This window comes from Engystomops pustulosus, chromosome 6 (genome assembly GCF_040894005.1).
Source record: "Engystomops pustulosus chromosome 6, aEngPut4.maternal, whole genome shotgun sequence".
NCBI lineage: Eukaryota > Metazoa > Chordata > Amphibia > Anura > Leptodactylidae > Engystomops > Engystomops pustulosus.
In genome coordinates this window covers 7,372,092-7,516,270 of record NC_092416.1, presented here as the reverse complement: position 1 = coordinate 7,516,270, position 144,179 = coordinate 7,372,092, and the positions used below count along the sequence as shown (strand labels likewise).

At 45.0% G+C, this 144,179-nt stretch overlaps 1 protein-coding gene across 1 annotated transcript; it reads left to right on the top strand.

The window, feature by feature from the left end:
• The first annotated feature begins 65,451 nt into the window (after positions 1-65,451).
• On the top strand, positions 65,452-137,715 carry KCNN4 (potassium calcium-activated channel subfamily N member 4). The gene is made up of 8 exons (XM_072154947.1): positions 65,452-66,119; positions 104,331-104,426; positions 113,943-114,361; positions 127,993-128,125; positions 128,212-128,322; positions 134,265-134,383; positions 134,613-134,682; positions 134,785-137,715. The coding sequence occupies exons 1-8, from the start codon at positions 65,829-65,831 to the stop codon at positions 134,929-134,931; spliced, it is 1,386 nt and encodes a 461-aa protein (XP_072011048.1). The 5' UTR covers positions 65,452-65,828; the 3' UTR covers positions 134,932-137,715.
• Positions 137,716-144,179: the final 6,464 nt, after the last annotated feature.

The window sequence follows — 144,179 nt, the reverse complement described above, 5'->3', positions numbered from 1 at the left end:
CTTTAAGAAGAAGTTCTCCCAAAAACTTAATCAAAGACTGAGAGAACTTTATGGAGCTGGCAGCGATCACTGGTGGTCTGCACACTTCACCCCTCTCCTACTGCAGAAGTATATAGCTCAGTATTTACATTAAGTTCCTGTGTCAGTGTCTGGAAGGTTTTGTACTTCACCGCCATTTTGGTTCTGACCCAGTTAGTATGACTTTGCCTTTAGCTGTTTGTCTGTCTGTCTGTCTGTCTGTATTCATCTCTTTTGCTGTGCTCTTACCAGTGTAGGGACCGCCGCCCAGTTGCCGCCTGTGACTTGGCTCTGGCAAGTAGGTAGGGACAGGGGTTGTGGGAAGCTCAGGGCTCACTCTTTCACTCCTAGCACAACAGAATATTAAACTCTACATTAATATGGAGGCTACAGATGCATTGTTCCGTCTGCTGCAGATTCTGGTACAGACAGTGATGTGTACTGCTGCAGGAACAGCACCCTTTTTTTTTTTTTTTTTTTTTTTTTTTTTTTGTCAGTGATGAAACCTACAGCTAATTTACCTGCGTTTTTGACAAAGTGATTTGCGTCTTTTGTTCCTCCCCCCCCCCCCCTACTCTAGGGAAATTGAGCTTTATTTTTGGCTTGGGACCCAGTCATTTTGTTAAACTTTTTTTGAGACCCTCAACTATTTCTGATGATATACAAAATCCCAAAAAGAAATGTTTAAGGACCCTGACGAGGCGGCATGTGCTGAGGCCATTAATGTGTCTGTGCTGGGGAAAGGCTTCTGTAGAGGATTAATATACTGAATTTAGGAGCAATTATCCCTCCTAGGGCGCAGTTCAGACTCGGATTTGTTTGATGCCTTCACTGACCTTTCAGTAATCCAGATCCTAGACGGGCTTGGAGCTCGCTGCTTCTACTGAGAAGTTGAAAATGATCCGGTTTTGGGTTGAAGCCGGACTCTCTTGTATTGCACATGAAATCCCGTGTGATAATCTTCGTGAAATATATAGATCTCTGCATATACATTTATATAGTATCATATAATCAGTTTTATAGTTTATACGGTTAGACACTTGTCCATCATGCAAAACAACTGGTGTTGAGTAGCGTGCCGCGGGGTTCCACCGGTGTACAGCAACAGAGCCGGTATAGAGTAAGGCCCCTTCTACACTAGCGAGTGTGATGCAATGAACTCGCATCACACTCGCAACGCAAGCTGCCGGGAACGCACGGCCCGAACGCTGCACCGCGGGAGTGAACTCAGCATGTCAGTTCACTCCCGCGGTGCAGGGTTCGTGCCGTGCGTTCCCGGCAGCTTGCGTTGCGAGTGTGATGCGAGTTCATCGCATCACACTCGCTAGTGTAGAAGGGGCCTAAGAGACAAAGAGCGGTATTTTATCCATAATTGCTTCTATTAGATATATATATACACTCAGCGGCCACTTTATTAGGTACACCATGCTAGTAACGGGTTGGACCCCCTTTTGCCTTCAGAACTGCCTCAATTCTTCGTGGCATAGATGCAACAAGGTGCTGGAAGCTCCTCAGAGATTTTGGTCCATAGTGACATGATGGCATCACACAGTTGCCGCAGATTTGTCGGCTGCACATCCATGATGCGAATCTCCCGTTCCACCACATCCCAAAGATGCTCTATTGGATTGAGATCTGGTGACTGTGGAGGCCATTTGTGTCCAGTGACCTCATTGTCATGTTCAAGAAACCAGTCTGAGATGATTCCAGCTTTATGACATGGCGCATTATCCTGCTGAAAGTAGCCATCAGATGTTACAGGGTACATTGTGGTCATAAAGGGATGGACATGGTCAGCAACAATACTCAGGTAGGCTGTGGCGTTGTACCAAGGGGCCCAAAGAGTGCCAAGAAAATATTCCCCACACCATGACACCACCACCACCAGCCTGAGCCGCTGATACAAGGCAGGATGGATCCATGCTTTCATGTTGTTGACGCCAAATTCTGACCCTACCATCCGAATGTCGCAGCAGAAATCGAGACTCATCAGACCAGGCAACGTTTTTCCAATCTTCTACTGTCCAATTTCGATGAGCTTGTGCAAATTGTAGCCTGTTTCCTGTTCTTAGCTGAAAGGAGTGGCACCCGGTGTGGTCTTCTGCTGCTGTAGCCCATCTGCCTCAGAGTTGGATGTACTGTGCGTTCAGAGAGGCTCTTCTGCCTACCTTGGTTGTAACGGGTGGCGATTTGAGTCACTGTTGCCTTTCTATCAGCTCGAACCAGTCTGCCCATTCTCCTCTGACCTCTGGCATCAACAAGGCATTTCCGCCCACAGAACTGCCGCTCACTGGATGTTTTTTCTTTTTCGGTCCATTCTCTGTAAACCCTAGAGATGGTTGTGCGTGAAAATCCCAGTAGATCAGCAGTTTCTGAAATACTCAGACCAGCCCTTCTGGCACCAACAACCATGCCACGTTCAAAGGCCACAAATCACCTTTCTTCCCCATACTGATGCTCGGGAGAACTGCAGGAGATTGTCTTGACCATGTCTACATGCCTAAATGCACTGAGTTGCCGCCATGTGATTGGCTGATTAGAAATTAAGTGTTAACGAGCAGTTGGACAGGTGTATCTAATAAAGTGGCCGGTGAGTGTATATCGCTGCCATGTGACCACTCACTAGACTCGCCATCAAGTGAATTTCCTAATTTTAATTGTCTGGAAAACTTTGGAGGAAGCAAAATTTTAAACTGATTTTTCTGTTCATTAGATCAAATTTCTCCACAAAACTCAGATTTCCTGATTCCTGCGCACATGGATTCTTACGTCCTATGTGGGAACCTCTCTGATCAGATTCAATAGATTTTTTACTTTAAGCTGGAAGCCTGGGGGACACCACTAATAACTGGTGACATTCCGCGTAGGAATCATTGACCACATCTCCGGATCCTTCAGCCGGTTCTCAATCCAATTGCAAGTTATTTCTGCCAAACCAATAGCCCTAATGTTACCCATCAGGCGTCTGCAAAGGCATTTGACCCTGTCCCTCAAAGTCCAGTTCTGTTCATGATCATTATATTCACCACATTCTGGGCTGTCATTTAGATGTATTTATCACAGATGGAACTTCTCATGGTCCCACAATACATTGGTGTACGTGAGGTGGTTGGTCAGTTAATATTTCCCAGCTCCCAGTGTCTGTAGCCAGAAGCCTCGCTGGTGGTCATTGTCTGAGAAATGGGGGACACAGTCCTGAAAACTCCTCCTGGGGCGGCCTGAAGGGATAAAGGAAAATCTAAATTGATTGTAGGTCCTTAAGAGCGCCAACACCCTGCACCCTGAGCATCGGACTGTAGAGGGACGGTAAATGATTCCTCACCTGTATTAGTGCAGGGTTCTCCCATATGTCCTATACATTGCGGCTCCATGGTCTTGTGGAGGTAGTAGTCCCAGGACTATTAATATCTATACTGCTGTCTGCCCCCCGCAGTGATGGCCGGGACTGTGGAGCAAGTGATGGGACTGGAACCAGATGACACTTGCTGCTCTTCTATAGGATCTGAATAATGCGGCTTCCTTGGGTCGAAGCTCACCACCGTGTAGGGATAGTTGTCTTTCTAATGGACAGATTGGGTGAAGACATGTGGGACACGGCCATTAGTCCTGGAAACCGTCCACCACTAACCATATAACCATATAGAGTTTTATAGGAAGTGATTACTCGCTGCCCCCCCTCCTATTCTGCTTTGGTGCTTTTTCACTAAGTGCCGCACGGATGTTTGGAGAAGTAGATTTCTCTTCTCTAAATTTCTGTGAACATGCTTTTGTTAAAATATCCTGTGGTTGTTGTATCCATGTTTTCTTTGTGGGACATGTCTGTACATTAACTGATCAAAGGCTGAATTGTCAGACATCATTTGATTTATCCACAGGGTCATCTCCTTGGGGAGGGACAGGTCCTGGTAGCTGAGGCCACTATGGGCACAGGCCTCCAGGATGGTCTCCTCCCGGTCATTCCTGTTCACCCTGATGCACCTGAAATAGGCAAATATTACACGTTAGAGAGAAGATCCTGATGGACCTGCATGAGGTCGTCTAGAGATGATTAATGATGGGTTTTTGAGAACCTCCATACAGATCTATCAGGATATCTAAAGATGTGATGGCAGGAAATGTGTGGAATAAAAATGGTTAATTATCGACCAATACAGAAATATTCTAGAACTGGACATGGACCAGTGGGGGGGAATTATTTTGGTTGTTATAGGGCCAATGGAACAAAACAAAATGGATAATGGAACAATATAAAAACCATTACAAACGTTTGAAGCTGCCGATACACGATGTAGGGAATTCTCTACATCTGACCATGGACAGTACATCTGTAGCGATCACTCAGGAAATCATTTATAGTCATTTACTGGTTGTCCATAGCGATAGGAAATTTTGTTAATTTGAGCAAGTGAAGGGAACTTCTGGGCAATCTCCTGATTGGATAAATCATTCCTCACCTGTATTGGTGCAGGGTTCTCCCATATGTCCTCCACATTCTGAGCTTGGAGTAGTCCCATCGCTGTTAATATATATACCGCTGTCTGTTTCTTCCCCACTCAGACCCAGTGATGGGACTGGAACCAGATGACACTTGCTGCTCTATTGGGTCTGGATGATGCGGGTTCCTTGGGTCGAAGCTCCCCACCGTGTATGGATAATCCTCTTCACCTAATTTCTCCATAGAAAGATGAGACACGGTCATTAGTATTGTGCCATCCACCAGTAACCATACAGATTATTATAGGAAGAGGGATTCCTTACTGGCAGATATCATAGGGAGTGATCCACAGGGTCATCTCCTTGGGGAGGGACAGGTCCTGGTAGCTTAGGCCACTATGGGCACAGGCCTCCAGGATGGTCTCCTCCCGGTCATTCTTGTTGATCCTGATACATCTGTGTTACTTCAGGGTTCTCCCATATTTCCTCCACACTCTGGCTCCATGGTCTTATGGGGGTAGTAGTCCCATCACTGTTAGTATGTCTACCGCTGTCTGTTTCTTCCCCACTCGGACTTGGTGATGGGACTGGAACATGACACTTGCTGCTCTTGTATAGGGTCTGTATCCATACACGGTAGTGAGCTTCGACCCAAATAGTTGGTCTTCTCCCAATCTGACCGTAGAAAGATGAGACTCAGTCATTAGTGCTGAAAACCATCCACTACCGACCTGGAGTATTAGAGGGACTACTCGCCTGCAGGAGACTTCATAGGGATTGTCATGAACCTTGCTGCTCAATGACTGGATGTAGGTTCAGTAAGGAGCCTGTTGGGTCTCTCTGGACCGTGCTCTGACCACTTTCCACCCTCTAGTGGTGGCAGCTGTATCACTCAGGTTATTAGTCATATATCGGCTGTCAAGATGCTGAAGATATATTTATGCACCGATATTGGATTAGTCACAAATTAATCAATGTAGGTAACATCTCCAAGTTATGGAATGATTGGAACACAAGAAGCTTTTTTAATTGTATGCACTGTCCTTTTTATATTAAATGTCCATTTAATAAGGGTTATTGTACAAAAAGGGTCACACATTAAACACAAACATAGAATAATAAACTGATATTTTTTGCAAAATCAAAATTATAGAGAACTGAGCTTAATACATTATCTGACGTTTTTTATTCTGGTGCCCAGGGAAGCGGAAAGGCCTGATGACACAGTCCACCTGGGACCCCCAAAGAATGAGACTCTATTTAGAAATTTTAAAAAAATTTGTAATATCCCCTTAGCGCCCCCTGATTGGTGACACCAGGCGGCCGGGCATAAGAAAATTGCCTTGTCACTAGGTGTAAACCTCAGACTCTTCTTGGCTGATATCTTGCCCTGTGGACATCCCATACACTTGGTTGTAATTACAGCTTTTCCTTCCGGTCTCCACATACTATGCATGAAGATTTTAATGGAAACAAATTGCATAACCCCTGAACTATTCCCATCTGAGATTCCTCTGAAACTCCAGCAACAATGCTCAGAGAGATAAATATAAAAATCTCTATGCAAAACAAACAAATGTTAAATACTTTATATTATCCATAAACTGACGCATTTCGGACGCCATGTGTCCTTAGTCGTAGCCTAAAAGCAAAGACTAATTGCAAAGTATATGGAGGGGAAGATCTAGGGATTATGGGAATGGGGCTATCGCCTCCTGTAGCATAAATAACTAATACAAAGCCATATACATCCTCGCTATAAAGAAATGGTGACGTGTACTGGTTATGAGTATTACCGTACACACAAGATATCAATACAAGTCTCTTCTCTAATTCATACCAACCGGTACACGGGTTCCTGAAAGCATCTCGCATACGGAGGCTTCTGGTCCAATCTCCGCCTCTGTGGGCGGGGCACTCGCTCAATGGGCAGAACTCATAAGCCAGATACATCTCCGTGATGTACAAATCTGAAGTGTTTGGATAAACCCTGGCAGAGGGCGAGTTCTGGTTTGGATGTAATATCTGTAATGTGTTCTGATGGGATTTTTCGTGCACCTGAAATATTTTGGTTTCTATAGGCCCAATAGAACGAATGTTGAAGGTTTATAGAACAATGTAGTCATCTGAGATGCTGATAAATCCATGCTGGAATTTTAATTGTTTCCAATAGACAAAACTGAAATAATGGAACAATATAAAATAAATGACAAATGTTTGCAGATGCCAATACAAAGAGATCACTTGGGAAATTCTTTCTAGTAGTTTACTGGTTAATGGAGCAATGGGAAATTTTGCTAGTTTTTTTGGAGCTGCTGCTGGTCACATATAGGAACTTGATTGCAGTTGGGAGGGAAAATATGGGGCAAGTTGTCAAATGAGGAACTTTTGGGCAAACTACTGATTAGGCCAATTTAGAAATTATGGAAACTGATCTAAATTGGAATTTTTAAAATGCAAAATGTAGGAAATTGTTGGTTTCTAGAAATGCTTATGAGATGCAGGAAGAGCAAAGGAGATGTCCAGCAGAACTGCAAGTTGCGGGGGGGGGGGGGGGGGAGTTGTCTTCTGCCTGAGGGTTATGTCGATGCCACAGATGGAAAGATCAGGGTTGTGTCGGTTCTAAACTCTGCTCCAGTCTGTATTTTTCTTTTTGATCTTTACCTACTATTTGGAGCTGGAGCTTTTGGATTTTTTTTTTTTTTTTTTGACAAGTTCAGTCTTTTGAAATGTTTTTGGTGCTTTAGGTTGGAGATGGCAGACAATCACTGGTGATCTGCACACTTCACCCCTGTCCTACTGCACAAATATATAGCTGAGTATCTATATTGAGTCCCTGTGTCGGTGACTGGCAGTAATTGTACTTTACGGCCATCTTGGTTCTGACCCAGTTAGTATGACATTGCCTTTAGCTGTTTGTCTTTCTGTCTGTATTCCTCTTTTGCTGTGCACTTACCAGTGTAGGGACCGCCGCCCAGTTGCCGCCTGTGATTTAGCGCAGGGTCTGGCAAGTAGGTAGGGACAGGGGTTGTGGGAAGCTCAGGGCTCAGTTTTTCACTCTTGGCACAGAATATCAAACCCTACACTAGTATGGAGGCCACAGATGCATCGTTCAGTCAGGTGCAGATTCTGGTTCAGGTGGTGATGTGTACTGCTGCAGGAACAGGGGAACAGGACCTCCCTTCTTCCTTTTTTTTTTTTTTTTTTTTTTTTGTCCATAATGAAACCTTCAGCAAATTTACCCAAGTCTTTATCCAATAGTGTGTCGGGAGGTGCTGGGGGGTTGAGGTTCCTTCTCTTTGGGGAATATTTTAAGCTTTATTTTTGGTTGAGGCCTTGGTCATTTTGGACAAGTTATTTTTCCCTTTTGCTTGGAGACCCCCAGGTGAGGGCATTGTATCCAACTCCTGATGCTCAATAACTTTCCTGTGATTCAGATTTATTTTGGTGATATTGTACAAGGAACCTGACAAGGCGGCATGTGCTGGGGCCACTGTGTCTGTGCCAGGGAAAGGCTCCTGTAGAGGTGAAATATACTGAATTAAGGAGCAATTATTACAACTAGGGCTGAGGTCAGACTCGGGATTACCCATGTAGGTCAGTTTAGGCATCAAACAAACCTAATCCTAGTGCTGGAAGAGGCCGCGTCTGTAGCTGTTGGAGGCTTCAAAAATACCAGACTATGTTCTTCCTTCTTTGTACCTTCCAAACCTTAATAAATTCTAAGCCTCATCCTGTGCCCCTAGTGTTATGGGGGATATTGCTTTAGACTACAGAATGGAAGTTGCAGTATTACAAGGCTGTATTGAAGCCGTATCCCATGATACTGGTGGTGGGGCATGTAGACCCCCAGCTGGCACATAGCACCTGGTCAGGGTCTTATCAGATGATGGAAGTGGTAGTCTGGTATGAAGATGCTGACTACTTCTGGTGGAGTAGCTGACCAGCCTGGAGCTGGGTACTTGTAGTAAGAATCTAGAAGAGATCATGAAAATTATTGATTCCTGGGTTAAAGCTGGTCACACTTTCATGTGAAATTCAGATTTAGCCCGGGAGGTTCTGTAACTCAATGAATTTTACTAATTACAATTAGTTTTAAAAAAAACAAACTAATAATCGGCCCTAGATCTGCACCCTAGAGTAGCGCAGAAGCCTTGCTGGGGGTCATCAGGAAAATTGTCATAGAATAGTGGGCCCTCCACCTGGGGGTCCAGAAGGGGATGTGATCTTTAAGAGGAAAAATCAAAATTTACATTTAATCATAGGACATTAAGAGCACCCCAGAGGGTCACTGTGTAGCAGAGGGAGGGTAAAACATTCCTCACCTGTATTAGTACAGGGTTCTCCCATATTTCCCCTCCACTCCGGCTTCATGGTCTTGTGGGGGTAGTAGTCCCATCACTGTTGCCATCTATACCTCTGTCTGTTTCTTCTCCACTCAGACTTGGTGATGGGACTGGAACCTGATGACATTTGCTGCTCTTCTACTGGATCCGGAAGACGCAGCTTCTTTGGATGGAAGCTCGCTACCGTATAAGGATAATTATCCTCACCCAATCTGTCCATAGAAAGGAATGTGAGACACGGCCATTAGTACCGGAAACATCCACCACCAGCCCTACTGAGTATTACAGGAGGAGGGACAACTCACCGGCAGGAGACCTCGTAGGGATCGATCCACAGGGTCATCTCCTTGGGGAGGGACAGGTCCTGGTAGCTGAGGCCACTATGGACACAGGCCTCCAGGATGGTCTCCTCCCGGTCATTCCTGTTCACCCTGATGCACCTGAAATGGGCAAATATTACACGTTATAGAGAAGATCCTGATGGACCTGCATGAGGTCGTCTAGAGATGAGGATCCAGGATGGGTTTTCTAGATATCCAGAACTCCATATAGCTACATCTAAGGATATCCATAAACTTCCCATCTTGGTCTTTTTACAAGGCTTGAAATATTTGGCATAAAAATGGCAAATTACTTTTTGACCAATGCAGAAATATTCTAGAACTGGACATGGACCATGGGGAGAATTATTATGGTTTCTATAGGTCCAGTAGAACAAACTGTGGATGTTTTCAGCTTCTTGTAGAACATTAGTCATTTATCTGAGAAGCTGATGAGTCAATGATGGAATTTTTAGAATTGTGTCCAAAAGACAAAACTGAGATTAAAAATAATAATAATAATAATGGAACAAAATAAAACAATCACAAATGTTTGAAGCTGCCGATACACAATGTAGGGAATCCTCTACAACTGACCAGTAAGATCACTCAGGAAACTGACCTTTTTAGAGATCACTCAGGAAATTATTTGTAGTAGATTACTGGTTAATAGCCATAGGCTTGTCTTTATCTGCTTGTCTTGTTTCTGGATTTCTTTTTGCTTTGCACTTACCAGTGTAGGGACCGCCACCCAGTTGCCACCTATGATTTAGTGATTCAAGGGTTGTGGGAAGCTCAGGGGTCACTCTCTCACTCCTAGCATAACAGAATATCAAACCCTGCACTAGTATGGAGGCCACAGATGCATTGTTCAGTCAGATGCCCATTCTGGTTCTGGGCAGGAAGGGGGGGTGGGGGATTTGATCATCGGACATTAAGAGCGCCATCACCCTGCACCCCCAAGCATCTCACTGTAGAGTAGTGAAGGTAAATAATTTCTTATCAGTATGCGTTTTCCCATACTTCCTCCACATTGCAGCTTCATGGTCTGGTGGGGGTAGTAGTCCAATCCTCTATACCGCTGTCTTCCCCATTTAGACTTGGGTGATGATGGGACTGCGGAGCCGCCATCTTGTGGTGGGGACATGAAGTGACAGGACCGGGTCCACATGATACTAGTAGTGATGAATACATACCTTTCGTCAAACCGCCCACTTCCTGTACAGTGACAGATGCCACGCCCCCTTTGATTCTGCACTTTCCCCTTCCCTTTTTTTTTTTTTTTTTTTTTTTTTTTGGGGCGACATGAATGTAATGTGCAGAGATATAAATTTAAGTATATTTTTAATATAAAATGATTTGTATCTGATTTATATCCTATGGTTTGTAACAGTTTAATATAACTTTAATTGTGTGTGAAGAAAAATATTTATAATGTTTAATCCTAGATAAAATGGCGGCCGACAAAAATAAAGACTCCGCTCCGGATTGTTTCCTTATGCCCAGTGTCTTGGCTTCCTGATGGCTTCACGCCACTTCTTTTAGTTTGGTTTTTCTGCCTTTCCTTTAGAGGTGTTTCCCCTATGGCTGAGTCTAAGTCATCACTCGCCTGGCGCAGTATAGATTTTCCTTTACCACCAGTGTTTTTCGAGGCCACTTACGTCTTAATCTCTGACATCTTGTCGAAGTAGAAAGGTGTTTTCCCGGGTACATTTGTCGCACTAATGTTACAATTTGCAATTTTATGTTTGACTATTTTTACCCTGACAAAATATTAATATATTTGGATTTCTATGATGGACGCACCTGGTAAATGCTTTCACTAGATTTCTAGAGAAGTCTTGGAGACGCGAGTGGGAGGTCCGCACTAGGGTAGAGGTTAATCTAAGATCACTGGCGGATCTAAGAGCAAGAGTTGGGCGATAGACTGAGATGAGAGAGGAGAGGTAAGGGGGTGCAGCATTTATACAGAGCTTTGTGGATGAGGGTTATTTTAAACTGTATTTGAAAGGAGACTGGCAGCCAGTGCAGTGACTGGCATGAACTGGAGGCATCTGTGAAGAGAAGATATTAGATTAGTAAAATAGACCGGTTTAGCGAGGTGAAGGGCAGAGTTATAGGATTGGAGCATAAATTTAAAGTGAAGAAAGTCAGAGGAAGTGCCCGATTTTTCTCCAGGCGTTCGGCACTCCTGTAGCACTTACGAAGGAAACTGGTTTGTGCCGTGTGCCAAGGTTGCCTACATTTGTGTTGAAAGGCTTGAACGGATGGTGGTGCCATCTTATCTAGGGCACTTTTGAGAACATCATTATAATGATTAGTAGCCAGGTTAGGACAGGAGAGAGGAGATGGGGGACAGCGATGGCTGCACAGTCTCTGCGAGGTGGGGAACCCTAATGGCACGTGGGTTCCGGTATGTGTGATAAATGGACTTGTTCTGTACAGGAAAGAACTATTTACAGTAAAAGAGAGAAGGTTATGGTCTGAAAGTGTAAAGTCAGAGACAGAAGGGTCAGGCAAAGACCAAGTCAAGGATGTTTCCCTCTTGGTGGGTAGGAGAATCAGTTGTACAAGTCCCAGAGGTAGTAAGTGATAAAAGCTGATGCTGAAGAGGAGATGGGGGTGTTCATAGGGATGTTAGTCTCCCATGAGTGTTGGGATATCACAAGATAAAAAGTGAGGGAGCCAGGAAGCAAAGTGGTCAAGGAACTGGTAGGGTGAGCTGGGAGGACGGTATACTACAGCCACATGGAGAGAGAATGGGCGGAAGAGTCTGAGGGTGTGAACCTCAAAAGATGGGAAAGTAAGAGAGGGGACAGGAGGAATGACCTGGAAAGTGCATCATGGAGAGAGGATGCCTACCCCTGCTCCCTGCCTATTATCAGGTCTGGAAGAGTGAGAGAAGTGCAAACCATCATAGCCCAGTGCAGCGGGGGAGGCAGTGTCATCCTGCTGGATCCATGTTTCGGTGATAGCCAGCAAGTCAAAGGACTTGGAAAGAAACAGGTCGTGAATGGACTCCAGTTTATTGCACACAGAGCGGGCGTTTCAGAGGGCACATGTGAAAGGAGTTGTAAGACGGGAAGGGGAGATAGTAGAGGGGATGCATTGGATATTGATGAGGTTTGTAGGGTTCCTATGAGGGGTGGAAAGTTTTGAGCTGGAAGGAGGACCAGGGTTTGGAGAGATATCACCTGCTACAAGTAGGAAGAGAATAAACAAGGAAAGAAGAGGGTTAAGTGATTTATGAGAAGGTGAACTCTGCGTCACAGCAGAACCAGATGGAGTATGGGGGTTGGATAAGTATAGAGAACATGGGAGGAGAACGATGGTGAAGGAAAGATTGAGGAACAGATGTGAACGGAGGACACTGATGGGATAGATGGACGAGAGGAGAAAAACGGGTAGCGATAGTACAAAGCCATTGAAGAGGTAGACGGACATAACGGATATGAACATCGATGATTTGTTTGCATTTCTATGCACGTTTACCTTCCTCTTGCCCTTTCTAATTGCCGCTTTTATAATTGCCATTCTCAAAGTATTGTGTGACACTCGAGCTATAGGACACTCGCTATAGGACTGTCTGCAGCCTAGAGGAAACTAAATTTAAAGGGAAGGGGCAGAACCATACTTAGGTTGTAAAATCGCGCTATATAAAGGAATTATTAGTATAAGTATTAGTAAGCGGCTCTCATGGGGTGGAACAAATGTGACAATGAGTGATATAGTATAAAACTAGACTGACCCAGTTTGTGGGTGTAAATGAAATTACAAATCTCAGTGTTCAGAGCCGATGCGCTGGATAAAGTTACTGGAGTTGTATAAAGACAATTGGTATAAAATGTTGTAGATGTCACAAAGTATTTGGTGTTTTCCTCAGTTGTACAAACCCAAACCTCAGGTAAAACCTAATTCTATGGAAACAATAGGAGTGCGGGTCCTGCTCACAAGAGCTTAGTCTGAGGAAGGGGGGGGGGCGCGAGGGATGAGACCATGTATAATAGTCCTGGGGGGGGGGGGACAAGGGATGAGACCACGTATAATAGTCCTGAGGGGAGAATGTTTCTTCTGCGATTTTGGCCAATACATAGAAACCGTGAAGGTTTTCATATTCTCTTAGAATAGTCGTATCTGAGAAGTTATGGAACAATATTGGAGATTTCTTTTCATTTTTGCCGATGGACAAAACCGATTTATTAAAGAATTATAATCGCACAATATAAAAGCCTTTGGTTTTTTGGAAGATGCCGATACCCCATGTAGGGAATTCTCTAGGACTGACCCTGGAGCAATATAACGGGAGACCATTCATGAAGACGTCTGTAGTGATGGAGCCGTCACTGGAGCCATGGGAAAGTTCTCACATTTTTGGAGACTCTTCTGGTGATATATAGGAATTTATACCAACTGGGAGGGAAAATACGGGGAGTTCTGGAAGTGGCCAATGAGCAAGAGAAGGAAAATTTTGGGCAAATGACTGTTACCAAAACTTTTAAATTGAACGACCTTTATATAAATTCCCAATTTTAATCTAAGGATGAATATAGAAATGATCAGAAGTCCCTGATGCAGGAATGTTTGGAGATGCTGATGGATGTAGGAATGATGTTACCACATATCAGAGCAGTGCGTTACCTGTAGGCCCGGCCTCTCATTGGCTTCTCCGGGGACCAGTGTCCCGTGTATTTTTTTTCAAAAGAATTTCCAAGATTTTGTCTCCGAAATATTTCCACCTTCACCGGGTCCAGTTTTTGGAATCTGTTGTCCAGAGTCTTAATATAACTTACCCCGGCCATCAGCTCCTCTCATCTCCAGGGGGACGAAGGTGTAAGAGGCCATTATATCTATGGGAGAACTAGAAAAGGTCATCTGTTAAAGGGGAGGGGATGGATTTAGAAAGGTTAAGATATGGTAAGAGCAGCAGCGAGACCGTAAAATGTAGACAAATAACCGGGGGGTTTGGTGCTTCTTCTGATGAGACGGAACAGTTGTATCTGGTGGATATTTGGCTTCATTGAAGTTGTAGGCGGACAAGTCATTTCAGGAAGGGAATATTCCCTTCAGGTCTAAACAAAGGGGCTATAAAACAAGTGTTTATTGGATGCATAAAGAATAAACAGATCTCACATTTTTATCCCTTGCCTATAGATGGATGATCGATCCAGATTTCATCCAACCAGCAGCCGCCTCCAGAAAAGCTTCATAGAATCCATCCTCTTTATTCCAGAACCAGTTGTTACCGGCATGGAATAAAGAGGATGGTTTTTAGAAGGTTTTTCTGGAGGAGAGCTACTGATGTTCTTTGTATTGTGTGACCTTTTGCCCGCCCCGATCAGCGAGCGCCCCCCCCCACACCTGTGCTGCACCCACTTCTCTGCCAGCAGATTTCATCTGGACAATATTGATGTACAAAATAGTGAGATGGAAGATGAAAAGTGAAAATGAGTGATTAGTGTATAAAACTAGACGGACCCTCTCTGAATACGAAGATTTGCGATTTCATTTCGGGAAATGATTGAGGTGTCCGCACAACCTCCGGATATGGAGACAATAAATCACAACCCTTATTATCAAACCAATAAGCTGCCACCAGCTCTGCTTTAATATAAGCCCGGTCCATAACGGCATTTTATAGGGTGAGGAACCAATCCGGTAGAATGTATGTAACCGAGACACGGACGTGGGGATTAGTGGATCAAGATAAAAGGGAAACATGTGATAAATTTTATAGCCAATATAGAGAACTTGAATGTTTTCAGGTTTTAGAATTGTCCATGTATACGGGAAGTTGAATGGTATTGGATTTTTTTTTTTTCATTTGTTGATGGACAAAACTGGGATTTTTAAAGCATTTTATAATGGCATCTTTACATATATTATTCCAAAACACAATGTAAGAAATTCTCTAGCACTGACCATGGAGCAGGATGACAGGAGACCATTCATGAAAACATTTGTAGTGTTTTATTAGTTGTCAATGGAGCGATGGGAAATTTCTTATATAAAATAATATATATATATATATATATATATATATATATATATATATATATATATAATTTTTTTTTTTTTTTTTTTTTTTTTTTTTTTCTCTTTGAGATGCTGTAGGTCCTATAAAGGGTTGTTTGTTTTGTTTGTTATCTAGGAGGGCAAAATATAGAGAATTTCAAGAATGACCAAGTGAGAAACTTTTAGGTAAACTACTGTGTGACTTGGCACCATCATAGTCCATAGCGCTTTACATATCGGGGGGCGTATCCAAATAACACAATGCAAGTAACACCTAATCACAAGAGCTTAGTCTAATGTCACACTGCTCCTTTGCCTTCATCAGAGGTCACTTATGAAAAGATTTGTAGTTGCCTCAAAAATTAGATTTCCTTTTGCTCCATTGACAACCAATAGACACAAGTGAAGGAAACCATTGGGCAAACTATTGGTGGAATTTTATTTATTTTTTTTATAAATTCCCAATTAGATCCAAGTATCGCTGCAGAAATGATCAGGAAATGACTTATCCAGGAATGTTTGGAGAAGCTGATGAATTATTTTACCCCATATAATCCAGAGCAGTTACCTGTAGGCCCGGCCTCTCATTGGCTTCTCCGGGGACCAGTGTCCGGTGTATTTTTTGGAAAGTATTTCTAAGACCTTGTCTCCGAATATTTTGACCTTCACTGGGTCCAGTTTTTGGAATCTGTTGGCCAGAGTCTTAATATAACTTACCCCGGCCAACAGCTCCTCTCATCTCCAGGGGGACGAAGGTGTAAGAGGCCATTATATCTATGGGAGGAAACAACGGGTCAAGTTTTCAAAAGTAAAGATTTTATTAGTCTTAACATACTGGGGGAGGGGGGGGGTGGATTTATGTTAAAAAAAAATGGAAAGAACAGCCGCAAAATCTGATACAGGAGGAAGTAAAATAACCCGGGGGTTTGGCGCTCCTCCTGATTGAGACGGAACAGTTGTATCTGGTGGATATTTGGCTTTATTGTATTTGTAGGCGAACAACTCATTTTGGGAATGAAATATTTACATTCCGGTCTAAACAAAGGGGCTATAAAAATATAGGCAAGGGATTTCTTAGATTTAGCCAAGATGAGATGTGTCTATATGATACATCTCATACCATCTGAGTTGATATGTTCTCTGTGTTTGCGTGGGTGTCCTCCGGTTTCCTCCCACACTCCAGAACATACTGGTAGGTTGATTTGATTGTGAGCCCCAGGGGGGCAGGGACTGATGTGATGGCGCTGTGCAGCGCTGTGTAATCTGTAGGCGCTGTATAAAGGAATTATTAGTAGAAGTATTAGTAAGGTTCTCTTATTTCCACCTTCACCGGGTCCAGTTTTTGGAATATGTTGGCCAAAGTTTTTATCTAACTAACCCCGGCCAACAGCTCCTCTCCAGGGGGGATGAAAGAATATGCGGCCATCTTATGTCAACTTTTTCTTTATTTTTACATTTTTATAGATATTGTTAAGATATGGAAAGAACAGCAGCGATGCCTGATACATAAGGAAGTAAAATATAGACAAATAACCCGGTGGTTTGGCGCTCTCCTCCCGAATGAGACAGCAACGTTGTATTTGGTGTATATTTGGCTTTATTTAATTTGTAGGCAGACAACTCGTTTAGGGAATGAAATTATTCCCTCCAGGTCTAAACAAAGGGGCTATAAAAATATAGGCAAGGGCTAAAAATTTCTGAGATTGTATATGAGATGTATCATTTACACAGATCTCATCTTGGCTAAATCTCAGTTTGTATGTTCTCTGTGTTTGTGTGGGTTTTCTCCTCCGGGTCCTACAGTTTCCTCCCACCCTTTATAACATACTGGTAGGTGATTAGATTATGAGCCCCATTGGGATCAGGGACTGACCTGACAAGCTCTGTGCAGCGCTGCGGTATCTGTGTGCGCTATATAAAGGAATTATTAGTATAAGTATTAGTAAGCGGCTCTCATGGGGGGGAACAAATGTGACAATGAGTGATATACAGTATAAAACTAGACTGACCCGGTTTGTGGGTGTAAATGAAATTACAAATCTCAGTGTTCAGAGCCGATGCGCCGGATAAAGTTACTGGAGTTGTATAAAGACAATTGGTATAAAATGTTGTAGATGTCACAAAGTATTTGGTGTTTTCCTCAGTTGTACAAACCCAAACCTCAGGTAAAACCTAATCCTATGGAAACAATAGGAGTGCGGGTCCTGCTCACAAGAGCTTACAGTCTGAGTAAGGGGGGGGGGACGAGGGATGAGACCACGTATAATAGTCCTGGGGGGGGGGGGGGAGGATTTTTCTTTTGCGATTTTGGCCGATACATAGAAAACGTGAAGGTTTTTCATGTTCTTTTAGAATAGTCGTATCTGAGAAGTTATGGAACAATATTGGAGACTTCTTTTCATTTTTGCCGATGGACAAAACCGATTTATTAAAGAATTATAATCGCACAATATAAAAACATTTGGTTTTTTTTGGAAGATGCCGATACCCCATGTAGGAAATTCTCTAGGACTGACCCTGGAGCAATATGACAGGAGACCATTCATGAAGACGTCTGTAGTGATGGAGCCGTCACTGGAGCCATGGGAAAGTTCTCACATTTTTGGAGACTCTTCTGGTGATTATATAGAGGATTATACCAACTGGGAGGGGAAATATGGGGAGTTTTTAATTAATCTAAAAACATTTGAGAATTTTCTCCAATACACAATGTAGGAAATTTTCTAGCACAGACCATGGAGCAGTGAGACATTTTTAGATCATTTTTAGGTAAACAAAGGGGCTATAAAAACAAGTGTTTATTGGATGCATAAAGAATAAACAGATCTCACATTTTTATCCCTTGCCTATAGATGGAGATCGATCGATTCAAATTTCATCCACCCAGCAGCCGCCTCCAGAAAAACCTCATAGAATCCATCCTCTTTATTCCATAACTATTAATTATTAGTTATTATAATTTATTATAATCAATTGTTACCGGCGTGGAATAAAGAGGATGGTTTCTTTGAAGTTTTTCTGGAGGAGAGCTGCTGATTTTCTCAGTATTTGTTTGACCTTCAGCCCGGCCCGATCAGCGAGCACCCACACACACCCCTGTACTGCACCCCCTTCTCTGCTAGAAGATTTCATCTGGACAATATTGATATACAAAATCGCTAGACTGACCCGGTTTGAATACGAAGATTTGTGATTTCATTTATTCCCACTGAAGGAAACCGCGACTTTTCAGACCCCTGAACACAATGGAGATTTTAGACTTTTTGGTGCCGTTTTAAGTTACAGGATTCAACACCAGAAATAACTGGAAAATACGGGGAGTTCTGGAGGTGGCCAATGAGCAAGTGAAGGAAACTTGGGCAAACGACTTGGTTACCAAAATTCCTAAATTGGTAAAATGACCTTTATATAAATTCCCAATTGGATCCAAGGATGAATATAGAAATTATCAGAAAGTCCCTGATGCAGGAATGTTTGGAGATGCTGATGGATGTAGGAATGATGTTACCACATATCAGAGCAGTGCGTTACCTGTAGGCCCGGCCTCTCATTGGCTTCTCCGGGGACCAGTGTCCGGTGTATTTTTTCAAAAGAATTTGCAATATTTTGTCCCCAAATATTTCCACCTTCACCGGGTCCAGTTTTTGGAATCTGTTGGCCAGAGTCTTTATATAACTTGCCCCGGCCAACAGCTCCTCTCTCATCTCCAGGGGGACGAAGGTGTAAGAGGCCATTATATCTATGGGAGAACTAGAAAAGGGAATTTTTTTAAATTTTATTTTATAAATTTAATCTTTTAAAGGGGAGGGGGTGGATTTAGAAAGGTTAAGATGTGGTAAGGAGAACAGCAGCGAGGCCTGACATGGCAAAAAGTAAAATGTAGACAAATAACCGGGGGGTTTGGTGCTTCTCCTGATGAGATGGAACAGTTGTATCTGGTGGATATTTGGCTTTATTGAAGTTGTAGGCGGACAAGTCATTTCGGGAAGGGAATATTCCCTTCAGGTCTAAACAAAGGGGCTATAAAAACAAGTGTATATAACTTACCCCGGCCAACAGCTCCTCTCCAGGGGGATGAAAGAATATGCGGCCGTCTTATATCAACTTTTTATTAATTTTGAAATTTTTATAGATATCGGGGGAGGGGATGGATTTTAGTAAGGTTAAAATAATGGAAAGGAGAACAGCAGCGAGACCTGATACCTGGAAGTAAAAAATAGACAAATAACCCAGTGGTTTGGCGCTCTCCTCCCAATGAGACGGCAACGTTGTATCTGGTGTATATTTGGCTTTATTGAATTTGTATAGGCAAGGGCTAAAAATTTCTTGGATGGTATGAGAGATTCATCTTTGCTAAATCTGAGTTTGTATGTTCTCTCTGTGTTTGTGGGTTTCCTCCGGGTCCTCCGCTTTCCTCCCACACTCCAAAACATACTGGTAGGTGATTGGATTGTGAGCCTCATTGGGGACAGGGACAGATCTGGCAGCTCTGTGCACTATATAAAGGAATTATTAGTATAAGTATTAGTAAGCGGCTCTCATGGGGTGGAACAAATGTGACAATGAGTGATATAGTATAAAACTAGACTGACCCGGTTTGTGGGTATAAATGAAAGTGCAAAAATGTGTTCAGAGCCGATGCGCCGGACAACAAGTTACTGTAAATGTCTTTATACAATTGGTATAAAATGTTGTAGATGTCACCAAGAATTTGGTGTTTTCCTCAAATGGTTGTACTAATGGGAACCTCAGGTAACACATAATCCTATGGGAACAAGAGCTTACAGTCTGAGGAAGGGGGGGGCAAGATATGACCATGTATAATAGTCCAGGGGGGAGAACTTTTCAGATTTTGGCCAATATAGGAAACTTAAACGGCGTTTCTAAAAGAATATGAAAATGTTCATCTGAGAAGCTGAAGGAACAATATTTATTTATTTATTTATTTATTTTCATTTTTGCCAATGGACAAAACTGGGATTATTTTATTTTTTTTATTTATTTTTTTTTTTGGAAGATGCCAATACCCCATGTAGGAAATTCTCTAGAACTAACCATAGAACGATTTAGAGATCAGAGGTTTTTAGGAATCTAGTGATTTACTAGCTGTCAATGCAGCGATGGGAAATTTCTCACATTTTTTTTTTTTTTTTAGGTTCTGCTGGCCCTATATAGGGATTTATACCAATTGGGAGGGGAAAATATGGGGAGTTTTGGAAGTGGCCAATGAGCAAGTGAAGGAAACTTTTGGGCAAACGACTTGGTTACCAAAATTCCTAAATTGGTAAAATGACCTTTTATAAATTCCCAATTCTATCTAAGGATGAATATAGAAATTATCAGAAGTCCCTGATGCAGGAATGTTTGGAGATGCTGATGGATGTTGGGATGATGTTACCACATATCAGAGCAGTGCGTTACCTGTAGGCCCGGCCTCTCATTGGCTTCTCCGGGGACCAGTGTCCGGTGTATTTTTTGGAGAGTATTTCTAAGACCTTGTCTCTGAATATTTCCACCTTCACCGGGTCCAGTTTTTGGAATCTATTGGCCAGAGTCTTTATATAACTTACCCCGGCCAACAGCTCCTCTCATCTCCAGGGGGACGAAGGTGTAAGAGGCCATTATATCTACGGGAGAACTAGAAAAGGTAATTTTTTTTTTTTTATTTTTTTTTATTTTAGAATCTGTTAAAGGGGAGGGGATGGATTTAGAAAGGTTACGATGTGGTAAGGAGAACAGCAGCGAGGCCTGATACAGGAGGAAGTAAAATGTAGACAAGTAACCGGGTGGTTTGGTGCTTCTCCTGATTAGACGGAACAGTTGTATCTGGTGGATATTTGGCTTTATTGAAGTTGTAGGCGGACAAGTCATTTCGGGAAGGGAATATTCCCTTCAGGTCTAAACAAAGGGGCTATAAAAACAAGTGTTTATTGGATGCATAAAGAATAAACAGATCTCACATTTTTATCCCTTGCCTATAGATGGAGATCGATCGATCCAAATTTCATCCAACCAGCAGCCGCCTCCAGAAAAACCTCATAGAATCCATCCTCTTTCTTCTAGAACCAGTTGTTAGCGGCTTGGAATAAAGAGGTTTTTCTGGAGAGCTCCTAATTTTCTTTGTATTTGTTTGACCCGATCAGCGAGCCCCCCCACACACACCCCTGTGCCGCCCCCCCCCCCCCCCACCTGTGCTGCACCCACTTCTCTGCCAGCAGATTTCATCTGGACAATATTGATATACAAAATAGTGAGATGGAAGATGAAATGTGAAAATGAGTGATGTAGTATAAAACTAGACGGACCCTCTCTGAATACGAAGATTTGCGATTTCATTTCGGGAAATGATTGAGGTATCCGCACAACCTCCGGATATGGCGAAACAATAAATCACAACCCTTATTATCAAACCAATAAGCTGCCACCAGCTCTGCTTTAATATAAGCCGGGTCCATAACGTGATTATATGGGGTGAGGAACCAATCCGGTAGCAGGTATATAAGCGAGACACGGACGTGGGGATTCGTGGATCAAGATAAAAGGGAAACATGTGATAAATTTTATAGCCAATATAGAGAACTTGAATGTTTTCAGGTTTTAGAATTGTTGTGTATACGGGAAGTTGATGGAACAGTATTGTATTTTTTTTTTCATTTGTTGATGGACAAAACTAGGATTTTTAAAGAATTATAATGACATCTTCAAATAAAACATATATTTTTTTTATATTATTCCAAAACACAATGTAGGAAATTCTCTAGCACTGACCATGGAGCAGGATGACAGGAGACCATTCACGAAAACATTTGTAGTGTTTTTTTAGTTGTCAAGGGATCGATGGGAAGTTTCTCCTATATTTTTTGAGATGCTGTAGGTCCTATACAGGGTTGTTTGTTTTTTCTTTTTTATCTAGGAGGGAAAAATATTCAGAATTTCAAGAATGAGAAGTGAGAAACTTTTGGGTAAACTACTGTGTGACTTGGCACCATCATAGTCCATAGCGCTTTACATATCGGGGGGCGTATCCAAATCACACAATGCAAGTAACACCTAATTATATGGAAACAATAGGAGTGAGGGCCCTGATCACAAGAGCTTACAGTCTAATGTCACACTGCTCCTTTGCCTTCATCTGAGGTCACTTATGAAAAGATTTGCTCTATTGACAACCAATAGATACAACTACAAAAGGAAATCTAATTTTTGAGACAAGTGAAGGAAACCTTTGGGCAAACTATTGGTGGAATTTTTTTTTTTTTTTTATAAATTCCCAATTAGATCCAAGTATCGCTACAGAAATGATCAGGAAATGACTTATCCAGGAATGTTTGGAGACGCTGATGGATGTTGGGATGATGTTACCACATATCAGAGCAGTGCGTTACCTGTAGGCCCGGCCTCTCATTGGCTTCTCCGGGGACCAGTGTCCAGTGTATTTTTTGGAGAGTATTTCTAAGACCTTGTCTCCGAATATATTGATCTTCACCGGGTCCAGTTTTTGGAATCTGTTGTCCAGAGTCTTAATACAACTTACCCCGGCCAACAGCTCCTCTCATCTCCAGGGGGACGAAGGTGTAAGAGGCCATTATATCTATGGGAGGAAACAACAGGTCAAGTTTTCAAAAGTAAAGATTTTATTAGTCTTAAATCCACCCTCTCCCCCCAGTATGTTATGTTAAAAAAAAATGGAAAGAACAGCAGCAAAATCTGATACCGGAGGAAGTAAAATAACCCGGTGGTTTGGTGCTTCTCCTCCTGATTGAGTCGGCAACGTTGTATTTGGTGTATATTTGGCTTAATTGAAGTTGTAGGCGGAAAACTCGTTTTGGGAATAAAATATTTACATTCCGGTCTAAACAAAGGGGCTATAAAAATATAGGCAAGGGATTTCTTAGATTTAGCCAAGATGAGATCTGTGTATATGATACATCTCATACCATCTGAGTTGATATGTTCTCAGTGTTTGTGTGGGTTTCCTCTGGGTCCTCCGGTTTCCTCCCACACTCCAGAACATACTGGTAGGTTGATTCGAGATTGTGAGCCCCAGGGGGACAGGGACTGATGTGACAAGCTCTGTGCAGCGCTGTGTAATCTGTAGGCGCTGTATAAAGGAATTATTAGTATAAGTATTAGTAAGGTTCTTATTTCCACCTTCACCGGGTCCAGTTTTTGGAATCTGTTGGCCAAAGTTTTTATATAACTTACCCCGGCCAACAGCTCCTCTAATCTCCAGGGGGATGAAAGAATATGGGGCCGTCTTATGTCAACTTTTTATTTATTTTTACATTTTTATAGATGTTGTTAAGATGTGGAAAGGAGAACAGCAGCGAGACCTGATACAGGAGGAAGTAAAATGTAGACAAATAACCCGGTGGTTTGGCGCTCTCCTCCCCAATGAGACGGCAACGTTGTATTTGGTGCATATTTGGCTTTATTGTATTTGTAGGCGGACAACTCGTTTAGGGAATGAAATTATTCCCTCCAGGTCTAAACAAAGGGGCTATAAAAAAAAAAAATATAGGCAAGGGCTAAAAATTTCTGAGATTGTATATGAGATGTATCATATATACAGATTTCATCTTGGCTAAATCTCAGTTTGTATGTTCTCTCAGTGTTTGTGTGGGTTTTCTACTCCGGGTCCTCCGGTTTCCTCCCACCCTTTATAACATACTGGTAGGTGATTAGATTGTGAGCCCCTGGGGACAGGGACTGACCTGACAAGCTCTGTGCAGCGCTGCGGTATCTGTGTGCGCTATATAAAGGAATTATTAGTATAAGTATTAGTGAGCGGCTCTCATGGGGTGGAACAAATGTGACAGTGAGTGATTTTAGTATAAAACTAGACTGACCCGGTTTGTGGGTGTAAATGAAATTACAAATCTCAGTGTTCAGAGCTGATGCGCCGGATAAAGTTACTGGAGTATAAAGACAATTGGTATAAAATGTTGTAGATGTTACAAAGTATTTGGTGTTTTCCTCAGTTGTACAAAACCGAACCGCAGGTAAAACCTAATCCTATGGGAACAATAGGAGTGCGGGTCCTGCTCACAAGAGCTTACAGTCTGAGGAAGGGGGGGGACAAGGGATGAGACCATGTATAATAGTCCTGGGGGGGGATTTTTCTTCTGCGATTTTGGCCGATACATAGAAAACGTGAAGGTTTTTCATATTCTTTTAGAATAGTCGTATCTGAGAAGTTATGGAACAATATTGGAGATTTCTTTTCATTTTTGCCGATGGACAAAACCGATTTATTAAAGAATTATAATCGCACAATATAAAAGCATTTGGTTTTTTTTTTTTGGAAGATGCCAATACCCCATGTAGGAAATTCTCTAGGACTGACCCTGGAGCAATATGACCGGAGACCATTCATGAAGACGTCTGTAGTGATGGAGCCGTCACTGGAGCCATGGGAAAGTTCTCACATTTTTGGAGACTCTTCTGGTGATATATATAGAGGATTATACCAACTGGGAGGGGAAAATGTGGGGAGTTCTGGAAGTGGCCAATGAGCAAGTGAAGGAAACTTGGGCAAATGACTTGATTACCAAAATTCCTAAATTGGTAAAATGACCTTTTATAAATTCCCAATTATGATGAATATAGAAATGATCAGAAAGTCCCTGATGCAGGAATGTTTGGAGATGCTGATGGATGTTGGGATGATGTTACCACATATCAGAGCAGTGCGTTACCTGTAGGCCCGGAGTCTCATTGGCTTCTCCGGGGACCAGTGTCCAGTGTGTTTTTCCGAAAGAATTTCCAAGATTTTGACCCCAAATATTTCCCCCTTCACCGGGTTCAGTTTTTGGAATCTGTTGGCCAGAGTCTTTATATAACTTACCCCGGACTACAGCTCCTCTCATCTCCAGGGGGACGAATGTGTAAGAGGCCATGATATCTATGGGAGAACTAGGAAAGGGAATTTTTTTAAATTTTATTTTATAAATTTAATCTTTTAAAGGGGGGGGGATGGATTTAGAAAGGTTACGATGTGGTAAGGGTAACAGCAGCGAGGCCTGACATGGCAAAAAGTAAAATGTAGACAAATAACCGGGGGGTTTGGTGCTTCTCCTGATGATACAGAACAGTTGTATCTGGTGGATATTTGGCTTTATTGAAGTTGTAGGGGGACAACTCGTTTTGGGAAGGGAATATTCCCTTCAGGTCTAAACAAAGGGGCTATAAAAACAAGTGTTTATAACTTACCCCGGACTACAGCTCCTCTCCAGGGGGATGAAAGAATATGCGGCCGTCTTATATCAACTTTTTATTAATTTTGAAATTTTTATAGATATCGGGGGAGGGGATGGATTTTAGAAAGGTTAAAATAATGGAAAGGAGAACAGCAGCGAGACCTGATACCTGGAAGTAAAAAATAGACGAATAACCCGGGGGTTTGGCGCTCTCCTCCAGAATGAGACGGCAACGTTGTATTTGTATATTTGGCTTTATTTAATTTGTATAGGCAAGGGCTAAAATTTTCTTGGATGGTATGAGAGATTTCATCTTTGCTAGATCTGAGTTGATATGTTCTCTCCGTGTTGGCATGGGTTTCCTCTGGGTCCTCCGGCTTACTCCCACTCCAAAACATACTGGTAGGTGATTAGATTGTGAGCCCCATTGGGGGCAGGGACTGATGTGACAAGCTCTGTGCAGCGCTGCGGTATCTGTAGGCGCTATATGAAGGAATTATTAGTATAAGTATTAGTGAGAGGCTCTCATGGGGTGGAACAAATGTGACAATGAGTGATATAGTATAAAACTAGACTGACCCGGTTTGTGGGTGTAAATGAAAGTACAAATCTCAGTGTTCAGAGCCGATGCGCCGGATAAAGTTACTGGAAATGTCTTTATACAATTGGTATAAAATGTTGTAGATGTCACCAAGAATTTGGTGTTTTCCTCAAATGGTTGTACTAAAGCGGACCTCAAGTAACACATAATCCTATGGGAACAATAGGAGTGAGGGTCCTGATCACAAGAGCTTACAGTCTGAGGAAGGAGGGGGACCAGGGATGAGACCATGTATAATAGTCCAGGGGGGAGAATTTTTCAGATTTAGGCCAATATAGGAAACTTAAATGACTATTCTAAAAGAATATGAAAATGTTCATCTGAGAAGCTGAAGGAACAATATTTATTTATTTTTTTTTTTCATTTTTGCCAATGGACAAAACTGGGATTATTTTATTTTGTGTTTTTTTTTTTTTTTTTTGGAAGATGCCAATACCCCATGTAGGAAATTCTCTAGAACTAACCATAGAACGATTTAGAGATCAGAGGTTTTTAGGAATGTAGTGATTTACTAGCTGTCACTGGAGCGATGGGAAATTTCTCACATTTTTGGAGACTCTGCTTGTGATACATAGGGATTTACACCAACTGGGAGGGGAAAATACGGGGAGTTTTGGAAGTGGCCAATGAGCAAGAGAAGGAAACTTTTGGGCAAACGAGTTACAAAAATTCCTAAATTGGTAAAATGACCTTTTTATAAATTCCCAATTAGATCCAAGGATGAATATAGAAATTATCAGAAAGTCCCTGATGCAGGAATGTTTGGAGATGCTGATGGATGTTGGGATTATTGCACCACATATAAGAGCAGTGCGTTACCTGTAGGCCCGGCCTCTCATTGGCTTCTCCGGGGACCAGTGTCCGCTGTATATTTTTTCGTAAGTATTTCCAAGATTTTGTCCCCAAATATTTCCACCTTCACCGGGTCCAGTTTTTGGAATCTGTTGTCCAGAGTTTTTATATAACTTACCCCGGACTACAGCTCCTCTCATCTCCAGGGGGACGAAGGCGTAAGAGGCCATTATATCTATGGGAGGACTAGAAAAGGTAATTTTTTTTTTTTTTTTTTAATTTTAGAATCTGTTAAAGGGGGAGGGGGTGGATATAGAAAGGTTAAGATGTGGGAAGGAGAACAGCAGCGAGGCCTGATGCAGGAGAAAGTAAAATGTAGACAAATAACCGGGGGGTTTGGTGCTTCTCCTGATGAGACGGAACAGTTGTATCTGGTGGATATTTGGCTTTATTGAAGTTGTAGGGGGACAAGTCATTTTGGGAAGGGAATATTCCCTTCAGGTCTAAACAAAGGTGCTATAAAAACAAGTGTTTATTGGATGCATAAAGAATAAACAGATCTCACATATTTATCCCTTGCCTATAGATGGATATCTATCGATCCAGATTTCATCCAACCAGCAGCCGCCTCCAGAAAAACCTCATAGAATCCATCCTCTTTATTCCAGAACCAGTTGTTAGCGGCATGGAATAAAGAGGTTTTTCTGGAGAGCTCCTAATTTTCTTTGTATTTGTTTGACCCGATCAGCGAGCCCCCCCACACACACCCCTGTGCTGCCCCCCCACACGCCTGTGCTGCACCCACTTCTCTGCCAGCAGATTTCATCTGGACAATATTGATATACAAAATAGTGAGATGGAAGATGAAATGTGAAAATGAGTGATGTAGTATAAAACTAGACGGACCCTGTTTGAATACGAAAATTTGCAATTTCATTTCGGGAAATGATTGAGGTGTCTGCACAACCTCCGGATATGGAGACAATAAATCATAACCCTTATTATCAAACCAATAAGCTGCCACCAGCTCTGCTTTAATATAAGCCGGGTCCATAACGGCATTTTATAGGGTGAGGAACCAATCCGGTAGCAGGTGTATAACCGAGACACGGACGTGGGGATTCGTGGATCAAGATGAAAGGGAAACATGGGTTAAATTTTATAGCCAATATAGAGAACTTGAATGTTTTCAGGTTTTAGAATTGTTGTGTATATGGGAAGTTGATGGAACGGTATAGGATTTTTTTCATTTGTTGATGGACAAAACTGGGATTTTTAAAGAATTATAATGACATCTTCAAATAAAACCTGTGTTTTGGTTTTTTTTTTTTTTTTATATATATTATTCCAAAACACAATGTAAGAAATTCTCTAGAACTGATCATAGAGCAGGATGACATTAAGACCATTCACGAAAACATTTGTAGTGTTTTTTTTTTAGTTTGTCAAGAGATCGATGGGAAATTTCTCCTATAGTTTTTTGAGATGCTGTAGGTCCTATATAGGGTTGTGTTTTGTTTTGTTTTTTTATCTAGGAGGGAAAAATATTCAGAATTTCAAGAATGAGAAGTGAGAAACTTTTGGGTAAACTACTGTGTGACTTGGCACCATCATAGTCCATAGCGCTTTACATATCGGGGGGCGTATCCAAATAAAGTTATTGCAAGGTGAAAAACATATAAAACTTAACATTTAATGCAAAAATTCCTTTAAAAACCACTATATTCATGAAAAGTAATACATCAACATCAACAAACATGGGTCACTGTGCTGTATGCAGTGTCAAAAAGCACAGGGCCCAAAAAGTAGCGCCATCTACACTACTAATCACAAGTAAAAAATGTACACAAGGTGATGCACGCCAGGTATCAGATAGCATCAAATGCAAGCAGTAGGCACTCAGTCTCGCAAGAGTGGCAGCCGGTCTATGTTCGCTGCCATGTGGAAGACTAGTAATAATACAGGTGTGTGCTATAATGATAATAGCAGTAACAGTGGTATGTAAAGGGTAAAAGATGGAATGTTCTTACCAATCCTGGGTATGAGATACGGACCATCTGGTTCTCACAGGTGAAAAAGGACCTAGGTATCCCTTACAGACTATACTCACACCTTGGTATTGCCCATAAACTCCCGTCCTCACAAGGACGGTCCACAGCTGTCCCTGGCGTGCAGCTTGCCCTTGCTCTTGTAGCTCCACGTTATCAGGTGATCTCAGAGCCATACGAAAGGTCCCATTATCCCAACGCGTTTCTTCCGCAATCCCGCGGATTCATCAGGGGATATATAGATATCACTGGTGTCGGTGATTCTTAGATTTCCTTAGGTTGCATAGTGGTGGAGACCAGGCAGTAGTTCCTTTAGTCCCCAGGCCGTCCAGCTTAGTGAAGCCCAGACAAGGCGACTGGCGTATCCAAATAACACAATGCAAGTAACACCTAATCATATGGAAACAATAGGAGTGAGGGCCCTGATCACAAGAGCTTACAGTCTAATGTCACACTGCTCCTTTGCCTTCATCAGAGGTCACTAATGAAAAGATTTGCTCTATCGACAACCAATAGATACAACTACAAAAGGAAATCTAATTTTTGAGACAAGTGAAGGAAACCTTTGGGCAAACTATTGGTGGAATTTATTTTTTTTTTTTAATAAATTCCCAATTAGATCCAAGTATCGCTACAGAAATGATCAGGAAATGACTTATCCAGGAATGTTTGGAGATGCTGATGAATTATTTTACCCCATATAATCCAGAGCAGTTACCTGTAGGCCCGGCCTCTCATTGGCTTCTCCGGGGACCAGTGTCCCGTGTATTTTTTGGAGAGTATTTCTAAGACCTTGTCTCCGAATATATTGATCTTCATTGGGTCCAGTTTTTGGAATCTGTTGTCCAGAGTCTTAATATAACTTACCCCGGCCATCAGCTCCTCTCATCTCCAGGGGGACGAAGGTGTAAGAGGCCGTTATATCTATGGGAGGAAACAACAGGTCAAGTTTTCAAAAGTAAAGATTTTATTAGTCTTAAATCCACCCTCTCCCCCCAGTATGTTATGTTAAAAAAAAATGGAAAGAACAGCAGCAAAATCTGATACCGGAGGAAGTAAAATAACCCGGTGGTTTGGTGCTCCCCTCCTGATTGAGACGGAACTGTTGTATTTGGTGTATATTTGGCTTAATTGAAGTTGTAGGCGGACAACTCATTTTAGGAATAAAATTATTCCCTCCAGGTCTAAACAAAGGGGCTATAAAAAATATAGGCAAGGGATAAAAATTTCTGAGATTGTATATGAGATGTATCATATATACAGATTTCATCTTGGCTAAATCTCAGTTTGTATGTTCTCTCAGTGTTTGTGTGGGTTTTCTCCTCCGGGTCCTCCGGTTTCCTCCCACCCTTTATAACCTACTGGTAGGTGATTAGATTGTGAGCCCCTGGGGACAGGGACTGACCTGACAAGCTCTGTGCAGCTCTGCGGAATCTGTGTGCGCTATATAAAGGAATTATTAGTATAAGTATTAGTAAGCGGCTCTCATGGGGTGGAACAAACGTGACAATGAGTGATATAGTATAAAACTAGACTGACCCGGTTTGTGGGTGTAAATGAAATTACAAATCTCGGGGTTCAGAGCCGATGCGCCGGATAAAGTTACTGGAGTATAAAGACAATTGGTGTAAAATGTTGTAAATGTTACAAAGTATTTGGTGTTTTCCTCAGTTGTACAAACCTAATCCTATGGAAACAATAGGAGTGCGGGTCCTGCTCACAAGAGCTTACAGTCTGAGGAAGGGGGGGGGGGGACAAGGGATGAGACCATGTATAATAGTCCTGGGGGGGGGGGGGGGGATTTTTCTTTTGTGATTTTGGCCGATACATAGAAACCGTGAAGGTTTTCATATTCTCTTAGAATAGTCATATCTGAGAAGTTATGGAACAATATTGGAGATTTCTTTTCATTTTTGCCGATGGACAAAACCGATTTTATTAAAGAATTCTAATCGCACAATATAAAAGCATTTGGTTTTTTGGAAGAGGCCGATACCCCATGTAGGAAATTCTCTAGGACTGACCCTGGAGCAATATGACCGGAGACCATTCATGAAGACGTCTGTAGTGATGGAGCCGTCACTGGAGCCATGGGAAAGTTCTCACATTTTTGGAGACTCTTCTGGTGATTATATAGAGGATTATACCAACTGGGAGGGGAAATATGGGGAGTTTTTAATTAATCTAAAAACATTTGAGAATTTTCTCCAATACACAATGTAGGAAATTTTCTAGCACAGACCATGGAGCAGTGCCACATTTTTAGATCATTTTTAGGTAAACAAAGGGGCTATAAAAACAAGTGTTTATTGGATGCATAAAGAATAAACAGATCTCACATTTTTATCCCTTGCCTATAGATGGAGATCGATCGATCCAGATTTCATCCACCCAGCAGCCGCCTCCAGAAAAACTTCATAGAATCCATCCTCTTTATTCCATAACTATTAATTATTAGTTATTATAATTTATTATAATCAATTGTTACCGGCGTGGAATAAAGAGGATGGTTTCTTTGAAGTTTTTCTGGAGGAGAGCTGCTGATTTTCTCAGTATTTGTTTGACCTTCAGCCCGGCCCGATCAGCGAGCACCCACACACACCCCTGTACTGCACCCCCTTCTCTGCTAGAAGATTTCATCTGGACAATATTGATATACAAAATCGCTAGACTGACCCGGTTTGAATACGAAGATTTGTGATTTCATTTATTCCCACTGAAGGAAACCGCGACTTCTCAGACCCCTGAACACAATGGAGATTTTAGACTTTTTGGTGCCGTTTTAAGTTACAGGATTCAACACCAGAAATAACTGGAAAATACGGGGAGTTCTGGAGGTGGCCAATGAGCAAGTGAAGGAAACTTGGGCAAACGACTTGGTTACCAAAATTCCTAAATTGGTAAAATGACCTTTTTATAAATTCCCAATTGGATCCAAGGATGTATATAGAAATGATCAGAAAGTCCCTGATGCAGGAATGTTTGGAGACGCTGATGGATGTTGGAATGATGTTACCACATATCAGAGCAGTGCGTTACCTGTAGGCCCGGCCTCTCATTGGCTTCTCCGGGGACCAGTGTCCAGTGTATTTTTTCAAAAGAATTTGCAATATTTTGTCCCCAAATATTTCCACTTTCACCGGGTCCAGTTTTTGGAATCTGTTGTCCAGAGTCTTTATATAACTTAAAACACCAAAAGAGGGCCCCTATATAGAATGTGAACCACCCTCCAAACTCCAGGACTAACAGAAACCAAAAAACAAGAGAGCTTCTAGTTATGGCAAACAAATACACTTTATTCAAAAATGTCACATACAAAATAGAATAAAACAATTAATAAATTACTTTCAGGAGGGATTCCTGAAAGTCAGAAATAAGGGGGAACAAGACAGTGTCCCAGATGGAAATGGGACAGACACAGAGGACCTATGGCTCCCCTCACCCTGTATATGCCCCCAAAAGTTGTGCCAGAAGATGTATCAAAAAATCTATAATGTCCAAAAAGTAGGACTATAATATAGGGCAGTGGACCTATACGTCGTAATAACTGTGCATACAACCGGAGGTACCATCCGGTGCCTATGCCTCAAGTCAGAGAGCAAAGTCAAAAGAGCGGCCACGCTTACCCAAAGGCATAATGTAGACGGCACGGAGGCAGGCAGGGGGAGAGCCAGCAGGAATACCCCGACGCGCGTTTCGCACGAATGCTTCGTCAGGAGGTAATGTCAGAATGTTGTGCTTGTCTTAAATAGGCTCACCCAGCGTATCCGCTTGCAGACGCGCCTATCACGTGACACGCCGGCTCCATGAGGTCGCGCACCGGAAGTGCATCACCATGACGCGCACGGACCGATCACATGATCGGGCCGGCGTTGCCATGGGGACGCTTCCATATGTGGTGCACTCCCCCCTGGAGACGGCGCGGCGCACGCGCCTAGGCGAGTCAACAGAACGCCGGAGAGGTGAGTAAGTAAAGGGGATATTTACATAATAAAGACTGAACAAATTTAATTGTAAGATTAAAGATATGTTTTTGAGATGAAGACATTTTACCTGAAGACTACCCATATGAAGATCTATTATGGACGATTATGTTTATTATACTATGGGAGTTTTATCATGGGTGCTTGTTTACACGTTAGGATTAGATTCATCTTTTTCTCCCCTTTTCCTTGGTGGAGACTTGGTCTCTTTTTTCACATTTTTTTGTATGTCACATTTATTTTTTATGGCATGATAGATTTTGGGGTGTTGATCGCCCATTCACACGTTGATGGTCATTTTTTCCACTTTATATACTCAATTTAACCCTACAGCATCATTTTGCACAATTGACATTGAACAATATGGTATTTGTGTACTGAATTATGCATTTGCACTTTTATGACATGAATTGTCCCACTTGTTTATGTAGTATATATGATATTATGGTATAGATGAACATCTCCTTTTTTTTCACCCTCCTCTCTTCCCTCCCCCCCCCCCCCTCCCCATCTCCCCCCTTTCCCATTTATATAGCTTTACAACTAAATATGCACTTTAAGCACTGATTTGCACTTTCTTTTAGGCACTACTGCACCTTTATATGGTCACACTACATAGCGGCACTATATAGGTAGCCGCCATTATTAAATGTTTAATAGCCATGCTGCCCACGATTATACCTTATCCCCTAATATAGAATATATAATATATAATGTCTTTTATCTGTCTAATGGGCTACACTTCAGGTTTCACACGTATGTCTCTGCAACTTCTCTCCATAGTCTTTCAAGCTCAGACCTGATTTTATTACAATTAAATTTGTTCAGTCTTTATTATGTAAATATCCCCTTTACTTACTCACCTCTCCGGCGTTCTGTTGACTCGCCTAGGCGCGTGCGCCGCGCCGTCTCCAGGGGGGAGTGCACCACATATGGAAGCGTCCCCATGGCAACGCCGGCCCGATCATGTGATCGGTCCGTGCGCGTCATGGTGATGCACTTCCGGTGCGCGACCTCATGGAGCCGGCGTGTCACGTGATAGGCGCGTCTGCAAGCGGATACGCTGGGTGAGCCTATTTAAGACAAGCACAACATTCTGACATTACCTCCTGACGAAGCATTCGTGCGAAACGCGCGTCGGGGTATTCCTGCTGGCTCTCCCCCTGCCTGCCTCCGTGCCGTCTACATTATGCCTTTGGGTAAGCGTGTCCGCTCTTTTGACTTTGCTCTCTGACTTGAGGCATAGGCACCGGATGGTACCTCCGGTTGTATGCACAGTTATTACGACGTATAGGTCCACTGCCCTATATTATAGTCCTACTTTTTGGACATTATAGATTTTTTGATACATCTTCTGGCACAACTTTTGGGGGCATATACAGGGTGAGGGGAGCCATAGGTCCTCTGTGTCTGTCCCATTTCCATCTGGGACACTGTCTTGTTCCCCCTTATTTCTGACTTTCAGGAATCCCTCCTGAAAGTAATTTATTAATTGTTTTATTCTATTTTGTATGTGACATTTTTGAATAAAGTGTATTTGTTTGCCATAACTAGAAGCTCTCTTGTTTTTTGGTTTCTTTATATAACTTACCCCGGACTACAGCTCCTCTCATCTCCAGGGGGACGAATGTGTAAGAGGCCGTTATATCTATGGGAGAACTAAAAAAGGGAATTTTTTAAAATTTTATTTTATAAATTTAATCTTTTAAAGGGGGGGGGATGGATTTAGAAAGGTTAAGATGTGGTAAGGAGAACAACAGCGAGGCCTGACATGGCAAAAAGTAAAATGTAGACAAATAACCGGGGGGTTTGGTGCTTCTCCTGATGAGACGGAACAGTTGTATCTGGTGGATATTTGGCTTTATTGAAGTTGTAGGGGGACAACTCATTTCGGGAAGGGAATATTCCCTTCAGGTCTAAACAAAGGGGCTATAAAAACAAGTGTTTATAACTTACCCCGGACTACAGCTCCTCTCCAGGGGGATGAAAGAATATGCGGCCGTCTTATATCAACTTTTTATTAATTTTGAAATTTTTATAGATATCGGGGGAGGGGATGGATTTTAGTAAGGTTAAAATAATGGAAAGGAGAACAGCAGCGAGACCTGATACCTGGAAGTAAAAAATAGACAAATAACCCGGTGGTTTGGCGCTCTCCTCCCCAATGAGACGGCAACGTTGTATCTGGTGTATATTTGGCTTTATTGAATTTGTATAGGCAAGGGCTAAAAATTTCTTGGATGGTATGAGAGATTTCATCTTGGCTAAATCTGAGTTTGTATGTTCTCTCCGTGTTTGTGGGTTTCCTCCGGGTCCTCCGCTTTCCTCCCACACTCCAAAACATACTGGTAGGTGATTAGATTGTGAGCCCCGTTGGGGGCAGGGACTGATGTGACAAGCTCTGTGCAGCGCTGCGGTATCTGTGTGCGCTATATAAAGGAATTATTAGTATAAGTATTAGTAAGCGGCTCTCATGGGGTGGAACAAATGTGACAATGAGTGATATAGTATAAAACTAGACTGACCCGGTTTGTGGGTGTAAATGAAAGTGCAAAAATGTGTTCAGAGCCGATGCACCAGACAACAAGTTACTGTAAATGTCTTTATACAATTGGTATAAAATGTTGTAGATGTCACCAAGAATTTGGTGTTTTCCTCAAATGGTTGTACTAATGGGAACCTCAGGTAACACATAATCCTATGGGAACAAGAGCTTACAGTCTGAGGAAGGGGGGGGCAAGATATGACCATGTATAATAGTCCAGGGGGGAGAATTTTTCAGATTTTGGCCAATATAGGAAACTTAAACGGCGATTCTAAAAGAATATGAAAATGTTCATCTGAGAAGCTGAAGGAACAATATTTATTTATTTATTTATTTTTCATTTTTGCCAATGGACAAAACTGGGATTATTTTATTTTGTGTTTTTTTTTTTTTTTTTGGAAGATGCCAATACCCCATGTAGGAAATTCTCTAGAACTAACCATAGAACGATTTAGAGATCAGAGGTTTTTAGGAATCTAGTGATTTACTAGCTGTCAATGGAGCGATGGGAAATTTCTCACATTTTTTTTTTTTTTGAGGTTCTGCTGGCCCTATATAGGGATTTATACCAATTGGGAGGGGAAAATACAGGGAGTTTTGGAAGTGGCCAATGAGCAAGTGAAGGAAACTTTTGGGCAAACGACTTGGTTACCAAAATTCCTAAATTGGTAAAATGACCTTTTATAAATTCCCAATTCTATCTAAGGAGGAATATAGAAATTATCAGAAAGTCCCTGATGCGGGAATGTTTGGAGACGCTGATGGATGTAGGAATGATGTTACCACATATAAGAGCAGTGCGTTACCTGTAGGCCCGGCCTCTCATTGGCTTCTCCGGGGACCAGTGTCCGGTGTATTTTTTGGAAAGTATTTCTAAGACCTTGTCTCTGAATATTTCCACCTTCACCGGGTCCAGTTTTTAGAATCTGTTGTGCAGAGTCTTAATATAACTTACCCCGGCCAACAGCTCCTCTCTCCTCTCCAGGGGGACGAAGGTGTAAGAGCCCGTTATATCTATGGGAGAACTAGAAAAGGTAATTTTTTTTTATTATTTTAGAATCTGATAAAGGGGGAGGGGAAGGATATAGAAAGGGTAAGAACAGCAGCGAGACCTGATACAGGAGGAAGTAAAATGTAGACAAATAACCGGGGGGTTTGGTGCTTCTCCTGATGAGACGGAACAGTTGTATCTGGTGGATATTTGGCTTTATTGAAGTTGTAGGGGGACAAGTCATTTCGGGAAGGGAATATTCCCTTCAGGTCTAAACAAAGGGGCTATAGAAACAAGTGTTTATTGGATGCATAAAGAATAAACAGATCTCACATATTTATCCCTTGCCTATAGATGGAGATCGATCGATCCAGATTTCATCCAAGCAGCAGCCGCCTCCAGAAAAACCTCATAGAATCCATCCTCTTTCTTCTAGAACCAGTTGTTACCGGCATGGAATAAAGAGGTTTTTCTGGAGAGCTCCTAATTTTCTTTGTATTTGTTTGACCCGATCAGCGAGCCCCCCCACACACACCCCTGTGCTGCCCCCCCCCCCCACACCTGTGCTGCACCCACTTCTCTGCCAGCAGATTTCATCTGGACAATATTGATATACAAAATAGTGAGATGGAAGATGAAATGTGATAATGAGTAATTGTAGTATAAAACTAGACGGACCCTGTCTGAATACGAAGATTTGCGATTTCATTTCGGGAAATGATTGAGGTGTCCGCACAACCTCCGGATATGGAGACAATAAATCACAACCCTTATTATCAAACCAATAAGCTGGTACCAGCTCTGCTTTAATATAAGCCGGGTCCATAACGTGATTATATAGGGTGAGGAACCAATCCGGTAGAATGTATGTAACCGAGACACGGACGTGGGGATTCGTGGATCAAGATAAAAGGGAAACATGGGTTAAATTTTATAGCCAATATAGAGAACTTGAATGTTTTTCAGGTTTTAGAATTGTCATGTATATGGGAAGTTGATGGAACGGTATTGGATTTTTTTTCATTTGTTGATGGACAAAACTGGGATTTTTAAAGAATTATAATGGCATCTTTACATACAACCTGTGTTTTATATTATTCCAAAACTCAATGTAAGAAATTCTCTAGCACTGACCATGGAGCAGGATGACAGGAGACCATTCACGAAAACATTTTTAGTGTTTTATTAGTTGTCAAGGGATCGATGGGAAATTTCTCTTTTTTTTGATGCTGTAGGTCCTATATAGGGTTGTGTTTTGTTTTGTTTTTTATCTAGGAGGGAAAAATATTCAGAATTTCAAGAATGAGAAGTGAGAAACTTTTGGGTAAACTACTGTGTGACTTGGCACCATCATAGTCCATAGCGCTTTACATATCGGGGGGCGTATCCAAATAACACCATGCAAGTAACACCTAATTATATGGAAACAATAGGAGTGAGGGCCCTGATCACAAGAGCTTACAGTCTAATGTCACACTGCTCCTTTGCCTTCATCCGAGGTCACTAATGAAAAGATTTGCTCTATCGACAACCAATAGATACAACTACAAAAGGAAATCTAATTTTTGAGACAAGTGAAGGAAACCTTTAGGCAAACTATTGGTGGAATTTTATTTATTTTTTTTTTATAAATTCCCAATTAGATCCAAGTATCGCTGCAGAAATGATCAGGAAATGACTTATCCAGGAATGTTTGGAGATGCTGATGAATTATTTTACCCCATATAATCCAGAGCAGTTACCTGTAGGCCCGGCCTCTCATTGGCTTCTCCGGGGACCAGTGTCCGGTGTATTTTTTGGAAAGTATTTCTAAGACCTTGTCTCCGAATATTTCCACCTTCACCGGGTCCAGTTTTTGGAATCTGTTGTCCAGAGTTTTTATATAACTTACCCCGGACTACAGCTCCTCTCATCTCCAGGGGGACGAAGGTGTAAGACGCCATTATATCTATGGGAGAACTAGAAAAGGTAAAATTTTATTTAAAACCTTTTTTTTAACCTTTCTAGACCTCCCCCTCCCCCCATATCTTTTTACACAATGTAGAAAATTCTCTAGAACTGACCATGGAGCAGGATGACCTTTAGATTATTCATGAAAACATTTGTAGTGTTTTATTAGTTGTCAATGGATCGATGAAATTTTATATATATATATATATATTTTTTTTTTTTTTTAGAGGCTGCTGGTCCTAATTTAGTTTAGTGTTGTTTTTTTTTTTGTTTGTTTTGTTTTTTTTAAATTCCTAATGAAGTCTTCGTTTCATGACCAAAATTCCTAAAAGATGAATATAAAATTTTGTTATCAAGTATCCAGGAATTTTTCAAGAGGCTGATAGATGGATATTGGAATGATTAGTAATATTGAGCAGGGAGTTACCTGTAGCCTTAATGTGGCTTCTCTGGATACCGACGGCCGGTGAATTTTCTACTAGTTTTGTCTGATCCAGTTTATTGAATGTTGGGCAGAGTTTTGATATATCCAACCCCGGCCAACAGCTTCTCATCTCCAGGGGATGAATGAATATGCGGCCGTCTTAAAACGAACAGGGCGAATGTTTTATTTTTAGCTTACAAGTATAAATAAAAGTGTTCATAGCGTCTGATATTTCCACAATCGCGTGGTATCGAGCGCTCAAGGATACTAACGACCTCCGATGTCTGATTGGTATCAGAAGTTTTATTCGTTAAAATATATTACATAAAATATACCGTTGCAACGCGTTTCGATCCGGTACTCGGACCTTCTTCAGGCAGTGTATACAAGTTTTCTTGATTAGTTGTAACATATATAGCAATATACCGGATATGAGGGTTGTCGGTATCGGTATATGCTTCCGGTTCAAAGTGTTAACTGAGTCGGTACGAGCCATAATACAGACATAAAAACATATAAATTACAATAAAAATCACAATAAAAAAATCATATTATCTTCAATACATAATAAACATTAGTACATTAGGTCCCCATATGTAGCTATATCCGTGTACGGGGAGTTTTTCAGATTGTAGAAGATCGGCTATTCCCTGGCTGGTTGCTATGGTGATCGTGAACGCTCTCTGCCTGTCAGTAAAATCAGAGGTTCTACGGAAGCCCGGAATGGCCAAAAAGCCATTCGGAAGGATCAAGGCTTTGGAAGCAAGTAGCGTTCCGTGGTAAATGATTTATGTATAGATATGGAGAATAGATCAGCGAAGCTCTGAAAAACAACAACGGTTTTGAATAATTTTTATCCCTCATGATAAAGAGATAGGCCAGGATTAAGTTTTTACACTGATTCGATCACTTTATTTAAACCAAAGGGATGGAGGGTACGGAGTTTAAAAATCCAGTAGGATTCTCTCCTATTTAGGGTTTTTACTCTATTTTTGACATCGATCGGAATTACCGAAATAGCTCCAAAATTTTTTTCATGTTCCAACAATAGATGTTTAGATAGGCTGTGTTTTAGAAAGCATGCTGGGATATCAGATCTTTTAAATAGGGGTCTTTTCGAAGTATCCCCCAATGTTTATTTAGGACCTTCCTTATTTGGTTGCTCCCTTTATCAAAGGTGGTAAGAAATTAGCCGAGAACGATTGTGATGTTTCTTTATTTTTAGATATCGGTATTAAACAGTCTTTTTGTGTACGGTTTAGGTTCCTAGAGTAAGCTTCATTTACTATAGGTACCGGGTAGTTTTTTTTCTTTAAATTTCGTTTTCAAATTTTTTGCTTGTTTAGTATAGTCTGACGTGTATGTACAATTTTTCCGTATACGGTAAAACTGGCTAAACGGAATATTTTTTAGCCATTTTTGGTAATGGCTACTTCTATAGTCTAGAAAACCGTTACTGTCGACTTTCTTGAAGTAAGTTTTAGTGACGATATTTTCCTTATTGTGAGTAATTTCAAGATCTAGAAAAATTGCTATGTTTTTATTGTAATTTTCTGTAAATGTGATTCCCCATGAATTTGTATTTAGCTGATCCACAAATGATTTGGCCTCTCCTTCAGTTCCTTTCCATATAAGGAACAAATCGTCGATATAACGCTTGTAGTAGACGACATTTTTTGTCCACTGAGTAGTGCAATAGATATACTGGTCCTCGAACCGCCCCATGAATAGATTCGCATAACTTGGGGCGGCTCGAGTCCCCATCGCCGTACCGCATTTCTGCAGGTACAGCTGGTCTTCAAAGTGGAAGTAGTTATGTTCAAGCACAAATAACAGAACTTCTATCAAGAACTCGACGTGTGCTGATGGTAGATCAATAGTTTGCTCCAGATACCAGCGTGATGCTTCCACTCCCAGATTGTGTCTGATGTTGGAGTACAGTGATGAAATATCAAGAGTGAGAAAGCTGAATTCTTCTTTCCATCGGAATCCCTCCAGATCTGCTATAAGACTAGTCGAGTCCCGTAGGTATGATGGAAGTTCCTTTACTAGGAGTTGCAGGAATAGATCGATATAATGTGACAAATTACATGTCAATGAATCTATCCCTGACGTGATCGGGCGTCCCGGAGGGTTAGTCGCATTCTTGTGCACTTTTGGTAAGTGGTAGAAGGTGGCCAACGTCGGATGGCTAGCTTTCAGAAAATGTTTTTCTTTAGTGTTCAAGAGATTAGCTTTATATGCTCTATTTATCAGATTAGAGTAATCTTCTATATATTTTTTAGTGGGATCCGTCTGTAGTTGTACGTAGTACACCGGGTCATCCAAGATCCTTAGGGCTTCCGTGACGTATGTCTCACGATCCTGTATTACTATCCCTCCCCCCTTGTCTGCCGACCTTATAACTATATTTGTGCTTCACCTTTCGTTAGGTTTTTATTATTCTTACTCTTCTGTAGACTTTGGATATTTTTGAAGTCTTCCGATACAAGGCTATAGAAGGTATCTATATAGTGTCCTCAATGTTGGATTGGGTTAAAATTAGATTTTCCCTTTACGTTCTGGTGTAGGAATTGGTCAGTTTGTTGGTTTAGCATTTTTCCCCCCTCATGTTTCCTTTCTTTGATTTTGAAGTATCTTTTTTGTGTGAGTTTTTTTTTATATAGAGATTTAAATCCACAAAAAGTTCATATTCATCCGTGTTTTTATCCGGACAGAAGTTTAAGCCTTTATTTAAGAGGCTCTCTTCCTCTTCGGTTAAAACATGGCTGGAGAGTGAAAATTTTTACTGTCCCTTCTCTTCCATTTTTGGGACTCTCCTGTCTTGGAGGACTATTATTTAGGGTTCTTGTCTTAATTTTTTCTCTTCGTGTTCTATTTTTTCCTCCCCTTCTTCCTCAGTGTTTTTTTTTTTCCGCTTTGGGTGTATTTAGAGGTATAAAATAATTTAGAAACCTTGATTTCGTTGTGTTTTTTTTCTTGGGGAGTACTGGGATCTATTGGGGGTCTCAAAGGGGTGAGGGGTCTGGTTGGACCTATTTCTAAAAAAGACGATTGCAAATGAAAGCTTGCTGGGGAGAGGGATGGAAGCTCTTCTAGACGGATGTCTTGTGGATTGATGTGTGGTTCTATGTGGATCACTGTGTCCTGACTCTGTGAAAATGTGTCATGTACAGTGATATCAGTGAGATCGATGTCAATTTCTTGGGTTTTATTCAGATGTCTAGGACTAGACTGTATCGTTTTTTTGTGGTAACTATTGTTCCTATGTGGGGAAAAATTTCTGTTTCGTATTTGCTCTATATTTCCAGTTTCATTTTCCTTATTTTTAAAAACGGTATTTAGGACCGTGCGTCCGTATTTGAATTGGTGATTTTCCCTCTTTCTATGCTGGTGATCTATTTTTCTCCTTTGTTCTAAATTGTTGTATTCATGTGAGTCTTTTCTGTTTTTAATGTGAGATCTCCTGTATAAATAAAAAGATTTACTTTAAAATCTGTGGGTGTAAAGATTGGATTATTTATGTGGTTAGGAAAACTGCAGCGATGCCTGGTACAGGAAGGACCCAGAGCTCCACTATAATATCTATATAGCACCATCATATTCCATAGCGCTTTACATAGCTTATCAAAAAGCATGTGGTTTCTCATTGCCCAAAAATTTCCTTCACTTGTCTAGAGAAAACGACTTGATTCCTAAATTGGTAGAACAATCTTTTATAAATTCTTAGATCTAAAGATGAATATATAAAGTCCCTGATGCAGGAATGTTTGGAGATTCTGATGGATGTTGGGATGATGTTACCACATATAAGAGCAGTGCGTTACCTGTAGGCCCGGCCTCTCATTGGCTTCTCCGGGGACCAGTGTCCGGTGTATTTTTTGGAAAGTATTTCTAAGATTTTGTCTCCAAATATTTCCCCCTTCACCGGGTCCAGTTTTTGGAATCTGTTGTCCAGAGTCTTAATATAACTAACCCCGGACTACAGCTCCTCTCTCATCTCCAGGGGGACGAAGGTGTAAGAGGTCATTATATCTATGGGAGGAAACAAGAACAGGTCAACTTTATTTTTTTTTTATAGGGATATTAAAGTAAATCTTTTCATCTGTGTGTGGATGTTAAGATTAATCATTTATGTGGTTAGGAAAACTACAGAAAGCCCTGACACAGGAAGGTCCAGAGCTCTTCTATAAATATTATATAGCACCTTCATATTCCACAGCACTTTACATATCATGGGAGGCGTATACACTATCACCGTGTGACCTTTTTAGAGGTCACTTATGAAAAAATTTGTGGTATTTTATTGGTTTTCAATGGAGCAATAAGAAATCTAATTTTTTTTAAACAAGTGAAGGAAACTTTTGGGCAAACTACTTGGTGGCCAAAATTCCTAAATTCGTAAAATGACCTTTATATTCATCCTTAGATCCAATTGGGAATTTATAGAAATTATTAGAAAGTCCCTGATGCAGGAATGTTTGGAGATGCTGATGGATGTTGGGATTATTGGACCACATATCAAAGCATTGCGTTACCTGTAGGCCCGGCCTCTCATTGGCTTCTCCGGGGACCAGTGTCCGGTTAATGACTTTTGAAATAATTTCCACCAGTTTCCAAATATTTCCTCCACCACCGGGTCCAGTTTATTGAATCTGTTGGCCAAAGTTTTGAAGTATCTAACCCCGACCAACAGCTCCTCATCTCCAGGGGGATAAATGAATATGCTGCCATCTTATCTACTGGAGAAAACAAGAACCGGCCAACTTATGTTTTAGACAAAGTAAAGGAAAAAAATTCTGGTGGGAGGGGGTGGGTTTAGAAAGGTTAAAATATGGTAAGGAGAACAGCAGCGAGACCTGATACAGGAGGAAGTAAAATGTAGACAAATAACCGGGGGGTTTGGTGCTTCTCCTGATGAGACGGAACAGTTGTATCTGGTGGATATTTGGCTTTATTGAAGTTGTAGGTGGACAACTCATTTCGGGAAGGGAATATTCCCTTCAGGTCTAAACAAAGGTGCTATAAAGTGTTCAATCAATGCATAAAAACAAAATATAGGCAAAGGATAAGAATTTATATGTAAAATTACTGATATACAAAATAGTACCATGCAAGATGAAATCCTAGTATCCTAGTATAGAAGGCTGGAAAAAGACGCAAGTCAAACCTTAAAACATTTATTTAATTCTTAATCCCCATAACCCGTGCCATTTTTTTTTCTCTCCAGAAAGTCATCCAGGCCTCTCCTGAACATGTACTTAGTCATCCATAACAACCTCCTGCGGCAGAGAGTTCCATAGTAAAGAACCTTTGTCTATGATGAAGTCACAAAAATCACGAGTTGAATGGTGAATTAGTTATAGTTTGTATATTTTTGTATATTTTTACATACTGTGTAGTTTTTATGGATGTCGGTGGAGCAATATTAATTTGCTGCTGGCTAAACTAAGCCACGTGACTTTAAAACTTGGGCGTCTAAACAATCGGAGTATTCCCAAGATCTCGCCGGCCTTGAGAATAACCAAGGTCGATGGAAAGGCATGGGCAATGGTTCCCCCAGTGTTGATGAGAAATGAGGCGGCAGCTTCAAAGTCAGTTTGATGTAGTTTGCCTGCTGGCTCTATGCCCGATGTCTTTCTCCAGGTGAGCAGGCGTTCAAATAGAACTCTTTACTGCAAAAAAATACTTTACTTTTTGTTGCCCATAACCCTGGATGTTTTTAGAGTGCCGTTTTTTCAGACTCTTTTGCCACAGGTGCCCGTTATGCTTTAACAAACATTTGCCTACCAAGACTTTTATTCTTGACTATTCCAAGGCAGAACTTATGGTGGTTGGTGTTTTTCACTCGAAGGGTCCCCTGGTGGTAGAAGCCCCAGTCCCAGGCGTAGTACCACTGACTGACATGTCCAGACAAGTTCTGCTGTGCTGTGGTCTGTAGGCTAGGAATGAAAAATACTACAGCAAGGAGGGCAATGGTCTACAACAGCTTTCTCCAGGTGAGTAGGTTTCCCAAAGGTGTTTTTTTATTTTTTTATATTTTTTTGTTATACGCCACTTACTGTCCATATTGACATATTAATGGAGGTGTGGAGTGCCATTCTCTAACTTTCCCAATTATGGACAAACAGGCATAAACAGCAATCTTCACCTTCAAGTTGAAGCCACTAAAAGGACCTCCTGCATAGACGATGCTCCACCACTTGATGTTGAACCACTGGTAGACTGCGCCAGAATAGAACTTGCCTAGATGTGCCGGAGTCTACAAGGTCCACATTCTGGGATCTGATGGCCAGAGTCTTGATTTGGTCTACACAGGTCAGAGTTTCCTTTCTCCTCTTTACACTTTTTAGACTGATAATTGGCAGAACTACATTAGTTAAAAAATGGGCGATTTTACCAGAGAACGATCCAAAACTTCTCTTCTGTGATCGATCGGGCTAAAGTAGTCAATTCAAAAATGTTTTTTTTTTTTGCTTTTATAGGTGGATATAAGAATGCTGCCTGGATCCATCGGTGTGAATCTTTCAAGGTTGGCCAAATGTGCACAAGAAAATCCATATTATGCACATGATTGCTGCAACCCATGGCCCCTTACTATATGAGGACATGCTGCAGCAGTTTCATGGCCAGCAATTTTTTTTTCCGTTGGGCAAGTGGGGGCCCTGGTACTTGCTTCGGTAAAGCGGGTGCTGGCACCGGCCCTGCATTTTTCTATGAAAATCTAAATATAATAAATTCTGTAATACATATTGGTCAATATAAAATGGATAAATCTTCCATTTCTTACATGGTCGTCCATGGTCCGCAGTGAGACATGGTGTAGTGGAAGGAGGGGTCACTTACCTTACAGGTGGAGGTTTGTACGTGCTGTGCAAAGTCTTCACCGAGAGGGAGGGAGGACCTGGCTTGGGTCGAGGCAGAGGGCAGGGCCCGCATTGTCATCTCACTTGCATATCATATCAAATCTTCACTGACCAAAGATTCCCCCACAATATCCAAAGCCGCTTTAAAAAGTACCAAAGTGTCGTCAGACAGTACAACTCCGGGGACGCTGCTAGGGTGGTGGAAGACCTGGAGCTCCAATGCATGTGTACAGTGCTCAGTAATGCCCCCTACTGTACATAACCTCTCACATGTGGTTGTGCCAGTAACAGCTTTACTTGTACCCAGTGCCTGGAGGCGTACCTAGTTGTTCTCCACTTTCTCCATTGGGTATCATTGCGTCTCTTCTGCCTGTCCTCCCTGTGGAGTTGAACAGACAGACATCTTATGTTCCATATTGTCCCTACATCTTATCCTGCTGTTAGCCCCCCTGATACTCCCCTGAAGTCCAGTGACGCCTTCTCCCAGAGCCATAGAAGTCTGAGGGCCATGAAAATCATGTGACCAGACCATTGCCCCCACCACGGCCATGTGAACAAGCCCAATCACACGGGACATTTGCTTTGCGTTTAAACAATGCGAAACAGCTGCGTCTTGTTGGCCCATCACCTACGCGTTTCTATAGACGCATGTGTGACCAGAGCCTTATAGATACTTAGTCCTACTGAACACACTAGTAACACAATTACATTTTGTAAATTCCTATACACATATATACACACGGTATAAACACAGGTTCTCTCCAAAGTTTTGGGAAAATGCACTGACAATTACTGCCCCCCCCCATAATACCTACACGAAGTGATGTGCCCTTCGCACTGCTTGCGGCGCTCTAGTTCCCTGGGTAATAGCGTCTCCTGCTCATGGCGCTCTAGTCCCCTGGCGTTCTAGTCCCCTGGGTGATGGCGTCCCCTGGCGCTCTAGTCTCCCTGGGTGATGGCGTCCCCTGGCGCTCTAATCTCCCTGGGTGATGGCGTCTCCTGCTTGCGGCGCTCTAGTCCCCCGGGTGATGGCGTCTCCTACTTGCGGCGCTCTAGTCCCCCGGGTGATGGCGTCTCCTACTTGCGGCGCTCTAGTCCCCCGGGTGATGGCGTCTCCTGCTTGGGCCGCTCTAGTCCCCCGGGTGATGGCGTCTCCTACTTGCGGCGCTCTAGTCCCCCGGGTGATGGCGTCTCCTGCTTGGGCCGCTCTAGTCTCCCTGGGTGATGGCGTCTCCTGCTTGCGGCGCTCTAGTCTCCCTGGGTGATGGCGTCTCCTGCTTGCGGCGCTCTAGTCCCCCGGGTGATGGCGTCTCCTGCTCCCGGCGCTCTCGCCCCCTGGGTGATGGCGTCTCCTGCTCCCGGCGCTCTCGCCCCCTGGGTGATGGCGTCTCCTGCTCCCGGCGCTCTCGCCCCCTGGGTGATGGCGTCTCCTGCTCCCGGCGCTCTCGCCCCCTGGGTGATGGCGTCTCCTGCTCCCGGCGCTCTCGCCCCCTGGGTGATGGCGTCTCCTGCTCCCGGCGCTCTCGCCCCCTGGGTGATGGCGTCTCCTGCTTTCTGGAGAATGGGCGGACGACTTCATCCTCCACTACAGAACTTGTCCCATTCTCCGCTCCTCACCATATGCATCCTCAGGACGTAGATGGTGACGAGTGTCCTGCTGATCCGGTGACGCCCCCAGCTAAACGTTATTACTATGTAGGGTTTTTCTGGAGATGGACTTTTGGTCTGATTCTTCATGGAGGCCACTACAAGAGGTGAAGCAGATATTTTACAAGTTTACTGATCCTCCTTTATCTCAGTTCTGCACCGTGCAGGGTAGGCCTAAAAGACTTACCCCAAGCAGATGACTCCTCATTCCACCTGTTTCCTGATCCGTTGTTTTGTACTTGTATAATTCATCTATTAATAATTCCACTTGATGAGGTAAAGTCTTCACTTTACAAATCAATAGACTTTCCTGACCATAAAATGGCCACAGATGGAGGGTCATGTGATCTTATCTGACCAGGAATCATCTCCCTGCCAGGACCTTATGATTAATTTTCATGAACATCTGATAAAGTTCCTAGGATGCGATTACTCCTAAACGGATCACATGACTCTCCGTCTGCGGCCATGTTATTGACAGAAATCTCCGGCTGATGAGGTCAAAGACGAGCGGCTTCACTTTACATATCAGGAATTTTACCAATATACGTCTAATAGTTCTGCTCCTCTTTCCTAATATCCTGCCCCCTACACTTGCACACAAGGGTTGGTCACTTTACCTTGTTTTTTGTTTTTTTTTGTAAAGACGCAGATGCCATTGATGGCTTTTGCGACAGTTATGGTAAATGAGGGGCCAACCAAGTGCAAGAAGCAAATGGTAAAAGCAGAGTAGAACGTGCAGGGGCCCGTGCAGGACGTGGAAATGGCGAATAGGAGAGAAGGTGATGGGGGGGGGGGGTTATGCAGGATTGGGGGGAAAGCTGGGTGCGATTTATACAATCCTCTGATTTTAGATGTCAAACTAAAGGTGTGAGTGCAGAGATGGGGAAAGATAAAGGTTCTTATCAGAGGAATGAGAATGATTCATCCCCTGCAAGAAAAGGCGTTTCAAAACAATGAAGCCCTGAAGGAAATTTAGATCTCAGAAATATCTGATTTAATTAAGATGAGGCGGTAATTGAGGTAGAAAACACCTGGAGAAACGGGATAAACTAAAAAGGCTCCAGAAAAGATTCAGAAGAACATAAGGAAATCTTGAAGAAAAAGTTTGCTATGGAGGACGGGAATCTGGGGGCTCATAGAGGAATAATGGGAACACCACAAGGGACGGGGAAATTGTTCAGCATTGATTTGAAAAAATGGTGACTGGAGGTATTTAGGAAAAGTGAATTTGCCTCTGTTTTCCATATAAAGGGAACAGAATATTCTCTCAAACCTACAGCTAGATTTAAAGGAAATTTGTTTTGGGCATTGTGAACCAAACATACCTTGAGAATGCTGTAGCAACACAGAACAGGGATTAAACCAGAAATGTGTCTGCATTGGTGGTTTTGCTCAAACAATTATACAATTCAGAACCTTGGGAAAGCTGGGTGAAGGCTGCTGTACATAAATGCATTACACGGAGCCTCCTGAACTTTCCCAGACAGGACTAATGAATCGGAGCTGGATGACTCATACACAGCAGCCGGGGGATGGTGCAGTGATTGATTACTTCTGCCTGTCGGGGACGACACAGTGATGGCATATTCTCGGTTTATGGTTTTTCAGCAAAACCACTTGTGTCAGGGAAATATGTTTCTGCATTGGTGTAGCTACAGCATTGTCAAGGTATGTTGGCTTTTAAAGGAAATCTACCATTTGCTATTATGTATTATGAAGCAAAGAACTAGAATTTCCAAAATTCTCTATCGTGAGGCGATAATTGGCAAGGAGTTGAGGGGGGGGGGGGGGCGGAGGAGCTAGGATTATATTAGTTTTACAAATACATATACGACCCCCCTCCTCCCCCTCATCTTCATCCAGCAGCTTTGCTTAATTTGTTTGGTACATTGGGGTACAAAGCCTGAAATTCAGTTTTTTGTTTTGGGAATTTGAGTACCAGATGAGATACGATACCTAGAGGAAAGACGGATGTACCACGATTCCCTTCCAATCAAGAAAATTCTTAAATATTTGCATTGATGGGATGTTTTGAGGATTTTGAATAAAGAATGAGATTATACAGGTTTTAATCGAACTAATTATGTGTTGAGAACCGATCTTGTATTCGAGAATAATTGAGCAGGTCACATGGGAAAGAACGAGGGGCATAACCTGAGGGGGTGTAGTGGCAACCGGGCCCAAGAGGCTTAGGAGGGGGGGGGGCCCATATGGTCTACCTTTCCTATATTTCTTACATAATTGGTAGACGGACCTTATACTAGATGTTACTTTATTGCCATCAAAAAATTAGATTAGGGAGGTGCGGGACTCGAACAAATTAACTGTTTTGTGTTTTATGTATAAGAATGTTTAGATTTATTTGCCCATAACCTTTATAAACTTAAAGTCAGCTGTTGTCTTGAATCGAGCCTTATGGGAACACTCTTTGTGAGGCTAGAAAAAAAGTTTAAGGGGACTGATACCTGAAAAAACAAAAGTCTGGGAGTCGGCTGCTTAAAGAACTTTTCCTTCCTGATGCTCCTTATTGTCTTTCCATGTGACTTTGCCTTTTGATCTTTTTTATGTGGTGACAGTGACCTACGGTAGCCGATCTCCGTCATCAGGGAGGCACCAAGAGTCAGGATCTGTTACACCTGTCAAAAAGGATCTTCACCTGGGCAGAGAACAACTACTTATCTTATGATACATTTGAAAGGGGAACAGAATATAATAAGATTCTGAGTCAGAATTTGATAGACCATCACGAATGGTCTTTGAACCGAGAAGTGTATGGACAGAATGCGAAAGTAGGGAGACCCAACCTTTGATCTATTTGCTACCAAAAAGAATGCCAAAACAGACCGTTTTAAGTTTCCTACACACAGAAGATTCGGTCTCCCAAAGGGATGCATTCAGGCACAAGTGGGACGCTCCATTAATGTATGCCTTTCCCTCAATTCCGATAATTCTAAAGATGATACAAAAAATCTTTTTGGACAAAGCAAAGGTTCCAGAAGGGCCTTATCACAATGCCTAAAACAGAGTCTTGGCGGTAAGATTGTAACCTCCTCCTTCAGTACGGGGGCAAAAAGGCATCTAAAGCTTCAATTGCTAGATGGATTCAGACGATCATCAGAGCAGCATATGCTACTCAACAGCTGTGTTCCGAAATCGATTAAAGCACACTCAACTCGGGCCATGGCAACCTCCTGGGCAGAGAAGAGAGGAGCGTCAATAGAAGATATTTGTAAGGCTGCAACCTGGTCCAGCCACATGACTTTTGCTAGTCATTATAGACTAGACATCCAACATACTAAAGAGTTGGCCTTCGGTAGGAAGGTTCTACAGACTGTTGTGTCCCCTCCCCCCCCCCCCAAGAGATGGTTATTTATGTCTCCAAGTGGGGCTGTCATGGGGGACACTAGGGGAGAAGTTGAATTATTCTTACCGTTAATTCCTTTTCCATTAGTCCACCATGACGGCCCATGTACATTCCCACCCTATGATATGTTGATGTTCAAATGAATGTGTTATTACCTATGGTGTATGTGATCTGAACATACAATAAATGGGTGGTATCCACTGCCAGGATTGTTATTGGAAGCCACCGGTATGTGGAATGCAGGGGGGGGAAGGGGGTTATTTAACCTTTCCGCTTCCTGTACCTGCAGGGTCAAGGGTCATCCAAGTGGGGCTGTTATGGTGGACTTATGGAAAAGGAATTAATGCTAAGAATAATTCACCTTTTCAATCTCAGTGGGATGGTTTTCATGACCTTTTTATATGCCTCTTATATTGGGCCATTTTCTTACCTCCACGGTGTCCCGCACTGCTGTCTCGGAACGGGGGTACGGAAGCTGCACGGAGTTCTGCTTCCGGACAGCCACACCCACCAGTCCCCCATATCTCAGCCCATGATACGGCGCTGGGAATGGTGTCGGGTGGGTGTGGCCAAACTCCAGCAAGACGGTGGTGCCTGTCATCGGGTGAAACTTAGAACTGTAAATGGACCTGGAAATCCTAGAGATCTTGTGCAGAAGATAAATTGAGGGAACATCTGGATGAATGAAGTGTCCTCCACACTGATAAGCAGAAAGTGGTTGGATAGGGACATATAGAAGAAATCCTCATGGAAGCAGTAACTTATGGCCAGTACCAGATGGGGCCTATAGAGGTTTACGAATGCTATGAGGCCCTGCTGCAAAAATCTAAAAGCTACCTGGGATGAATGAGTTGTAACAAGCAGATACTAGGTGTGAGGATTAGCTTATCTTGATTCAAAATGAATATTAAGACCCTGAGGAAGTTGGATCTCGTAGACCCAGATCATTAATCAACTCATCCGGAGCGTTTGCTGCGAGATTATATCTGTTATCTTATAAGAACATTGGCATAAACCCATTCAGATCTTTCCTGGCACGGAACCTATAAATATTAACCAGAGAGGTCAGCACAGGATAATATTTAGAGGGAGGACTCTGGGGGCTGCTCAATCATTAGAGGCAGTGGAGGCCACTGACATGTGGAGTGGAGGTACCTGAGGTGACTCTGAAAATCTGGGCTTGGACTTGGTTTACTAGGTTGATGTGCAGCCAGATCGCAACCCCCTTTTTGTCCATATATAACGGCCCCCATTGAGGTCTGACACCCGGTCGCGGTGCCACAAGGACCCGGTGACCGCTTGTCTTTCAGAGATGGGAGGGGTGAGGAGCTCCAGTTCCCCCTCCTCCACCTGGCCCGGTGCTCCCTCAGGATCTGGTCCAGACAAGTGCAGACGTCTGAATGTAGTTTAACACGGAGGATAAAAGAATTGATCAAAATAAGATAAATAGTAAAAGTAAGGAATTATGGGAAAGATGGTCCTTATACCATGATAAGAAGGGAGAATGAACAATGTAAAACAGGTTTGTATTATATTACACTTCAGAAACCAAGTGAAATTAGAAATTGGACTCTCGATATCTCTCTCTCTCTCATCTTTTGGACTTGCCGAGTTCTCAGGAGCTCTCCTAAGGAAAGGAAGGTTCTGCAAGCAGTCATCCCACCCTAACGCACTCTACGTATCTTGTAATTCTCCAGGTGGGCCGTCATGGGAGGACGTCATACGGCCTATATATTCCCTTCCTATTTTTCTGTTTCTGGTTGCCTTAAATGTATGTGAATTTATAACATAAGAAATAAAAACTTGTTGCACCTTCCACCGGTGTAGTTATTTGGTAGACACTGGCGGGAGGATGTGGGAGGGGCCTTTTAACCTCTCTTCTTCCTGTCCCTACAGAGGTCAAGGGGCATCCTCCAGGTGTGCCGTCATGGAGGACTAGATGGAAACCGAATTACCGGTGAGTCTAATTCACCATTTTTTACCAAACGCATCAGACATTTTCATATTTTACTTACTTGACATTTTTTGTTTTTTCCTACAGATAAAATGTCCTTATTCTTTATTTCCTCTGGAGATGTTGGAAGAGCCTCCGGCCATTGTTGGTTACATTAAAACTCTGGGCAACGATCCCAGAATTTTGGCCCCAAACAAATCCACGGTGACCGGGTCTAAACTGGTGGAAATACTTTACCAGGAATACACGGGGCCGTAGCACCCAGAGAAGCCCATGAGAGGCGGAGCCTACAGGGGGCTCACTGTTCTCTATTATAGGACTATACATGGGATGTGGTGAGAACATTCTCGTATTGGTCCATCAGCATCTCGGCAACATTTTTCATGTCAATTGGTAAATCCACAAAAATTCCCGACCTCGTACTACACTACTCACTATTGTGCTAGATAATCGTCAACCAGCTGCATGTTACCTGGAGAAGCCCCCGGCGCATCCCCCGGACACTTCATATGTAGATTCCCAGAACCATTTATTTATATATTTTTCTCTCCCTTAATAAAACCCCATAATTTATTAGTGTACGTTGCTGTATGAGGCTTTTTTAAAATTTGCGTAACAATTGTACTTCCTGGTCACGGTATTCCATATTTCTTGCGTGTACTGGGAAGCGGGAAAAAATTCCACAAGAAATTGGCACAATTAATTTTTTTTCCCTACATATATAGACCGTTTCAATGACTTTGACTTTCACTCCAAATTACATCTGTGCTTTATTCTTTTGGTTGGTACCACATTTTATATGGGCTGTATTATGTTTTAATAAGGTAACATGAATTTTTATTTTTTGGTAGAAAGGGTTTTTAATGTTAAAAATCTTCTAAGAACTTTATGCTGTACGAAGGCTGCATGTACTGTACTTGTGTCTTTGGTCCCGAATGGGTTAAGGCGATTTATTGTGAAGTGACTTAACCAGTTCACGACCGCCTGCCGGTACATGGAGAGGGCTCACGGGCATATTGCAGCAAAGACTTACCGGTAACACCCTCGATCAGTGCTAGCACCGATCGGGGGTGTTATTCAAGCGATCATCGCTCCCCGTGACGTCATCGGGGATGGAAATCCTTCGTCATGAAAGCCTCGGGTCTTCTGAAGACCCCAGGCTGTCGTTTTAACCCCTTCATTACAATGTGCTGATGGCACATTGTAATGTATGAGGAGTAAAATCCCCATATACTGTAGTATGGCAGTATATGATAGGATCGTACAGACAACCTAGGGTTAAAGTACCCCAGGGAGTCTGAAAAATAGTAAAAAGAAAAATTAAAAGTTTTTTTAACAAAAACCTAAAAGTTCAAATCACCCCCCTTTCCCTAGAACTGATATAAATGTAAATAAACAGTAAAAATAAACACATTAGGTATCGCCGCGTCCGAAAATGCCCGATCTATCAAAATATAATAACTGTTTTTCACTGCGCTTAACCCCATAACGGAAAATCGCACCCTAAGTCTAAAATGACACTTTTTTGCCATTTTGAAAAATATTAAAAAAATCAAAAGGTCGTACAGACCGAAAAATGATATCATTGAAAAATTTTTCAAATGTTGCAAAAAATGACACCACCCACAGCTCCGTACAACAAAGTATAAAAATGTTATTAGCGCCAGAAGATGGTAAAATCCCCAACGATTTTTGTACAGGAGGCTTTAATTTTTGTAAATGTATGAAAACATTATAAAATCTATACAAATTTGTTATCCCCATGATTGCACCGACCCAAATAATAAAGTAGAATAAATGTCATTTGGGGCGCAAAGTGAAAGCTGTAAAATCTAAGCCCAAAAGAAAACTGGGCAAATGCGTTTTTTTTCACCATTTTCACTGCATTTGGAATTTTGTTTTCCTGCTTCCCAGTACATGGCATGAAATATTCAATACCTTTACTATGAAGTGCAATTTGTTACGCAGAAAACAAGCCGTCACACAGCTCTGTATGTGTAAAAATAAAAAATTATAGATTTTTGAAGGTGGGGAGTGAAAAATGAAAAAACAGGAAAGGTTAAAGGTGTTGACCACTTTTCAATAAATCTTCCACTAGACAGGTCTCTGAAGCAATCAAGAGTCAGCAAATGTCTAAAGGGTCCCGTGGACGTACTTTGGTGCAAATTGGATGTCCGACAACTGGTACAGGGATTTAAAAAGGGATTTTGGCACCATCAAGCTGGTTTTTATGCGTCACAAATCGAGGGGGGGGCGGACACTCCGCAGAATTTAACTTGAAAATGGTCGCAAGCCAAGCACTTACATGCACCAGGAAGAAGGCGAACTCCGGGGACCTGAGCGGAGAAGCGACACATGCAGGATATCGGGCGCAGGATCTTAGTGACTCCCCGCACAGCGCATTATACACAGACAATGCACTTACATGCACCAGGAAGAAGAAGGTGAACTCCTGGGGCCTGAGCGGGGAAGTGACACATGCAGGATATCGGGCGCAGGATCTTAGTGATCCCCGCACAGCGCATAATACACGGACAATGCACTTACATGCACCAAGAAGAAGAAGGTGAACTCCGGGGACCTGAGCGGGTAAGTGACACATGCAGGATATCGGACAAAGGATCTTAGTGACTCCCCGCACAGCACATTATACACGGACAATGCACTTACATGCACCAGGAAGAAGAAGGTGAACTCCAGGGACCTGAGCGGGGAAGTGACACATGCAGGATATCGGGCGCACGATCTTAGTGACTCCCCGCACAGAGCATTATACACGGACAATGCACTTACATGCACCAGGAACAAGGTGAACCCGGCGGACCTGAGCGGGGAAGCGACACATGCAGGACATTGGACGCACAATCTTGGTGAATCGCGGCAGATATCATCCTCGTCGGACAGTCCGGATCGGGGATCGGGCAGGGTAAGTAAATGTGCCCAATGTCTTTTTGTATCTGTTCTTTTGAAAAGCTGTAAATTCATAGATCAATATGGAATACTTTTTTCATATATATTTTTTTTCAATCAACATCCACAAAAGGCTCCATGATTGGTTTAACACCCATTTTGGATGTAGACATGTGTAACATCCCCCACCGGGGCCTAGCCTTTTCTCTGGGCCTGGAGTCAGCCGGGGCCCGCAGTACCTGAGTGGCTGGCGGTTGCGGCCTAGGCACGCTAGTGTCACGGTGCTTGGTATGGGGGAACCGGAGGGCTGTCCTACAGCCTGGCAGGTCTCCAGCAGGGTGGTGTTGGCAAGAAATGATGAGGGAGAGGCTGCTATAGCGGTTCTCCCTGGGGCAACCCTTTGGTGTCTAGAGTATGGGTCTCTGTGTAGTGGACAGGGTGCCCGTGATGGTGACAGCCGTAGTAGCAGGGACCAGACAGAGGCAGTGGTTGAACAAAAATAACTTGCAGTTCTTTATTGGAACCGCAGCAACGTGCCTTGACAAATGGTGGAATGCTGGAGATGTAGTTGGAGGGAGCCACAGGATGGATCATCAGCCTGGATGCAGGGGCAGGCTGGGAGATAGCTGTGTCCTAGTAGGATGCTTCAGCTTGTCCTGGGTTGCTTCAGATATCACCCTTGAAGGTAGGATGATACCCCTTTCCTCTCACTAACTCACTCCTCTCAGGTAGGGAGCTGAGCTCTTGCTCTGATCTGGTGTGCTGGCTGCACTGACTCTTCTGAGTCTCTAATCCACACTAACTCTAGAACTTTCCTGACAAGGGGTTTTGTTACTCCCACTGGTCAGGTGGTGGTTACTCCTCCGATTGCATCCCAGCTTACAGATACGAGATATAAACACTTGTGATTGGCTGACACATATTACCTCACATTAAACACTTAACTCCTGCCTTACCAGACAGACTCTACCGCTGCAGTGTTCCCCTGTGTTATGTAGTGACATGCTGTGAGGCTGATCAGACCCTACACAGGCTGCAAGCTACATGGTGGGACGTATTCGCAACAACCCCTCTGCCTTGCATCGGCAGGGGTGTTGCATATGGATACGTCCATTGGCGACTCCCAAAAATCCTCATTTTGTCCCTTCATCTGAGATAAATGACTTGAGATGCTGCTGGTCTTATGTTCTCATAACATTTTTCAGAAATGTTTTTTTCAGGCTGACTGATTTCTAGAGATGTCCCTGGACCAATCTGAGATTTATTTATCTCTGTGTTTCCTATCTTGGTCCTTTTCTTCATAAATCCCGATGTAGAAGCATCCAGGAAATCCATCATGGACAGTAGTGGATTATTATATAGGTGGTTTGGGCTGTAACCTGGGCACCAGCGTTATAGGGGGCCTATGGCACCAAAACCACCCACGCAACACCATTAGGCGCTCGGTTGGCGTAGCCTGGACGCCCCAGTGTAAATTTGCATAACTTTTGTAACTATACACTGGGATCGCAGAAATATACAGTTATAAAAGTAACTACTTGAACTTCTTTATTAGGACACGTCTACATCTGTAATGGTGGATGTCCTTTAATGCACCCTTGATCATAAATCATCTTCTTCCCTAGACAACCCCATCAGGATCTCATATCAAACATCTAATATTTGCCTTTTAGGTAGATCAGGATCAATAGAGCAGAACAGGGTGGAGACCACCATGTGTCCACAGTGGTTATAACTCCCAGGATCTGGCCCTGCTCGAGGAGATGACCTCATGGATTGATCCTCCTGCCGGTGAGGAGTTAATCTTATAAATAGTAGGGTTGGTGATGGATGTTCTCCGGTATTGATGTCTCGTGTGTTTCTATGGACAGATTGGGAGAAGATCATTATCCTTACAAATTTGACCCAAGAAAGTCTCATCTTCTGGATCCTTCTACTAGAACATCAGAAGAACAAGAACTTCAGTCTCATCAGCTGCTCCTCACCTCCACCAGAAGATGGTTGCATACTGAGCTCACCACACCACCTCCAGGTCCAAGTGGGACAGATGCCAGGTGGGATGGGATGATCTCCCAATATGATATATGGGAGAGACCTGTACCTGAACAGGTGAGAACTGCTGGACCTTCCATCATCTACATGGTCCTCTTGCACCACTAGTGGAAGACGAACACTTGGGTTATAGGATGATGACGGCCTATGATTTATGTTTCGGTCTCCCCAGGCTCCCAAGCCATGTTCGGTGAATACTTGGGTTGAAGGCCTCAGAATCTCAGGACCACCAGTGAGGCATCTGGATGTAGACCTTGTGGTGTGCAGACCTCCAGACTGATGGGGTGGGAGATCTATAGAAATGTCACTTTATTTTTTTGTAAAACTAGAACCTTTTATATTAAAGATCTGGGGATAACTATGTTGCTGTGTCTTTATTAAAGGTGAGACCACACCCCCCCTCATATACCTATATATACACATGGGGGCGCTGTGGGTAAGGGGTCCGATGTGACTACAGGCGGCAACTTATCCCCTAAGTCAGTAATGGCAAACGTTTTAGAGACCGAGTGCCCAAACTACAACAAAGACCCGCTTATTTATCGCAAAGTGCCAACACAGAAATGTAATTTGTGATTTATACTCCCTTCTCTGTCACAGTTTCTATTGATACCAGCACCTGAGGCACCAATATAGCAGAAAATAGTCCTAGGTACAGCTGTCACTTTAAAATAGCTCTGTGCACAGCAAGTCCTGGGCTGTCTGGGACTGCAGGAAGATACCTGGAGTCCTCTCTGGTGATGGCCTGAGTGCCCACAGAAAGGGCTCCGAGTGCCACCTCTGGCACCAGTGCCATAGGTTCGCCATCACTGCCCTAAGTATTTGTGGTTAACTAGTAGTAACTTCTATAACATTGTAATTTTCATTGCATCTTGAGGACCTGCCACCAGGATCATGTGACCTCAGGTCCTACAACACAGCATCACAATACTATACAATGACACGGGCTGAACACTAATAAAATATCTTGTGCTGTACCCTCCCAGTTCTAAAATGTGCTGTTCTACCTCCAGAACCCCCACATTTGGTAGGGACGAGCCGTATTTCTTGGTATTGGACCTGCCATCCAGGGTCATGTGACTGCAGGTCCACTGAGAACACACTATGTAATAAGTTAACAGTTTTGCCAGTAGGTGGCAGCAGAGATCTAGACCAGTGGTTCTCAACCTTTGTAATGCTGTGACCCCGCAATACAGTTACTCATGTTGCGGTGACCCCAAACCATGTGATTTGCTGTAACACAATAGAATCGAGGCTCCAAAGGCTTTAGGCGACCCCTGTGTTTTGGTCTTTCGACCCCTGCTGGGGTCACGACCCACAGGTTGAGAACCACTGATCTAGACCAGTGGTGGCGGACCTATGGCACGGGTGCCAGAGGTGGCACTCCAGAGCCCTCTCTATGGGTACCTGCGCAATCGCTCCAACGCAGAGTTTACCAGACAGGACTCAAGGCCTCTTGCAGTCCCAGGCAGCCCAGGACCCTAGAAGGAAGCTACAATGATAATCCAAACTTCTTCTCCTTCTTTCTACTGCATTGGTGTCCTCAGGTACCTGTACAATTTAAACCTGTGACAGAGCAGGGAGTAATAAGTTACTGCTTACATTGTCGCATTGGCACTTTGTGTAAAATATGTCGGTTTTGGTTGTAGTTTGGGCACTCGTTGTCTTAAAGGTTTGCCATCACTGATCTAGACCTTCTAAACTACCTGTGAGTTCAGAGCATCACTAGGGGGCGCCACCTTGGGTCAGCCCATAAATAAGGATCCTGGTGCACAGCACTGGGGGCATCTATAGAGGGTCACAAAGTACATACTGCCCCCAGCATGGAGGTACTGGGTGCTTTGTGGGTGGAGGGGACGTGGCACAGAAGTTCTGGTCATATAATGAGGCCATTAAAACTGTAAATAATGTCTCGGTCTTTGATCATTCTGGCTCTTAAATAGAATGAAGATCCGTATTGTCCAAGTCTCCGCCTCACTAGTGCCCCCCCACCCCCCAGCTTTACCAGAGGCTTCCTGACCTCTGCCATCCTCTGACCCTTGGAGGTTATCCTCCTGCTGAGGTCACTCTTTACTGTAGCTCCTGCATTATCTTCATGGGTCAGGATAACCATTGCTGTAGACTGCACTCAATAATGTCCATCAGATGCTCATATATATGAGGTGATGCAGCCAGACAAGGTCTCCCCCATCTCCGGAGTGGGTGGCTCCATCTGCTGTCATGCAGAACTCCTCCTATGTCTGCTGTTGCAGCTCCCTCTCCCCTCTCTCAGCATGAAGTCTCAGAATGCCAGAACGAGGCTTTAGCTTCTCCACCCTAGAAGGACTTTTTGGGGACTAGGATGGGATGAAGGTTGGGACATGGCTGGTGTAAAACAAGTAAGTTACTGCGGCCTCACTGAGCCTTGGGCAAGTTACCTGTGACCTCAGTATGGACTCCCCCTTGAAGATTGACCATAAACCTACTTGTATGTGGTGGAGATGCTGCACTAGGCCTCTAGGGGGCGATAAGCCTCTCTCAATTGTCTAAGATTTCTTTAAAGATTCCATCAGATAAGTCACCTGGGGGTAATTAAAGGGGAGCGATAAGAGGGGGGGGGGGTGTATTTACTGTTACTGTTTGGACTGATACATTGTAACAAAACACATATTTGCTTCTACAAGGACGTCGGGAATAAAACCTGAGCAAATGTCTGGCAGTGATAACGGCATCAGAGGGTTATAATACACCGGATATTATAAGTATCCCTGCCTGACCCGACCCGCGCATCCACCACCACCTCCTACTACTCGCTCCTTGTGTCCGTCTTACTCCATTCTATTAGTCAGTACAGTCTCCCCCATTGCTATTGACCTTTAGAAGTCGTCACCCAACTTGACCAGATCCTGACAAACGCCTGCACCTGATTCTTGACTGTCTGCAAAAAGCACAGTGAAGACTGACACATTCTCTTCATGGGTCGTGAATATCATCTGTACACTAATGGCCATCTGTCACCCATCTTTCCTAGATGCAGATAGTCCGCTCTGTCTCCCTCTAGTTACTGCACTTCTCACATTCTATTTATGGGTCGGGGTTAACAGTGTTTTCAGTTTCTCTCCACGAATTGTAATCAAAGATATCACCCAGCTTTTCCAGACCCTGAGTGACCGCTGTCTTGACAAATCTCTCCCCCCACTGCATTGTATTCCTGGACTCCACGTCGTTATCCGTCTACATTAGAAAGTTTTCCATTCCGGGATCTGGACATTGTCTGTTTTCCTTTCTCCTCTGCCGGCTGTTTACCTGCCGGGTGACCCTCCTGCGCGGGGGATGAATGGCCGCCATTGATTGTCAGCTCCTGGGGAGAAGAATTGGCTTGTTACATGTTTACTCCTCAGGTATGAATGTGGCCATTGTTGGGCTGGTGTGAACGCGGTGAGATGAGAGCAGCGACGCTGGCAGCGCCACATGTCAACCTGTCCCAAAGGTTCCGGGATAAGAGGATGGAAAGTTACCCCAGAATGTCACCGGAAGGTCACCATCAGGCTGACTGGCAGTGACGGGGGACAAAGTATAGGGGGTTCTGTGGTGGGGCACCCTGACACTAGGGGGAGCTGTGGTATTATGGGGGCACCTGCTACAGTAATACTGTATTGTAGTGGTGGATAGTTATGGAGGGGCCATCAGCGCCGCTGCCCGAGTGCCCCCACACACCTCCGCAGCCTCACGTGAAGTCGTTGTCTCGCCCTCTGCACCCCCCCCCCCCCCACCATCTCCAAGAATAATCCTGTGACTCAAAATGATTGATCTCATTTCCTTCCTCGGAAACTTCTCTGCTTCTAGAAGAAATCCGTGTAATGTGATGCGAGCCTCCAGCTAGTCCCCACTTCTGATTGCGGAATATATGAATTGTATGACTGCAACAAGCCCACCGGGGGTGACTGCAAGTGGGGGCAGCAGGAACTAGCACCCGGAGTGGCTGGCTATGATGGGGCTTGGTCACAGCAGCCTGGAGTTCTGTTTTAGGCCTCATCCGCACCCTCCTGGGCCAGAAGTCATAAGTGGGAAGGTGGGAGGCTGCGTGTGTAGAAGGTGTCCCCTTAGATGCATACACCTGGAGTGCCTCATCTCCCTGGTAGATGTTTTGTGGGAGGCCCATGATGGTAGCGGCAGCCAGTGAGGAACAGAGAAGAGTGGAGATTTTTTTAAAAAACCTCTTACTTTTTTTTTTTTTTTGGCAGGCTGGTGATGGTAATAATGAATGATAGTGGAATGATTGCAGGAACATCCGTGTGGATCAGTCATCACCTTTACTGGGAAGAATCTCCTATGGAGCCAGATGGGCTCTGCTGCATCAGCAGCATGACAGCAATCAGCATGCGGAGATGTCTCCTTAAGGAACTAAACTCCAATAGACCCTATATGTATAGAGTTGCTCTGTCTAGACACCCTGCGAGCCAATGACAAGCCTGGAAACCTGCAGGAAGATACATTATATAACAATTAGAATATAAATATAATATTAACCCTTAAAGGTTGCAAACCGTAGACATTAGTAACTTTCATGTAATGCATTTTGTACCACCCTAATCCCACCACTTGGTGGACATGCGGTTCTGAGCAGCTTAACCAGGGGGGGTCTATACAGTTCAATGTAGGATTAAAGGGATCCGGAGAGTGGATGAGGCCGATCAGTAACTGCTTCATCTTGAAATAAACCCTAATGGGTGATCAGTCCCACTGTCCGCATGGGGTGAGATGTCCTGTACGTTCAGGACATTCCATGACAACCCCTTTAAGTCTCATTCCCGGAACCCTCGACTTTTTTTTAAAAAATCCTTACGCTGTTGTTGGCTGGAATGAGATCCGGCCCAACAAGACCCTACATGTCCCCTGATCTCCGAGACAAAGGGCAGCACACACTGGGAGCTGATTATTGGTGGATTCTATGTGATTGTGGTGGGGGAATGATCAGTGGTGAGATAAGCGGCTACTAGACGCTACACGTGCCGCTTATCTCAGAAGCAAAGTAACGTGTGTGTCCCTTTAAATGAGCCGATTGTCTTAGTTTTTTTTTTTTTCTCATCTTCTCAGCGAGACAAACAAAAGATGTTCTTAAATCCTTAAGACGATTTGTCACCACTTCTTCCTGATGTCGATCCTGCCCCGGGGCGACACTTGACATTCCGGCTCATCCTCTGCTCACTTCCTTCTGGAAAATTACCCGCAGCACCTGCAGGAAGAGGCACCACTGGGCGACAGCCCCACATTGCCCCCATCTGGCCACCCGCAGGCGCAGAGCTCTGGTCACAGCATGGAGTCCATGGAGCACGCGATGGCCTCCCCAGGATGCTGCTGCGATTTGTCATGTGACTAATGGGGGGGGGGGCAACAATTGGCTGCTGTGGTCACGTGACTCCATCATCAGGAGTTGTAATGGGTGGAATTATTGTGGCGCTGCATGGGAAAATATTAAAGGGATCTGTCAGCAAGTGTGACCATACAGACTCCAGCCAGCGGTATATATTTACCGTAGAGAGATGTGTAATCATCATACCGTGTATGTTAGTAGCAGCAGGACTGTGAAATATGGATTTATATAGAAGCATTGCACTGGGGGGGGGGGGTCTTCACACTGCTGTGCTCTGTGCTCTCTGTAGCCAGTGTTTGGTCAGACCTTTTCATATGTTCTGGCTAAATTTCTGGAATATAAATCCATATTTCACAGTCCTGCTGCTACTAACAAGACCTGTGCACTGGGGGTGTGGCCTCACACTGCTGTGTTCTGTGCTCTCTGTAGCCAGTGTTAGGTCCATGGAGAAATTTGTTATCAGACCTCTGTGTATGTTGGAAAAGCTACATCCCTGGAATACAAATCCATATTTCACAGTCCTGCTGCTACTAACAAGTGCACTGGGGGTGTTTCCTCACACTGCTGTGTTGATTGCTCTCTCTAGCCAGTGTTAGGTCCCTGGAGATATGTGTAATCAGACCTTTGGTAGTAGCAGGACTGTGAGATAAAGATCTATATTCCAGGATTGCAGCTTCTCTGAGTGCACTGGGGTGTGTTCTCACACTGCTGTGCTCTGTGCTCTCTGTAGCCAGTGTTAGGTTACTGTTAGTGCTAGGTATTGATCCTGGAGAGATATGTAATCAGACCTTTGTGCGTATTGGTAGCAGCAGGACTGTGAGATATGGCTCTATATTCCAGGATTGTAGCTTCTCTGAGTGCACTGGGGGAAGTGTCCTCACACTGCTGTGCTCTGCAGTCTCTACATTGAACTGTTCCACATTTTGCTATGAGTAAAATCTGTAGCAGGCTTCAGGATGATTAGTACAGCAGTCACTCAGAGCAGAGGGCACTTGGTATGTAGGTGCACATAGTGAGGTGGGGACAGAGATAGCAGAAGACACCCCCCCCCCCCTAAGCCCCGCCACCCACCTAATAATAACTGTAAGGGCCCCTGGTGGACTCGCACAGGGGCGTCCTGTCTGGATGTTACCTGTAATTCCACACATCTCCACTAGATGGCGCTGCGGGCAGTGCTGTCTGCACTGATGGATCACACTGGACGTCATAGAATCTTCTATAGCTATGACCTGGAAGGATGGAGAGCCCCTTTAAGATGGAAGTGTCCGTGCAACGTCTCACAGATCTGCAGCAGAGATTACATGTTCACACTGAGCGTCTCTTTAACCCTTCTCTCACCAGAACACATCAAGCAGAGGAACAGTCAGCAACCTGTGATGGAACTACAACTCCCAGCATAACCCATGCGTATGTAAATTGAGGGTGGTGGTTCCACTACAGCTGGAAAGTTACAAGCTCTGCTTTGCTCAGATTCATCCATTCTGGAAAGATATAATCTGGCATTTGATAATCCAGAAGGTCTATATAAACTCTGGAAAGAGAAGATACAGAGCAATTCCTGTAATCCAGCATCTGATAATCCAGAAATTCTTCTTTATTCTGGAAAGAGAGATGAAAAATTCCTCTAATCCAGCATCCAATAATCCAGTGAGTCTAATATGTATTCCCAATGGAAGGAGAAGGGTTAACTAGAAGAAGAGGGACAGTGAAGACAACATCTTTATAATCCAGCATTTGATAATCTGGAAGGTTTCATTTATTCTGAAAAGGGAAGTATATGGATTATGTAGGTATGTACAGAGGAATCCCTTTAATCCGGCATCTGATAATCCAGAAAGTCTACTGCATTCTGGAAAGAGAAGGGTTAATTAGTGCGATGAGGAAAACGGGATTGGAAATTCTCCTAATCCAGCATCTGATAATCCGATATGTGAGTCTAATATATATATATATATATATATATATATATATATATATATATATATATATATTGGAAGGAGAAGGGTTAAATAGTCCCTTTTAGGAGAAGTAGAGGGACCGTGGGAGGTATTTATGGACCACATTCCTGTAATCCGGCACCTGATAATCTCGAAGGTCTCATTTATTCAGGAAGCAGAAGTAGATTATGTAGGAATCCAGAAAATATAGTATATATTCTGGAAAGAGAAGGGTTAACAAGAACTTTTGTACCACGATTGGTCCATACTGATCAATCCCTTTAATCCGGCACCTGATAATCCAGAAAGTCTCATTACTGGTAAGAGAAGGGTTAACGATCCCATTTTGGAGAGTTACCTGTATGATGTAGGTCTTGTATAGAGAAATTCCTGTAATCCGGTATTTGATAATCCAGATAATCCAATCCATTATACTGGTCCCGGTGCTCCCCCCCTCCTCCACCCTGGGACAACTACTCCCATCATCTATCACCGTCGACAACCTTCTCCTGTGTACAATAATCTCCAGTCAAAACTTTAGCAACTTTTTTTTTTTGTGTGTGTGAGTGCCCCGCCCCCTCCCCCCCTCCTCCCCGCAGCTAAACAAATAAGATATTTTACCGGGCGCCGGCATCAGAGAGAGGAAGGTGGAGGCAGCGACACATCACCGGGCGAGAGGGGGAGGGAGACATCGCAGGGCGAGAGGGAGAGGGAGACATCACGGGGCGAGAGGGAGAGGGAGACATCACGGGGCGAGAGGGAGAGGGACACATCGCAGGAAGAAAAAGGGAAGAGAAAACTTTACTCCAACTGTCAAAAAGTTTTCCAAAGTTTTTTAAAGTGCAGGATGAAGAACAGTTGGAGCTAAAAAAAGAAAATTCAATTTTCAAACTAAAAATTTCTGGGATAACTTTTTGGACTTGTCGGGAGGAGGCAGGTGACAAGTGTCCGGAGTGAAGGAGTTCTACATAGTCCCCTCCTCCCCGTTGCCCAGCGAGAACACAGGAAGCGGCGGTTTCCTTGGCTGTGTCTGGTCGCCGGACTGGGCCGGGGCTCTGGAGACGCTGCCAGAGCGGCACATGGGAAGGAGCGGCCGGCCTCTGTTTACAACATGCCTTCCTGCATCCCCAGGGAAATCAGCCGGCAGCGACATGCAGAGCAGGGAGCTCACCGACATTGCCATCCTCAGCTCCAAACCCAAAGTGGACATCCTCCGGGAGCCCGCCTCGGAGAACCTGAGGAAGCTGAAGAAGAGGAAGGTCCTGGTGGAGCAGAAGAAGAAGCTCTCCGCCTGGATCCTCTTCCTGGCGCTGCTGGGCATCGTGCTCATGGTCATACACACCGAACTGCTCCGCTTCGCCAACTGCCAGGTAGGTTCAGTCCTTGGAAGTGGATAGTCTATGTACTGAGAGCGTGTACAAGGTGCTGTTGACGGAGCCTGGATTCTGCTCTTGGCATGTGGGGCATCACAATGAGGCTTCTACACAATTCGCCAATTTCCAGGTGGCTCAGTCTGAATCTGGAGCTTTCCCTACAGGTGGATAGTCTGTATTCTGCTGAGAACTCAAACCATGTACAAGCTGCTGTTGACGGAGCCTGGATGCTGTTACTGGGCATCACGCTGATGGTTAGTCACACTTTTCCAACTGTCAGGTGGGTCAGGTTTTGCCAAAGAGCTAGCAATCCCTTACTCCTGGATGTGGAAAGTATCCAGCTGTTCAGTGAAGGTGTCTACAAGCTGCTGTTGATGGAGCCTGGACTCTGATGCTGGCATGGATGGGCATTGTTTTCCAACTTCTCCGCTTCGCCAACTTCTCCATAGGTCAGTGTGAGTCTGTAAGGAAGCCTAGCTTGTGCCTGATCTCCTGTATTTAAGCCCAGCTTCTTCCTATATTTATCTGGTTTTGGAAACTGTATTCAAGCTGCTGTTTGCGGAGTCTGGGTCCAGTTCTTGGTTCTGTTGGCTTCATACTTGAGCTGCTGTGGCTTCTAGGTCGTTCAATGTTCATATGAAGGAAAGTTTTTTTGTATTCTGCAGTTTTCTGTAGCTGTAAACAAGATGCTGTTGACGGAGCCTGGATGCTGTTCTGGGCATCGTACAAGTTACTGCTTTATTCCAATTTCCAAAGACAGGATTGAATCTGGTGGAAACTCTTCTGCAGGGTCTTATTTGAGGGGGACAGTCCGTATTCTGCGGGGTCTTCTCTGAGGGGGACAGTCCGTATTCTGCGGGGTCTTCTCTGAGGGGGACAGTCCGTATTCTGCGGGGTCTTCTCTGAGGGGGACAGTCCGTATTCTGCGGGGTCTTCTCTGAGGGGGACAGTCCGTATTCTGCAGGGTCTTATTTGAGGGGGACAGTCCGTATTCTGCTGTTTATTATAGACAAGTAGAAGCTGCTGTTGACGGAGCCTGGACTAGATATCATCCGTTTTGTTCCTTTTCAGCTGAGAACGTGTAATCATTTCCACTTTGCTTATAATGATGATGTTGAGAGGTCGGAGATTCCGGGGGTGTAGTGACATGTTCCTTGTATCTAGAGGAGGATGTAGCAGAGCTGGACACTTATCTGCAAATTATCTGCAACTTCTTATCACAAATGCAAAACCTTCCTTCTGCAAACTGGATACAGAGTGACGTGTAGAGGCTCGGTTGGCACTGAAAATCAGGTGTAGCAGAGCCGAGGCAGGGGGGCAACAGAGCCGGGGCAGGGGAGCAGAGGCAGGGGGCAGTGGAGCAAAGTCTGGAGGCAGCAGAGCCGCAGGAAGGGGGTAACAGAGCTGAGGCAGGGGGCAGCAGAGCCTCAGGAAGGGGGGAACAGAGCCGGGGCAGCGGAGCAGAGGCAGGGGGCAGCAGAGCCTTAGGAAGGGGGGAACGGTGCAGAATCAGTGGGCAGCGGAGCAGAAGCAGGGGGCAGCAGAGCCTTAGGAAGGGGGCAACAGAGCCTAGTCTGTGAGCAGCAGAGCCCAAGGCAGGGGGCAGCAGAGCCCAAGGCAGGGGGCAACAGAGCCTAGTCTGTGGGCAGCGGAGCCCAAAGCAAGGGGCAGCGGAGCCGAGTCTTGGGGGCAGCGGAGCCGAGGGTGGGGGCAGCAGGGGCAGTATGGTAGTAAATGTCATTGGGTACAAGGTCTTGTCTTAGGTTTTGTGTAGTAAACCTCATTCTGAGAGACATTGCTGGGCACAGATGTCACCGTCCGTGAAAACGCACTCAGCCCTGCTACATCTGCACTTCTCCTTTCTCCGTGGGCACTTTCACTATTTACTCAGTTGTTATAAGGACACAAGATCTTCCCTCTTCTCAGCGCTGAATAAACTTTTCCACAAGTCCCCGGTGCCAGGACCACAGATGGAGCAGTGCTGGTTCTGTTAGATGAAGCAGAGGTGACTTTGACATGTGACTCTAGGTTTTGCATGGGACTGCAGGTCAGTCTGATGTATGGATGAAGTGGGTGAGTAATAGGTGACACACTCGGCTCTGCTGCATCCGAGGATTTGTCGGGGCTGGTCCAGCTGTTGGGAATATTCCTCCTGACGTCTGGTGCGGCTCCAGACGTGGATTGTAGGAATTACCAGACATTTGTGGTGACGTTCCTGTGGTTTCTGCCGCACGAGACTGCAGCGCACCAGACAGCAGATCTCCGGTGCACAGAGCACTACGTCACACACACCCCGGACACAGGGGGCGCTCCTGCGCTGTACCCCCAGGACAGGGAGGGGGTCATCAAGTCCCTGCTAAATACATTCTAATATCCAGAAGTTGTCCTGCAGAGATGGGTAATCCGACCGCTGTGTATGTTGTTAGTAGCAGCAGGATTGTGATATATAGATTTATATTCCAGTAATGTATAGGAGCTTGTCCTCACACTGCTGTGCTCTTTACTCTCTGCGGCCAATGTTAGGTGTTGGAGAAATGTATAATCGGACCTTTGTGTATGTTGTTAGTAGCAGCATTACTGAGATATATGGGTTTGCAGTCAAGTGCACTAAGGGTCTCCTCACACTGCTGTGCTCTGTGCTCTCAGCAGTCAGGGTTATGTATTGTTCTTAGAAAGCTGTATAATCATATCTTTGTGTATGGTCTTAGTAGCAGCAGGACTTGACATATACATTAATATTCCAGGATTGTAGCTTCTCCAAGTGCACTGGAGGGGGGGGGGGGGGGTCCTCACACTGCTGTGCTCTTAGATCTCTGCACTGAACAGATCTCTGAGAGACATGTGGATAAGGTTACTGGTTAAATATTACTGCTGTCACTCAGGACAGAGGGAAGGCAGCGCAGTGCAGAGATCTGGGGCACAGCAGGGTGAGGGCACAGCAGGGTGAGGGCACAGCAGGGTGAGGGCACAGCAGGGTGAGGGCACAGCAGGGTGAGGGCACAGTACATTTGGAGCAGCTACAATGTTATTCCCTTTTTTCCTGTTGCTTCTGCTCTCACTAATGAATGAGATTCTGTATGGGAATATTGGGTCATTGTTCTGGACATTCAGGACCCCCATGGGGTGAGGGGCAGCAGAACTATGGAGGGCCCCATAATACCCCCGCAGCATAGATTGTGCACCATTCTGCTCTCTTACCCCAGTGGAGGGCATCAAAGACACATTAATATGGTGATATCCTTCTACAGAGACCTGAGAGAAGAGGAAGTGACTGCAACGGAGCCAAGACCCAGGTCACCCATCAATACAAGTGTATACATAACAGCGAGACAATCACCATTGTGTATCCACAAGCTGCCCGCTCCATACCCCCGCCTGTGGCATCATGGTGGCTGTGGCTGCATGGTGTTACATAGCCTGTATTATACCCCAGAGCTGCACTCACTATTCTGCTGTACATACATGACATTACTTATCCTGTACTGATCCTGAGTTACATCCTGTATTATACCCCAGAGCTGCACTCACTATTCTGCTGCTGGTGCAGTCACTGTGTACATACATGACATTACTTATCCTGTACTGATCCTGAGTTACATCCTGTATTATACCCCAGAGCTGCACTCACTATTCTGCTGCTGGTGCAGTCACTGTGTACATACATGACATTACTTATCCTGTACTGATCCTGAGTTACATCCTGTATTATACCCCAGAGCTGCACTCACTATTCTGCTGCTGGTGCAGTCACTGTGTACATACATGACATTACTTATCCTGTACTGATCCTGAGTTACATCCTGTATTATACCCCAGAGCTGCACTCACTATTCTGCTGCTGGTGCAGTCACTGTGTACATACATGACATTACTTATCCTGTACTGATCCTGAGTTACATCCTGTATTATACCCCAGAGCTGCACTCACTATTCTGCTGCTGGTGCAGTCACTGTGTACATACATGACATTACTTATCCTGTACTGATCCTGAGTTACATCCTGTATTATACCCCAGAGCTGCACTCACTATTCTGCTGCTGGTGCAGTCACTGTGTACATACATGACATTACTTATCCTGTACTGATCCTGAGTTACATCCTGTATTATACCCCAGAGCTGCACTCACTATTCTGCTGCTGGTGCAGTCACTGTGTACATACATGACATTACTTATCCTGTACTGATCCTGAGTTACATCCTGTATTATACCCCAGAGCTGCACTCACTATTCTGCTGCTGGTGCAGTCACTGTGTACATACATGACATTACTTATCCTGTACTGATCCTGCGTTACATCCTGTATTATACTCCAGAGCTGCACTCACTATTCTGCTGCTGGTGCAGTCACTGTGTACATACATGACATTACTTATCCTGTACTGATCCTGAGTTACATCCTGTATTATACTCCAGAGCTGCACTCACTATTCTGCTGCTGGTGCAGTCACTGTGTACATACATGACATTACTTATCCTGTACTGATCCTGAGTTACATCCTGTATTATACCCCAGAGCTGCACTCACTATTCTGCTGCTGGTGCAGTCACTGTGTACATACATGACATTACTTATCCTGTACTGATCCTGAGTTACATCCTGTATTATACCCCAGAGCTGCACTCACTATTCTGCTGCTGGTGCAGTCACTGTGTACATACATGACATTACTTATCCTGTACTGATCCTGAGTTACATCCTGTATTATACCCCAGAGCTGCACTCACTATCTGCTGCTGGTGCAGTCACTGTGTACATACATGACATTACTTATCCTGTACTGATCCTGAGTTACATCCAGTATTATACTCCAGAGCTGCACTCACTATTCTGCTGCTGGTGCAGTCACTGTGTACATACATGACATTACTTATCCTGTACTGATCCTGAGTTACATCCTGTATTATACACCAGAGCTGCACTCACTATTCTGCTGCTGGTGCAGTCACTGTGTACATACATGACATTACTTATCCTGTACTGATCCTGAGTTACATCCTGTATTATACTCCAGAGCTGCATTCACTATTCTGCTGCTGGTGCAGTCACTGTGTACATACATGACATTACTTATCCTGTACTGATCCTGAGTTACATCCTGTATTATACTCCAGAGCTGCACTCACTATTCTGCTGCTGGTGCAGTCACTGTGTACATACATGACATTACTTATCCTGTACTGATCCTGAGTTACATCCTGTATTATACCCCAGAGCTGCACTCACTATTCTGCTGCTGGTGCAGTCACTGTGTACATACATGACATTACTTATCCTGTACTGATCCTGAGTTACATCCTGTATTATACCCCAGAGCTGCACTCACTATTCTGCTGCTGGTGCAGTCACTGTGTACATACATGACATTACTTATCCTGTACTGATCCTGAGTTACATCCTGTATTATACCCCAGAGCTGCACTCACTATCTGCTGCTGGTGCAGTCACTGTGTACATACATGACATTACTTATCCTGTACTGATCCTGAGTTACATCCAGTATTATACTCCAGAGCTGCACTCACTATTCTGCTGCTGGTGCAGTCACTGTGTACATACATGACATTACTTATCCTGTAGTGATCCTGAGTTACATCCTGTATTATACCCCAGAGCTGCACTCACTATTCTGCTGCTGGTGCAGTCACTGTGTACATACATGACATTACTTATCCTGTACTGATCCTGAGTTACATCCTGTATTATACTCCAGAGCTGCACGCACTATTCTGCTGCTGGTGCAGTCACTGTGTACATACATGACATTACTTATCCTGTACTGATCCTGAGTTACATCCTGTATTATACTCCAGAGCTGCACTCACTATTCTGCTGCTGGTGCAGTCACTGTGTACATACATGGCATTACTTATCCTGTACTGATCCTGAGTTACATCCTGTATTATACCTCAGAGCTGCACTCACTATTCTGCTGCTGGTGCAGTCACTGTGTACATACATGACATTACTTATCCTGTACTGATCCTGAGTTACATCCTGTATTATACCCCAGAGCTGCACTCACTATTCTGCTGCTGGTGCAGTCACTGTGTACATACATGACATTACTTATCCTGTACTGATCCTGAGTTACATCCTGTATTATACACCAGAGCTGCACTCACTATTCTGCTGCTGGTGCAGTCACTGTGTACATACATGACATTACTTATCCTGTACTGATCCTGAGTTACATCCTGTATTATACTCCAGAGCTGCATTCACTATTCTGCTGCTGGTGCAGTCACTGTGTACATACATGACATTACTTATCCTGTACTGATCCTGAGTTACATCCTGTATTATACCCCAGAGCAGCACTCACTATTCTGCTGCTGGTGCAGTCACTGTGTACATACATGACATTACTTATCCTGTACTGATCCTGAGTTACATCCTGTATTATACTCCAGAGCTGCACTCACTATTCTGCTGCTGGTGCAGTCACTGTGTACATACATGACATTACTTATCCTGTACTGATCCTGAGTTACATCCTGTATTATACCTCAGAGCTGCACTCACTATTCTGCTGCTGGTGCAGTCACTGTGTACATACATGACATTACTTATCCTGTACTGATCCTGAGTTACATCCTGTATTACATCCCAGAGCTGCACTCACTATTCTGCTGCTGGTGCAGTCACTGTGTACATACATGACATTACTTATCCTGTACTGATCCTGAGTTACATCCTGTATTATACCCCAGAGCTGCACTCACTATTCTGCTGCTGGTGCAGTCACTGTGTACATACATGACATTACTTATCCTGTACTGATCCTGAGTTACATCCTGTATTATACTCCAGAGCTGCACTCACTATTCTGCTGCTGGTGCAGTCACTGTGTACATACATGACATTACTTATCCTGTACTGATCCTGAGTTACATCCTGTATTATACCCCAGAGCTGCACTCACTATTCTGCTGCTGGTGCAGTCACTGTGTACATACATGACATTACTTATCCTGTACTGATCCTGAGTTACATCCTGTATTATACACCAGAGCTGCACTCACTATTCTGCTGCTGGTGCAGTCACTGTGTACATACATGACATTATTATCCTGTACTGATCCTGAGTTACATCCTGTATTATACTCCAGAGCTGCACTCACTATTCTACTGTCACTGTGTACATACATGACATTACTTATCCTGTACTGATCCTGAGTTACATCCTGTATTATACACCAGAGCTGCACTCACTATTCTGCTGTTGGTGCAGTCACTGTGTACATACATGACATTACTTATCCTGTACTGATCCTGAGTTACATCCTGTATTATACTCCAGAGCTGCACTCACTATTCTGCTGCTGGTGCAGTCACTGTACATACATGACATTACTTATCCTGTACTGATCCTGAGTTACATCCTGTATTATACCCCAGAGCTGCACTCACTATTCTGCTGTTGGTGCAGTCACTGTGTACATACATGACATTACTTATCCTGTACTGATCCTGAGTTACATCCTGTATTATACTCCAGAGCTGCACTCACTATTCTGCTGCTGGTGCAGTCACTGTACATACATGACATTACTTATCCTGTACTGATCCTGAGTTACATCCTGTATTATACCCCAGAGCTGCACTCACTATTCTGCTGCTGGTGCAGTCACTGTACATACATGACATTACTTATCCTGTACTGATCCTGAGTTACATCCTGTATTATACTCCAGAGCTGCACTCACTATTCTGCTGCTGGTGCAGTCACTGTACATACATGACATTACTTATCCTGTACTGATCCTGAGTTACATCCTGTATTGTACCCCAGAGCTGCACTCACTATTCTGCTTCTATCACCATAGCGGGCACTACTGGCACTGTGTTATTCTGCTTGAGGTAAAGCCTCTCATTATGTTACATGGTCTGGGACTGGGGCCTCTTGTTCTACTCGATGCTCTGGAGGAATTGATTTCCAGGTGATCTTTATAATTCTATAATCCTATTTCTGAGAGAAATGCTGTCACATCCCCAATCAGTCCCACAGAAGATGCTCCCGGCCCCGGGGGGATCTCCAGGTATCACAGTGTAATGTCTGCAGCTTTTCTGTGTCCTGATGCTGAGTGTAGCAGCTCCTCGTCTCTACCTCAGCGGGAAATCCCAGCATAACATGTAATTATCTATCCTCTATCTCACATCTTCCTATTTGAATGGGTTAAAGTGTTATCCTCATCTCCTGGGCGGCTTCTCCTGCAGCTTCCACGCTGGCATCTACTCCCGGGCATCATGTGTCCCTCAGAACAATAGGAGGAATAGAAGCTGTTAGTAAGAATAGTAAGACTATGTACAGCCGGGTAGGACAGGGTTAACCATGTTTGGGGGGGGGGGGGGTCTGGTAAATAAGTCCCACATTGTCTTCTATGTAGCGTCCGCACATCCTTCTCCTGGAAGATCATTTACTAATGAAATGAAAAAATCTTCTGTAACCGCAATGGAAATATCAATCAGGATTTGCATCAAGGAAGAAACGCATCCGCAATGAGCTACACACGTGATGTCTATGAGATCAGAGAGGACTCGCCCGCTCCCGGTACACACGGGGGCCCCTGCCACTGCTGATACACACGGGGGCCCCTGCCCACTCCCGGAACACTCCAGCCCCTGCCCGCTCCTGGGACACTCGAGCCCCTGCCCGTTCCTGGGACACTCAGGACTCTGCCCGATCCTGGGACACTCAAGCCCCTGCCCGTTCCTGGGACACTCAGGCCCCTGCCCGCTCCTGGGACACTCAGGACTCTGCCCGCTCCTGGGACACATGGACCCCTGCCCGCTCCTGGGACACTCAGGCCCCTGCCCGTTCCTGGGACACATGGACCCCTGCCCGCTCCTGGGACACTCAGGACTCTGCCCGCTCCTGGGACACATGGACCCCTGCCCGCTCCTGGGACACTCAGGCCCCTGCCCGCTCCTGGGACACATGGGCCCCTGTGCGCTCCTGGTACACACAGGTCCCTGCCTGCTCCTGGTACACATGGACCCCTGCCTGCTCCTGGTACACACAGGTCCCTGCCCGCTCCTGGTACACACAGGTCCCTGCCTGCTCCTGGGACACAAGAGCCCCTTCCTGCTCCTGGCACACACAGGTCCCTGCCTGCTCCTGGGACACAAGAGCCCCTTCCTGCTCCTGGCACACACAGGTCCCTGCCTGCTCCTGGGACACTCGAGCCCCTGCCCGCTCCTGGCACACACAGGTCCCTGCCTGCTCCTGGGACACTCGAGCCCCTGCCTGCTCCTGGCACACACAGGTCCCTGCCTGCTCCTGGGACACTAGAGCTCCTGCCTGCTCCTGGGACACTAGAGCTGCCTGCTCCTGGAACACACAGGTCCCTGCCTGCTCCTGGGACACTAGAGCTGCCTGCTCCTGGGACACTAGAGCTCCTGTCTGCTCCTGGGACACTCGAGCCCCTGCCCGCACCCGGTACACTCGAGCCCCTGCCCGCACCCGGTACACTCGAGCCCCTGCCCGCACCCGGTACACTCGAGCCCCTGCCCGCACCCGGTACACTCGAGCCCCTGCCCGCTCCCGGTACACTCGAGCCCCTGCCCGCTCCCGGTACACTCGAGCCCCTGCCCGCTACCGGTACACTTGAGCCCCTGCCCGCTCCTGGTACACACAGGTCCCTACCCACTTCGGGGATACACGGGCCTCTGCCCGCTACCGGTACATGAGCATTAAATGTCTGGTAATTTCAATGGAAAATCCATAAAGTTTTGTAGCGCAACCAGATCTTACACATTTCAGGGAAAGTTAACATGGGCCAAAATGGCCCCCAGGCTACGTCTGGTCACCCAGGGTCTAAACATGACAGAATAGTCAATGTGAGTCAGTAAGGTCTACATTGTCCAGGAGGTGTTGGTCTGTATTGACTGGGATCAATAATCACATAAGTTTGATCTAGGACGGGCAACATGGCTCCAAAAAGGTTACCATATTCTAGAATGGTGAACCTGTGCCAGGTGGTCAACATGGGCCAGATATCCTACAGACGACCTTCTCTAGTCTTAATGCAGATGTTTCTCAGGTCTCTCTGGGGTCTCTGCACACCCTACATGAGGATCTCAGTGAGGTCTGGGTGAATGGTCGCATCCAGAACCTGCGGAAGAGATACAAGACCGGTTTGGCACCGATAGCGACTGATCAGTTTCACGTTGTCCTATTCCTTATGACCTGATGAGTCTGGCCATGCCAGGTAATGGCACAGTCATGTGTAGTTTCTTAGTTGTGCCCCCAGTGCCCTCATAATCTGCCATTCCCAGAAGGTCTCGATAAGAACATTGCATTGTTTGTTGTGGAAAGCTACAAATAGCCGGTACACTTCCCTTCATGGGAAACAATGGAGCTCAGTCCTCGTCACTGACCAGCAGAGACTATGTCGGGGTGAGGACAAACCCTCAGCCGCTCAGGTAGAGCCCAGGTCCATGGCTCACGCTCAGTAACGATACCGGCAATAGGCACCAACCATATGGACGAGTGGCCGAAGTGTATGCATCTGACTTGTAGACATCATTACCGTGCATCAGGCGTAGGGAGAAGCCTACACAGCAGGAAAGCTTAGACTAGGCTTAAGCAACAGAATAGTCAACAAGGATGACCCCAAGGTAGGTGAGGATGGTCAACGTGGGCCAGAAAGATCAACATGGTCTTCATGGTTCTTCAAAGGCCATAAATAGAATTAGACCCTAGCGAATAGTTCTTGGCTCCAAAGTCAACTCCAAATGAAGTTTTTTGTGGGGTCTCGCTTGGGCTGATATTTTGGTGAGCCAGCCCATACAAGAAGCCTCTCTTAACCTTCACACAGTGTGTCCTCCACTATGGCACAATGGCATAAGATCTAGTACTGGACTATTCCACCAATGTACCAGCGGATGCTCTGGAGGGCCCAAGGTCTATACCATGTCCAGCAGAAGTCAACCTAACTTGGAGACTAGTAGATTTTTGGGTGATTTTTGTAGAGGACAAACCTTCTACATCTCCAGTTTGCTCCATCAAATTATTAGCGGTGCCATAGCACAGACATTATATTGTCTCAGACACAGACACCAGAAGTTTCCCAAAGGCCTTCCGGGTCGTCTGACACATATATTTCCCAGCATGCAATTCAGTGACGCCAAGAGAGAGCCCGTCAAAGGTGCCTCCTAGGGTGATTGCTACAAGTGACTCACAGTAAACCAACCAAAGATCTCCCCAGTGGTCCCATTCACAGATACTCACTTCCAGGCATCAAAGCCGCGTCCTGCAGATGAGCCACAGGCTGCACCGCTGTCCATGAGAGGATAGTCTTTAGTTAAGATCCTCAATAGTATTAACAGTCCTAAGTCTCTGGTCTGTAGAAGAACACATGTACATATAGGTATGCCACAAAAATGATATTTTAGTCATTTATACTAAAAAAAAACATAAAATAAAAAAAATAATTAAAACATAATAGGAGAAATTTCTCTCGGAAGATCCACCAAGGCTCCACCCACTCTGTCCTTCAGCATAAACCCTGCGGACCTTCCCGTTTGTCCTCGAACATGAAAAGTTTTTTTTTTTTCATGGAGGTAAAGATAAAACATAGAATAGCAAAAATAACAAAAAAAATGTGCAATTATTACAAGACATTTGTCAGCTCTTAGTGTCAGCAGGTTATAGGGGGTGGGCGGTTGAGCTTTGGGTGTTTTTAGGTTTTTTTATCAGATTTTTCTGTGCCTCAGGCTAGGGCCGTTGGCTGTGCTGTCTCCGCAGAATGTGTCCCACACCCAACCACGTCCTGACATCAGCAAAACCAATACCTACACTAAGTAACACCGTGTCCTGAAGATAAAACATGTAAAATATTATTTCCTCGGTGTGGACCAAAGCCAGGAATAAAACACTGCTCCCTGTACTATTACACAGAGGGGACGGGACTAAGAGGGGCCTTAACAAGTCTTTCTTTCAAGTCCTGATTCACTCGCTAACACCCCATCCTTCTCACCAGGATAGCCATCAGGAAGGTCTGTGTAAATCATCCACAGCTGCTGTCCCCTCTCTGTGCTGGACTTACAGGTAACTATTTATTAGCAGGTACAAAGCCTCATGGTGAATTCTCTCACCAATGACACATTTCCACACTGCGCCCCTAAAGATAACATCGTAACAGGATAATGCCTCTTGGATAACAATGACCCACACTGTGCTCCTAAATATTATATCTCGCACATTGCAACCAAACTGTACCCCCTTGCATAAATCGCAAAATACACTGTAACCCCTCAGTATATTATCCTATATACTATATTCCCTGAATAAAAGACTAAAGAGTAACCCCTGAATGGATATATATACACTTTACCCACTAAATATATTAATTATAGGAGTACCCCAACAAATTAATTATATAAACTGCCTTCCAAAAAGAATGTTATAACATACAGAGCCACGCCCAGTGTAACTTATATACAGCCCTCTCCTGAATTACATACAAGGTCCCTAATTCATTTATATTTCCTCCATAGAATCTTGTGTCCTCTCATATTGCAACCTCTTATCTTCCCCTCATATTGTGGCCCCTTGTATGTCCTCCTATTGTGCAGATCTCATCTCCTTCTCATATTAAGGCCTCTCTCCTCCTCTGCACATTGTGGCCTCTCTCCTCCTCTGCACATTGTGGCCTCTCTCCTCCTCTGCACATTGTGGCCTCTCTCCTCCTCCGCACATTGTGGCCCCTCTCCTCCTCTGCACATTGTGGCCCTTCTCCTCCTCTGCACATTGTGGCCCCTCTCCTCCTCTGCACATTGTGGCCCCTCTCCTCCTCTGCACATTGTGGCCCTTCTCCTCCTCTGCACATTGTGGCCTCTCTCCTCCTCTGCACATTGTGGCCTCTCTCCTCCTCTGCACATTGTGGCCTCTCTCCTCCTCTGCACATTGTGGCCTCTCTCCTCCTCTGCACATTGTGGCCTCTCTCCTCCTCCGCACATTGTGGCCCCTCTCCTCCTCTGCACATTGTGGCCCTTCTCCTCCTCTGCACATTGTGGCCCCTCTCCTCCTCTGCACATTGTGGCCCCTCTCCTCCTCTGCACATTGTGGCCCTTCTCCTCCTCTGCACATTGTGGCCTCTCTCCTCCTCTGCACATTGTGGCCTCTCTCCTCCTCCGCACATTGTGGCCTCTCTCCTCCTCCGCACATTGTGGCCCCTCTCCTCCTCTGCACATTGTGGCCCTTCTCCTCCTCTGCACATTGTGGCCCTTCTCCTCCTCTGCACATTGTGGCCCTTCTCCTCCTCTGCACATTGTGGCCCCTCTCCTCCTCTGCACATTGTGGCCCCTCTCCTCCTCTGCACATTGTGGCCCTTCTCCTCCTCTGCACATTGTGGCCTCTCTCCTCCTCCGCACATTGTGGCCCCTCTTCTCCCTCCCATCACATCATGGCCCCTCTCCTCCTGAGCCCAGTGTGGCCCCTCTCATCCTCCTCTCCTCTAATGTTGTGCCCCTGTTCTCCTCCCCCTCACATTGTGGCCCTCTCCTCCTCCGCCTCATGTTGTGGCCCTCTTCTCCTCCACCTCCTGTTGTGGCCCCTCTCCACATCACGTTGTAGGACCTCTCCGCCTCCCCTTACATTGTCGTCTCTGTTTTCCTACCCCCTTAACTTCTCACTTACCTCCTCTTGTTACCCCCAGCGGTCTTTCCTCCTCCACTGCTGTTGGTATACGCAGCTCTGAAACCTGCAGTCGTTATGATGTCATCATATTACGCCTGCCTGTCTCTGCTGCGCACAGTTGTGGCAGGGGCACAGCCAGGGCCGGCTTAAAACTGGCAGCTAGCCAGCTAGGCAGCTAGCCTCTGTAGTATATAGCCTGCCAGCCTCTGTATATAGCCTGTCAGCTCCTGTAGTATATAGCCTGCCAGCCCCCTGTAGAATGTAGCCTGCCAGCCCACTGTAGTATATAGCCTGCCAGCCCCCTGTAGTTTATAACCTGCCAGCCCCCTGTAGAATGTAGCCTGCCAGCCCACTGTAGTATATAGCCTGCCAGCCCCCTGTAGTTTATAACCTGCCAGCCCCCTGTAGAACACAGCCACCAGCCCCCTGTAGAATATAGCCTGCCAGCCCCTTGTAGTATATATCCTGCCAGCCCCTGTAGTATATAGCCTGCCAGCCCCCTGTAGTTTATAACCTGCCAGCCCCCTGTAGAATGTAGCCTGCCAGCACCCTGTAGTATAAAGCCAGCCAGCCCCCTGTATCATATAGCCTGCCTCCTGTAGAATACAGCCACCAGCCCCCTGTAGAATATAGCCTGCCAGCCCCTTGTAGTATATAGCCTGCCAGTCCCGTGTAGTATGTAGCCTGCCAGCCCCCTCTAGTATATAGCCTGCCAGCCCCCTCTAGTATATAGCCTGCCAGCCCCCTCTAGTATATAGCCTGCCCCTTTGTAGTATATAGCTGCCAGCCCCTGTAGAATATAGCTGCCAGCCCCCTTTAATATACAGCCTGCCAGCCCCCTGTAATATACAGCCTGCCAACCCCCAGTAGTATACAGCCTCCGGTCCCCTGTAGTATACAGCCGCCAGCCTCCTGTAGTATATAGCCTTCCAGCCCCTTGCAGTATATAGCCTTCCACTTCCTGTAGTATATAGCCTGCCAGCCCCCAGTAGTATATAGCCTTCCAGCCCCTCTTAGTATATAGCCTGCCAGCCACCTCTAGTATATAGCCTGCCCCTTTGTAGAATATATCTGCCAGCCCCCTGTAATATATAGCCTGCCAGCCGCCAGTAGTATATAGCCTGCCAGCTCCAGTAGTATACAGCCTGCCAGCCCCCTGTAGTATACAGCCTGCCAGCCCCCTGTAGTATACAGCCTGCCAGCCCCCTGTAGAATATAGCTACCACCCCCTGTAGAATTTAGCCACCAGCCCCCTGTAGAATATAGCTGCCAGCCCCCAGTAGTATAGAGCCAGTCCCGTGTAGTATATAGCCGCCAGCTCCCTGTAGAATGTACCTGCCAGCCCCCTGTACAATACAGCTGCCAGCCCTTTAGTATATAGCCAGCCAGACCCTTGTAGTATATAGCCTGCCTGCCCCCTGTAGTATACAGCCTGCCAGCCCCCTGTAGTATACAGCCTGCCAGCCCCCTGTAGAATATAGCTACCAGGCCCCTGTAGAACACAGCCACCACCCCCCTGTAGAATTTAGCTGCCAGCCCCCAGTAGAATATAGCCACCAGCCCCCTGTAGAATATAGCTGCCAGCCCCCAGTAGTATATAGCCAGTCCCCTGTAGTATATAGCTGCCAGTGCCCTGTAGAATATACTTGCCAGCCCTCTGTACAATACATCTGCCAGCCCTTTAGTATATAGCCAGCCAGACCCTTGTAGTATATAGCCTGCCAGTCCCCTGTAGTATACAGCCTGCCAGCCCCCTGTAGAATATAGCTACCAGCCCCCTGTAGAATACAGCCACCAGCCCCCTGTAATATACAGCCACCAGCCCCCTGTAATATACAGCCACCAGCCCCCTGTAGAATACAGCCACCAGCCCCCTGTAGTATACAGCCACCAGCCCCCTGTAATATACAACCACCAGCCCCCTGTAGTATACAGCCGCCAGCCCCCCCAGCCCCCTGTAATATACAGCCACCAGCCCCCTGTAGTATATAGCCACCAGCCCCCTGTAGAATACAGCCACCAGCCCCCTGTAGTATACAGCCACCAGACCCCTGTAGTATACAGCCACCAGCCCCCTGTAATATACAGCCACCAGCCCCCTGTAATATACAGCCACCAGCCCCCTGTAATATACAGCCACCAGCCCCCTGTAATATACAGCCACCAGCCCCCTGTAATATACAGCCACCAGCCACCTGTAGTATACAGCCACCAGCCCCCTGTAATATACAGCCACCAGCCCCCTGTAATATACAGCCACCAGCCCCCTGTAGTATACAGCCACCAGCCCCCTGTAGAATACAGCCACCAGCCCCCTGTAGTATACAGCCACCAGCCCCCTGTAGAATATAGCCACCAGCCCCCTGTAGTATATAGCCACCAGCCCCCTGTAATATACAGGCACCAGCCCCCTGTAATATACAGCCACCAGCCCCCTGTAGTATACAGCCACCAGCCCCCTGTAGTATACAGCCACCAGCCCCCTTTAGAATACAGCCACCAGCCCCCTGTAGTATACAGCCACCAGCCCCCTGTAGAATACAGCCACCAGCCCCCTGTAGTATACAGCCACCAGCCCCCTGTAGAATACAGCCTCCAGCCCCCTGTAGAATACAGCCTCCAGCCCCCTGTAGAATACAGCCTCCAGCCCCCTGTAGAATACAGCCGCCAGCCCCCTGTAGTATACAGCCTCCAGCCCCCTGTAATATACAGCCACCAGCCCCCTGTAATATACAGCCACCAGCCCCCTGTAGTATACAGCCTCCAGCCCCCTGTAGAATACAGCCACCAGCCCCCTGTAGTATACAGCCACCAGCCCCCTGTAGAATATAGCCACCAGCCCCCTGTAATATACAGGCACCAGCCCCCTGTAATATACAGCCACCAGCCCCCTGTAGTATATAGCCACCAGCCCCCTGTAGAATACAGCCACCAGCCCCCTGTAGTATACAGCCACCAGACCCCTGTAGTATACAGCCACCAGCCCCCTGTAATATACAGCCACCAGCCCCCTGTAATATACAGCCACCAGCCCCCTGTAATATACAGCCACCAGCCCCCTGTAATATAAACAGCCACCAGCCCCCTGTAATATACAGCCACCAGCCCCCTGTAATATACAGCCACCAGCCCCCTGTAGAATATAGCCACCAGCCCCCTGTAATATACAGCCACCAGCCCCCTGTAGTATACAGCCACCAGCCCCCTGTAGTATACAGTCACCAGCCCCCTGTAATATACAGCCACCAGCCCCCTGTAGAATATAGCCACCAGCCCCCTGTAATATACAGCCACCAGCCCCCTGTAATATAAACAGCCACCAGCCCCCTGTAGAATATAGCCACCAGCCCCCTGTAGTATATAGCCACCAGCCCCCTGTAATATACAGCCACCAGCCCCATGTAATATAAACAGCCACCAGCCCCCTGTAATATACAGCCACCAGCCCCCTGTAATATAAACAGCCACCAGCCCCCTGTAATATACAGCCACCAGCCCCCTGTAATATACAGCCACCAGCCCCCTGTAGTATACAGCCACCAGCCCCCTGTAGAATACAGCCACCAGCCCCCTGTAGTATACAGCCACCAGCCCCCTGTAGAATATAGCAACCAGCCCCCTGTAGTATATAGCCACCAGCCCCCTGTAATATACAGGCACCAGCCCCCTGTAATATACAGCCACCAGCCCCCTGTAGTATACAGCCACCAGCCCCCTGTAGTATACAGCCACCAGCCCCCTTTAGAATACAGCCACCAGCCCCCTGTAGCATACAGCCACCAGCCCCCTGTAGAATACAGCCACCAGCCCCCTGTAGTATACAGCCACCAGCCCCCTGTAGAATATAGCCACCAGCCCCCTGTAGTATATAGCCACCAGCCCCCTGTAATATACAGGCACCAGCCCCCTGTAATATACAGCCACCAGCCCCCTGTAGTATATAGCCACCAGCCCCCTGTAGAATACAGCCACCAGCCCCCTGTAGTATACAGCCACCAGCCCCCTGTAATATACAGCCACCAGCCCCCTGTAATATACAGCCACCAGCCCCCTGTAATATACAGCCACCAGCCACCTGTAGTATACAGCCACCAGCCCCCTGTAATATACAGCCACCAGCCCCCTGTAATATACAGCCACCAGCCCCCTGTAGTATACAGCCACCAGCCCCCTGTAGAATACAGCCACCAGCCCCCTGTAGTATACAGCCACCAGCCCCCTGTAGTATACAGCCACCAGCCCCCTGTAGAATATAGCCACCAGCCCCCTGTAGTATATAGCCACCAGCCCCCTGTAATATACAGGCACCAGCCCCCTGTAATATACAGCCACCAGCCCCCTGTAGTATACAGCCACCAGCCCGCTGTAGTATACAGCCACCAGCCCCCTTTAGAATACAGCCACCAGCCCCCTGTAGTATACAGCCACCAGCCCCCTGTAGAATACAGCCACCAGCCCCCTGTAGTATACAGCCACCAGCCCCCTGTAGAATATAGCCACCAGCCCCCTGTAGTATATAGCCACCAGCCCCCTGTAATATACAGGCACCAGCCCCCTGTAATATACAACCACCAGCCCCCTGTAGTATATAGCCACCAGCCCCCTGTAGAATACAGCCACCAGCCCCCTGTAGTATACAGCCACCAGCCCCCTGTAGTATACAGCCACCAGCCCCCTGTAATATACAGCCACCAGCCCCCTGTAATATACAGCCACCAGCCCCCTGTAATATACAGCCACCAGCCCCCTGTAATATAAACAGCCACCAGCCCCCTGTAATATACAGCCACCAGCCCCCTGTAATATACAGCCACCAGCCCCTTGTAGAATATAGCCACCAGCCCCCTGTAATATACAGCCACCAGCCCCCTGTAGAATACAGCCACCAGCCCCCTGTAGAATACAGCCACCAGCCCCCTGTAGTATACAGCCACCAGCCCCCTGTAGAATATAGCCACCAGCCCCCTGTAGTATATAGCCACCAGCCCCCTGTAATATACAGGCACCAGCCCCCTGTAATATACAGCCACCAGCCCCCTGTAGTATACAGCCACCAGCCCCCTGTAGTATACAGCCACCAGCCCCCTTTAGAATACAGCCACCAGCCCCCTGTAGTATACAGCCACCAGCCCCCTGTAGAATACAGCCACCAGCCCCCTGTAGTATACAGCCACCAGCCCCCTGTAGAATATAGCCACCAGCCCCCTGTAGTATACAGCCACCAGCCCCCTGTAGTATACAGCCACCAGCCCCCTGTAGAATATAGCCACCAGCCCCCTGTAATATACAGGCACCAGCCCCCTGTAATATACAGCCACCAGCCCCCTGTAGTATATAGCCACCAGCCCCCTGTAGAATACAGCCACCAGCCCCCTGTAGTATACAGCCACCAGACCCCTGTAGTATACAGCCACCAGCCCCCTGTAATATACAGCCACCAGCCCCCTGTAATATACAGCCACCAGCCCCCTGTAATATACAGCCACCAGCCCCCTGTAATATAAACAGCCACCAGCCCCCTGTAATATACAGCCACCAGCCCCCTGTAATATAAACAGCCACCAGCCCCCTGTAATATAAACAGCCACCAGCCCCCTGTAATATACAGCCACCAGCCCCCTGTAATATAAACAGCCACCAGCCCCCTGTAATATACAGCCACCAGCCCCCTGTAATATAAACAGCCACCAGCCCCCTGTAATATACAGCCACCAGCCCCCTGTAATATACAGCCACCAGCCCCCTGTAGTATACAGCCACCAGCCCCCTGTAGAATACAGCCACCAGCCCCCTGTAGTATACAGCCACCAGCCCCCTGTAGAATATAGCCACCAGCCCCCTGTAGTATATAGCCACCAGCCCCCTGTAATATACAGGCACCAGCCCCCTGTAATATACAGCCACCAGCCCCCTGTAGTATACAGCCACCAGCCCCCTTTAGAATACAGCCACCAGCCCCCTGTAGTATACAGCCACCAGCCCCCTGTAGAATACAGCCACCAGCCCCCTGTAGTATACAGCCACCAGCCCCCTGTAGAATATAGCCACCAGCCCCCTGTAGTATATAGCCACCAGCCCCCTTTAATATACAGGCACCAGCCCCCTGTAATATACAGCCACCAGCCCCCTGTAGTATATAGCCACCAGCCCCCTGTAGAATACAGCCACCAGCCCCCTGTAGTATACAGCCACCAGACCCCTGTAGTATACAGCCACCAGCCCCCTGTAATATACAGCCACCAGCCCCCTGTAATATACAGCCACCAGCCCCCTGTAATATACAGCCACCAGCCCCCTGTAATATACAGCCACCAGCCCCCTGTAATATAAACAGCCACCAGCCTCCTGTAATATACAGCCACCAGCCCCCTGTAATATACAGCCACCAGCCCCCTGTAGAATATAGCCACCAGCCCCCTGTAATATACAGCCACCAGCCCCCTGTAATATACAGCCACCAGCCACCTGTAGTATACAGCCACCAGCCCCCTGTAATATACAGCCACCAGCCCCCTGTAATATACAGCCACCAGCCCCCTGTAGTATACAGCCACCAGCCCCCTGTAGAATACAGCCACCAGCCCCCTGTAGTATACAGCCACCAGCCCCCTGTAGAATATAGCCACCAGCCCCCTGTAGTATATAGCCACCAGCCCCCTGTAATATACAGGCACCAGCCCCCTGTAATATACAGCCACCAGCCCCCTGTAGTATACAGCCACCAGCCCCCTGTAGTATACAGCCACCAGCCCCCTTTAGAATACAGCCACCAGCCCCCTGTAGTATACAGCCACCAGCCCCCTGTAGTATACAGCCACCAGCCCCCTGTAGAATATAGCCACCAGCCCCCTGTAGTATATAGCCACCAGCCCCCTGTAATATACAGGCACCAGCCCCCTGTAATATACAGCCACCAGCCCCCTGTAGTATATAGCCACCAGCCCCCTGTAGAATACAGCCACCAGCCCCCTGTAGTATACAGCCACCAGACCCCTGTAGTATACAGCCACCAGCCCCCTGTAATATACAGCCACCAGCCCCCTGTAATATACAGCCACCAGCCCCCTGTAATATACAGCCACCAGCCCCCTGTAATATAAACAGCCACCAGCCCCCTGTAGTATACAGCCACCAGCCCCCTGTAATATACAGCCACCAGCCCCCTGTAATATACAGCTACCAGCCCCCTGTAGTATACAGCCACCAGCCCCCTGTAATATACAGCTACCAGCCCCCTGTAGTATACAGCCACCAGCCCCCTGTAGTATACAGCCACCAGCCCCCTGTAATATACAGGCACCAGCCCCCTGTAGTATACAGCCACCAGCCCCCTGTAGAATACAGCCACCAGCCCCCTGTAATATACAGCTACCAGCCCCCTGTAGTATACAGCCACCAGCCCCCTGTAATATACAGCTACCAGCCCCCTGTAGTATACAGCCACCAGCCCCCTGTAGTATACAGCCACCAGCCCCCTGTAATATACAGGCACCAGCCCCCTGTAATATACAGCCACCAGCCCCCTGTAGTATACAGCCACCAGCCCCCTGTAGTATACAGCCACCAGCCCCCTGTAATATACAGGCACCAGCCCCCTGTAATATACAGCCACCAGCCCCCTGTAGTATACAGCCACCAGCCCCCTGTAGTATACAGCCACCAGCCCCCTGTAGTATATAGCCACCAGCCCCCTGTAATATACAGGCACCAGCCCCCTGTAGTATACAGCCACCAGCCCCCTGTAATATACAGCCACCAGCCCCCTGTAATATAAACAGCCACCAGCCCCCTGTAATATACAGCCACCAGCCCCCTGTAATATACAGCCACCAGCCCCCTGTAATATACAGCCACCAGCCCCCTGCAGTATACAGCCACCAGCCCCCTTTAGAATACAGCCACCAGCCCCCTGTAGTATACAGCCACCAGCCCCCTGTAGAATACAGCCACCAGCCCCCTGTAGTATACAGCCACCAGCCCCCTGTAGTATACAGCCACCAGCCCCCTGTAATATACAGCCACCAGCCCCCTTTAGAATACAGCCACCAGCCCCCTGTAGTATACAGCCACCAGCCCCCTGTAGAATACAGCCACCAGCCCCCTGTAGTATACAGCCACCAGCCCCCTGTAGAATATAGCCACCAGCCCCCTGTAGTATATAGCCACCAGCCCCCTGTAATATACAGGCACCAGCCCCCTGTAATATACAGCCACCAGCCCCCTGTAGTATATAGCCACCAGCCCCCTGTAGAATACAGCCACCAGCCCCCTGTAGTATACAGCCACCAGACCCCTGTAGTAAACAGCCACCAGCCCCCTGTAATATACAGCCACCAGCCCCCTGTAATATAAACAGCCACCAGCCCCCTGTAGAATACAGCCACCAGCCCCCTGTAGTATATAGCCACCAGCCCCCTGTAATATACAGGCACCAGCCCCCTGTAATATACAGCCACCAGCCCCCTGTAGTATACAGCCACCAGCCCCCTGTAATATACAGCCACCAGCCCCCTGTAATATACAGCCACCAGCCCCCTGTAATATAAACAGCCACCAGCCCCCTGTAGTATACAGCCACCAGCCCCCTGTAGAATACAGCCACCAGCCCCCTGTAGAATACAGCCACCAGCCCCCTGTAATATACAGCTACCAGCCCCCTGTAGTATACAGCTACCAGCCCCCTGTAGTATACAGCCACCAGCCCCCTGTAGTATACAGCCACCAGCCCCCTGTAATATACAGCCACCAGCCCCCTGTAGTATACAGCCACCAGCCCCCTGTAATATACAGGCACCAGCCCCCTGTAATATACAGCCACCAGCCCCCTGTAGTATACAGCCACCAGCCCCCTGTAATATACAGCCACCAGCCCCCTGTAATATAAACAGCCACCAGCCCCCTGTAATATACAGCCACCAGCCCCCTGTAATATACAGCCACCAGCCCCCTGTAATATACAGCCACCAGCCCCCTGTAATATAAACAGCCACCAGCCCCCTGTAATATGCAGCCACCAGCCCCCTGTAGAATATAGCCACCAGCCCCCTGTAGTATACAGCCACCAGCCCTCTGTAGAATATAGCCACCAGCCCCCTGTAGTATACAGCCACCAGCCCTTTGTAATATACAGGCACCAGCCCCCTGTAGTATACAGCCACCAGCCCCCTGTAATATACAGCCACCAGCCCCCTGTAATATACAGCCGCCAGCCCCCTGTAGTATACAGCCGCCAGCCCCCTGTAATATATAGCCACCAGCCCCCTGTAATATACAGCCACCAGCCCCCTGTAGAATACAGCCACCAGCCCCCTGTAGAATACAGCCACCAGCCCCCTGTAGTATACAGCCACCAGCCCCCTGTAGAATATAGCTTCCAGCCCCCTGTAATATACAGCCACCAGCCCCCTGTAATATACAGCCACCAGCCCCCTGTAGAATACAGCCACCAGCCCCCTGTAGAATACAGCCACCAGCCCCCTGTAGAATACAGCCACCAGCCCCCTGTAGTATACAGCCACCAGCCCCCTGTAGAATATAGCTACCAGCCCCCTGTAATATACAGCCACCAGCCCCCTGTAATATACAGCCACCAGCCCCCTGTAATATACAGCCACCAGCCCCCTGTAATATACAGCCACCAGCCCCCTGTAATATACAGCCACCAGCCCCCTGTAGTATATAGCCCGCCAGCCCCCTGTAGTATACAGCCACCAGCTTCTATAGCTTGGTTTTTTATATTAATTATGCAAATGAAATCATTTCATTGATTTAATGTTTTCGGGGGCAATACCCTGCATGAAAACTGCTGCTAATTGAGTAAACCCAAAAAAGGAACCACATGTTATAGAGAAGGTTCTGATACTTGTATTCACTCTGCCTTGTAGCTGTATGAGAAGGTCCAACTGCTGCAGAAAACATTCCCCAAACCATGGCACTTCCTCCAGCACCTCTCACTGACTTCTCACACTTTGGGTTCAGTCTTTCCTTAGTTTACCAGTGAATAATTTCTCCCATCAGACTTAAATTAAAGTTGTTTTCATCACTAAAATGAACTGCGGACCCTTCTCCTCTGAGGATTGGCCAATGCTTTCAGTTCAAATTATCTTTAAAATGGAGAGAATGACCCCCATTTAGTAAAGCGTTTGCACCAGGTTTCTGCCTGACTTTGCACTGAAAGAATGTGCACACTTTTTGCTCATTCCATTAAGTGCCTTCCGTAATACCGCCACATAGTACTCAGAAAATAAAGTAAATAATAGTGTCCAAATAAACCCCCCAAACTATACTGCGGTAATAAATTGACACTGTTCTTCAGCAGCGGTGTTGTGCGGTGCCTGAGAGCCCCAATGACATTGTTATATAATACCCTGCTCATGTGTCAGAGCTGAGGAGCAGGGGATGTAAGGGGCTGATGCAGCCATTGCTGTGACTGGAGCTGTGATAGAGGGAGGACACCCCTAGGGGTCAATGAGATTCTTCCGCACATACAACACTGCTTCATGAGGAAAATAATAATAATAATAATTCCCAGACTTTCTCCGATTTCCGTGTCCCCGGAGACCCCCGCAGGTCGCGCCATTGTTGGATGACCCCGTGTTACAGCCAAGCCTCCCCCATGCGTGTGAAAAGCCGCCCGTGTTTAGATGACGTCTCCTCATCGGCCGCTTCTGTTTTTAACTCTCCTCAGAAGCAGGAACTCCCCATTGTTTGAGATCTCACGGGAGAGATAAGGATTGTTATAGAAGCAGCGCCGGTTATTTACATACACAGGAAGCCGAAATGTGTGAAATCCGAAAGTGCCCAGGGGGCGGAGGCAAAGGAGCACTGGGAGAGGGGAGACTGTCAGCAGGTAGGAGGACTGAAGCCACTGGAAGGGGGTGTCCTCACACTGCTGCGCTCTATGTTCTCTGCAGTCACTGTTGGGTATTGTCCCTGGAGAGATATGCAATCAGAGCTTTGTGTATGTTGTTAGTAGCAGCAGGACTGTGATATATAGATTTATATTCCAGGATTATAGTGGGGGCTGTCCTCACACTGCTGTGCTCTGTGTTTTCTGAAGCTAATGCTATGTATTGTCCCCGGAGAGATGTATAATCAGTCATTTGTGCATGATGTTAGTAGCAGCAGGACTGTGATATATAGATTCAGTATTCCAGGATTCTAGTGGGGGGTGTCCTCACACTGCTGTGCTCTGTGCTTTCTGAAGCTAATGCTATGTATTGTCCCCGGAGAGATGTATAATCAGTCATTTGTGTATGATGTTAGTAGCAGCAGGACTGTGATATATAGATTCAGTATTCCAGGATTCTAGTGGGGGGTGTCCTCACACTGCTGTGCTCTGTGCTTTCTGCAGGTATTGTTATGTAATGTCCCTGGAGAGATGTGGAATCAGACCTTTGTGTACGTTATTAGTAGTTGCAGGACTGTAATGTAGGAATGTATATTCCAGGATGATGGTGTCATGTTGTGTCTCTGGCTTCATGACTTTTTCAGGACTGCTTTCCTGGACTTGTCTTAGGACTCTGAGGACTCTGTTTCTGGTGAGGGCTGTTTCTTTTTGTATAAGGAACATTTGAGGACTGTGTTTCTTTCTGAGGACTGTATTCCTGGTCTGGGATTAGAATAAGGAGACAACTTTGTGGTTTCATGACTATTTCAGGACTGCTTTCCTGGTGTTGTCTTAGTTCTCTATAAGGACTGTTTCTTGTTTTAGGACTCTGAGGACTGTATTACTAGTCTGTAGTTAGGACTCTCAGAAGACTTTGTTCCTGGCCTGAGGACAGTGTTTCTTGTTTTCGGACTCTCTGAGGACTATGACCTAGGTCTGAGTTTCTGACTTTTTCAGGACTGCTTTCCTGGGGAACTGTGTTCCCGGTCTAAGGACTTTCAGACTTTCACTTTCTTTTTGTCTAAGGAACCTTTGAGGACTGTGTTCCTGGTTTTGGGACTCTCTGAGGACTGTGTTCCTTGTCTGAGGACTTTTAGAGGACTGTTTTTCGGTTGAGGACTGTTTTTTTTTGTCTTGGGTACCTTTGAGGACTGTGTTACTGGTTTTGGGACTCTCTGAGGACTGTGTTCCTTGTCTGAGGACTATTAGAGGACTGTGTTTCAGTTGGAGACTGTTTATTTTTGTCTAAGGAACGTTTGAGGACTGTGTTCCTGGTTTTGGGACCTTGTCTAACGACTTCTAGAGGACTGTGTTTAGGTTGATGACTGTTTATTTTTGTCTCAGGAACCTCTGAGGACTCTGTTCCTGGTTTTGGGACTCTCTGAGGACTATTTTCCTTGTCTAAGGACTATTAGAGGACTGTGTTTCTGTTAAGGACTGTTTATTTTTGTCTAAGGAACCTTTGAGGACTGTGTTTCTTTCTGAGGACTGTATTCCTGGTCTGCGATTAGGATACTTAAACAAGTTTCTGGTTTCATGACTTTTTCAGGACTGCTTTCCTGGACTTGTCTTAGGACTCTCTGAGGACTATGTTTCTTGTTTGAGGATTGTGTTTCTTATCCTTCGGACCCTACTGTATTGTTGTCAGGACTCTCTGAGGACTATGTTTCCTGTATCGGGACTCTGAGGACTGTAGACCTATTTTGATGTTAGGACTCTTGGAGGACTATGGTCTTAGTTTGAGGATTGTGTTTCTTGTCTTGGGACCCTGCTGTATTGTTGTCAGGACCCTCTGAAGATCATGTTCTCAGGACCTTCTGAAGACCATGTTTCTTGCCTTAGGTCGTTCTTAGGACTTTGTTGTCAGGACTCTCTGAAGATCATGTTCTCAGGACCTTCTGAAGATCATGTTTCCTGCCTTAGGTCGTTCTGAGGACTTTGTTGCCAGGACCCTCTGAAGATCATGATCTCAGGACCTTCTGAAGATCATGTTTCTTGCCTTAGGTCGTTCTGAGGACTTTGTTGTCAGGACTCTCTGAAGATCATGTTCTAAGGACCTTCTGAAGACCATGTTTCTTGCCTTAGGTCGTTCTGAGGACTTTGTTGTCAGGACTCTCTGAAGACCGTGTTTCTGGTCTCAGGACACCCTCGTAGAGGGAAGATTCTGGAGGCTTCTGGTTGAGGTGGGACTGTACGTTTGCTGCTATCTCCAGGGCTTTCCCTGTGACGCTTCCACTTTATCAGAGGGTAACAAACACTAACCGCTAATAGTCCTAATCTCACAGGGGTCCTGAGCGTTTAACCCCTTCCTGGCCCACACAAGTAGCTGGAAGCTGGTAGATGTTCACAGGACGGTGCTTTATAGTCTCCGTGCAGAAGCTGAACCAGCAGGGGGTGCAGCCAATGTCACATCTTCCCTGTTTTGGTCCCGTAGGGCAATGTCCAGCACAAGTCTTAGTATTGTTGCCTCACTTTACACCACGTTTCCTGCAGATGCTGCTGACCAGTTCCCTCCTTGAGCAAACATAGACATTACTATAGACAACGGCTCATCCGCAACCTCCCACGTCCTGATCAAAGATCATCCAACGCAGCAGAGCCAGAGCCCTGCCACAAAGACGCCATTGTATAGTGAGGGGAGGAGCTCCTGCGGGAGCCCGGGGCTCCATCTGCATTAAACATACACAAAAACCTGAAGCCATGTTGGAAAAAGGGTCAAATTTCTCTGGTTGTTGGGTATGCAGCTCCCATGCAGAGCTATGTGTCTCCATGGTAACAGACTACAGAAATGAATCCTGAATGTAGTCTGATTCTATTAAAAATTTAAAAAAATTACCCTTTTTTAAATAATTTTTTTGCTTTAATCTAATATTAATATTAATTTAATATATAATTATATGTTTATTACACTGTATTTAAAGGGGAATTCTGATATTTAAAGGAAACCTCTCACCATCTCTATCAACTACAAATATTTGCCTCCTTTAACCGGTGTCAATTTATTCTAACATAGTTGAAATTTTCTAGTTCCCATCATTCCCAAGTATTATTTTCAGATCTCTACTGTAAGGTGGGTGGAGCCAGATTGTCTACTTTAACCCAGGACCACCCATCTGACATAGTCTAATTATCAAAGCTTCAGGGTTGATTTCAGAACCCAATATGCTAATTTGGCTCTCCAAGACTGTCAGATGGGTGGATCCAGACTTGGAGCAGACAGTCTGGCTCCGCCCATTTGACTGTAGAGATGTAAAAATCATGATATTGATTCCTTTGGAATGTTGGAGAGAAAATTCCAACTATGCTACAATAAAATGTTACTGTACAAGAGGAAAGCCGAGCTCTGATTGGTTCTATGGATGGCAGTGACAATGTTGATGGATGAGGCCCAGTGTTGTTGCCCCAATTAAGGGGTAAAATTTGAGGTGATGTTTCCTATCAGCCAGTGATGATACGTGATGTATATACAGTGAGGAGAGGGATCTGTACATACACGTCCGGGGTGAAGGACCCAGGAGAGATGAGATCATTCAGCAAATATCATGTTTACCCTAATGGTGTCAGATGGGAAGGTCTCCTCCTGTCACTGCCCGAAGTCCACAGCACCCACCATCACCGCCTGTGTATAAGGAGAACGGCCCCAATACTGAGGCCATTACTGCCCCCTGGGCCTCATACAGCTGAGCTGATTGGTTAGCGCTCACTATAATACTATGGGGGGCTGTATAGTGCTATCCGGGCACAGTGTATCCTGACTGTGCGCCACTACATGGGCGCTAGGTGTGTGCCCGGCATATCTGGGTGTTTACACACTGATCTTATCTGGGCACACGAGGTGCACATTACTGTACATTTTTATCTGGGCATTGTGTGGCATCATCTGGGCAGAATATGTATGTAGTGTTATATCTGGGCAGTATATGTATGTAGTGTTATCTGGGCACTGTATGTATGTAGTGTATGATCTGGGCAGTATATATATGTAGTGTTATATCTGCACACTATACTTGTGTAGTGTTTGTCTGTGCGGCATTATCTGGGCATTATATGTATGTAGTGTAGTATCTGGGCACTATATGTATGTAGTGTATGATCTGGGCAGTATATGTATGTAGTGTATCATCTGAGCAGTATATGTATGTAGTGTTATCTGGGCACTGTATGTATGTAGTGTATGATCTGGGCAGTATATGTATGTAGTGTATGATCTGGGCAGTATATGTATGTAGTGTATGATCTGGGCAGTATATGTATGTAGTGTAATATCTGGGCACTGGATGTATGTAGTGTATTATCTGAGCACTGTATGTAAGTAGTGTATTATCTGGGCACTATATGTATGTAGTGTATTATCTGGGCAGTATATGTATGTAGTGTATTATCTGGGCACTGTTTGTGTGTAGTGTATTATCTGGGCACTATATGTATGTAGTGTATTATCTGGGCCTTATATGTATGTAGTGTATCATCTGAGCAGTATATGTATGTAGTGTATTATCTGGGCACTGTATGTATGTAGTGTATTATCTCGGCAGTATATGTATGTAGTGTATTATCTGGGCACTGTATGTATGTATGTAGTGTTATATCTGGACACTATATGTATGTAGTGTATTATCTGGGCACTTTATGTATGTAGTGTATTATCTGGGCAGTATATGTATGTAGTGTATTATCTGGGCAATATATATACATAGTGTAGTATCTGGGCAGTATATATACATAGTGTAGTATCTGGGCAGTATATGTATGTAGTGTATTATCTGGGCACTATATGTATGTAGTGTATTATCTGGGCACTATATGTATGTAGTGTATTATCTGGGCACTTTATGTATGTAGTGTATTATCTGGGCACTATATGTATGTAGTGTATTATCTGGGCAGTGTATGTATGTAGTGTATTATCTGGGCACTGTATATATGTAGTGTATTATCTGGGCAGTATATATATGTAGTGTTATATCTGCACACTATACTTGTGTAGTGTTTGTCTGTGCGGCATTATCTGGGCATTATATGTATGTAGTGTAGTATCTGGGCACTATATGTATGTAGTGTATGATCTGGGCAGTATATGTATGTAGTGTAGTATCTGGGCAGTATATGTATGTAGTGTAGTATCTGGGCAGTATATGTATGTAGTGTAGTATCTGGGCAGTATATGTATGTAGTGTTATCTGGGCACTGGATGTATGTAGTGTTATCTGGGCACTGTATGTATGTAGTGTATGATCTGGGCAGTATATGTATGTAGTGTATTATCTGGGCAGTATATGTATGTAGTGTATTATCTGAGCACTGTATGTAAGTAGTGTATTATCTGGGCACTATATGTATGTAGTGTATTATCTGGGCAGTGTATGTATGTAGTGTATTATCTGGGCACTGTATATATGTAGTGTATTATCTGGGCAGTATATATATGTAGTGTTATATCTGCACACTATACTTGTGTAGTGTTTGTCTGTGCGGCATTATCTGGGCATTATATGTATGTAGTGTAGTATCTGGGCACTATATGTATGTAGTGTATGATCTGGGCAGTATATGTATGTAGTGTATCATCTGAGCAGTATATGTATGTAGTGTAGTATCTGGGCAGTATATGTATGTAGTGTAGTATCTGGGCAGTATATGTATGTAGTGTAGTATCTGGGCAGTATATGTATGTAGTGTTATCTGGGCACTGTATGTATGTAGTGTAATATCTGGGCACTGTATGTATGTAGTGTATTATCTGGGCAGTATATGTATGTAGTGTAATATCTGGGCACTGGATGTATGTAGTGTATTATCTGAGCACTGTATGTAAGTAGTGTATTATCTGGGCACTATATGTATGTAGTGTATTATCTGGGCAGTATATGTATGTAGTGTATTATCTGGGCACTATATGTATGTAGTGTATTATGTGGCCACTGTATGTATGTAGTGTAATATCTGGGCACTATATGTATGTAGTGTATTATCTGGGCACTGTATGTATGTAGTGTATTATCTGGGCAGTATATGTATGTAGTGTATTATCTGGGCCTTATATGTATGTAGTGTATTATGTGGCCACTGTATGTATGTAGTGTAATATCTGGGCACTATATGTATGTAGTGCATTATCTGGGCACTATATGTATGTAGTGTATTATCTGAGCAGTATATGTATGTAGTGTATTATCTGGGCCTTATATGTATGTAGTGTATTATGTGGCCACTGTATGTATGTAGTGTAATATCTGGGCAGTATATGTATGTAGTGTATTATCTGGGCCTTATATGTATGTAGTGTATCATCTGAGCAGTATATGTATGTAGTGTTATATCTGGGCACTGTATGTATGTAGTGTATTATCTGGGCACTGTATGTGTGTAGTGTATTATCTGGGCACTATATGTATGTAGTGTATTATCTGGGCCTTATATGTATGTAGTGTATCATCTGAGCAGTATATGTATGTAGTGTTATATCTGGGCACTGTATATATGTAGTGTATTATCTGGGCACTGTATGTATGTAGTGTATTATCTCGGCAGTATATGTATGTAGTGTATTATCTGGGCACTGTATGTATGTATGTAGTGTTATATCTGGACACTATATGTATGTAGTGTATTATCTGGGCACTTTATGTATGTAGTGTATTATCTGGGCAGTATATGTATGTAGTGTATTATCTGGGCAGTATATATACATAGTGTAGTATCTGGGCAGTATATATACATAGTGTAGTATCTGGGCAGTATATGTATGTAGTGTATTATCTGGGCACTATATGTATGTAGTGTATTATCTGGGCACTATATGTATGTAGTGTATTATCTGGGCACTTTATGTATGTAGTGTATTATCTGGGCACTATATGTATGTAGTGTATTATCTGGGCACTATATGTATGTAGTGTATTATCTGGGCAGTGTATGTATGTAGTGTATTATCTGGGCACTGTATATATGTAGTGTATTATCTGGGCAGTATATATATGTAGTGTTATATCTGCACACTATACTTGTGTAGTGTTTGTCTGTGCGGCATTATCTGGGCATTATATGTATGTAGTGTAGTATCTGGGCACTATATGTATGTAGTGTATGATCTGGGCAGTATATGTATGTAGTGTATCATCTGAGCAGTATATGTATGTAGTGTAGTATCTGGGCAGTATATGTATGTAGTGTAGTATCTGGGCAGTATATGTATGTAGTGTAGTATCTGGGCAGTATATGTATGTAGTGTAGTATCTAGGCACTATACTTGTGTAGTGTATTATCTGGGCAGTATATGTATGTAGTGTATTATCTGGACGGTGTACCTCTGTTTATTATCCTCTTCTATTCCTCATGTAGTGCCCTGTCCTGCCCCTTCGGGCCCCACAGTCTCGTGTAGGGGGGTTGTGCGCACTCTTGTGGTCACCGTTGGTTTTTGTGGCTTTACAGCGGTTGTAGACACTTTCATCAGAATTGCGGTCAGAGATGTTATATTTAGACAGTGTCATCCTCAGGAAGCCATGTGTGAGCTCTGTGACCGGCAGAGATATTTCCGCTGCTTTAATTGCCGTCTCTGTCTGACCTGAGGAGAGCGAGGACCTTTATAGTAACCGTATACAGACCAAAACATGACCAGCAGGTGCCAGGTGCGTCTCTGCCCTCTAGGAATACGCCCTTCGATGGCAGCAACAACGACGCCCTCTAGTGACCACAATGACTTCTCAACAGAGAAGACTCCAGTCTCAGATTTCATCCCTTATAGATGGAGCAGCTCAGGCTCCAGACTCAATATCGAGACATAGAAAAGCTTTATAGCTTCCAATTGTACTAACCAAAATTTAGCAAGATTGGGCAGAAAGGTTCATAGTGTCTCGGGAAAATTTGCCTCAGAAGATGTTCAATGTTGTGATACTCAGTAATATTCACCAGGAGTGGGTTCCTCACTGTAAGAGGTGTGAATCTGTAGGATGGTCTCCTCAGGAGCAGGTTCCTCACTGTAAGAGCTCTGAATCTGTAGGATGGTCTTCTCAGGAGCAGGTTCCTCACTGTAAGATCTGTGAATCTATAGGATGGTCTCCTCAGGAGCAGGTTCCTCACTGTAAGAGCTGTGAATCTATAGGATAGTCTCCTCAGGAGCGGGTTCCTCACTGTAAGAGCTGTGAATGTATAGGATGGTCTCCTCAGGAGCAGGTTCCTCACTATAAGAGCTGTGAATCTGTAGGATGGTCTCCTCAAGAGTGGGTTCCCCACTGTAAGAGCTGTGAATCTATAGGATGGTCTCCTCAAGAGTGGGTTCCCCACTGTAAGAGCTGTGAATCTGTAGGATGGTCTCCTCAGGAGCAGATTCCTCACTGTAAGAGCTGTGAATCTATAGGATGGTCTCCTCAGGAGTGGGTTCCTCACTGTAAGAGCTGTGAATCTGTAGGATGGTCTCCTCAGGAGTGGGTTCCTCACTGTAAGAGGTGTGAATCTATAGGATGGTCTCCTCAGTAGCGGGTTCCTCACTGTAAGAGCTGTGAATCTGTAGGATGGTCTCCTCAGGAGTGGGTTCCTCACTGTAAGAGCTGTGAATCTATAGGATGGTCTCCTCAGGAGTGGGTTCCTCACTGTAAGAGCTGTGAATCTGTAGGATGGTCTCCTCAGGAGCGGGTTCCTCACTGTAAGAGCTGTGAATCTGTAGGATGGTCTCCTCAGGAGCAGGTTCCTCACTGTAAGAGCTGTGAATCTGTAGGATGGTCTCCTCAGGAGCGGGTTCCTCACTGTAAGAGCTGTGAATCTATAGGATGGTCTCCTCAGGAGTAGGTTCCTCACTGTAAGAGATGTGAATCTGTAGGATGGTCTTCTCAGTAGCGGGTTCCTCACTGTAAGAGCTGTGAATCTATAGGATGATCTCCTCAGGAGTGGGTTCCTCACTGTAAGAGCTGTGAATCTATAGGATGGTCTCCTCAGGAGCGGGTTCCTCACTGTAAGAGCTGTGAATCTATAGGATGGTCTCCTCAGGAGCGGGTTCCTCACTGTAAGAGCTGTGAATCTGTAGGATGGTCTCCTCAGGAGCGGGTTCCTCACTGTAAGAGCTGTGAATCTATAGGATGGTCTCCTCAGGAGCGGGTTCCTCACTGTAAGAGCAGTGAATCTATAGGATGGTCTCCTCAGGAGCAGGTTCCTCACTGTAAGAGCTGTGAATCTATAGGATGGTCTCCTTAGGAGCGGGTTCCTCACTGTAAGAGCTATGAATCTATAGGATGGTCTCCTCAGGAGCGGGTACCTCACTGTAAGAGCTGTGAATCTGTAGGATGGTCTCCTCAGGAGTGGGTTCCTCACTGTAAGAGCTGTGAATCTGTAGGATGGTCTCCTCAGGAGTGGGTTCCTCACTGTAAGAGCTGTGAATCTGTAGGATGGTCTCCTCAGGAGCCGGTTCTTTATAGTAAGAGCTGTGAATCTATAGGATGGTCTCCTCAGTAGCGGGTTCCTCACTGTAAGAGCTGTGAATGTATAGGATGGTCTCCTCTGGAGCGGGTTCCTCACTGTAAGAGCTGTGAATCTGTAGGATGGTCTCCTCAGGAGTGGGTTCCTCACTGTAAGAGCTGTGAATCTGTAGGATGGTCTCCTCAGGAGTGGGTTCCTCACTGTAAGAGCTGTGAATCTGTAGGATGGTCTCCTCAGGAGCGGGTTCCTTACTGTAAGAGCTGTGAATCTATAGGATGGTCTCCTCAGGAGCGGGTTCCTCACTGTAAGAGCTGTGAATCTATAGGATGGTCTCCTCAGGAGCGGGTTCCTCACTGTAAGAGCTATGAATCTATAGGATGGTCTCCTCAGGAGCCGGTTCTTTATAGTAAGAGCTGTGAATCTATAGGATGGTCTCCTCAGTAGCGGGTTCCTCACTGTAAGAGCTGTGAATGTATAGGATGGTCTCCTCAGTAGCGGGTTCCTCACTGTAAGAGCTGTGACTCTGTAGGATGGTCTCCTCAGGAGCGGGTTCCTCACTGTAAGAGCTGTGAATCTGTAGGATGGTCTCCTCAGGAGTGGGTTCCTCACTGTAAGAGCTGTGAATCTATAGGATGGTCTCCTCTGGAGCGGGTTCTTTATAGTAAGAGCTGTGAATCTATGGGATGGTCTCCTCAGGAGCGGGTTCCTCACTGTAAGAGCTGTGAATCTGTAGGATGGTCTCCTCAGGAGCGGGTACCTCACTGTAAGAGCTGTGAATCTATAGGATAGTCTCCTCAGGAGTGGGTTCCTCACTGTAAGAGCTGTGAATCTGTAGGATGGTCTCCTCAGGAGTGGGTTCCTCACTGTAAGAGCTGTGAATCCGTAGGATGGTCTCCTCAGGAGCCGGTTCTTTAGAGTAAGAGCTGTGAATCTATAGGATGGTCTCCTCAGTAGCGGGTTCCTCACTGTAAGAGCTGTGAATGTATAGGATGGTCTCCTCAGGAGTGGGTTCCTCACTGTAAGAGCTGTGAATCTGTAGGATGGTCTCCTCAGGAGTGGGTTCCTCACTTTAAGAGATGTGAATCTGTAGGATGGTCTCCTCAGGAGTGGGTTCCTCACTGTAAGAGATGTGAATCTGTAGGATGGTCTCCTCAGGAGCGGGTTCCTCACTGTAAGAGCTGTGAATCTATAGGATGGTCCCCTCAGGAGCGGGTTCCTAACTATAAGAGCTGTGAATCTATAGGATGGTCTCCTCAGGAGCGGGTTCCTCACTGTAAGAGCTGTGAATCTATAGGATGGTCTCCTCAGGAGTGGGTTCCTCACTATAAGAGCTGTGAATCTATAGGATGGTCTCCTCAGGAGCGGGTTCCTCACTGTAAGAGCTGTGAATCTGTAGGATGGTCTCCTCAGGAGTGGGTTCCTCACTATAAGAGCTGTGAATCTATAGGATGGTCTCCTCAGGAGCGGGCCTCACTGTAAGAGCTGTGAATCTATAGGATGGTCTCCTCAGGAGCGGGTTCCTCACTGTAAGAGCTGTGAATCTATAGGATGGTCTCCTCAGGAGTGGGTTCCTCACTGTAAGAGCTATGAATCTATAGGATGGTCTCCTCAGGAGCCGGTTCTTTATAGTAAGAGCTGTGAATCTATAGGATGGTCTCCTTAGTAGCGGGTTCCTCACTGTAAGAGCTGTGAATGTATAGGATGGTCTCCTCAGTAGCGGGTTCCTCACTGTAAGAGCTGTGACTCTGTAGGATGGTCTCCTCAGGAGTGGGTTCCTCACTGTAAGAGCTGTGAATCTGTAGGATGGTCTCCTCAGGAGTGGGTTCCTCACTGTAAGAGCTGTGAATGTATAGGATGGTCTCCTCAGGAGTGGGATCCTCACTGTAAGATCTGGGAATCTGTAGGATGGTCTCCTCAGGAGTGGGTTCCTCACTGTAAGAGCTGTGAATCTGTAGGATGGTCTCCTCAGGAGCGGGTTCCTCACTGTAAGAGCTGTGAATCTGTAGGATGGTCTCCTCAGGAGCGGGTTCCTCACTGTATGAGCTGTGAATCTGTAGAATAGTCTCCTCAGGAGTGGGTTCCTCACTGTAAGAGCTGTGACTCTGTAGGATGGTCTCCTCAGGAGCGGGTTCCTCACTGTATGAGCTGTGAATCTGTAGAATAGTCTCCTCAGGAGTGGGTTCCTCACTGTAAGAGCTGTGACTCTGTAGCATAGTCTCCTCAGGAGCGGGTTCCTCACTGTAAGAGCTGTGAATCTGTAGGATGGTCTCCTCAGGAGCGGGTTCCTCACTGTAAGAGCTGTGAATCTGTAGGATGGTCTCCTCAGGAGTGAGTTCCTCACTGTAAGAGCTGTGACTCTGTAGCATAGTCTCCTCAGGAGCGGGTTCCTCACTGTAAGAGCTGTGAATCTATAGGTTGGTCTCCTCAGGAGCGGGTTCCTCACTGTAAGAGCTGTGAATCTGTAGGATGGTCTCCTCAGGAGTGGGTTCCTCACTGTAAGAGCTGTGAATGTATAGGATGGTCTCCTCAGGAGTGGGTTCCTCACTGTAAGAGCTGTGAATCTATAGGATGGTCTCCTCAGGAGCGGGTTCCTCACTGTAAGAGCTGTGAATCTGTAGGATGGTCTCCTCAGGAGCGGGTTCCTCACTGTAAGAGCTGTGAATCTATAGGATGGTCTCCTCAGGAGCAAGGTCCTTACTGTAAGAGCTGTGAATCTATAGGATGGTCTCCTCAGGAGCGGGTTCCTCACTGTAAGAGCTGTGAATCTGTAGGATGGTCTCCTCAGGAGCGGTTTCCTCACTGTAAGAGCTGTGAATCTATAGGATGGTCTCCTCAGGAGTGGGTTCCTCACTGTAAGAGCTGTGAATCTGTAGGATGGTCTCCTCAGGAGTGGGTTCCTCACTGTATGAGCTGTGAATCTATAGGATGGTCTCCTCAGGAGTGGGTTCCTCACTGTAAGAGCTGTGAATCTGTTGGATGGTCTCCTCAGGAGTGGGTTCCTCACTGTAAGAGCTGTGAATCTGTAGGATGGTCTCCTCAGGAGTGGGTTCTTTATAGTAAGAGCTGTGAATCTATAGGATGGTCTCCTCAGGAGCGGGTTCCTCACTGTAAGAGCTGTGAATCTATAGGATGGTCTCCTCAGGAGCGGGTTCTTTATAGTAAGAGCTGTGAATCTATAGGATGGTCTCCTCAGGAGCGGGTTCCTCACTGTAAGAGCTGTGAATCTATAGGATGGTCTCCTCAGGAGCGGGTTCCTCACTGTAAGAGCTGTGAATCTGTAGGATGGTCTCCTCAGGAGTGGGTTCCTCACTATAAGAGCTGTGAATCTGTAGGATGGTCTCCTCAGGAGTGGGTTCCTCACTATAAGAGCTGTGAATCTGTAGGATGGTCTCCTCAGGAGTGGGTTCCTCACTATAAGAGCTGTGAATCTGTAGGATGGTCTCCTCAGGAGCGGGTTCCTCACTGTAAGAGCTGTGAATCTGTAGGATGGTCTCCTCAGGAGTGGGTTCCCCGCTGTAAGAGCTGTGAATCTGTAGGATGGTCTCCTCAGGTGCTGGTTCCTTACTGTAAGAGCTGTGAATCTGTAGGATGGTCTCCTCAGGAGCGGGTTCCTCACTGTAAGAGCTGTGAATCTGTAGGATGGTCTCCTCAGGAGCGGGTTCCTCACTGTAAGAGCTGTGAATCTGTTGGATGGTCTCCTCAGGAGCGGGTTCCTTACTGTAAGAGCTGTGAATCTATAGGATGGTCTCCTCAGGAGTGGGTTCCTCACTATAAGAGCTGTGAATCTGTAGGATGGTCTCCTCATTGTACCTTCAGCTATACTGACTATGTTTTATGTAACTAAGTATTGTACAGGGGCCCCTTGGGTCCAGCAGAGAAGATGATGTGAAGCCACATATTATACGGATCATGTAGGCTTATTATTTTATCTTTTGTACATAAATGACAGGTTACCGGGTTAAATAGTCAATGTTTATTGCACCAGTGGTGGAATACATATTCATTATTTACCTTGGAGTGCTGCTTCCTTCCTTGGAGTTTGTATGCATATGGGATCCTGAGTCAGTTCCTTGAAGCCTGCACCCACATTGGATGTAATCCGGTTACCCACAGTGCTGCTCCTCCTACTTACCGTACTTATCTAGCCCCTGGTATAGTATTAGATGGGGCTCAATATCCTGAGATCACCGGAGGATTCTCTAGTGAATGGACATGTCCTGTGTATGATATCCTGTGTCTAATATATTGTGTCGTCTTGTCTTGCAGTGGTTCGTCTACCTGTACCTGATGAAATGCACCATCAGCATCTCCACCATCTTTCTCCTCATTCTCATCATCACCTTCCATATCAAGGAGATCAAGGTATCTGCACCCTCCACTAACCGGTATCTGGGGGAAATTAAGAGCATTTCCTACAACAAAAGGCAGGGAGTTGGCTGGTCAATTTAGGACCTAATGTCCAGACACTTGTTTCGCCCAGACTCCTCTGTCCTCCTCCTCCAGACTCCTCTGTCCTCCTCCTCCAGACTCCTCTGTCCTCCTCCTCCAGACTCCTCTGTCCTCCTCCTCCAGACTCCTCTGTCCTCCTCCTCCAGACTCCTCTGTCCTCCTCCTCCAGACTCCTCTGTCCTCCTCCTCCAGACTCCTCTGTCCTCCTCCTTCAGACATCAGTGTCCTCCTCTTCCAGACTCCTTTGTCCTCCACCTCCAGACTCCTTTGTCATCCTCCTCCTCAAGACCCCTCCATCATCCTCCTCCCCCAGACTCCTCTGTCCTCCTCCTCCTCCTCCAGACTCCTCTGTCCTCCTCCTCCTCCAGACTCCTCTGTCCTCCTCCTCCTCCAGACTCCTCTGTCCTCCTCCTCCTCCAGACTCCTCTGTCCTCCTCCTCCTCCAGACCCCTCTGTCCTCCTTCTCCAGACTCCTTTGTCCTCCACCTCCAGACTCCTTTGTCATCCTCCTCCCCCAGACTCCTCTGTCCTCCTCCTCCTCCTCCAGACTCCTCTGTCCTCCTCCTCCTCCTCCAGACTCCTCTGTCCTCCTCCTCCTCCTCCAGACTCCTCTGTCCTCCTCCTCCTCCTCCAGACTCCTCTGTCCTCCTCCTCCTCCTCCAGACTCCTCTGTCCTCCTCCTATTCCTCCAGACCCCTCTGTCCTCCTTCTCCAGATTCCTCTGTCCTCCTCCTCTTCCTCCAGACTCCTCTGTCCTCCTCCTCCTCCAGACACCTCTGTCCTCCTCCTCCAGATTCCTCTGTCTTCCTCCTCCTCCTCCTCCAGGCCCCTCTGTCCTCCTCCTCCAGGCCCCTCTGTCCTCCTCCTCCTCCAGGCTCCTCTGTCCTCCTCTGTCCATGGGGGCGGGTGGTCTCTGCTCATATGTGTGGACCCAGGAGTAGTCCTCATCCTACTTTGTCCCTGTACTAGGTGTAACCCAGAGTATTAGTTAGATCTCCGTGTACTCACCCACTCCCTTTAAGTGACCTTTTAATTAAGTAAAAATTCTCATCGAAAGAAAAATAAGTAATTAGCGCAGTTTCGAGGCCAATAGTCGCATTGAATTCCTGGTTGTTGTCTTTGGCGGAGGAGCGGACATTATTGTTACATTTTGGCTTTTTTTCTATCGACGTTGTCCTAGAACCCCGTACAGACTGTGAAAAATGGTTTGTCCTATTATGTTTGGAGGCCGGGGAGGCCGGCTGTGCCAGGAGTCCTCCTCGCTGTACTTGTGTACAATCATCCAGGCACTTAAGGATCTGGCGAGGAGTCAAGGTTTTATATTGACTTACTGAGGATTAATCGACTTGCCGGGGGCAGAAGGAAGAACTCCGGATTTAACCTCTTCTCTATGGAACATTATACATGAATTGTGCCCCCAACAAAGCCGAAATCTACAGCTCCGATCATAGCGAGGGCAGGCAGAGGCAAGTGCAATCCTGACCAGTAATGTCCCTGGAGAGATGTGTAATCAGGCCTTTCTGCATGTAGTTAGTAGCAGCAGGACTGTGATATCTGGCTTTACACTGCTCCAAAAATAAATAAATAAAGGGAAGATTAAATCCCACAACCTACATCTCAATGAACATAATGGAAGACGTTCAGAACAAGAAAGCATATTAGGGCAGATTTACTTACCCGGTCCTGTCGCGATCCCCTAGGTGCATTGTCCGCCGAGGATGAAGTCCGGCGCGATTCACTAAGATCGTGCGCCCGATATCCTGCATGTGTCGCTACCCCGCTCAGGTCCCCGGAGTTCACCTTCTTCTTCCTGGTGCATGTAAATGCATTGTCCTTGTATAATGCGCTGTGCGGGGAGTCACTAAGATCCTGCGCCCGATATCCTGCATGTGTCACTTCCCCGCTCAGGTCCCCGGAGTTCACCTTCTTCTTCCGGGTGCATGTAAGTGCATTGTCCGTGTATAATGCGCTGTGCGGGGAGTCACTAAGATTGTGCACCCGATATCCTGCATGTGTCGCTACCCCGCTCAGGTCCCCGGAGTTCACCTTCTTCTTCCTGGTGCATGTAAGTACATTGTCCGTGTATAATGCGCTGTGCAGGGAGTCACTAAGATCGTGTGCCCGATATCCTGCATGTGTCGCTTCCCCGCTCAGGTCCCCGGAGTTCACCTTCTTCTTCCTGGTGCATGTAAATGCATGTCTTGTGACACAATTTGACTTTGAAACCCGGCGCTTAGTCCGAATTAGACGGGTTGTCCGACGGCCACGCCCCTGATTTGTGTCGCATGAAAGTCTGATCGCTTCGCCACAAACCCCTGTTAAATTTGGCACAAATCGGAAATAGTCAGGAAACCGGACGGAAATGCGGTATACGGACCCTTAGTAAATGTGCCCCAAAATGTCAATGGAAATCGGAATGAATCTCCCATGAAGGTCGGGGGTTTTTTTATACTATAAATCAAATAAGAAAATTTAATTTCTAGTTGATCAGACTTTAGTGGAAATGCCTCAAGACATAAAAATGAGGCTCAGTATTGTGTGTAGCCTTCATGTGCCTGTATGACCTCCCTACAGCACCTCGGCATGCTCCTAATGAGGATCTGCAGTTGTGTTGGCTTCCACATGCATGGACAATACCTAACATCTGCTGCAGAGAGCACAGAGCACTGCAGTGTGAGGACACATGGACTTGGAGAAGCTACAACCCTGGAATATAAATCCATACATAACAGTCCTGCTGCTACTCACACCACACACAGCGGTCTAATTACACATCTCTCCAGGGACAATACATAACACTGGCTGCAGAGAGCACAGAGCACAGCAGTGTGAGGTCTGATTACACATCTCTCCAGGGACAGTACATAACACTGGGTGCAGAGAGCACAGAGCACAGCAGTGTGAGGTCTGATTACACATCTCTCCAGGGACAATACATAACACTGGCTGCAGAGAGCACAGAGCACAGCAGTGTGAGGTCTGATTACACATCTCTCCAGAGACAATACATAACACTGGCTGCAGAGAGCACAGAGCACAGCAGTGTGAGGTCTGATTACACATCTCTCCAGAGACAATACATAACACTGGCTGCAGAGAGCACAGAGCACAGCAGTGTGAGGTCTGATTACACATCTCTCCAGGAACAATACATAATACTGGCTGCAGAGAGCTCAGAGCACAGCAGTGTGAGGCCTGATTACACATCTCTCCAGGGACAGTACATAACACTGGCTGCAGAGAGCACAGAGCACAGCAGTGTGAGGTCTGATTACACATCTCTCCAATAACAATACATAACACTGGCTGCAGAGAGCACAGAGCACAGCAGTGTGAGGTCTGATTACACATCTCTCCAGGAACAATACATAACACTGGCTGCAGAGAGCACAGAGCACAGCAGTGTGAGGTCTGATTACACATCTCTCCAATAACAATACATAACACTGGCTGCAGAGAGCACAGAGCACAGCAGTGTGAGGTCTGATTACACATCTCTCCAGGAACAATACATAATACTGGCTGCAGAGAGCACAGAGCACAGCAGTGTGAGGTCTGATTACACATCTCTCCAGGAACAATACATAATACTGGCTGCAGAGAGCACAGAGCACAGCAGTGTGAGGTCTGATTACACATCTCTCCAGGGACAATACATAACACTGGCTGCAGAGAGCACAGAGCACAGCAGTGTGAGGTCTGATTACACATCTCTCCAGGGACGATACATAACACTGGCTGCAGAGAGCACAGAGCACAGCAGTGTGAGGTCTGATTACACATCTCTCCAGGGACAATACATAACGCTGGCTGCAGAGAGCACAGAGCACAGCAGTGTGAGGTCTGATTACACATCTCTCCAGGGACAATACATAGCACTGGCTGCAGAGAGCACAGAGCACAGCAGTGTGAGGTCTGATTACACATCCCTCCAGGGACAATACATAATACTGGCTGCAGAGAGCACAGAGCACAGCAGTGTGAGGTCTGATTACACATCTCTCCAGGGACAATACATAGCACTGGCTGCAGAGAGCACAGAGCACAGCAGTGTGAGGTCTGATTACACATCTCTCCAGGGACAATACATAACACTGGCTGTAGTCTGTCTGGTTGCACCTGCTGACAGTTTCCCTTTAGTAGACGCGGTAATCCTTACACTTAGCTGTGATCCCTATCTCTCTGATCCTGTACTTAGTATCGGCTCCTCCACCACGGGCACAAGTAAGGAATCTTCTGGCGTTACCCTGGAGGCGGATGTGAGTGAGCCATTAACCCGAGTGCCTGTGTGTGCTTAGCAGGTGGGGCTCAGACAGCTCCGGCGCTGCCAAGTCCTCACCGCTGGAGCCTTCCAAATCACAGGGCAGAGGACGGGATCAAAAGTCCTGCGGCTCCAGGAGAATATAACGTGTCCCTGCCAGTGGGCGGATGGAAAGAGCACGTCTGCCTGACCGGGTGTCCTACTATACCCGAGCCTCCAAGCCATCCACCGCAGGGCTGCCTGGCACCCAGCTTTATACACACCCTGCATGACACATAACATCTGATATCTGAAAAGTCACCGTCCCCTTGCTCCTTGTATTCTGTGTCAGTCTTCACCGCAGTTGTGCTATTCTATTCATGGATAAGAGCAGGAGGTTGTCTGCACATGTTATAGTAGAACCAGATGTGTTACCATATGCAGAGGTGAAGGTGGGGGGTCAGGGGGTCGTTAGGGATAAGGAATACAGAATACACTATGATACGTTATGACTCTAGATCAATGATCTTACATCCTGGTCGCTGTCACTATGAATAATCCCAGATTCTTCTCCTCTGATCTATGTGCCCTTCATGATGAGCCATGCGCCCCTCCCGGTGACTCACGTTACTGCCTGGGTCTATATGGAAAGTGACATTCTGGCAAGTGAATTATTATTCATGATGTGTCATCACCGCTGTACAGTTACCCCAGCACCCGGTGTGCGGCCACCATGTACACAGATGGAAGGATACTACACCAAATATTTACTGGTTGCAGGGAAAATCGATTAGCCACTCCTGAACCTGTGTAATAGTGATAAATTACTGCATACTGTATATACACAACCACTAGGGGGAGCTCAGGAGATTACTACATACTGTATATACAGCACCACTAGGAGGAGCCCAGGAGATTACTACATACTGCATATACAGCCACCACTAGGAGGAGCTCAGGAGATTACTACATACTGTATATACAGCCACCACTAGGGGGAGCTCAGGAGATTACTACATACAGCCACCACTAGGGGGAGCTCAGGAGAATATTACATACTGTATATACAGCCACCACTAGGAGGAGCTCAGGAGATTACTACATGCTGTATATACAGCCACCACTAGGAGGAGCTCAGGCGATTACTACATACTGTATATACAGCCACCACTAGGGGGAGCTCAGGAGATTACTACATACTGTATATACAGCCACCACTAGGGGGAGCTCAGGAGAATATTACATACTGTATATACAGCCACCACTAGGAGGAGCTCAGGAGATCACTACATACTGTATATACAGCCACCACTAGGAGGAGCTCAGGCGATTACTACATACTGTATATACAGCCACCACTAGGGGGAGCTCCGGAGATTAGTACATACTGTATATACAGCCACCACTAGGAGGAGCTCAGGCGATTACTACATAATGTATAAAGAGCCACCACTAGGGGGAGCTCAGGAGATTACTACATACTGTATATACAGCCACCACTAGGAGGAGCTCAGGAGAATACTACATACTGTATATACAGCCACCACTAGGAGGAGCTCAGGAGATTACTACATACTGTATATACAGCCACCACTAGGGGGAGCTCAGGAGATTACTACATACTGTATATACAGCGACCACTAGGAGGAGCTCAGGAGAATACTACATACTGTATATACAGCCACCACTAGGAGGAGCTCAGGAGAATACTACATACTGTATATACAGCCACCACTAGGAGGAGCTCAGGAGATTAATACATACTGTATATACAGCCACCACTAGGGGAAGCTCAGGAGATTACTACATACTGTATATACAGCCACCACTAGGGGAAGCTCAGGAGATTACTACATACTGTATATACAGCCACCACTAGGGGGAGCTCAGGAGATTACTATATACTGTATATACACCACCACTAGGAGGAGCTCAGGAGATTACTATATACTGTATACACACCACCACTAGGAGGAGCTCAGGAGATTACTACATACTGTATATACAGCCACAACTAGAGGAGCTCAGGAGATTACTACATACTGCATATACAGCCAACACTAGGGGGAGCTCAGGAGATTACTACATACTGTATTTACAGCCACCACGAGGGGGAGATCAGGAGATTACTACATACTGTATATACAGCCACCACTAGGGGAGCTCAGGAGATAACTATATACTGTATATACAGTCACCACTAGGGGGAGCTCAGGAGATTACTACATACTGTATATACATTACCAGTAGGGGGAGCTCAGGAGATTACTACATCCTATATATACACCACCACTAGGGGGAGCTCAGGAGATTACTACATACTGTATATACACCACCACTACAGGGAACTCAGGAGATTACTACATACTGTATATACACCACCACTAGGCAGAGCTCAGGAGATTACTACATACTGTATATACACCACCACTAGGGGGAGCACAGGAGATTACTACATACTGTATATACAGCCACCACTAGGGGGGTGGGGCTCAGGAGATTACTACATACTATATATACAGTCACCACTAGGGGAAGTCCCGGAGATTACTACATGCTGCATATACACCACCACTAGGGGGAGCACAGGAGATTACTACATACTGTATATACAGCCACCACTAGGGGGAGCTCAGGAGATTACTACATAATGTATATACAGCCACCACTAGGAGGAGCTCAGGAGCTTACTACATAATGTATATACAGCCACCACTATAGGGAACTCAGGAGATTACTACATAAAGTATATACACCACCACTAGGCAGAGCTCAGGAGATTACTACATACTGTATATACAGCCACCACTAGGGGGGTGGGGCTCCGGAGATTTTTACATACTGCATATACAGCCACCACTAGGAGGAGCTAGGAGATTACTACATTTTGTATTTACAGCCACCACTAGGAGGAGCTCAGGAGATTACTACATACTGTATACACAGCCACCACTAGGGGGAGCTCAGGACATTACTACATACTGCATATACAGCCACCACTAGGGGAAACTCAGGAGATTATTACATACTGTATATACAGTCACCACTAGGGGAAGTCCCGGAGATTACTACATACTGCATACACACCACCTCTAGGGGGAGCACAGGAGATTACTACATACTGTATATACACCACCACTAGAGGGAGCTCAGGAGATTACTACATACTGTATATACAGCCACCACTAGGGGGAGCTCAGGAGATTACTACATACTGTATTTACAGCCACTACGAGGGGGAGATAAGGAGATTACTACATACTGTATATACAGCCACCACTAGGGGAGCTCAGGAGATTACTACATACTGTATATACTCCACCACTAGGAGGAGCTCAGGAGATTACTACATACTGTATATACAGCCACCACTACAGGGAACTCAGGAGATTACTACATACTGTATATATACCACCACAAGGCAGAGCTCAGGAGATTACTACATACTGTATATACACCACCACTAGGGGGAGCACAGGAGATTACTACATACTGTATACACAGCCACCACTAGGGGGGTGGGGCTCAGGAGATTACTACATACTGCATATACAGCCACCACTAGGGGGAACTCAGGAGATTACTACATACTGTATATACAGTCACCACTAGGGGAAGTCCCGGAGATTACTACATACTGCATATACAGCCACCACTAGGGGGAGCTCAGGAGATTACTACATATTGTAAATACAGCCACCACTAGGAGGAGCTCAGGAGATTACTACATACTGTATATACAGCCGCCACTAGGAGAAGCCCAGGAGATTACTACATACTGTATATACAGCCACCACTAGGGGGAGCTCAGGAGATTACTGCATAATGTATATACTCCACCACTAGGAGGAGCTCAGGAGATTACTAAATACTGTATATACACCACCACTAGGGGGAGCTCAGGAGATTACTACATACTGTATATACAGCCACCACTAGGAGGAGCTCAGGAGATTACTAAATACTGTATATACACCACCACGAGGGGGAGCTAAGGAGATTACTACATACTGTATATACAGCCACCACTATAGGGAGCTCAGGAGATTACTACATACTGTATATACACCACCACTATAAGGAGCTCAGGAGATTACTATATACTGTATATACAGTCACCACTAGTAGGAGCTCAGGAGATTACTACATACTGTATATACAGCCACCACTAGGGGGAGATCAGGAGATTACTACATACTGTATATACAGCCACCACTAGGAGGAGCTCAGGAGATTACTACATACTGTATATACAGCCACCACTAGGGGGGGCTCAGGAGATTACTACATACTGTATATACAGCCACCACTAGGAGGAGCTCAGGAGATTACTACATACTGTATATACAGCCACCACTATAGGGAACTCAGGAGATTACTACATAAAGTATATACACCACCACTAGGCAGAGCTCAGGAGATTACTACATACTGTATATACAGCCACCACTAGGAGGAGCTCAGGAGATTACTACATACTGTATATACAGCCACCACTAGGGGAAGATCAGGAGATTACTACATACTGTATATACATACTGTATATACAGCCACCAAAAGTATTATTAAATACTTTTTAACCTATTATATTTATATACATGTATTTTCGTTATAATTGTATTTTACTAATTATGAATTGATCTATGTGTTCACACTTCATGTATTTCATTGTACTCCATCAATTTTATGTATATATCTATTCTACTAGTTCTGGTCTGATGAAGGGGTCTCCCCGAAACGCGTTACTGGATATCACTGCTACCAATAAAATTTGTCGTAACCATTACACTTGGAGAGATCTTTATTCGGTTACAAGCGCACTTTCCAGGCCCCCTCCACCTTTTCCATTATTGCATTACCACTAGGAGGAGCTCAGGAGATTACTACATACTGTATATACACCACCACTAGGGAGAGCTCAGGAGATTACTACATACTGTATATACACCACCACAAGGAGAAGCTCAGGGGATTACTACATACTGTATATACAGCCACCACTAGTAGGAGCTCAGGAGATTACTACATACTGTATATACAGCCACCACTAGGGGGAGCTCAGGAGATTACTACAGACTGTATATACAGCCACCACTAGGGGGAGCTCAGGAGATTACTACATACTGTAAATACAGCCACCACCAGAGGGAGCACTGATGTAATAACACTGTTCTTTTCCCTCTTTCCAGCTCTTCATGACAGACAATTCTCTGGTGCACTGGCGCATTGCTGTTAATACCAGGATGTTGGCTTGGATTTTACTGGAAATTGTGGTTTGCGCCATTCACCCGTTCCCCTATGAGCGAGGGTGTGAAGAAAGGGAACTGCCAGGCAAGGAGAAGCAGGCGCTGATCTTCCTCTCACAGGGCGACGTCTTCCTGTCTATCCTGATGTTCCTGCGGGTTTACCTGTTGCCCCGGACTATGCTGCTCCATAGTAAGGTGCTGGTGGACGCCTCCTACAGGAGCATCGGAGCACTGAACAAGATCAAATTTCAGTATCAGTTTGTGATGAAGATCTTGATGAACACCTGCCCCGGCCGCGTCCTACTCACACTCACCATCAGCCTGTGGGTGGTGTCATCCTGGGTCCTGTCCGTGTGTGAAAGGTGAGAGGGTATTATAGTAGGTATATTCCTGTACATAGGGGGCAGTATTATAATAGTTATATTCTTGTACATAGGGGGCAGTATTATAGTAGTTATATTCCTGTACATAGGGGGCAGTATTATAGTAGTTATATTCCTGTACATAGGAGGCAGTATTATAGTAGTTATATTCTTGTACATAGGGGACAGTATTATAGTAGTTATATTCCTGTACATCGGGGGCAGTATTATAGTAGTTATATTCCTGTACGTAGGGTGCAGTATTATAGTAGTTATATTCTTGTACATAGGGGGCAGTATTATAGTAGTTATATTCTTGTACATAGGGGACAGTATTATAGTAGTTATATTCTTGTACATAGGGGACAGTATTATAGTAGTTATATTCCTGTACATCGGGGGCAGTATTATAGTAGTTATATTCCTGTACGTAGGGTGCAGTATTATAGTAGTTATATTCTTGTACATAGGGGGCAGTATTATAGTAGTTATATTCTTGTACATAGGGGCAGTATTATAGTAGTTATATTCTTGTACATAGGAGGCAGTATTATAGTAGTTATATTCTTGTACATAGGGAGCAGTATTATAGTAGTTATATTCTTGTACATAGGGGGCAGTATTATAGTAGTTATATTCTTGTACATAGGGGGCAGTATTATAGTAGTTATATTCTTGTACATAGGGGGCAGTATTATAGTAGTTATATTCTTATACATAGGGGGCAGTATTATAGTAGTTATATTCTTGTACATAGGGGGCAGTATTATAGTAGTTATATTCTTGTACATAGGGGGCAGTATTATAGTAGTTATATTCCTGTACATAGGGGGCAGTATTATAGTAGTTATATTCCTGTACATAGGGTGCAGTATTATAGTAGTTATATTCTTGTACATAGGGGGCAGTATTATAGGAGTTATATTCTTGTACATAGGGGGCAGTATTATAGTAGTTATATTCTTGTACATAGGGGGCAGTATTATAGTAGTTATATTCTTGTACATAGGAGGCAGTATTATAGTAGTTATATTCCTGTACATAGGGGCAGTATTATAGTAGTTATATTCCTGTACATAGGGGCAGTATTATAGTAGTTATATTCCTGTACATAGGGGACAGTATTATAGTAGTTATATTTCTGTACATAGGGGGCAGTATTATAGTAGTTATATTCCTGTACATAGGGGCAGTATTATAGTAGGTATATTCCTGTGCATAGGGGACAGTATTATAGTAGTTATATTCCTGTACATAGGGGACAGTATTATAGTAGGTATATTCCTGTGCATAGGGGACAGTATTATAGTAGTTATATTCCTGTACATAGGGGACAGTATTATAGTAGATATATTCTTGTACATAGGGGACAGTATTATAGTAGATATATTCTTGTACATAGGGGGCAGTATTATAGTAGTTATATTTCTGTACACAGGGGGCAGTATTATAGTAGTTATATCCCTGTACACAGGGGGCAGTATTATTGTAGTTATATTCCTGTACATCAGGGGCAGTATTATAGTAGTTATATTCCTGTACATAGGGGGCAGTATTATAGTAGTTATATTCCTGTACATAGGGGGCAGTATTATAGTAGTTATATTCCTGTACATAGGGGACAGTATTATAGTAGTTATATTCTTGTACATAGGGGGCAGTATTATAGTAGTTATATTCCTGTACATAGGGGGCAGTATTATAGTAGTTATATTCCTGTACATAGGGGGCAGTATTATAGTAGTTATATTCCTGTACATAGGGGACAGTATTATAGTAGTTATATTCCTGTACATAGGGAGCAGTATTATAGTAGTTATATTCCTGTACATAGGGGGCAGTATTATAGTAGTTATATTCCTGTACATAGGGGACAGTATTATAGTAGTTATATTCTTGTACATAGGGGGCAGTATTATAGTAGTTATATTCTTGTACATAGGGGGCAGTATTATAGTAGTTATATTCCTGTACATAGGGGCAGTATTATAGTAGTTATATTCCTGTACATAGGGGGCAGTATTATAGTAGTTATATTCTTGTACATAGGGGACAGTATTATAGTAGTTATATTCCTGTACATAGGGGGCAGTATTATAGTAGTTATATTCCTGTACACAGGGGGCAGTATTATTGTAGTTATATTCCTGTACATAGGGGGCAGTATTATAGTAGTTATATTCCTGTACATAGGGGCAGTATTATAGTAGTTATATTCTTGTACATAGGGGGCAGTATTATAGTAGTTATATTCCTGTACATAGGGGGCAGTATTATAGTAGATATATTCTTGTACATAGGGGGCAGTATTATAGTAGTTATATTCCTGTACATAGGGGACAGTATTATAGTAGTTATATTCTTGTACATAGGGGGCGGTATTATAGTAGTTATATTCCTGTACATAGGGGGCAGTATTATAGTAGATATATTCTTGTACATAGGGGGCAGTATTATAGTAGTTATATTCCTGTACATAGGGGGCAGTATTATAGTAGTTATATTCTTGTACATAGGGGGCAGTATTATAGTAGTTATATTCCTGTACATAGGAGGCAGTATTATAGTAGTTATATTCTTGTACATAGGGGGCAGTATTATAGTAGTTATATCCCTGTACATAGGGGACAGTATTATAGTAGTTATATTCCTGTATATAGGGGGCAGTATTATAGTAGTTATATTCCTGTACATAGGGGGCAGTATTATAGTAGTTATATCCCTGTACACAGGGGGCAGTATTATTGTAGTTATATTCCTGTACATAGGGGGCAATTTTTATTAGTAAAAACAAACAAAAATTTACAATACATTCTTGTCAGAATGAAAAATAAAACAATTATTTAACAGAGATCAAACACATCAGCAAAATAATGAATTTAGAGTAACTTCAAATTAAAAAGTCCATCACTGGTAATAAGGGAAAAAAGAAATAAACAGAATTGCATGACATATAATCCATCAGTGTAGATTTATGTTCCTCCATAACTGAACATTCTCACTCTTTTTCCTGAACTCTAATGATCGGATCCACCTCAGCTCTGATAGTATCTGTGTGACTGCGGTCATGGGCTGGAAGGACTCATTATGGACGGACACTCTGGTCCTGGTGTGCCAGTGGTAGTACTTGGTTACTGTGATGATCAGGTACATGGTCCCCCTGTCGATGCCGGCTACCTGTGATGTCACCCTATAGATTATGTCCGGGTAGGTCAGAGACTGCAGTCTTGGTATCCTGAGCCTGCGGGACACCTCCTGCCATATCCGCCTCCCTCCCTGGCACTCGGTAATGAAGTGCTGCATCGTCTCCTCCTGCTGACAACCCAAGGGGCACATACGGTCTGAGACACTTAAAAACTTTAAATTACCCCTAACAAAAAGCTTCCCGTGCAGTGATAGCCAAGCAATGTCGAATAGTTTTGCAGGGAGCCTAGGACTATTGAGGAGCGTCAGACTTTTCTGCAATGTGGCCGTTGTGCAGTCCCTCAGAGCTGGCTGTAAAGTATAAAAGGTCCTACAGACACTGGTGTAAAGGTCCTTCCTGGTCTTACTCTCCAGATAGGTCTTATCTATTCTCCACTTTTTCACACACCTGAGACCATACTCCAGATACTGGGGGAGGAAGCCAGGAGTCCATCGGCCCCTCTTGAGACTGCCGCCTCGCACCCAAGACTCTGCAAAAGGCAATATCCAGTCCCTGACACTACTTACCCACAGGAGACCATTGTTTGAGTCCAGGCATCCAAAATTAACTTTCAGAAACATGGAGTCAAAAAAGACCCTTGGATTTAACATATCCAGTCCACCCTCTCTCCTCTGCAGGTAGGTGATCCCTCTTTTAACCGGGTTCAACCTGTTGCCCCATAAAAGCTGGAAGAACAGGCTAAAGAGCCTAGCGGAGAAAGATTCTGGCAAAGGAAAGACGACAGAGACGTAGAGGAAGACAGGGACCAGGTAAGTCTTCATCAGAGTAACCCTTTCTCTATAGGTCAGCCTCCAGTTCTTCCATCGCTGAACCTTTGCATTTCCGGCTTCCAATTTCTCTTCCCAATTTAGTTTGGCATTATCTTCCCTCCCAAATTTAACCCCAAGGATCTTAATATGGGTGGAGGCCTTGGCGAACTGTGGCAGATCAAAGCCAGGAGCAGTATCCAATGTCCAGAAAGCTTGACTCTTCTCAAGGTTGACCAGAGACCCGGAGGCCCCTGAGTAACTTCTGATGGCTGCAGACAACATCTCCACCTCACGAGGCTCAGATATCACCACAGTCACATCATCCGCGTAGGCGACTACCTTCAAAGGCAAGCAATGGGGGACCGGCACCCCCTGAAAATCACACCGCTGCAGTGATCTCAGAAACAAGTCTATGGCAAACACATACAGCAGTGGACTCAGAGGACAACCTTGTCGCACCCCTGACTCTACCCTGAAAGTGTCCCCCTGCCAACCATTGATCAGAGGAAAGCTCTTCGCCTCTCTATACAAAGTTCTCAGCCAATCTATAAATTGTCCCGGAATACCGTACTTTGACAAAGTGGCCCATAGATAATCGTGATCAACCCTGTCAAAGGCTTTAGCCTGGTCCAGACCTACAACATATCTCCCACACCTCAGAGCTTTACATCTCTCAAACATCTCCCTTATCGAGATGACTGCTCCAGAGATGTTCCGCCCTCTTACTGTGCCGTACTGAGAGCCTGCCAACAGTGCCGGGGACAAACAGACTAATCTAGAAAACAGAATTTTTGCCAGAATTTTCCTGTCGACATTCAAGAGGGCGATCGGCCTCCAGTTCTTGATGTCACTAGGCTCCTTACCTTTGGACAGCAGAATAAGGGAGGACACTCTCATGGATGGAGGCATCAGGTGATTTTCTAGACAATTTGTAAATACATCCACAAGGATCGGGGCTAAGAGGTCTCTGAACTTCTTATAGAATTCACATGTTATACCATCAGGACCTGGTGCCTTCTTCAGATGTAACTTATCAATGGCCTCTTTAACTTCCTCCTCTGTTATTCCTGCTGTCAAAGGAGAAAAATCCAAATCTTTAGTGTCAGGACCTGGAGTTGCCTCCAAGAATTGAGCCATTTTGTCTTTGTCCAAAACCTTCTTCTGAAATAACTCAGCATAGTAGGATCTCACCACCCCCAGGATACCCTCCCGAGATTCCTGCAAAACTCCCTGGGAGTCAGTGAGACCTGTGATCGATTTCTTAGCCACATGTTCCCGGCAACTCTCATATGGATCAGGCGTGACTACGTTTCCATAGTCACGCTCCACAACCAGGGACGTGTAGCGGCTGTACTGATACTGCTTTATTTCAGACTTCAGTCGGTCAATCTTTTGTTTTTCATCCCAACCCACCGAATAGAGTGACTCCAATTCTTTCCGCAGCTTGAGATACTGGCTGTACTTACTCTTCCCCTTCTTTACTGACAGTCTCTTTAAGAGGGACCTGATCTCCTCCTTGACATCCTCCCACCAGTCAGATGTATGATTATAGAAATACACTCTCTCCAATTCCCCCTGTATAAGAGCGTGGACTTGTTCCTGGACAAAAACCTCTTCTAATAGGGTAGAATTTAGTCTCCACAAGCCTCTTCCTATATCTGGCCGTTCTGTATTACCCAAGTAGAAGTATAGGGCCAGGTGATCCGAGTATGGGACAGACTTCTCACTTCTATCCCCAATGACCTCTGTGGGACTCACCAGCGCCAGGTCTATTCTGCTATACCTCCCAGCACAGGAGTAGGTAAATTTGGGTTTTCTACCACCCTGCACAAAGACATCAGACAAACCTGACTGTGTTATAATGTCATTTAAGACCTTAGAGTCTCTAGCAAGAGGTCTACCGGTGGGTCTGTCACTCAATGTCCTAGTGGCGTTGAAATCACCCGCCATGATGACTGGGAGAGATGTAAATAAATATGGCTTCACCTCATTAAATAGATTGACTCTCTCAGTCACTGTCTGTGGACCATAGATATTGATAAGCCGGAGCCTTCTACCTCGGATAGTAACCTCCAGCACCAAACATCTTCCCATCGATACCTCGGTTAGTCTGTGAATGGTGACATCGTGGGTATTAAACAGTATGGAGACCCCGGCACATGGCTCCACAGACAGTGACCAGATGGACGGCCCGGAGCGCCATTCTCTCTCTGCTTCTTTTAACAAACTAAGACTATTAAGATGAGTCTCCTGTAGGAAAAAGACATCGGCATCGAGATAATGTAGATGTTCATACACCGCGTGTCTTGTCCTTCTTGCCCTAATGCTGTTGACATTGCTAGATATTATTTTCAGGTTGAAGTTCGCCATTAGAGCTATAACAAGAAGCAGAGAGAGTGTCCCCATCATCATAAATCTGGATCAGATCCCTCCTCTTCACCACCCATCTCCATGTCTGATTCAGACTCTGGCCCCACCCTATGGGGTCTCCGTTTTGAGGGGGGGTCACCATCGGGATCCTCATCATACTCTGCCACCATCCTCTGTAATTCCTTCTCTAGCTCCTCCTCTGCGTCTGACTCTGAGAGGACACTGAATCTATTCACAGTCATGGTCGTGTCTGTTCCACTGTCCACTCTGATCTTTGATGACTTGTGAACTGTGGTCCACTCACCCTCAGGCTTCCGGGTGGACCTATCTTTTTTCCTCCTCTTATTAGCAGATGTTGTGGCTGGAGAGGGAATGAGCACTGAGGGTGGTGCAACCTGCTGGACAACTTCCATATCTCCCTCCGTGGTTTGGGTCTGAGGCTGGTCTGGTGTTGGTATAGCATCACTTGATTCTAGGACCTGATGAGGTTCTGGCGTAGCCTGATCTGACCCTAATAACAATGCCTCCTCCTCCCCCAGGTCATCTGCCCCTGCCAATAGGTCTTCATCAGGGAAGCTCTTACATATGTTGTGCCAGGCATTGGGACAATCCCTGTGGGCATGCCCGATCTCACCGCACAGGTTACACCTGATGTTCTGGCAGTCCGCACTCACATGGCCGATATCCCCACACAGGCTGCACTTGACCACAGAGCAATTACTGGCGATGTGACCGACTCTACCACATTTGAAGCATCTACGGGGCTGACCCGGATAGAAACATACTCCCTTCTCCCGGCCAATGAAGAAGGAGTTGGGCAGATGCTGGGTTATGTTGTTGTACTGTCTTAATTTCACCAGGACCTTCCACCCTCCTGTCCAGATCCCGTCCTCATCCCGGGTCTTGGTGAGCTCTGACATGAGGTCACAGTGCCTCTTGAGCCAGATGACAATATCCTGCTGGGGAACAGACTCATTCCAGAAGATGACTGTGACAGTGACTGTACCAAGTTTAGAGATGGGGCTGAAGCTGAAAGTATTCCACCCCTCTGCATCTCTAAACCTGGGGAAGATGGCCCAAAACCGGTCCTGGTTGCACATCAGCTTAAAGCTCACATCATATCCCTGGCGGTCGGGGAGGTTAATTACTGCCAAAATGTCACTTGGCGAGAAACCCATTTGTTCACACAATAGTGATCTGACCACAAACCGCCTGTCAGGTAGGTCCTCCTTGGCCCCTCTGTGCCTAAATCTCACCACATTCCTCCTTTTAAACGCCTGACCGGTGTAATGAGAGCCAGATGAAAAAGATGGTGCACCCCGGCTCCAGGCGTTGCCAGAAGAAGACTGGTGAGGGCCCGTACCCTGCTGTGTCTGGGGGCGCTGCGGGGGCTGCTTGGCTCCTGCACTCTGAGGCCCTGCTACCTCAGCAACTAGAGGGGGGAAGTCCTGAGCATCAGACTGTACTACCCCCTCCCCACCATCAGCCTCCATACACTGCTCTGCCTGCTCTATGGCAACATCCCACACAGACTGCGCTTCCCCTGTTGGAACATTATCACACACAATGGTATCAACATTGGTAACAGGAACAGACGCAGATAAATCAGCATTATCACCAACATTGGGGGCAGCAGCATCACAGACATTAGGGGCGGCAGTATCACAGACATTAGGGGCGGCAGTATCACACACATTGGGGGCAGCAGTATCACAGACATTGGGGGCAGCAGTGTCACAGACATTGGGGGCGGCAGTATCACATACATTGGGGGCGGCAGTATCACAGACATTGGGGGCAGCAGTATCACAGACATTGGGGGCAGCAGTGTCACAGACATTGGGGGCGGCAGTATCACAGACAATAGGGGCAAAGGCATTAGACACTGATGTATGAGCAGTATCAGGCACTGAAGTCCCATCAATGTCAGTACCATCAGTCCCGGCAGAGTCCTGATGATCCTGCTCAGATGCCACAGCGTTACCTTCAGGATCAGGTGCACAGTCCTGCTGCAGTGAGCCGTCACCTGGGACTTGTGGTGCTTGTTCTCCGCTACCATCAGGCAGATGTCCACGTTGCACGCTGAATGCTGGGACATGCGGTGTTTGCTCTGCTCTGGTAACATCAGAGGGACGGCTGTGATCCTTCTGCTGATTGCAGGCTGCTGGGACTTGTGGTGCTTCTGCTGTGGGTGGTTGCTGTTTCATGGCTTTATCTTTCTTGTAGAGATCCCCTTGCTGGTATGGGAAAGTCGCAGGCTGGAGTATAGGTTTCCCCTTGGTCTCAGTTGCCGGATTAGATGCCCCTCCATGATGTCTCTGGGCCTGGAAGCGCTCCTGGTTCCTGTAGGTCTCTGCCAGGGGGCCCATCTGCTCCAGGACAGCCTCAGTCTGGGCGACATTGTCAGCGAGCTGCTTGGCCAGGGTGGTCAGCTTCTTGTCTAACAGCTCATGTCTCTCCGGGTTTGCTGCCTTCAGCTTGTAGGCACAGTCAATGTTTTTTTGTAGCAGCAGTTTTTGTTCCTTCAGGTTTCCCAGTCTCTTTACCAGTGCTGGGATCTGATCAGCCAGGAGGAGCTCAGGTGCACGCTCAGCTGCTGCATAGGGAGTTGCTGCAGGTGCACGCTCAGCCGCTGCACAGGGAGGTGCTGCAGGTGCACGCTCAGCCGCTGCATAGGGAGTTGCTGCAGGTGCACGCTCAGCCGCTGTACATGGAGTTGCTGCAGGTTGCTTACTGGTGGTAGGTACTGGCACTCTGCTGGGTCCGGGCCTCTGCGCCACTGTTGGGCTCTGGCGCGCTGCGGCTCTTACTGCTGGGGGATGACACTGTCCAGTAGCAGCACTTGTGGCAGCCTGAGGCCTCCCTGCTAGTTTGGTCTCGGCCTTGCTGCCTCCACTCCCATACCTTGTGCGCTCAGAGCGGATGAGCACAGGCTGCTGCAGGTTCTCCAGCAAGGTCTGCTTCTCCAGAGATGTCCTCCTCTGCCTGGCTGATGGAGGTGTACACGGCACAGGTGAGGCCTGGGCTGGAGGCTTCCTCTGCCTGGATGATGGAGGTGTACACGGCACAGGTGAGGCCGGGGCTGGAGGCCTCCTCTGCCTGGATGATGGAGGTGTACACGGCACAGGTGAGGCCTGGGCTGGAGGCTTCCTCTGCCTGGATGATGGAGGTGTACACGGCACAGGTGAGGCCGGGGCTGGAGGCCTCCTCTGCCTGGATGATGGAGGTGTACACGGCACAGGTGAGGCCGGGGCTGGAGGCTTCCTCTGCCTGGATGATGGAGGTGTACACGGCACAGGTGAGGCCGGGGCTGGAGGCCTCCTCTGCCTGGATGATGGAGGTGTACACGGCACAGGTGAGGCCGGGGCTGGAGGCTTCCTCTGCTCCTGCACAACCTGCTCGCTCCTCTGTCCTGGATGACCCGACATTGTGTTCCCACTCACTGGCCTCTGCTGCACATTCACACTGGTAGGTGACTTCACCAAACTGGAACTTACTACTGCTGCTGCTTTCTTCACAACATCTTCACTATTTCTGGCTGAACTGGAGCCGCTGACATGACTTACTGCACTGGAGACTTTTGGATTTTCATCCATTGGTTTGGGTGTCTGGGAGTTATTTCCCAGAGAAGGCCTTGGAGCCTGGGCCTTGCATGGGGAAGATCCCCACCCAGGGTGGCCCCACCCTGGGCTAGCTCCAGACATGAGGAGACCTCAGGAGCTCACACTGCACACAACCTCTCAGCAAGGGGGCAGTATTATAGTAGTTATATTCTTGTACATAGGGGGCAGTATTATAGTAGTTATATTCTTGTACATAGGGGGCAGTATTATAGTAGTTATATTCCTGTACATAGGGGGCAGTATTATAGTAGTTATATTCCTGTACATAGGGGGCAGTATTATAGTAGTTATATTCTTGTACATAGGGGGCAGTATTATAGTAGTTATATTCTTGTACATAGGGGGCAGTGTTATAGTAGTTATATTCTTGTACATAGGGGGCAGTATTATAGTAGTTATATTCCTGTACATAGGGGCAGTATTATAGTAGTTATATTCTTGTACATAGGGGGCAGTGTTATAGTAGTTATATTCTTGTACATAGGGGGCAGTATTATAGTAGTTATATTCTTGTACATAGGGGGCAGTATTATAGTAGTTATATTCTTGTACATAGGGGGCAGTGTTATAGTAGTTATATTCTTGTACATAGGGGGCAGTATTATAGAAGTTATATTCTTGTACATAGGGGGCAGTGTTATAGTAGTTATATTCTTGTACATAGGGGGCAGTGTTATAGTAGTTATATTCTTGTACATAGGGGGCAGTGTTATAGTAGTTATATTCTTGTACATAGGGGGCAGTGTTATAGTAGTTATATTCTTGTACATAGGGGGCAGTATTATAGTAGTTATATTCCTGTACATAGGGGGCAGTGTTATAGTAGTTATATTCTTGTACATAGGGGGCAGTATAATAGTAGTTATATTCCTGTACATAGGGGGCAGTATTATAGCAGTTATATTCTTGTACATAGGGGGTAGTATTATAGTAGTTATATTCTTGTAGATAGCGGGCAGTATTATAGTAGTTATATCCCTGTACATAGGGGCAGTATTATAGTAGTTATATTCTTGTACATAGGAGGCAGTATTATAGTAGTTATATTCCTGTACATAGGGGGCAGTATTATAGTAGTTATATTCCTGTACATAGGGGGCAGTATTATAGTAGTTATATTCCTGTACATAGGGGGCAGTATTATAGTAGTTATATTCTTGTACATAGGGGGCAGTATTATAGTAGTTATATTCTTGTACATAGGGGGCAGTATTATAGTAGTTATATTCTTGTACATAGGGGGCAGTATTATAGTAGTTATATTCCTGTACATAGGGGGCAGTATTATAGTAGTTATATTCTTGTACATAGGGGGCAGTATTATAGTAGTTATATTCCTGTACATAGGGGGCAGTATTATAGTAGTTATATTCTTGTACATAGGGGGCAGTATTATAGTAGTTATATTCTTGTACATAGGAGGCAGTATTATAGTAGTTATATTCTTGTACATAGGGGGCAGTATTATAGTAGTTATATTCCTGTACATAGGGGGCAGTATTATAGTAGTTATATTCTTGTACATAGGGGGCAGTATTATAGTAGTTATATTCTTGTACATAGGGGGCAGTATTATAGTAGTAATATTCCTGTACATAGGGGGCAGTATTATAGTAGTTATATTCTTGTACAAAGGGGGCAGTATTATAGTAGTTATATCCCTTTACATAGGGGGCAGTATTATAGTAGTTATATTCTTGTACATAGGGGGCAGTATTATAGTAGTTATATTCTTGTACATAGGGGGCAGTATTATAGTAGTTATATTCTTGTACATAGGATGCAGTATTGTAGTAGTTATATTCTTGTACATAGGATGCAGTATTATAGTAGTTATATTCTTGTACATAGGGGGCAGTATTATAGTAGTTATATTCTTGTACATAGGCGGCAGTATTATAGTAGTTATATTCTTGTACATAGGGGGCAGTATTATAGTAGTTATATTCCTGTACATAGGGGGCAGTATTATAGTAGTTATATTCTTGTACATAGGGGGCAGTATTATAGTAGTTATATTCTTGTACATAGGATGCAGTATTATAGTAGTTATATTCTTGTACATAGGATGCAGTATTATAGTAGTTATATTCTTGTACATAGGGGGCAGTATTATAGTAGTTATATTCTTGTACATAGGGGGCAGTATTATAGTAGTTATATTCCTGTACATAGGGGGCAGTATTATAGTAGTTATATTCCTGTACATAGGGGGCAGTATTATAGTAGTTATATTCTTGTACATAGGGGGCAGTATTATAGTAGTTATATTCTTGTACATAGGGGGCAGTATTATAGTAGTAATATTCCTGTACATAGGGGGCAGTATTATAGTAGTTATATTCTTGTACAAAGGGGGCAGTATTATAGTAGTTATATCCCTTTACATAGGGGGCAGTATTATAGTAGTTATATTCTTGTACATAGGGGGCAGTATTATAGTAGTTATATTCTTGTACATAGGGGGCAGTATTATAGTAGTTATATTCTTGTACATAGGATGCAGTATTGTAGTAGTTATATTCTTGTACATAGGATGCAGTATTATAGTAGTTATATTCTTGTACATAGGGGGCAGTATTATAGTAGTTATATTCTTGTACATAGGGGGCAGTATTATAGTAGTTATATTCTTGTACATAGGGGGCAGTATTATAGTAGTAATATTCCTGTACATAGGGGGCAGTATTATAGTAGTAATATTCCTGTACATAGGGGGCAGTATTATAGTAGTTATATTCTTGTACAAAGGGGGCAGTATTATAGTAGTTATATCCCTTTACATAGGGGGCAGTATTATAGTAGTTATATTCTTGTACATAGGGGGCAGTATTATAGTAGTTATATTCTTGTACATAGGGGGCAGTATTATAGTAGTTATATTCTTGTACATAGGGGGCAGTATTATAGTAGTTATATTCCTGTACATAGGGGGCAGTATTATAGTAGTTATATTCTTGTACATAGGGGGCAGTATTATAGTAGTTATATTCTTGTACATAGGGGGCAGTATTATAGTAGTTATATTCTTGTACATAGGGGGCAGTATTATAGTAGTTATATTCCTGTACATAGGGGGCAGTATTATAGTAGTTATATTCTTGTACATAGGGGGCAGTATTATAGTAGTTATATTCCTGTACATAGGGGGCAGTATTATAGTAGTTATATTCTTGTACATAGGAGGCAGTATTGTAGTAGTTATATTCCTGTACATAGGGGGCAGTATTATAGTAGTTATATTCCTGTACATAGGGGGCAGTATTATAGTAGTTATATTCCTGTACATAGGGGCAGTATTATAGTAGTTATATTCTTGTACATAGGGGGCAGTATTATAGTAGTTATATTCCTGTACATAGGGGCAGTATTATAGTAGTTATATTCCTGTACATAGGGGGCAGTATTATAGTAGTTATATTCTTGTATATAGGGGGCAGTATTATAGTAGTTATATTCTTGTACGTAGGGTGCAGTATTATAGTAGTTATATTCCTGTACATAGAGGGCAGTATTATAGTAGTTATATTCTTGTACATAGGGGGCAGTATTATAGTAGTTATATTCTTGTACATAAGGGCAGTATTATAGTAGTTATATTCTTGTACATAGAGGGCAGTATTATAGTAGTTATATTCTTGTACATAGGGGGCAGTATTATAGTAGCTCTTTCTGTTTCCTCAGAGACGCTCAGGGGATGAGTAACCTGAGCAGTGCCATGTGGTTGATTCCGATCACTTTCCTCACTATCGGATATGGGGATATGGTGCCTCAGACTGTGTGCGGGAAGATGATTTGCCTCTTCACTGGGGTTATGGTGAGACTCTTTCCATGGATGTTCCTAGCTATTTACATGACACAATTATGGCAGTAGAAGGGTCTCACCTTCTACCTCTATTCCAGGGGGTCGGGTGCACGGCGTTGATCGTCGCTGTAGCTGCTCAGAAACTGGAATTTACGAAGGCGGAGAAGCACGTCCATAACTTCATGATGGACATCCGCTACACGAAGCAGGTAAGTGCTGCACAAGGGGGGGGGGGGGGGTGACTGTACATACTGCCCTGGGAAGGGGTATATTTTCTGTTTTCATCATGTGGTCCATGTCAGGGGACCCCATACTCAAAGTATAAATAACCCAGGTCCTGGTGGACCTCCCTTCTGACCGCCCAACGACTAGTTTTGACACAGTGCCCCCTGCTGGCCCTATATATGTCCGAATACAGCTGGAAATTATGACTATTTCCCCCTCTATCCCGGGGGGGGGGGGGGAGGGGGACTCCGATGCTGCACACTAGTTATATCCGGCGCCAGGACCAGGCTATAGTCAGGATTGCCGGGCAGGATTTGCCGTAGAATTGTTCCGGGCACACAATAGCGCACCCACCTTGCCAGATATATCTAAAGTCTTGAGTGGCCAATATGTCCGAGGGGCAAAGTCAACAACATGCGTTGGTGCCAGTGATCGACAAATCTGCCCCCTTGAGTCGAATGGGATTTTCTTTTGATGATTTTTTTCTAAAACAGCGCCACCCTGGTCCACAGGTGGATATTGGCATTGCAGGTTACCTCAATTTATGTGAATGGTCCTGACCTGCAGTACCATCTGCAGCCTGTGTACTGGCACGGCGCTGGTTTTAATAACATTTCAGGTTTTTGGACATCTGGACAGGGTTTGCACTGTTCTTACAAGAAGTAGTCGTAGGAAGGAAAACTTTTGACTGTAAATCTGAGCTTGGCCTCATTACCATGAATTCTCCGTTATTATAGCGACCATTACACAACAGCCTGGATGTGGCGGTATTATCTAACAATCTAGATCCGCTCCTGGAGCCCGCGGGAGCCATCAGCCGCACTCAATACAATAGTCGGGTCATCTGCCAGCAGGTTCTGCTCCACCTGTGCTGTAAATAAGCCGCAATGCATCATGGGAATACTCATTACTTACAGTAAGTGGCGTTATCCTGTGATACAACAGCACACACATATCACATGCACTGACGGCCAACAATCCCAAGGAATTTTCCCAGGACGCGTAACTGGAAGGAATAAGGAACAGCAAAAAGATGAAATGTCATCTATAAATAATTCCAACACCCCCGGAGAGGGCACAAAACAGCAGCACCAGCACCACACAGCGCCCCTAATAATCATAACACACAAACAGCGCCCATAGTAATCAGACCACACAGTGCCCCTAATAATCATACCACACAGCGCCCATAATAATCATACCACACAGCGCCCCTAATAATCATACCACACAGCGCCCATAATAATCATACTCCCGGAGAGGGCACAAAACAGCAGCACCACACAGCGCCCCTAATAATCATAACACACAAACAGTGCCCATAGTAATCAGACCACACAGTGCCCCTAATAATCATACCACACAGCGCCCATAATAATCATACCACACAGCGCCCCTAATAATCATACCACACAGCGCCCATAATAATTATACCACACAGCGCCCATAATAATCATACCACACAGTGCCCATAACACTCATACCACACAGTGCCCCTAATAATCATACCACACAGCGCCCCTAATAATCATACCACACAGCGCCCCTAATAATCATACCACACAGTGCCCATAATAATCATACCACACAGTGCCCATAACACTCATACCACACAGTGCCCCTAATAATCATACCACACAGCGCCCTAATAATCATACCACACAGCGCCCATAGTAATCATACCACACAGTGCCCATAGTAATCATACCACACAGCGCCCCTAATAATCATACCACACAGTGCCCATAATAATCATACCACACAGTGCCCATAACACTCATACCACACAGTGCCCATAACACTCATACCACACAAACAGCGCCCATAGTAATCAGACCACACAGCGCCCAGAATAATCATAAAACACAGCGCCCAGAATAATCATACCACACAGTGCCCATAGTAATCATACCACACAGCGCCCCTAATAATTATACCACACAGTGCCCATAATAATCATACCACACAGTGCCCATAATACTCATACCACACAGTGCCCCTAATAATCATACCACACAGCGCCCTAATAATCATACCACACAGCGCCCATAATAATCATACCACACAGCGCCCATAAAAATCATACCACACAGCGCCCCCAATAATCATACCATACAGCGCCCAGAATAATCATACCAACCAGTGCCCATAATACTCATACCACAAAGCGCCCCTAATAATCATACCACACAGTGCCCATAATAATCATACCATACAGTGCTCATAATAATCATACCACACAGCGCCCATAATAATCATACTCCCGGAGAGGGCACAAAACAGCAATACCAGCACCACACAGCGCCCCTAATAATCATGCCATACAAACAGCGCCCCTAATAATCATACCACACAGCGCCCATAGTAATCAGACCACACAGCGCCCATAATAATCATACCACACAGTGCCCATAATAATCATACCACACAGCGCCCCTAATAATCATACCATACAGCGCCCAGAATAATCATGCCACACAGCGCCCATAAAAATCATACCACACATCGCCCCTAATAATCATACCACACAGCGCCCTAATAATCATACCACACAGCGACCAGAATAATCATACCCCACAGCGCCCATAATAATCGTACCACACACCGCCCCTAATAATCGTACCATACAGTGCCCCTAATAATCGTACCATACAGCGCCCAGAATAATCATACCAACCAGTGCCCATAGTACTCACAGCACACAGCGCCCCTAACAATCATACCACACAGCGCCCAGAATAATCATACCACACAGCGCCCAGAATAATCATACCACACAGCGCCCATAATATTCATACCACTCAGCGCCTAGAATAATCATACCACACAGTGCCCCTAATAATCGTACCATACAGCGCCCAGAATAATCATACCAACCAGTGCCCATAGTACTCACACCACACAGCGCCCCTAATAATCATACCACACAGCGCCCAGAATAATCATACCACACAGCGCCCAGAATAATCATACCACACAGCGCCCAGAATAATCATACCACACAGCGCCCAGAATAATCATACCACACAGCGCCCATAATATTCATACCACTCAGCGCCTAGAATAATCATACCACACAGTGCCCCTAATAATCATACCACTCAGCGCCCAGAATAATCATACCAACCAGTGCCCATAATACTCATACCACAAAGCGCCCCTAATAATCATACCACACAGTGCCCATAATAATCATGCCATACAAACAGCGCCCCTAATAATCATACCACACAGCGCCCAGAATAATCATACCACACAGCGCCCATAATATTCATACCACTCAGCGCCCAGAATAATCATACCACACAGAGCCCAGAATAATCATACCCCACAGCGCCCAGAATAATCATACCACACAGCGCCCTAATAATCATACCACACAGCGACCAGAAGAATCATACCACACAGCGCCCATAATAATCGTACCACACACCGCCCCTAATAATCGTACCATACAGCGCCCCTAATAATCGTACCATACAGCGCCCAGAATAATCATACCAACCAGTGCCCATAGTACTCACACCACACAGCGCCCCTAATAATCATACCACACAGCGCCCAGAATAATCATACCACACAGCGCCCAGAATAATCATACCACACAGCGCCCATAATATTCATACCACTCAGCGCCCAGAATAATCATACCACACAGCGCCCAGAATAATCATACCCCACAGCGCCCAGAATAATCATACCCCACAGTGCCCAGAGTAATCATACCAAACAGCGCCCAGAATAATCATACCACACAGCGCCCAGAATAATCATACCACACAGTGCCCAGAATACTCATACCACACAGTGCCCAGAATAATCATGCCATACAGTGCCCAGAATAATCATACCACACAGTGCCCAGAATAATCATACCACACAGCGCCCAGAATAATCATACCACACAGCGCCCAGAATAATCATACCACACAGTGCCCTAATAATCATACCACACAGTGCCCAGAATAATCATACCACACAGTGCCCTAATAATCATACCACACAGCGACCAGAATAATCGTACCACACAGCGCCCATAATAATCGTACCACACAGCGCCCATAATAATCGTACCAACCAGTGCCCATAATACTCATACCACACAGCGCCCCTAATAATCATACCACACAGTGCCCATAATAATCATACCACACAGCGCCCAGAATACTCATACCACACAGCGCCAAGAATAATCATGCCATACAGTGCCCAGATTAATAGTATGATACGGTGCACAGATAGATCAGATGGATTAATCATACCATACAGTTCCCATACTATACAATGCCTAGATCAACTGTGCCATACAGTGCCAAGATCCATTGGACCATACAGTACCTGGATCAATCATACCATAGAGTGCCCAGATCAATATCACTGTACAGTGCCCAGATAGTACCATAGAGCACCCAGAGTAATTATACCGTACTCTATATAGGGGATGCCCAGATTAATTTTATTAACTGGTGTCCAGATTAGACATACCGTACAGCGCCCAGATCAAAAGTACCACCTAGTGCCCACACAAGTGGACGATGCCATATTGAATGCTAGAGATCCTGGCACCTAACGCTTCGGCCAACATGACCCCTTAATACTCTGATACATATTGCCCACTGGTTTCTTCCGGGCAGGTGCCATGACACCATTGTACCATCCAGCTCTAATAATAAATACAACTATATTCGTGACTTGTCGTCTACCCTGCCGGTCATGTCCTCATGTTGGGCGCTGTACGGTACCAACAAAGTACATGTCAGTGTCAAGGAAACTGAAGTTACGGCACGGCAGGGCCCGGACAGTGTGACCTTCTGATAAGGGCCCGGCTAGGCTATTAATACAGTCTACTGAGGCTTTTATCCATCTCCAAATCTTTCGAGGTCCCATAGGTGGCTGTGGTGGTCACACAATGCATGTAGGGTGACGCGGAGGGCGGGACCTTCACATTCTTATTATAGTTGGGTCACAAGACTTTAGCTTCCTGACAGGAAACAATAAAGATTTCCATGCAGGAAGAGAGACATTTATGAATCGCGTTGTGGCCAAAGAACAATGGAGACCATCGGGGACCGTCACATGGATCAGCTGGGGGAGGGGGTAGACCTACAGATCTGACCTCTGAAGAGCCTGGCCCTTGAAAAGTCCTTGTGAGGGACAACATCTATGACACTCGAGACCTGAAAGCATCTGCACACTTCCACCAGTAAAGGGAGATGGCTGTTAACCGTCTTCCATCATCTTCTACATATGTCACATCCATCTTTACCAACAGTCCGAAAAAAAAATGTCACTTTAGGTCCCACACCCTGGATTAACCATTGACCCAGCTGGTCCCGCCTCCAGATTGAAGCATACCACCAACTTAAAGAAAAGTTTGAGAAGGGGCTCCCAATTGTGGTTATAACCCAATTCGCATGAGAACAGTCTCTTTCTTCCATCTCTTCCATGAAGACCACATCCACCTTTCGAGGTCCCATAGGTGGCTGTGGTGGTCACACAATGAAGGCAGGGTGACGTGGAGGGATCCACCCTTACCACCACCAATCGTGCTCTCGATCTCTACCTCACCCAACAACCATGGACTAGCCTGGTCCTGCCTTCAAACAGAATGGCACCATCTAACTTAGAAGACTTTTCACATGCCTAGCGTCATGTCAAGACATGCCCACAACTTCGGGGACAGTCCATACGATACTCCTGGTGGACAACAATGACTTTCGTAGTATCGGTGGTGGTCTAAGATGCTGGTATGTCTTGTTCAGTGGTAATAGAATTCAGTTAATATCACAGGAGGCTTCAGTCACGGTGGACCGTTGTCATGCTGATGACACCCTTTAGGGTTGGGAAAGAGGCTATGTTTCCCTCTCCAATGTGTTACACTGTTTGTTTTTTTTAATTAGGTTTTTTGTGCTTTTTGCCTTTATAGATCAAATGTGCAGCAGCAAACGTACTGGGAGAGGCTTGGCTGCTCCACAGACACACTAAGCAGGGGGATATGTCCAAGATCCGACTGCACCAGCGGGAGTTGCTCGGAGCTATTCACATGTAAGTCCGAAATTTACAAACTTATTACCTAGGCATCCAGTCATCACTTTTCGAAATTGGATCATCTACATGTGCCTTGAAAGAGAACCTGACCCATTCCATGACCTTCATTGTCCATTACTGATAACGTAGTACTAACTCTAACTTCACCTCCCGAAACGAACAGAGTCTAACTGCAGACAACATGCATCTTTCCTGTGTAAGACTTATACTTTTCTTTTTTCTGCAGATTCCGTCGCAGAAGGATTAAGCACAAAAACCTGAAGGATCAGGTCAATTCAATGGTGGACATTTCCAAAGTACGTAGAAGTTGTTGAGTATGAGTGCAGATGGGTTGGCTGTAGTGTCTATATAGTAATTGCTTTCAATGGTGTCCATCAATGATGTCCAATGTTCTTCAGATGCAGATGATCATGACTGAACTTGACTGCAACCTTAACTCCTCACACCAAGATCTAGAGAAAAGGATCGACCAACTGGACAGGAAGCTGGATGAGATCAGTCGTTTAATAATGACAGCCATAGAGTCTCCTCATTTGTCTCACTGACATGGACAACGTTAGCTCTCTCATGAATCTCCAGGACATCAGTCACTTTGTTTACCACTAAATGATTGTCTTCCAATGTCCCCTCCTTCATTGTTCGAAGGGTCAAGGGGAAAAGTATAAATTTTGGCTGCTGGATGCCTCCACAGGACTGGATACTACAAGATGAACTTTATGTAGTTGACTACTGATGATGTCTTCATAAAGATGAGGCCAGATAGTGGCCATCGCGGACAAGTTCTATAGAACGAATTATAAGCTTTTTCGTCCATCTCAAGATTAAGTATATAGAATTTTAAAATGGGAGATTATTTTTGTAGATGTACGGCAGATGCATAGAAAACTTAATTACTGCCAAAACAGGAACCTTGGTTAATGAGTTGGTGACAAATTTGGATGGAGCCAAAAGTTGTGTATTGGTGGGAGACAAGTTGTATCATTGGTTGAACAGGTAGAGCCAATTTGTAACATTGGTTGAAAAGGGAGTGAAGCCAAAAGCTGGAGCCAAGGCTGGGCCTTGTTAATAATGATTTGGTTTTAAACGAGAAGCTATGGGTGAGTTTTGGTTAAAAAACAAGCACCAATTATTGGCCCTTAAACGTTAGAGCTAAGGCTTTGCCTTGGATCAAAAGGTTGTGCCAAAGTGAATGCTAGGTTTTAAAAATGGAGCTTGAGGTATAGCATTGGTTGAAATCCGTATTGGCAGAGTGGGGCTCTAATTGAAAGAGTTGAGTCAAAACTGGAGCCAATGCTGTGCCTTGGTTAAAATTTTGAGAACTTGGGTTCAAAGAAGGAACCAAGAGTGAGCTTTGGTTAAAAAGGTAGAAGTAAGCTATGGCCCTGGGTTTTAAAGGTGGAGCCAATGTATAGCCTAGGTTGGAAAGGTTGGACCATGGTGGGCCTTCATTTGAAATGGACATGGCTCTGGAATGGAATGAAAGATCCAAAGGTTGAGTTTTGGTTGAAAACGTAGTTCCAAGATGTTGATCTCATTGAAAGGTTGAAGCCAAATTGAAATTTTGAAGCTAAGGCTGGGCCTTGGTCTCAAAGCTTGGACCATAGTTGACAATGGGGACCTTAACTTGGGCCTTAGTTGATAAGGTGGCACTTAAAGTGAGGGCTTAGTTTGCACCAAACTGTGGCCTTGGTTGAAAAGTCGGAACCAAATTGAGGCCTTGTTTTAAAAAGATGGTTGGTCTCGAATGAAAAGGTGGAGTCAAGTTGAGACCTGGTAGATCTATGAAGATCAAGAAGTGAGGAACCTTTAAGAACAATTTTTACCTGAAGGTTTTCATGACTTGACTTCCCCTCCTACAAGTAGCACGTACAATGATTGTAAGGCTCGTAGATGAGTAGTTTAGATGTCAGGAAATCTAGAAGTCGTTATGTAACATAAAGGGCTGCAAATGGGACCAAAATATATTTTAGAATTTTTCCAAAGTGGTTAAGACTTGATCTATGAGTTAGTCTGGGTTTATTGTACACTGGGACGGGGTTTATATTGAAGATGATGTATAGATACAATAAGAACTTTCACAATCTGACATAATCCATAAGACACTATGCAGTAATATGGAAGAGCAATAAAGAAGGTTTTAACTTTAAGTTTTTTTTGTAGTCTTTTGCATAAATTTTGGTGTTTTGTGGGGGTTTTTTTATCCATGGTCCATCAATGAATATTCCTGGACCTCCTTTTAAAGAGATATCGCACCAACAATTTAAGACGTCACTAGAACCAGTAATTCATAACACTTTAAGTTATTTTCACAGTTGTTAAAATTTCTATTCAGTCAATATGTCTCTGTGAAGGATGGGTGACCCCCAGTATGACTGCCGCCATGGGGTTGTCACCCAATTTTAACTCTAAAACTCAACACATATTATTAAAAAGTTTTGTTTTTCTTTAGGGAAGATAAGAGACAACTCTCAGGGAGAGGAAAAATTTGACATGGTGGTTGCCTCCAAAATTTTCCAGAAAAGCAAAAAAATACAACAGAAAGATTATAAGATAATTTAAACGAGTCTTTTAAGTGAGTAATCTCCTTTAAGAACCCATGATACTTGAAGTACTTTAAAACACTAGCGTCATGACCATCATCCATCCAGTTTTTCGTGACACTGTCCTGATTAACACCCCATATAGTGGGGCGTGTTAGAAATTGGAATAAATGTGTGAGTTACCAGATGGCGTGTGGACAATTCTAGAAGCATGTACTAATCGTCTACTCAGAGTTGATGGCAATGACTCCATTAAAATCTCCCAACTACTGAGTGGACCCCTTGGAAGTCTTCACTGCTATCCGGATCGAAACCTTCCTACTTTACACGCCCAATACAAAGGGAGGAATTAAGACTGGCAAGTTAGACACCAATCTTAAAATTCCCTGCTCTCACATCCTGAAGCCCAGATCGGGGAATAGGTCTAAACTTGCAAAGTTTACACCCAAAGTCTAAGTCTGAACTGGTGGAGTTTTCTGTTATAGTTTCCATTGGGTTTCCGTCGGAGAGTGATGTAAAAATGCTATTCAATGGAGGTGTGGCCAGCCAGAGACAAGCCCAGAAGAAGCTTCTCCGACCTGAATGGATTTGCTATAAAGTATATGAAAATGTACACGTTATGTCATCACTAAATAAAAACTTTGAAAAACTAATTTTCAGCATAAAAACCTTTAATATTGTGTATTTTTAATTTTAAATTGTTCAAAAAAAACCTGGTTATTTTTGTGTAAAAACCACATGGTATCCAATATCCAATTATATTTCTTGCTCTTCAAAAAAGTCAGTTTTTTAATTAAAAATTTTACCAACCACTCAGATCACTTGGTTTTATTTAACCGATAGCTTATAGCCACAACATATTCATCATCGACCTATCCAGACACCTGCCAATAGTTTTTTTCTCATAGACTCTTTTTACTGACCAATTATATTACTATATACAGAACACACCCTCCCCTCAACCAATCAGAGGCCTGTCTGGATTCTATGGGAAAAAACATTTTCTCAACCATCTATTTTCATTTACTTTAATACCAATGTATGTTTAATTTAATCAGAAACCTGCTGATAGTACAGGCAGTCCCCGGGTTACATACAAGATAGGGTCCATAGGTTTGTTCTTAAGTTGAATTAGTATGTAAGTCGAAACTGTATATTTTATAATTGTAGATCCAGGCAAAAAAAAATTTCAAATTTTTTTGCTGTAATGAGACCAAGGATTATCAATAAAGCTTCATTACAGACACCTTACAGCTGATCATTGCAGCCTGGGACTATAGTAACATCCAGAGAGGTCACCAGAGGTCACAGTGGGCAGAGGGGTCCGTCTGTAACTAGGGGTCGTCTGTAAGTCAGGTGACCTTAAGTAGGGGGCCACCTGTATATGGAAAAATACATCATTATAACCCACCATTCTTAATTCATCTTTTTCGGACACACCCTTTTCTTTACCAATAGTCGGCATGCCTACAATCTATGGAAAAAAATAATTTATTTTGCCAACCAATTATATTTCTTTTTTTACGGAACACATCCTCCTCTTAGCCAATCAGAGGGCTGCCAGCATTCTGTGGGGGAAATAAAAAAAAATGTTTAAAATCTTCCAAAAAATCTACATCCACAGAACTGATGAAGAAGAGCACAAAATGGTTTAAAAAAAGTTTAGGCCCCCTCTGCATCAACTGGAGAGGCACAGGGTTAAGACCACTGCCCTCTTCCCAACAATCCAGCATCTCCCAACATCACGGACCAGAAACCACTAGGGGCAAGGAAAGTATACATGCCCCTCCCCCCACCCATCGGCTCCTAGGATGCTCTGATACTTCCAGTTTTTAGCCCGGCACCAAAATAGAAGTTCCAGGAAGTCATAGTACCTGCTTCAACTACGGGTGGTTGAGTTGGTCCATGGACTTCACTTCCATTTACCAGGGGACTTTCCTTTGTTGACCCTTGGTCAAAGGAAGTTTCTCTTTGTCTGTAAAATGTCCCAGAACTTCCAATCCGACAGAAGTACAAAAAAGTTAATAGAGAGGGGGGCGGGGCTTTGTTCGATCCACTTTACCAGAGCAGAGAGCGTTGACAAAGAACATCTCTGTCCCTGTAGTATCTAGAGCAGTGATGGCGAACCTATGGCACGGGTGCCAGAGGTGGCACTCGGAGCCCTCTTTGTGGGCACCCAGGCCATCACCCAGCACAGAGTTCACGATTCAGGACTCAAGACCCCTCCTGCAGTACAGACTGCCCAAGATGTGCCACGTTCAGCATTATTTTAAAGTGACTTAAAGTGCAGGAGTAGCGAGGAGGTGTGGACAGAGCTGGATTATGATTGTAGACCATTCTCCGGACCTGCGATTCATCCTATTAAGGGGACCTTAGTGGGAAACTAAAATAATAATCCGAATTTCTCCTTCTTTCTGCTGTATTGGTGTCCTCAGGACGCCAATACCTGTGAAAAACCTGTGAACCTGTGGCACTTTGTGAAAAATATGTGGCTTTTGGTTGTAGTTTCGGCACTCTGTCCCTAAAAGGTTCGCCATCACTGATCTAGAGAGTCATCAGATTTATCAGACAGGATTCATCAATACTCATCGTCAGCCATCACTGATCAGATACTGAGTGCCCCAAGACAAGCCAATCATTTCCTGGACTACCCCTTTAAAAGTTTGGGAGGAAATGATTCGCTTCCTCTCAAGGCCGGATTAAAGTTGGTGGGGGCCCCTGGGCGCAAACTCGTGGGGGCCCTTCCAACAATGTTTTTGGAGGTATATAGCCTGCCATCCCCCTGTAGTACGTAGCCTGCCAGCCCCCTGTATTATATAACCTGCAGCCCCCTGTGGTATACAGCCACCAGACTCCTGTGGTATACAGCTACCAGCCCCCTGTAGTATACAGCCACCAGCCCTCTGTAGAATTTAGCCGCCAGTCCCCTCTAGAAAATGGCCAACTCCCCCAGCAAAGGCAGCTGTGTCTCGCTGACATTCTAGACCCCTATGTGCATTGCGGGCAGCTACAGGCCGCTGCGCATTGCACACAGAGCCAGTCAGCATCAGAGCCAGTTGCTGACTGTCAGAAATTGGTGGGGGCCCCTTAAAAAGTGAAAGTGGTGGGGGCCCCGGGGCTCAAGCCCCAGGAGCCCCTCCTTTAATCCGGCCCTGCTTCCTCTCCCACATGACCCAATAATCTGACCCAATTCGATCTATTGTTTTCTCTACTCTTTTAGAAGCCGTGAACTACAGATTTACTGATGAAACTTTTTGCAAATTTTTTTTTTTTACTAAAAGGAATACATTTTTTCACATATGTTTTCCTATAGGAGTTTGAAACCCCCAGAAAAAAAAAACCCCAAATATAATACAGTACCAAAAATTCTGAAATAACGGAAATAACGTTAAAAAGTGAAAAGTAAAAAATAAAAAAAAAGTATAAAAACTAAATCTAAATGTTCAGGGATGCCCAAGAGGCTCCCGATAACTTAAAAATTCTTACCTGGGGCCACAATTGAAATGTTTTTCCCCATTTTTGCCTCCATTGTTATCTCCCATCTTCCCTTTGACGAGACACAACATCCGGCTGACGAGGTCGGGAAGGGTCAACAGTGAAGAATCAATCTTCTCCCCTCCGCAGGATCTATCCATTGTCAGAGCTCCAGAAAAAACTTTGTTCATGTAATACAATGCTACAGGGGTAACCGAAAACAAAGCCCCATATACACCCCCCTCCCCGCCCCCCAGGAGACGTCTCAAATAAACTTGCCTATGACGGGTCATTTGTGGTCTATTTGTTCTTTGTACTTTGTCTTGTAAAAATTTAAATTTTTTTAAAAATTAAAAAAAAATTTTTTTTAAATTTAAAAAAATTTTTTTTAGAAATAAATTTAAATTATAAGTAAAAGTGCACTTGATGTACAAATAATAAAAGTTTTTGAAATATATATTAATTTCTATAAAAGCTGGGGTCATTGATCGGTCATTCCGGACCCTTAAAGGGGTTGTCCACTTTCACAAAATAATTGATGTGGTTTGTGTAAGAAAAATTTACACAATTTCCCAATGTACTTTTTGTATCAATTCGTCATGGTTTTCTAGATCTCTGCTTGCTGTCATTATATAGGAAGCTTCTATGTTTACTTCCAGTGGATGGAAATCTGTCCATGGTCATGTGATGTCACACAGGTGCAGGAGTGATTATTATCACACGGCTCTGATTACTCGCTGTGATACTAACCGCTCCTGCACCTGTGTGACATCACATGACCATGGATAGATTTCCATCCAATGGAAGCAAACATAGAAGCTTCCTATATAATGACAGCAAGCAGCGATCTAGAAAACGGTGAAGAATTGATACAGAAAGTATATTGGGAAATATTTGTCAATTATTTACTGAAAGTGGACGACGCCTTTAAGTCATTTACATAAAATCCTTAATTATTGTATAAAATGAATATAATTTTAGCATCTTCTATTTATTTCAAAAAGTTGCATTGCTACGTTTAGCGCCAGGAAGCAATTTTTCATATAAGCAACTTTAGCGCCACCTTGTGGTGCAGTGATGTAGGTCACGAGAGATGATTTTTGGTTCACAGCTTCAGGCCACACCCCCCACATAGCCTGACTGGTGTCTGGTGTCAGAGCCTCAAATACAACACTAAACCTTCTACGGTCTATAACTTTGTTATTTTCCGGTCACTATAGTTGTATGGAATCTTTTTTCATAAAAAAAAATTTTTTCAGGATGAAATGTAGTTTTTAATAGCCCAATTTTGCGTTTCATAAGTCCTACTGGTGATTTTATTAATTCCTGTGCAATATATTAAATCCCTTACTGACGTATGACGTATCTGTACGTCACATATCAGCTGCAGGTGTATGGAAAGGGGTCACAGGCTGAGCCCTCTCCATATAAGGTGGGTGTTTGCTGCATACTGCAGCAAACACCCACTGGTAGCACCCACAATCAATGCTAGCACCAATCGAAGGTGTTATCCATTTACTGGTGAAGCCATCATCTTGCCTGAGGTCATCCCTCCATGTCACATCATCGGGGAACAATGATCTGTCGCCATGACAGCCTCAGGCTTCATAAGACCCGCGGCAGTATGTTTGCTGACGATCAGTTACAATGTGCCACTTGCACATTGTAATAGATCATGTGTAAAATCTCCATATACTGCCATACTGTAGTATATGGTACGATCAGACAACCTAGGGTTAACGTACTCTAGGGAATCTTAAAAGTAGTAAAAACAAAAAAAAAAAAAACAATTAAAATCACACCCCTTTCCCTAGAACTGATATAAATAAAACCAGTAGAAATCATACACATGTTAGGCATCGCCATGTCCCAAAATGTCAGTTCTATCAAAATATAATAACTGTTATACCTGGTGTTGAACCCGAAATAACAAATTTTTTTGCCATTTTGCAACATATAAAAATTTTATAAAAAGCGATGAAAAGATTGTACAGTCCACAAAAACGGTAGCCAAAATAAAAATAACACCTCACACCGCTCTGTACACCGAAGACCAAAAATGTTATTAGCGCCAGAAGATGGTGAATCAAAGACTTTTTCTTTTGCAAAGAAGGTTTACATTTTTTTTTACATATTTTTAAAATGTGAAATTATTTTTTTTTTTTTTACCAATTTCACTGCATTTGGAATTTTTTACCCACTTCCCAGTACACGGCATGGAATTTTAAATATCATCGCTACGAAGTGAAATTTGTTACGCATAGAACGAGCCATCACACAGCTCTGTACACGGGAAAAACAAAAAAATTTTAGATTTTTGAAGGTGGGGAGCGAAAAGTGGAAATGCAAAAACTAAAAAAGGGCCTTGGCGTTAAGTGGTTAAAAAAACAAAACAAAACACAAATCTACTTAAATAACATGACATAAAAACTTTGAGTTCTAGGTCAGTACACACACAGGGAGACCAAATGTATAGTTTTTCTTTTTTAATTTTGTTTTTTTTCATTTGCATAATAAATCAGTTTTTGGGTAAAAAAAAAAGCCTTTTCCATCATCGATTTCCAAGCGCAATAACTTTTTACATTTTTTTTTCTTAATGTGTCCAATTTAGGGCTTATGTTTTGCTTAAAGGGGTTTGCCCCTGAAATAACCCCTTACTCTACAATGTTACTCAGAGTTATTGGTGTTTTAGCTCTTATCACTCAGTGATGGTCAGTGTAAGATTCCAGAGTGTGAGCGGGGACTCTCTGAGCAGACACTTCATGATCCCTCTCTGCTGTGTGATGACAATGTGCTTAGATTATAAGGGTACAGGGTTATATACACTTTCGTTTAGCTTCTGAACATTCACTAGAATCTGACACAGAGAGATGAGACCGATCCGAGATGGGAGATGATGAGATCCACGAGATGGATATTACACACAATGACACACTGTCAGCTCGGCTACATCTACGCTACACACAGGTGAACACACAGTCAACTTGCTACAACTCCTTCCCCTGCTATCTTATCTGTCTATAGTAGTGATGTGTCGTTCGTAAACGACGTGAGCCGGCTCCAACAGTCGGCTATTGTTCATGAACGACGTGAGCCGGCTCACCTAACCTGCTCACCACGCCCCCTTTAACACGATAGGGTTAAAAGTGAAGTGGGGTGATTGACTGGCCTGCCGCTCCCTATTATATATTTTATAGGAAGCCGTTCAAGAGCCAGAAGAGCCGGCTCTTCTTAGAGAGCGGGGCCTAATGAGCCAGCTCACTAAGAAGAGCCGGAATTCCCATCACTAGTCTGTAGCTTGTAGATTAAGTCTCCTCACGCTGCTGCCTGCAGGAAGTGTCTGTGTGTGAGCTTGTCTTGTAATGCGCGGGGCGGTGCAGAGACACTGCAGGGAGCAGTCAGGAGAAGATATTTATGAGAAGAATCTGCCATGCCCAACCCTAAGTCAGAAACTGTATGGTCGGATCCTGGGACATCTTTCCTATATTCGGGGTCACGCTGGCCAGCTCACTTATATCCTTGTCCTCTGCTGCCATCTTCCCTGCTGTTGTCTGTAGGTCATCCCCATTCATACCTCCAAGAACAGGTCATGTGTGGAGGTGCTGTGTGTGGGAAGCCCACAATCTGATATTATGGACCCACTCTATGAACACTTTTAGCTCAGTGAACTCCTTTAACAGGATGCCCAAGCAATGAATGTTCCTGGGGGCTCCGACAAGGATTTCTACTCTACATTCATTCGTGTTCTGTAGATTCCTTGGAAGACCCAAAATTGCTGC

Bases quoted from the DNA above. Each gene is read 5' to 3' on its own strand.
- KCNN4 (XM_072154947.1), top strand. From the start codon at position 65,829: ATGGGAAGGAGCGGCCGGCCTCTGTTTACAACATGCCTTCCTGCATCC. The intron at 128,126-128,211 runs GTGAGACTCTTT...CCTCTATTCCAG, and splicing joins GCCTCTTCACTGGGGTTATG to GGGGTCGGGTGCACGGCGTT. The intron at 134,683-134,784 runs GTACGTAGAAGT...AATGTTCTTCAG, and splicing joins CAATGGTGGACATTTCCAAA to ATGCAGATGATCATGACTGA.